Source organism: Mustelus asterias, chromosome 17 (genome assembly GCF_964213995.1).
Source record: "Mustelus asterias chromosome 17, sMusAst1.hap1.1, whole genome shotgun sequence".
Lineage (NCBI taxonomy): Eukaryota > Metazoa > Chordata > Chondrichthyes > Carcharhiniformes > Triakidae > Mustelus > Mustelus asterias.
The window spans coordinates 16,390,598-16,534,776 of NC_135817.1; the positions used below are offsets into that span (position 1 = coordinate 16,390,598).

Below are 144,179 nucleotides of genomic sequence, written 5' to 3' on the forward strand. Positions count from 1 at the left end.
GAGGTCCCCCTTCGGTTGCAATAAGTCTGATCGACTTTCATCGGTATCACCAACTACAATGCATTAATTGTATTAATTCTGTTTTTGTCCTCCACACTCTCAATCTTCAACCAATCTGTAAAAGCATCCCCAGGTTTCTGCACCCTTTTGTTGATTTTGGCCCTTTTCAGAATCTTAATGCTCCTCAGGTTTAAATAGTCATCAAAGGATTTTGCGACTTAAATTTATCAGAGGTCTCACTGATGCCCTGTCTTGCAATATCATCAGCTACTATTCTCATGGAGAAAATCAACATGTTGACCAGTTCAGCTTGAAACTTGCTGTCTATTCCTGAAGCAATTCGGAACCTCAAGATTCATTTTCTCCAAAGTGTCCAGTTTTGAGTTTGATTTGATCCTTCCTTGTGTCTAATGCTCCCAGGTTGCATAAATTTAGATCCATAGCTTTTAGGTGATTCATCCAAAGTTATTTGCTATTGTTAGGAAAGAGAGATAGTTTTTAGTAACTTATATTTGTGGGTATTAGAAATGGGATATAGCTTTAAATAAGCTTCATGCGTTTCTATATGTGAGTGCTAAGAAAGGGTTAAAATTTCAGTTTCACTTTTTAAGTTGCCTGTAAGTCTGTCGGTTGGGTTAGATGCCTCCATTGTAATGAGGGTGTCATGATATTGAAACAAATTGTGCTTAAAAAGACTATGCTGTTGCTTAGCAACTAGGTGTCATGCAGAAAAGCAGCAGCAGTTAGTTCAGTTCAAAGAAGGTAACCCAAAGGTCGGTGACACCTTAATACAGCCTGTGAAGCAGTGGTGTTCTGTTGGTGCGGCTCGGTATCTGAGACATTATGTAGAAGCTTGAATGCACATGGAGATCCAAGGGAAGAATACTGAAAGGAGGTTGAAACCCTGTAGATGGATTCCTGCTGAAGCCATCCAAGAGGAAGTGTTGTTTCATAGACGATTCCAAGGCATGGTCTTCAAGAGCGGAGATAGAAAATTCTTGTGTGGAAGACAGAGGGCAGAATTTTCCCATCCCGCCCACCACATGAATCGTAGCAGGCAGGACAGGACCACGCAAAGGTCCATTGACTTAGGGTGAGCATGGTCGGAAAATCCCGCCCAGAGTTTCAGAGAGACCAGTTGGCTCACGATGGGACAAGCATTTGGAGGGACTTCATGAGAAAGCCACAGAAGTTGTATTGGGTGGTATCTGCCACTTGATTTCAGGGTGTGTGCGTGTCTCTGATCACATTTCACCTAATGGGTTACATGGATTATGTGCTTACTGAGAACATTAGAGCATAAGAGAAATTTTACAACCTGTATTATCCTTATAAATCTGTATATATCTGTAAAGTACCCTGCTGGGGTGAAGGAGTAGTGTATTATAATTGATCTTTTTTGTTTAATAAATGTTTTATTCTTCTGTTCCAAGTTCATCAACAGCCCCATGACTGTTCATCCTCTTAAGTAAAAAATACAAGTTGGGATCTATCAAACCAGGTTCTATGCTTGGAACTGACCTGTCCAGTAGTAACAAAAGCTGCGTCATAACACGATTAGTTTATTTCAGTAATCTCTTCACTTCCTTCCCCTGGATCATCAGGTATTCATGATGTGAGAATTCCCACTCACCTGAAGAAGGGGCTTAGAGCTTCGAAAGCTTGTGTGGCTTTTGCTACCAAATAAACCTGTTGGACTTTAAACTGGTGTTGTTAAACTTCTTACTGTCATCATGTATTTGCAGCTACAGAGCAGGGCAATGGGATTAATTATGAACTCAGTACAGGACAACTGAGGGCGAGTGGTGCATTGGGATGTTTTCAATTTACACATAACTATGGGAAGAGAGTGAAAAGTGGCATTATTTAAGGCCTGATATAAAGGTAAAGGATTACATTTGGATTGATACAATATCATGAGCAGAGAGCAGGGCATGTAAATTGAGTTTGTGTCTTTATATGCTCTGTTTGTGAACAGAATTTCCACTCACCTGAAGAAGGGGCTTAGAGCTCTGAAAGCTTGTGTGGCTTTTACTACCAAATAAACCTGTTGGACTTTAACCTGTTGTTGTTAAACTTCTTATTCGGGATTGATACAGGGCTATGGAGGAGAGACTGAGGTAGTGGAATTAGTTTGGGACTGATATAGGGCTATGGAGACTGTGGAAGTGGTATTCATTTGGGATTGATACAGGGTTATGGGGACAGAGTAAGGCAGTGGGATTAGTTTGAGATTCATACAGGACCATGGGGACAGAGTGGGGCAGTGGGAGTAATTTGGGATTGATACAAGGCTATGGGAAGAGACCGGGGCAGAGAAATTAATTTTGGGATTGATAGAGGACTATGGGAGGGAACAGAGCAGCGGGAATATTTTTTGATTGATAAAGGGCTATGGAGAGTGGGCAGTGGGATTGATACAGGGCTTATGGGGTGAGAGGGGGCAGTGAGAATATTTTTTGATTGATGCAGGGTACATGTCCATTTTGCCTGTGCTCATGATTCCCCCTGCCTTGTGTAAATATTATTTTTCAAAAATATATCCAATTCCCTTAGAGGAAGATTTGAAAATAACCTCAAACACACTTTCAGATCATAACTCGTGTAAAATTAGAAAAGGCTTCCTGGAAAACCCAAACTATGTTCAATAAAAGAAGGCAAAACGTTTGTGTCACTCATTTGTTGGTCAGAACTTAGTACAAAATCTAAAATTCAAGATCAAAATGTTCCCAGAGAATGTTTCAAATCTATTTAATGCAGACATGATATCATTACAAAACAGAGGGTCATTTATTTTACAAACACCAGTAATGTGGACAAGACAAATACTAAACCGTATTGCAAACATGATATTCCTCCATAGATCCAACCAATGCACCTTTACGACATTGGGTTAATACTGTACTGGCAGTGATGTGCCAGTACTTTCACTTGCCTATGCTGGTAAAAAAGTTGAATAATCCCTCCCTCATGTGTGAGGGCATCTAATAATTTATTGCAGGAAGACCAGAAGACACCTTACCTGGCCAGCCAGATGCAATGCAGCTGAATGATAGCAGTGCAACAGATTCACTCATATTCTTCAGGAAGGTAAGTGGACACCTTTACCTGGTCTGGCCCACAAGTGGTCAAGTCTTAATTCACTCAGCTGCCAAGCAGCTTGGGATGGCCAGTAAATGTTACGTTGTCAGCATCACCCATGCACTGAACAATGAAAAATACATAAAACTGTCAAGTCAGGTCGAGTTCCAGCTGTTATCACAAGACTCATCACAAGTGCTCTCACTCATACAGGAACAATACTTTAGAAATTGTAAACACCGAGCCAAGGATACGTAAATGCAGAACCACACAACACCGAAAACACAGCAGTAGCATTTGCAAAGACAACAGACTGGTTATGAACCAGGTCTCAACTCGAAACAAAGACAAGCAAACATTTGAGGGTTGGAAGAATGGCATGGGGAGGGAAGTGACTCAACATAAAAGTGGAAATTTGTTCAAAGAACATGATACCATCTGAATAAGCAAGGAATTGTTTAAAAAAATCAGTGAGGCTGATGGGAAAACATCAAAAGAACTAAAGCACGCAGAAGAGGGTGAAAAGGCAAGAAAATTATCAAACTGTAAGTTGTGTTTATTTGTGCTGCAACATTAGAGGGAGCACTTCCTACACACACACAGATGGAGTGTCAGTGTCTGTTCAGTGAAGCGCTGTTCAAGGAAGAAAATAAGGAACAGAGACCATGTGAGAGAGCACAGAGACCTAGCCAAGCGAGACGGGTGAGAGGCTAGTGCGAGAGGAGCATCCAGCCCCCTGTCCCACAATGACAAGCTATAACATTTTTCACCATGAAAGGATGTAGGCTGGGCCATTCCATTTTCCCAATTCTCATGGAAAATAGCTATTCAGTCAAGACTTGGAAATATGTAAAAAATAATCTCTTCCCACATAATAAAATAATTGACTTATTTATGTAACCTGGATAAATACTTTAACTCGTAATTCTATCTGTGAATTGAACTTGGACATTTAAAGATAGCTGGAAAAACAAGGAAATCATAGAATCATAGAAACCCTACAGTACAGAAAGAGGCCATTTGGCCCATCGAGTCTGCACCGACCACAATCCCACCCAGGCCCTACCCCCATATCCCTACAGATTTACCCATTAATCCCTCTAACCTACGCATCTCAGGACACTAAGGGCAATTTTGTTTTAAGCATGGCCAATCAACCTAACCCGCACATCTTTGGACTGTGGGAGGAAACCGGAGCACCCAGAGGAAACCCACGCAGACACGAGGAGAATGTGCAAACTCCACACAGACAGTGACCCAAGCCGGGAATCGAACCCAGGTCCCTGGAGCTGTGAAGCAGCAGTGCTAACCACCGTGCTACCGTGAACGCCTCAGCATCGACTTCAAAGGCCCCCTCCCCTCATCTGATCGCAACATATACTTCCTCAGTGTCATTGACGAGTACTCACGTTTCCCCTTTGCAATTCCCTGCCCAGATAGTTACTTTCTCATGCCTACATAATTTAAGTTGATATACAGTTTTGTATGATTCATACAATTCCTACCACAGTTGAACCCGATAAAAGCTCAATGTGAATATGAAATCTTGCAGAATATCTTTCTTTATTGTGATCTTTTGGATTCAGTTGTGCTGTGTTTGCCTGTAATACTTTAAAAGTGCTGAATCTCACAGTGAAATCACTTGCCAGAAAACCAGGACTAGATTGTGCAAAGACTCTAAATTCATGACATGACATTCAGCAATAATGCGCCGAGGAGATGTGAAATGTATAGAACCCCCTCAGGCTGTGAGATTCACACTGAATGTACACAGTGAATAGCAAGCACATGTTTCACAAATGTATGGAACAACCTTGGATTGCAATCTGATCAATGTAGAAAACACGCACATTGTAATCAGCCCCCTCCCCCCACACACTGTAATCAGCCCCTCTCCCCCTTCCCCCCACACACTGTAATCAGCCCCTCTCCCCCTTCCCCCCACACACTGTAATCAGCCCCCTCCCCCCACACACTGTAATCAGCCCCTCTCCCCCTTCCCCACACACACTGTAATCAGCCCCTCTCCCCCTTCCCCCCACACACTGTAATCAGCCCCCTCCCCCCACACACTGTAATCAGCCCCTCTCCCCCTTCCCCACACACACTGTAATCAGCCCCTCTCCCCCTTCCCCCCACACACTGTAATCAGCCCCCTCCCCCCACACACTGTAATCAGCCCCTCTCCCCCTTCCCCACACACACTGTAATCAGCCCCTCTCCCCCTTCCCCACACACACTGTAATCAGCCCCTCTCCCCCTTCCCCACACACACTGTAATCAGACTCTCTCCCCCCCCCCGCCACCCCCTCCCCCCACACTGTAATCAGCCTCTCCCCCCGCCACCCCCTCCCCCCACACTGTAATCAGACTCTCTCCCCCCGCCACCCCTTCCCCCCACACTGTAATCAGACTCTCTCCCCCCGCCACCCCCTCCCCCCACACTGTAATCAGACTCTTTCCCCCTGCCACCCCCTCCCCCCACAATGTAATCAGACTCTCTCCCCCCCCGCCACCCCCTCCCCCCACACTGTAATCAGACTCTCTCCCCCCGCCACCCCCTCCCCCCACACTGTAATCAGACTCTCTCCCCCCGCCACCCCCTCCCCCCACACTGTAATCAGACACTCTCCCTGCTTCCACACACATTGTAACCAGATGTTAAATTGGTTGCTCTCAGCATTGATGCCACTTTTTCCATGAACTGTTTTGGTGTGAGGTTATAAAACAGCATGGCCAGAGTCAGCATGGATTTATGAAAGGGAAATCATGCTTGACAAATCAACAGGAATTCTTCAAGGATGTAACTAGTGGAGTTGATGAGGAAGAGCCAGTGGATGGGGCGGCACAGTGGTTAGCACTGCTGCCTCACAGCACCAGGAACTCGGGTTTGATTCCCGGCTTGGGTCACTGTCTGTGCAGAGTCTGCATGTTCTCCCCGTGTCTGCGTGGGTTTCCTCCGAGTGCTCCTGTTTCCTCCCACAGTCGTGCTGGTTAGGTTCACTGGCCACGCTAAGTTGCCCCTTAGTGTCAGGGGAATTAGGAGGTTAAATACATAGGGTTATGGGGATTGGGCCTGGGTGGGATTGTTGTCGGTGCAGACTCAAAGGGCCGAATGGCCTCCTTCTGTACTGTACGGATTCTATGTGGTTTCGACAAAATCCCACATAAGAGATTGTGTAAAATTTGAAAAAACCATGCTTAATTTGGCAACGGGCAGCAGAACTACATTTCAAACCTCTCTCACTTTAACAAAGCCAGGTTCTGACACTGACCTGTGTGCGTGTGCAGGCAACGTTCTCCCTAAGTGCCACAATAAAAACAAACGCAGCCTTAACAAGGTGCACTCATGCTTTGGCTCTGACAACTCCATGCCAGCCTGCTCAAGCATTCCTGAAGCCTTGGCACCAGGAGTTAGAGCAAACTGTAAAAGCTGGTAATGAAAAGAATCTCTTGGCACAGGACTGAAATAGAATAAAACAATAGGGTCACCAACCATGAAAATAGATCAACATTCAGACAAACACAGCCATGCCTAGCCACTGGCCATCTCCAGGTCACAGGAAGGGAACTTGTACACCACATGCAGGCTGTATTGGAGCACTTCTGCCAGTAAAAATTCTAATCAAAATTCAGTCACACCCAGACTTTCAACACGCAGTATTCGGTTTACACTATGTCAGGATTGTCTCTCTATTTAAGAAAGATTTAATTTTGCTTCATTTTATTATAATTATTCAAGGGTCCAATGATTCCTCTGAGGGGATAATCTGTCAGGCGACGTGTGCAGTATCAGAAATGCATCTCACAAAATGTGTGGAATAAATGGATACTTGCTATTGGCGAGTGTGATACATCGGCCATCAGGTGTCACTTCTATTTCCAGTCTCAAGCAGCACATTAAAATAGTCTCGAGATAGGCTCAAACTGTGTTCAACAGCTTGGGAATTCATTCACAATGCTCAGCGCACTCAAACAGAAAATCCTGATGACTGTAGTAAATACAAGCCAATTAGAAAGATACAGCAGGGCTGATAGCATACGTGGAGACAAGAGTGATTAATATTTCTTGAGTTTTTAATCCTTTACACATCTATGAACACACTCCAAACCGCAACCCATCTCCTCACAGATGCCACTTCGCACGCTGTATGGTATTTCTAGAATTTTGCTGCCGCTTTCTTATTGCCTGTTGCTTTTGATTTCAATTTTGAAGCACAGTGATTTCAGATCCATGTGTACATTTGGTAAGCCGATATCCAGTGGAGACTGCTTGAATCAGAGATGGATTCAGAATGACCCATTTTTCTGTTGTATTTGTTGGAGGGCTTGATATTCACTCACATTCCATAGGGGACTTCACTAGGAGGTTCCAAATAAAATTAGCAGTCTGAAAAGGGAGTGGAAGGGGTAAACTCAAGTTCCATTGCTGTTCGGAATTAAACGTCACAACATAAAAACCCACGACACAGCGCAACAGCTATACAGCAGGTTTCCCAATTGTATGCTCCCAATAAGGAGCACCATCTGGAGGAATAGGCAGTGCAAAACCTTATCGGCACAGCCCATGGAATTCTGTTTAAATCTTGGACTGGGCTCGACACATGCACTCAGCTCAGGGGGTGCCAAGAACACACAGATGGAAGATACCCCTCACCCAGTCTGAGCTAGTCCAGCAAAGGCTGAAAGTGCTACCTTGTGGTTACCATCCAAAGCCCCAGAACCACATTAGATGCGAGGAGAGCACTGCCAAAGAGCAAGATAAAAAAACCAATGAGTTCTCGGTTCTGCTTTTCAACAATGAGGGAACTTAGTGTCGCTTCCAAAAAGGAACTCAGCATCCACTGTCCATCCAGGGCAAAGCAGGGCACAGCATTAATGACAGCTAGGGCTCCAGAGAGAGAAAGCAAGTATCTGTTACAGTACAATCAAGGAAATCAATCATTACTGAACTCTTCTTCATTTTCACATCTGACCAAAGAGACATTTTTATTCATACATTCTCAGAATATTGGTGTCACTGGCAAGGTTTCCTTCCTTTAGTAGTGAGCCAGTTGGAGTTTTATAATAAAGCAATAGCTTCCTGGTGACTTTTACAGCAACGAGTCCTTCCAACTGAGTTCAATTTTTAAATGGACACGGCGAGGGTTCAGCTCATGCTGTGTGGATTATTCATTAAACCTCTGGACTACTGGTTCAGTAATATAACCAATTAAAAGGGCAGCACGGTGGCAGAGTGGTTAGTACTACTGCCTGACCACTGCCTCACAGCGCCAGGGACCAGAGTTCAATTCTGGCCTCTGTCTGTGTGGAGTTTGCACATTCTCCCCGTGTCTGTGTGGTTTTCTTCCAGTTGCTCCGGTTTCCTCCCACAGTCCAAAGATGAGCATGTTAGGTTTATTGGCCACGATAAATTGTCACTTAGTGTCAGGGGGATTAGCAGGGTAAATACATGGGGTTGTGGGGATAGGGTCTGGGAGGAATTGTTGTTGGTGCAGGCTCGAGGGGCCAAATGGCTTGTTCTGCACTATGATTCTAAAACATATTCCTCATTGTCCGAACTGCCAGCTGAATGCAGAATCTAACCTAGTTTCAATTGTTACCTTAACTTTTAAAAGAGTTTTAAAAGAAGACAACCTAAAACTAGTCAACGATGAAGTAGTGCACCCCCAAATGATCAGCGCCCCATTTCAAAGCAGAAATTGCGGGATTTCACCCCACTTGTTAAATGGCAATGAGTCAGTAAGAACAAGAGGAAAGAGACAGCAGCACAACAAGGAGAGAAAGGTTGACCAGAGCTGGAGCTCAGCACAGAGGTGCAGTTGACTTGAAGTTAGTTTAATTTCCAAGCCTTTTAAGTGCAGCAGACTGCGCCAAACCATATTAAAAACAGAAAATGCCGGAAATACTCAGCAGATCTGGCAGCATCTGCAGAGAAAAAAACAGGGCTAATGAATCAAGCTGATTATGACTCTTCTTCAGAACTGGAGGAGGATAGAAATGTAATGGGCTTTATGCTGTTGAAAAGGGGAAGATGGAGGAAGGCCAAACGGGAAGATCTGGGATAGGGTAGAGGGCAGGAGAGATCAAACACCTTGGGTCATGCTTGCGAACAGATTAGAGATGTTCCACAGCAAAGTGTTCACACTCCGGTAGAGGCGGCTGAAGGACTTCACTGGTGCATTCTGGGAGAAGTTGGCCAAGCAACATCGACTAAGTGGGAAGCAAAGATCAAGTGTCAAGGAGTGGTAAGCCCAAAACACTAAATTAGTGTTTCCCTCCCTCCTCTAAACAAAATAAAAGACCACTGAGAAGGTAAAAGTGAAGGTAAGGGTTTTATAAATGTTCTTAAATAATTTAATTGGTGCTAGAAATGTCGGTCAGGGGGGTTAAGTGCTGCACTTGTGAGATGTGGGAGATCTGTGACATTTCCAGCGTCTCGGACGACTACATCTGCAGAAAGTGCATCCAATTGCAGCTCTTTACAGACCGCATGGATAGGCTGGAGCAGCAGTTGGATGCACTTAGGAGCATGAAGGTGGCGTCATAGATAGGAGCTTTAAAGACATGGTCACACCCAAGGCGCAGACAGATAGATGGGTGACCGTTAGAAGGGACGGGGGCGGGGGGGAAGATGGTCGATCAGGGGATAACAGCAGCAGCAGCCAGGGTAGTGGCACCATGGCTAGCTCTGTTGTTAAGCAATGAGGGACAAAGAGCACTACAGCAATAGTTATAGGGGGCTCTGTAGTTAGGGGTGCAGATAGGCGCTTCTGGATGTGAAAGAGACTCCAGGATGGTATGTTGATTCCCTAGTGCCAAGGTCCAGGATGTCTCTGAATGGGCAGAAAGCATTCTGAAGGGAGAGGGTGAATAGCCAGTGGCTGTTGGTACTAACGACATAGGTAGGAAGAGTGATGAGGTCCTGCAGCAGCAGTTTAGGGAGTTAGGTAGAAAATTAAAAAGCAAGACCTCGGGCGGCACGGTAGCACAGTGGTTAGCACTGCTGCTTCACAGCTCCAGGGACCTGGGTTCGATTCCCGGCTTGGGTCACTATCTGTGTGGAGTTTGCACATTCTCCTTGTGTCTGCGTGGGTTTCCTCCGGGTGCTCCGGTTTCCTCCCACAGTCCAAAGATGTGCAGGTTAGGTTGATTGGCCATGCTAAAATTGTCCCTTAGTGCCCTGAGATGCGTAGGTTAGAGGGATTAGCAGGTAAATATGTAGGGATATGGGAGTAGGGCCTGGGTGGGATTGTGGTCAGTGCAGACTCGATGGGCCAAATGGCCTCTCTCTGCACTGTAGGGTTTCTATGATTCTAGGGTTGTAATCTCAGGATTACTCCCTGTGCCACATGTCAGTGAGGCTAGGAATAGGCAGATAGTGCAGCTCAACATGTGGCTAAACAGCTGGTGTAGGAGGGAGGGTTTCAGATATCTAGACCATTGGGGTCTCTTCCAGGGCAGGTGGGACCTGTACAAGGAGGGTTGCATCTAAACTGGAAGGGCATAAATATTCTGGCCGGGAGGTTTGCAAGTGTCACAGGGAAGGATTTAAACTAGTTTGGCAGGGGGATGGGAACCAAAGCAAAGGTGAATTAACTGAAGAGGAACCAGAGTGTAGGGCCAGTAAGAGTCAGAGAAAGAGCAGGCAGGGTGTGGTTGCTAATCAAAGAGGGTCTTGTGAAGTGCATTTGTTTCAATGCGAGAAGTGTAACAGGTAAGGCAGATGAACTTAGAGTTTGGATTAGTACTTGGAACTATGATGTTGTTGCTATTACAGAGACTTGGTTAAGGGAAGGACAGGATTGACAGCTTAACATTCCAGGATACAAATGTTTTTGGCAGGATGGAGGGGGATGTAAAAAGGGGTGGAGAAGTTGCACTACTGGTCAAGGAGACTATCACAGCTGTACTGCGGGAGGACACCTTGAAGAGCTCATACAGCGAGGCAATATGGGTAGGACTCAGGAATAGGAAGGGTGTAGTCACAATGTTGGGGGTTTACTATAGGCTGCCCAACAGCCAGCGGGAGATAGAGAAACAGATATGTAGACAGATTTTGGCAAGGTGTAAAAGTAGAAAGGGTCGAGAGCTTCAAGTTTTTAGGTATCTAGATCACCAACAACCTGTCTTGGTCCCCCCATGCTGACACTATAGTTAAGCCCACCAATGCCTCTACTTCCTCAGAAGACTAAGGAAATTTGGCATTTCAGCTACGACTCTCACCAACTTTTACAGATGCACCATAGAAAGCATTCTTTCTGGTTGCATCACAGCTTGGTATGGCTCCTGCTCTGCCCAAGACCGCAAGAAACGACAAAAGGTCATGAATGTAGCCCAACCCATCACACAAACCAACCTCCCATCCACTGACTCTGTCTACACTTCCCGCTGCCTCAGCAAAGCAGCCAGCTAATTGAGGACCCCACGCACCTTGGACATTCTCTCTTTCACCTTCTTCCGTCGGGAAAAAGATACAGAAGTCTGAGGTCACCTACCAACCGACTCAAGAACAGCTTCTTCCTTGCTGCCATCAGACTTTTGAATGGACCTACCTTGCATTAAGTTGATCTTTCTTTACACCCGAACTATGACTGTCACACTACATTCTGCATTCTCTCGTTCCCTTCTTGATGAATGGCATGCTGTCTGTATAGCACGCAAGAAATAATACTTTTCATTGTATGCTAATAAATCAAATCAAAGTAACAGGATTGTTATAGTGGGAGATTTTAACTCCCCTATGTTGACTGGGACTCACTTAATGCTAGGGACGTGGATGGGGCAGAGTTTGTAAGGAGCTTCCAGGAGGGCTTCTTGAAACAGTATGTAGATAGTCCAACTTGGGAAGGGGGCCATACTGGACCTGGTATTGGGGAATGAGCCCGGCCAGGTGGTTGACATTTCAGTAGGGGAGCAGTTCGGGAACAGTGACCACAATTCAGTAAGATTTAAGGTACTGATGGATGAAGATAAGTGTAGTCCTCAAGTTAAGGGCTAAATTGGGGGCGGGGGGGGGGAGGCTAAATTACAAAAATATTAGGCAGGAACTGACGAATGTAGATTGGAGGAAGATGTTTGAGGGCAAATCAACATCTGGCATGTGGGAGGCTTTCAAGTGTAAGTTGTAGGGATTCAGGACCGGCACATTCCTGTAAGGATGAAGGATAAGTATGGCAAGTTTTGGGAACCTTGGATAACGAGAGATATTGTGAGCCTAGTCAAAGAGAAAAAGGAAGCATTTGTCAAGGTTAGATACATAGATACATAGAACAGTACAGCACAGAACAGGCCCTTCGGCCCACGATGTTGTGCCGAGCTTTATCTGAAACCAAGATCAAGCTATCCCACTCCCTATCATCCTGGTGTGCTCCATGTGCCTATCCAATAACCGCTTAAATGTTTCTAAAGTGTCTGACTCCACTATCACTGCAGGCAGTCCATTCCACACCCCAACCACTCTCTGCGTAAAGAACCTACCTCTGATATCCGTCCTGTATCTCCCACCACGAACCCTATAGTTATGCCCCCTTGTAATAGCTCCATCCACCCGAGGAAATAGTCTTTGAACGTTCACTCTATCTATCCCCTTCATCATTTTATACACCTCTATTAAGTCTCCCCTCAGCCTCCTCCGCTCCAGAGAGAACAGCCCTAGCTCCCTCAACCTTTCCTCATATGACCTACCCTCCAAACCAGGCAGCATCCTGGTAAATCTCCTCTGCACTCCTTCCAGCGCTTCCACATCCTTCCTATAGTGAGGTGACCAGAACTGCACACAATATTCCAAATGTGGTCTCACCAAGGTCCTGTACAGTTGCAGCATAACCCCACGGCTCTTAAACTCCAACCCCCTGTTAATAAAAGCTAACACACTATAGGCCTTCTTCACAGCTCTATCCACTTGAGTGGCAACCTTTAGAGATCTGTGGATATGGACCCCAAGAGGAGGCTGAGAACACACGAAGCAAGTGTGGAATACAAGGAAAGTAGGAAGAAACTTAAGCAAGGAATAGGAGGATTAAAAAGGGGTCACGAAAAGTCATTAGCCAACAGGATTAAAGAAAATCCCAAGGCTTTTTATACATATATAAAGAGCAAGAGGGTAGCCAGGGAGAGGGTTGGCCCACTCAAAGACAAGGGAGGAAATCTATGTGTGGAGCCAGAGGAAATGGGCGAGGTATTAAATGAGTACTTTGCGTCAGTATTCATCAAAGAGAAGGACTTGGTGAATGATGAGTCTGAGAAAGGGTGTGTAGATAGTTTGAGTCATGTTGAGATCAAAAAGGAGGTATTGGGGTTCTTGAGAAACATTAAGGTAGACAAGTCCCCAAGGCCTGATGGGATATACCCCAGAATACTGAGAGAGGCAAGGGAGGAAATTGCTGGGGCCTCGAGAGAAATCTTTGTATCCTCACTGGCTACAGGGGAGGTTCCAGAGGATTGGAGAATAGCCAATCTTGTTCCTTTGTTTAAGAAGGGTAGCAAGAATAATCCAAGAAATTACTGGCCGGTGAGCCTTACATCAGTGGTAAGGAGATTATTGGAGAGGATTGTTCGAGACAGGATTTACTCCCACTTGGAAATAAGTGGACGTATTAGAGAGAGGCAACATGGTTTTGTGAAGGGTAGGTCGTGTCTCACTAACTTGATTGCGTTTTTCGAGGAAGTGACGAAGATGATTGATGGGGGTAGGGTAGTGGACATTGTCTACATGGACTTCAGTAAGGCCTTTGACAAGGTCCCTCATGGCAGATTGGTGCAGAAGGTGAAGTCACATGGAATCAGAAATGAGCTGGAAAGGTGGATACAGAACTGGCTCGGTCATAGAAAACAGAGGTTAGCAGTGGAAGGTGCATTTCTGAATGGAGGGCTGTGACAAGTGGCGCTCCTCAGGGATCAGTGCTGGGACCTTTGCTGTTTATAATATATATGGAGGAAAATGTAACTGGTTTGATTACTAAGTTTGCAGACGATATAAAGGTTGGTGGATTTGCGGATAGCAATGAGGACCATCAGAGGATACAGCAGGATATAAATTGGTTGGAAACTTGGGTGGAGAGATGGCAGGTGGAGTTTAATCTGGATAAATATGAGGTAATGCATTTTGGAAGGTCTAATACAGATAGGAAATATACAGTAAATGGCAGAACCCTTAAGAGTATTGATAGGCAAAGGGATCTGGGTGTACAGGTACGCAGGTCACTGAAAGTTGCAACACAGGTGGCGAAGGTAGTCAAGAAGGCACACAGTCTGCTGGCCTTCATCGGCCGGGGCACTGAGTTTAAAAATTGGCAAGTCATGTTGCAGCTTTATAGAACCTTTGTTAGGCTGCACTTGGAATATAGTGTGGCAACCAGAATTGAACACTATCAGAAGGATGTGAAGGCTTTGGTGAGGGTACAGAAAAGATTTACCAGTATGTTGCCTGGTATGGAGGGCATTAGCTATGGAGGAGAGGTTGGAGAAACTTGGTTTGTTCTCACTGGAATGATGGAGGTTTTGGGGCGACCTGATAGATTATGAGGGGGATGGACAGAGTGGATAGTCAGAAGCTTTTTCCCAGGGTGAAAGAGTCCATTACTAGGGCGCATAAGTTTAAGGTGCAAGGTTTAAAGGAGATGTCTGAGGCAAGTTTTTTTTTATACAGAGGGTGGTGGGTGCCTGGAACACGCTGCCAGGGGAGGTAGTGGAAGCAGATATGATAGAGACTTTTAAGAGGCATCTTGACAAATGCATGAATACGATGGGAATAAGAACATAAGAACCTAGGAGCAGGAGTAGGCCATCTGGCCCCTCAAGCCTGCTCCGCCATTCAATAAGATCATGGCTGATCTTTTTGTGGACTCAGCTCCACTTACCCGCCCGCTCACCATAATCCTTAGTTCCTTTACAGTTCAAATATTTATCTATCCGTGCCTTAAAAACATTCAATGAGGTAGCCTCAACTGCTTCACTGGGTAGGGAATTCCACAGATTCACAACCCTTTGTGCGAAGAAGTTCCTCCTCAACTCAGTCCCAAATCTGCTTCCCCTTATTTTGAGGCTATGCCCTCTCGTTCTAGTTTCACCCGCCAGTGGAAACAACTTCCCTTCTTCCATTTTATCTATTCCCTTCATAATCTTTTATGTTTCTATAAGATTTCCCCTCATCCTTCTGAATTCCAATGAGTATAGCCCCAGTCTACTCAGTCTCTCCTCATAAGCCAACCCTCTCGACTCCGGAATCGACCTAGTGAATCTTCTCTGCACCCCCTCCAGTGCCAGTATATCCTTTCTCAAGTAAGGAGAATGGAGGGATATGGTCCACAGAAGTTTTTGTTCAGTCGGGCAGCATGGTCAGTACAGGCTTGGAGGTTCAAAAGGCCTGTTCCTGTGCTGTAATTATCTTTGTAACCTATGTTTGGTCTCCCAGTGAAGAGGAGACCACACTTTGAGCAGCGAATACTAAATTGAAAGAAGAACAAGCAAAGCATTGATTTAGCTGGGTTTGGAGCCTTGGACTGTGAGAAAAGAGGTCAAAGAGCAGGTGCTACATGGGAAGGTGCTGTGGGAAGGGGATGAGGTGTTTGGGGGGTTGATTGGACTGGAGTGTCGTGGAGCCTTTGGAATGCTGACGTCAAAGTTGATGACGTTTTCCGGTTCTGGGCAAGATCAGGAAATGACACCAAAAGCCAGCGATGTTCCAGAAAAGGAGTTGCATTTCAAGGTGCACATGACTCAAAACGTTAATTCTGTTTCTCTCCACAGATGCTGCCAGACCTTTTGAATTTTTCCAGTGCAGTCTTTGTTTCAGATTTCCAGCATCCGCAGTGTTTTGCTCACAGGAGGAGCAGAAGAAAAAGAGACTCGGATAAAAGGTGACCATCTCCTAGGCAGGCAAGGAGTGTTTGGGGGGGATACTGAAGCTGTCAGATTGTATAGTGCCCTGTATAATGATGACATAGACAGAGACACTAATCTTGGAGGGAGCTAACATGGAAGGACACCAACAACGGAACAAGTACTGTACTCACAGCAAGGGGCAATAGAGCAGGAGTGGCATGGGGGAGGTGGGAATTTGACACATTAAGGCAGGAACAGGGCCAAATCTTACTGGTATGGGGTGGGGGGGGGGCACAGAATTGAAGCAAAGAAGGGATAAAGCAGTTTACAATAGCACAGAGCGTAAATCCCAGAAGATTTCAACAGGCTAGGTGAAAGATTAGTTTGCACTTGTTGGTGTATCAATAAACAAAGCGACACAGACTGAGGACAGTCACTGGGATTATGAAGCAGGGGACCAGAAGAAATGTTATCACATCAAGGATTATTCAAAGATGAAATAATCTTTGAATAAGCACATGAAAAGGAAGATTATAAAAGTGGAGACAGTGACATAGTGGTATTGTCACTGGACTAGTAACCAAGAGACCTAGAGTAATGCTCTGGAGACCCAGGCTCAAATCCCACTGTGACAGATGGTGAAATTTGAATTCAATAAAAATCTGGAATTAAAATAGTAATAAGTCTTAAACGTTCCCAGTGTGTCCGCCTCCACCACCCTGCCTGGCAGCGCATTCCAGGCCCCCACCACCCTCTGTGTAAAATATGTCCGTCTGATATCTGTGTTAAACCTCCCCCCCTTCACCTTGAACCTATGACCCCTCGTGAACATCACCACCGACCTGGGGAAAAGCTTCCCACCGTTCACCCTATCTATGCCTTTCATAATTTTATACACCTCTATTAAGTCTCCCCTCATCCTCCGTCTTTCCAGGGAGAACAACCCCAGTTTACCCAATCTCTCCTCATAACTAAGCCCCTCCATATCAGGTAACATCCTGGTAAACCTCCTCTGTACTCTCTCCAAAGCCTCCACGTCCTTCTGGTAGTGTGGCGACCAGAACTGGACGCAGTATTCCAAATGCGGCTGAACCAACGTTCTATACATCTGCAACATCAGACCCCAACTTTTATACTCTATGCCCCGTCCTATAAAGGCAAGCATGCCATAAGCCTTCTTCACCACCTTCTCCACCTGTGACGTCACCTTCAAGGATCTGTGGACTTGCACACCCAGGTCCCTCTGCGTATCTACACCCTTTATGGTTCTGCCATTTATTGTATAGCTCCTCCCTACATTATTTCTACCAAAATGCATCACTTCGCATTTATCAGGATTGAACTCCATCTGCCATTTCTTTGCCCAAATTTCCAGCCTATCTATATCCTTCTGTAGCTTCTGACAATGCTCCTCACTATCTGCAAGTCCTGCCAATTTTGTGTCGTCCGCAAACTTACTGATCACCCCAGTTACACCTTCTTCCAGATCATTTATATAAATCACAAACAGCAGAGGTCCCAATACAGAGCCCTGCGGAACACCACTAGTCACAGGCCTCCAGCTGGAAAAAGACCCTTCCACTACCACCCTCTGTCTTCTGTGACCAAGCCAGTTCTCCACCCATCTAGCCACCTCCCCCTTTATCCCATGAGATCCAACCTTTTTCACCAGCCTACCATGAGGGACTTTGTCAAACGCTTTACTAAAGTTCATATAGACGACATCCACGGCCCTTCCCTCGTCATCCATTCTAGTCACTTCTTCAAAAAACTCCACCAGGTTAGTGAGGCATGACCTCCCTCTCACAAAACCATGCTGACTATCGTTAATGAGTTTATTCCTTTCTAAATGCGCATACATCCTATCTCTTAGAATCTTCTCCAACAACTTCCCCACCACGGACGTCAAGCTCACCGGCCTATAATTACCCGGGTTATCCTTCCTACCCTTCTTAAATAACGGGACCACATTAGCTATCCTCCAATCCTCTGGGACCTCACCTGCGTCCAGTGACGAGACAAAGATTTGCGTCAGAGGCCCAGCGATTTCATCTCTCGTCTCCCTGAGCAGCCTTGGGAAGATTCCATCAGGCCCTGGGGATTTGTCAGTCTTTAAATTCTCTAACAAACCTAACACTTCCTCCTTTGTAATGGAGATTTTCTCCAACGGTTCAACACTCCCCTCCGAGACACTCCCAGTCAACACATCCCTCTCCTTTGTGAATACCGACGCAAAGTATTCATTTAGGATCTCCCCTACTTCTTTGGGCTCCAAGCATAATTCCCCACTTTTGTCCCTGAGAGGTCCGATTTTTTCCCTGACAACCCTTTTGTTCCTAACGTATGAATAAAATGCCTTGGGATTCTCCTTAATCCTGTCTGCCAAGAACATTTCGTGACCCCTTTTTGCTCTTCTAATTCCCCGTTTGAGTTCTTTCCTACTTTCTTTGTACTCCTCCAGAGCTCCCTCCGTTTTTAGCTGCCTGGACCTACCATACGCCTCTCTTTTCTTTTTGACCAGTCCCTCAATTTCCCTGGTTATCCACGGTTCTCGAATCCTACCCTTCCTATCCTTCTTTTTAACAGGCACATGCCTGTCCTGTAGCCCTAACAACTGTTCCTTAAAAGACTCCACATGCCAGATGTGGATTTACCCTCAAACAGCCTCTCCCAATCAAGAGCTGCCAATTTCTGCCTAATCCCACTAAAGTTAGCCTTCCCCCAATCCAACACCTTACCCTTGGGACACCACTCATCCTTTTCCATCACTATCCTAAAGCTAACAGAATTGTGGTCACTATTAATGATGACCAGAATGTCGTAAAATCCCACCCGGTTCACTAACGTCCTTTAGGGAAAGAAATCTGTCATCCTTACCTGGCCTGATACATTACAGTAGCCTGGGAATATCAAGGGCACGAGTGAAGGGATGAGTCAACTGAACGGGTGAAGGAGGAGCTGGTCAAAGCTCCATCTCTGGTCAGATTCAAATTAACCTTTCTCACGCAGATGCAACTTATTCTGTGCACTTCAGACACATTTCCATCCATCTACCACTGGCAGCTCTGGGCTGCTTTGAATAAGAAAAGGATACTTGCAAAAAGTTTCAATCACCACAGGAATGTCCAGATGTAGGAATCCGAATCGTGGTATGTAGTTGGTGAGGCTCACTGTGAACAAAAAGACGCATCATCATCTCAGCAAGTGTTCGAATCCAGGGAAGAATGATACTGGGGGAATCTTCACTCAATCTTACATTTATTTACAGAATGAAACATTACAAACATACTCCTCCTAACATGACCCTCCCACAATTTCAAGAAGCGTCTCTTCAACTGTGCTCAGGTAAAACGCCAATCAATTCCCTCCACATGCATATAATTAAACGCAATTAACAGGAAGCATATCAAGTACAAGAAATGAGCCTATTAATCTGTCAGGCTCCTTGTACAATTCCCGTGAGGCCCAAAGATGTGCACGTTAGGTGGGTTAGCCATGGTAAATGCAAAGTGTGAAGGCTCGAGTTGGATGTTCTTTTGGAGAGTCAGTGCCAGCCTTGATGGGTCGAATGGCCTCCTCCTGCACGTATTGATTCTACGAAGCTTCTATGGAGTGCCAGTCTAACACTGGGCCCCAGACTCTGCCCATGGAAGATATAAATGGTGTGAAATTGTCTGCCGCTGAAACCATGATGGATTTGATCAATGGCTGGTCTGGTTGGTTTTAAATATAATCACAACAATAAGAACAAAGAAAATTACAGCACAGGAACGGGCCATTCGGTCCTCCAAGCCTGCACCGACCATGCTGTCTGACTTAACTAAAACCCCCTATCCTTCCAAGGACCATATCCCTCTATTCCCATCCCATTCATGGATTTGTCAAGATGCCTCTTAAAAGTCACTACCGTATTCGCTTCCACTACCTCCCCGGCAACAAGTTCCAGGCACCCACAACTCTGTAAAAAATCTGCGTAAAACTCCGAAAGCTAATGGCATTTGCTACCAAATAAACCTGTTGGACTTTAACCTGGTGTTGGTAAAACTCTTACTGTAAAAAATCTGCCTCGTACATCTCCTTTAAACCTTGCTCCTCGCACCTTAAACCTGTGCCCCCTAGTAATTGACTCTTCCACTTGGGAGAAAGCTTCTGACTATCCACTCTGTCCATGCCTCTCATAATCTTATAGACTTCGATCAGGTCACCCCTCAACCTCCATCGTTCCAGTGAGAACAAACCAAGTTTCTCCAACCTCTCCTCGTAGCTAATGCCTTCCATACCAGGCAACATCCTGGTAAATCTTTTCTGTGCCCTCTCCAAAGCCTCCACATCCTTCTGGTAGTGTGGTGACCAGAATTGAACACTATATTCCAAGTGCAGCCTAACTAAAGTTCGATAAAGCTGCAACATGACTTGCCAATTTTTAAACTCAATGCCCCGGCCGATCAAGGCAAGCATGCCATATGCCTTCTTGACCTGTGTACCTGTATACCCAGATCCCTTTGCCTATCAATACTCCTAAGGGTTCTGCCATTTACTGCCTATTTCCTATCTGTATTACACCTTCCAAAATGCATTACCTCACATTTGTCCAGATTAAACTCCATCTGCCATCTCTCCACCCAAGTCTCCAACTGATCTATATCCTGCTGTATCCTCTGATGGTCCTCATTGCTATCTGCAAATCCACCAACCTTTGTGTCATCCGCCAACTTACTAATCAAACCAGTTACGTTTTCCTCCAAATCATTTATATATATTACAAACAGCAAAGGTCCCAGCACTGATCCCTGAGGAACGCCACTTGTCACAGCTCTCCATTCAGAAACACACCCTTCCACTGCTACCCTCTGTCTTCTTTAACCGAGCCAGTTTTGTATCCACCTTGCCAGCTCACCTCTGATCCCATTGGTGACTTCACCTTCTGCACCAGTCTGCACCAAGGCCTTACTGAAGTCTATGTAGACAACATCCACTGCCCTACCCTTATCAATCATCTTCGTCACTTCCTCGAAAAACTCGATCAAGTTTGTGAGACACGACCTTCCCTCTCACAAATACGTCCACTTATTTCCAAGTGGGAATAAATCCTGTCTCGAAGAATCCTCTCCAATAATTTCCCTACCACTGATGTAAGGCTCACCAGCCTGTAATTACCTGGATTATTCTTGCTACCCTTCTTAAACAAAGGAGCAACATTGGCTATTCTCCAATCCTTTGGGACCTCCCCTGTAGCAAGTGAGGATACAAAGATTTCTCTCAAGGCCCCAGCAATTTCCTCCCTTGCCTCTCAGTATTCTGGGTTATATCCCATCAGGCCCTGGGGACCTGTTTACCTTAATGTTTCTCAAGAACCCCAATACCTCCTCCTTTTTGATCTCAACATGACAAACTATCTACACATCCTTTCCCAGACTCATCATCCACCACGTCCTTCTCTTTAGTGAACACTGATGTAAACATCATCCACCACGTCCTTCTCTTTAGTGAACACTGGGGCGGCACGGTAGCACAGTGGTTAGCACTGCTGCTTCACAGCTCCAGGGTCCCGGGTTCGATTCCCGGCTCGGGTCGCTGTCTGTGTGGAGTTTGCACATTCTCCTCGTGTCTGCGTGGGTTTCCTCCGGGTGCTCCGGTTTCCTCCCACAGTCCAAAGATGTGCGGGTTAGGTTGATTGGCCAGGTTAAAAAAAAAAAATTGCCCCTTAGAGTCCTGAGATGCGTAGGTTAGAGGGATTAGCAGGTAAATATGTGGGGGTACGGCCTGGGTGGGATTGTGGTCGGTGCAGACTCGATGGGCCGAATGGCCTCCTTCTGCACTGTAGGGTTTCTATGATTTCTATGATTCTAAAGTACTCATTTAATACCTCACCCATTTCCTCTGGTTTCACGCATAGATTCCCTCCCTTGTCCTTGAGTGGGCCAACCCTCTTGCTCTTTATATATGTATAAAAAACCTTGGGATTTTCCTTAATCCTTCTGGCCAAAGAGTGGACATTATAGTTATTCACCAGCAAATCTTTTCCAACAGCACAACATTTAAAACTTTCAGCATTGAAATAACTGTCATAAAGTGCTTCACAACAACCCCAAAGGAGGAGGCATTTGAGGAGGTGACCTATAGCTCAGTGAAAGACGGGCATTGAAAGGAGAGTGTTAATTGGAGGAGAGGGAGGTGGAGAGAGACTCTGGGAGTTAAAGACTCAGCCACTGATAACAAGATGAAGGGAGCGGGCAATGCACAAGAGGCCAGAGTCATTGCTGAACTGAGAATGCATGGGCGGGGAATAGTTCACAGGTCTCAGGGAATTTTGAAGAGAGGAGTGCAGCCACAAAGATGTTTAAACACGAGAGGAACTTATAAACTTTAATGTTTTGGGAACAGAAGCCAACATAAGCTAGAGAGGATGGGGTGACAGGGAAGCTGGGCAGGTTACAAGAAGCAGAGCAATGGAAAGGTTGGAGTTTCTGGACAGACGGGAACAGGAAGTTGGTCAATGGTGGCAGTATAATCGAGGTTTGGGGGTGTTGGGAGGGTGTTGGTTACAGATCACTATGTCTTAAAGAATTCTCTGTGGTTTTCTGCAGCTTAACTAAGTCTGTACTGACCATTAGAACTATTTACACATAGTAAAGGGTATGAGCTGGGAGCTACCTCCATGTTTAGGTCGATACATATCTCTGCTCAACACCACACTGACCCCGGGTCTGGGTCACATGCCATCTTACATCACTGTGTGGGCGGTACTGACCTCCATTCCACATTAACCCTGTTTGTACCATACCTTTACTCTACAAGGACAAAATGGTAAATGAGGTTTTTTAAAAACGGCAGATGGGCTATGGGAGGGAGACATGTTAGGGAAATGGAAGTTTCTGAAGGGGAGATGTTAGTCTCTGAGACTCAGCAGCACACGTGGGTTTGAACAGCTTTCAGAGTCTACTTTAACCCAAGACAGTGGCCAGGAACGGGTTAGAAACAAGAGAAGACTCTGTGGCAGGGAGTGGTGGCTTTAACCTACCCAATATCTATCGGTGGGGTAGGGAAGAGTTTAGCTTTCGCAAGGTTGGAAGCAGATTGAAGTGGAAGTGAAGGATGAGCTGAGGAAGACAGTAGAGTCAGTAGAGACAGTAGCATGGGTTTCCTCCAGGTGCTCCGGTTTCCTCCCACAGTCCAAAGATGTGCGGGTTAGGTTGATTGGCCGTGCTAAAAATTGCCCTTAGTGTCCTGAGATGCGTAGGTTGGAGGGATTAGTGGGTAGATATGGGGGTAGGGCCTGGGTGGGATTGTGGTCGGTGCAGACTTGATGGGCCGAATGGCCTCTTTCTGTACTGTATGATTTCTAGAGCCAAAACAGAGTGCGTTTGATGCTAGTCTTCTCCTCTCTACTGATGAGCATCTTATTGGTGAATGACACAATATTAATGGCCTGAGTTAGAAGAAAATCCAAAAGTAAAGCAGGAAAATTTAATTGAACATCTCTCGAGTTGGGGATCAAAGGTGCACATCTTTACATCATGGCTTAATATCCCACTGGTGGACTAGAGCAGAATTCCCAAGTTAGGATTTTGAAACTTTTTCCTCCACATCACTGGTCAAGATGTGATGGTGATGTTGGACTGAGGTGGGCACAATAAGAAGTCCCACAACACCAGGTTAAAGTCCAACAGGTTTATTTGAAATCCACCTGTTGTAAGACTTATCACTAATCAAGATAGTTGCCAACATGTAAGTGGGCCCCAGGCTCCACCAACACTGCTTGCAGAGGGCACTGAGATGCGGGAATGGTGAGGCACAGACATCTTCTCCACTGCCCTCCCACCCCCAGCCAACATCTCCCTAAATCTGCAGAACCATTCATGGGTCATTCAAGAGAAAACCAATGGCTTGAATTGCTCCCAACAGTCAGTCAAAACACCATCCAAAGGACTTGGGGCCACAGCTGTTCTCTTTATATATTAACGATCTAGATGACGGGACTGGGGGCATTCTGGCCAAGTTTGCCGATGATACAAAGATAGGTGGAGGGGCAGGTAGTATTGAGGAGGTGGGGAGGCTGCAGAAAGATTTAGACAGTTTAGGAGAGTGGTCCAAGAAGTGGCTGATGAAATTCAACGTGGGCAAGTGCGAGGTCTTGCACTTTGGAAAAAAGAATAGAGGCATGGACTATTTTCTAAACGGTGACAAAATTCATAATGCTAAAGTGCAAAGGGACTTGGGAGTCCTAGTCCAGGATTCTCTAAAGGTAAACTTGCAGGTTGAGTCCGTAATTAAGAAAGCAAATGTAATGTTGTCATTTATCTCAAGAGGCTTGGAATACAAAAGCAGGGATGTACTTCTGAGGCTTTATAAAGCACTGGTTAGGCCCCATTTGGAGTACTGTGAGCAATTTTGGGCCCCACACCTCAGGAAGGACATACTGGCACTGGAGCGGGCCCAGCGGAGATTCACACGGATGATCCCAGGAATGGTAGGCCTGACATACGATGAACGTCTGAGGATCGTGGGATTATATTCATTGGAGTTTAGGAGGTTGAGGGGAGATCTAATAGAAACTTACAAGATAATGAACGGCTTAGATAGGATGGACGTAGGGAAGTTGTTTCCATTAGCAGGGGAGACTAGGACGCGGGGGCACAGCCTTAGAATAAAAGGGAGTCACTTTAGAACAGAGATGAGGAGAAATTTCTTCAGCCAGAGAGTGGTAGGTCTGTGGAATTCATTGCCACAGAGGGCTGTGGAGGCCGAGACGTTGAGCGTCTTCAAGACAGAAATTGATAAATTCTTGATTTCTCGAGGAATTAAGGGCTATGGGGAGAGAGCGGGTAAATGGAGTTGAAATCAACCATGATTGAATGGTGGAGTGGACTCGATGGGCTGAATGGCCTTACTTCCGCTCCTATGTCTTATGGTCTTATGGGATGGGCCCCAATGGGTGGCACACTTGTTGCTGGTTCAGAAGTTCGTGAGGTCAAGTTCCACTTCAGAGATTTGAGATGATAATCCAGGTTAACACTCCAGTGCAGTACCGAAACAGTGTGGCATTTGAAGCATTCAGCTGAGGCTCACCTGCTCTCTGAGATTAACGATCTCACAATATTCTGGCCTATACCTGTGCTGCAAAAATTTTAGATTTCATTTTGTCATATTTTAATTCTGTTTATCCCAGAAAATGTCCTATTACTTACATCCCAACATGATGCCAGTGGTTAGCACTGTTGCCACACAGTGCCAGGGACCCGGGTTTGATTCCCGGGTTGGGTCACTGTGTGTGAAGTTTGCACATTCTCCCCATCTGCTGGGTTTCCTCCAGGTGTTCTGGTTTCCTTCCACAGTCCAAAAGATGTGCTGGAGGTGCATTGACCATGCTAAATTCTCCCTCAGTGTACCCGAACAGACGTCGGAGTGTGACGACTAAGGGATTTTCACAGTAACTTCATTGCAGTGTTAATGTAAGCCTACCTGTGACACGAATAAATAATCTTAAAACATAAACTTCCTTATGTTGAACTGCATTAGCTACATCCACCCTTTTGAGAAGCCTTTTGGCACTGACTTACACTGTTCCTCACTCTGCTAATTCCTGGTTTGGTGCAGCTATTAATGTTAACGTTATTCCCTCCTTGTTGACATTAAGCAACAGAGGAAGCTATCTAGTTCACTGTGTGCCTTCTCTTTGAAAGCACTGTGCAATTAGTCAACTTGTAAATTTCTTCTCCTAATAATGCATCCAATTTATTTTTCAGTTACTATTGAGTTTGCTCTCACCACTCCTACAGGCAATGCACGACATGAAAAGTATCTGGTCATTGTCACGTTATTGTTTGTGGGAGTTTGGTGGGCACAAATTTGCAGCTGAGTCGCCTATATTACAATAGCGACTATATTTGCAAAATACTTCATTTAGCCAGAAAGTACTTCTGAAGGTCGCGAGGCCATGAAAGGAACAATATAAATGCAGGTCCTTTCAATATAGCTCTACCTTTATGAAGACACACATTGAGTGACAATGAGAAAAATGAGAGACTTGGCTCCATTTCCAGGGTTTAAATTGTTGCTCTGTTATCTCAGTGTGCCATATCACTACAATCGTACCATATTCAAGAGTTCCATATTCCACTCAGCTTTGCCCATTCTTGATGCAGAAATTGATGTATACAGAACTGTATTGAATGTTACAGACCTGCATATTGAAGATGCACAGGGTGTCCCAGAAATAACATATCCATGGGAGACGAGTGCTTGACTCTGATCAGCCTGGTTTGGTTTTCGAGAGAGGGTTTCACACACAAGCTGGCCACCAGCTCCTTCTGACAGTCTGCATTCCTCTGGCATACCTGGCTGGATTCAATGGCTTTTCTGGCAGCGAGACATACGTACTACAAACACAAACAAACATACGAAGGAGAGTGAGGCACAGCATGGAATTCCTACAGTGCAGAAAGAGGCCAATAGGTCCATTAAATCTGCCCTGGTTCTTCAAAAGAGCCTCCCATCTAGGCCCTCCCCTCCACCCCATAACCCCACATATTTACCATGGCCCATCCACCAAACCTACATATCCCCGGATATTGAGAGACAATTTAGCATAGCCAATCCACCTAGGCTGCACATCCCTCGACACTAAAGGACTAAAATACTTCATTTAGCCAGAAAGTACTTCTGAAGGTCGCGAGGCCATGAAAGGAACAATATAAATGCAGGTCCTTTCAATATAGCTCTACCTTTATGAAGACACACATTGAGTGACAATGAGAAAAATGAGAGACTGCACGGCCAATCCATCTAACATGTACATCTTTGGACTGTGGGAGGAAATCCACGCAGACACGGGTAGAACGTGCAGATCATACACAGCAAGGGGAATCATTTCCTTTTGAATCAATTAACCTCATTCCTGGAACAAGGGGCTTATCTTGTGGAGAAAGTTTGGACAGGTTGGGTCCATTGGACTTTAAAAGAATGAGGGGTGATCTTATTGAAACATATATGATCCCAAGAGGATTTGGTAGGGTAGAAAGTGGCAGGATGTTACATTTGTGGGGGGGACTCGAGCCAAGGGACATAGGTTAAAAATAAGAGGTCTACATTTTAAGACTCCATACCCCTTGACACCTTTAGAGTCTCGAAACCTATTTCCTTCTGAAATATCTTCAGTGACTTCATCACAGCTTCTGTGGTAGAGGTTTACCACCCTGAGTGACGAAATTTCTCCTCATCTCAGTCCTAAATGGCTTATCTGGTGTGACCTCTTGTTCTAAACACCGCCCCCCACCACCCCCCCCCCCTCCCAGCCGGAAGAAATATAATCCTGCATCCAATCTGTCCAGCCCTGTCAGAATTTTACACGTTTCTATTAGATCTACTCTCATTCTTCTAAACCCCAATGAATAAAGGCCCAGTCGACCCCATCTCTCTTCATACGATAATTGTGCCACCCCAGGAATCAGTTTGGTGAACCTTCGCTACATGCCCTCTATGACAAGTATATCCGTTCTTAGATAAGGAGGCCAAAACTGCACACAATACTCCAGGTGTGGTCTCACCAAGGCCCTGTACAGTAAGACACGCTTGCTCCTGTACTCAAATCCTCTTGCAATTGAAGGCCAACATACCATTTGCCTTACTAACTGCTTGCAGTACTGCATGCTTACCTTTAATGACTGGTGTAAGAGGGCACCCAGATCTCATTACACATTCCCCTCTCATAATTTATAGCCATTCACCAGTCACTGAAAGCAAGCAGCAGGGGTAAAGAAGGAAAATGGTAAATTGGCCTTCATTGTGAATGAATTGGAGTACAGGAACAGGGATGTCTTGCTGCAATTATCCAGGACTGCACCTGGAATATTGTGTGCAGTTTTAGTCTCCTTATCTGAGGAAGGATGTTCTTGTTGTAGAGGGAGTGCAGAGAAGGTTTATCAGACTGAATACTGGAATGGCAGGACTGAGGAGAGATTGAGTCGGTTAGGATTACATTCGCTGGAATTTAGAAGAATGAGGGAGGAATCTCATAGAAACCTGTAAAATTCTAACAGGATTAGACAGGGTAGATGCAGGAAGGATGTTCCTTATGGTGGGTTGTGTCTAGAACCAGGGGTCACACTCTGAGGATACGGGGTAGACCATTTAGGACAGAGATGAGGAGAAATTTCTTCACCCAAACAGTGCTCAGCCTATGGAATTCGTTACCACAGAAAGTAGCCGAGGCCAAAGCATTGTATGCTTTCAAGAAGTAGTTAGATATAGCTCTTGGGGCAAAGGGGATCAAAGGTTATTGGGGGGAGAGGGGGGGGGATGATGGAGGGGAGGCGGGATCAGACATGATCATAATGAATGGCAGAGCAGGCCCGAAGTGCCAAATGGCCTCCTCCTGCTCCTATTTCCTATGTTGCTATGGTGCACGAGGACACCCACGCTCCTTCATATGTCAGGAGATGGAAGGAGAGCACCTCGTCCAGAAGGACAGAGAACCAGATAATGAGAAAGCGCAAGAGAGAGCGCACAAGAGGGAGAGATCCTCATTGAGAAAGAGACCTTCAGTAAGATAGGGACCCATGTTGCAATATATAGCATATTCTACCCACTTTAAGAATTGCACCTGGTACTGTTTTATACCTTGTGTTTAAACTGCACCTAACACAACAAACACATTGCACAAAGTATATCTGATACTGGATTATACAGTGTATAGCTCATATAAATTATAAAATTAAAAGCTCAGGTCCTGCACTGTTAGTTCATGTCATGACGTGGAGAAGCCGGCATTGGACTGGGGTAAACACAGTAAGAAGTCTCACAACACCAGGTTAAAGTCCAACAGGTTTATTTGGTAGCACAAGCCACTAGCTTTCAGAGTGCTGCTCCTTCGTCAGGTAAGTGGGAGTTCTGTTCACAAACAGGGCATATAAAGACACAAACTCAATTTACAAAATAATGGTTGGAATCCGAGTCTTTACAGGTAATCAAGTCTTAAAGGTACAGACAGACAATGTGAGTGGAGAGAGGGCCAAGCACAAGTTAAAGAGGTGTGTATTGTCTCCAGCCAGGACAGTTAGTGAGATTTTGCAAACCCAGGCAAGTCGTGGGGGTTACAGATAGTGTGAGATGAACCCAAGATCCCAGTTGGGGCCATCCTCATGTGTATGGAACTTGGCTATCAGTCTCTGCTCAGCGACTCTGCGTGAAGGCCTCCTTGGAGAACGCTTACCCGAAAGGGAGTAGAGATAGCCCTGGAAATTATAGACCAGTGAGTCTAACCTCAGTGGTTGGCAAGGTGATGGAGAAGATCCTGAGAGGCAGGATTTATGAACATTTGGAGAGGTATAATATGATTAAAAATAGTCAGCATGGCTTTGTCAAAGGCAGATCATGCCTTACGAGCCTGATTGAATTTTTTGAGGATGTGACTAAACACATTGATGAAGGAAGAGCAGTAGATGTAGTATATATGGACTTAAGCAAGGCATTTGATAAGGTGCCCCATGCAAGGCTTATTGAGAAAGTGAGGGGGCATGGGATCCAAGGGGACATTGCTTTGTGGATCCAGAACTGGCTTGCCCACAGAAGGCAAAGAGTGGTTATAGATGGGTCATATTCTGCATGGAGGTCAGTCACCAGTGGAGTGCCCCAGGGATCTGTCTGGGACCCTTACTCTGTGATTTTTATAAATGACCTGAATGAAGAAGTGGAGGGATGGGTTGGTAAGTTTGCCGATGACACAAAGGTTGGAGGTGTTGTGGATAGTGTGGAGGGATGTCAGAAGTTGCAGCAAGACATTGGTAGGATGCAAGATTGGGCGGAGAAGTGGCAGATGGAGTTCAACCCAGATAAGTGTGAGGTGGTTCATTCTGGCAGGTCAAATAGGATGGCAGAATCTAATATTAATGGTAGGACTCTTGGTAGTGTGGAAGATCAGAAGGATCTTGGGGTCCGAGTTCATAGGATGCTCAAAGCAGCTGTGCAGGTTGAGGCTGTGGTTAAGAAGGCGTATGGTGTACTGGCCTTCATCAATCGAGGAATTGAGTTTAGGAGTTGTGAGATAATGCTGCAGCTATACAAGACCCTGGTCAGACCACAATTGGAGTACTGTGCTCAGTTCTGGTCGCTTCATTACAGGAAGGATGTGGAAGCCATAGAAAGGGTGCAGAGGAGATTTACAAAGATGTTGCCTGGGTTGGGGGGCATGCCTTATGAGGATAGGTTGAGTGAGCTCGGCCTTTTCTCCTTGGAGAGACGAATGATGAGGGGTGACCTGATAGAGGTGTATAAGACGTTGAGAGGTATTGATCGAGTGGATAGTCAGAGGCTTTTTCCCAGGGCTGAAATGGTTGCCACAAGAGGACACAGGTTTAAGGTGCTGGGGAGTAGGTACAGAGGAGATGTCAGAGGTAAGATCTTCACTCAGAGGGTGGTGGGTGCGTGGAATGGGCTGCCAGCAACGGTGGTGGAGGCAGGATCAATAGGGTGTTTTAAGAGACTTTTAGATAAGTACCTGGAACTTAGTAAGATAGAGGGTTATAGTAAGCCTAGTAATCGCTAAGGTTCGGCATGTTCGGCACAACTTTATGGGCTGAAGGGCCTGAACTGTGCTGTAGTTTTTCTATGTTTCTATAAGATCAGAGGCCGAATGCCCGTGACCGGTGAAGTGTTCCCCAACAGGAAGAGAACACTCTTGCTTGGTGATTGTCGAGCGGTTTTCATTCATCCGTTGTTGTAGCGTCTGCATGGTCTCCCTAATGTACCATGCCTTGGGACATCCTTTCCTGCAGCGTATCAGGTAGACAATGTTGGCCAAGTTGCAAGAGTATGTACCGTGTACCTGGTGGATGGTGTTCTCACGTGAGATGATGGCATCCGTGTCGATGATCCGGCACGTCTTGCAGAGATTGCTGTGGCAGGGTTGTGTGGTGTCGTGGTCACTGTTCTCCTGAAGGCTGGATAGTTTGTTGCAGACAATGGTCTGTTTGAGGTTGTGTGGTTGTAAGAAAGCAAGAAGTGGGGGTGTGGGGATGGCCTTGGCAAGGTGTTCGTCTTCATCAATGACATGTTGAAGGCTCCGGAGATGATGTCGTAGCTTCTTCGCTCCGGGGAAGTAATGGATGACGAAGGGTACTTTGTTTGCCGTGTCCCGTGTTTGTCTTCTGAGGTCGTCGGTGCGGTTTTTTGCTGTGGCGCGTTGGAACTGTCGATCGATGAGTCGAGCGCCATATCCTGTTCTTATGAGGGCATCTTTCAGCGTCTGGTGGTGTCTGTTGTGATCCTCCTCATCTGAGCAGATCCTGTGTATACGGAGGGCTTGTCCGTAGAGGATGGCTTCTTTAACCTGTTTAGGGTGGAAGCTGGAGAAGTGGAGCATCGTGAGGTTATCCGTGGGCTTGCGTTGCAGTGAAGTGCTGAGGTGACCGTCCTTGATGGAGTTGCGTGTGTCCAAGAATGCAACCGATTCTGGAGAGTAGTCCACGGTGAGTCTGATGGTGGGATGGAACTTGATGTCATCATATAGTTGTTTAAGTGATTGTTCACCGTGAGTCCAAAGGAAGAAAATGTCATCGATGTATCTAGTGTATAGCATCGGTTGAAGGTCCTGTGCGGTGAAGAAGTCTTGTTCGAACCTGTGCATGAAGATGTTGGCATATTGAGGTGCGAATTTGGTCCCCATGGCTGTTCCGTGTGTCTGGATGAAGAACTGGTTGTTGAAGGTGAAGACATTGTGGTCCAGGATGACACGGATGAGTTGTAAAATTGCATCTGGAGACTGGCAGTTGTCGGTATTGAGTACTGAGGCAGTTGCAGCAATGCCATCGTCGTGGGGGATGCTGGTGTAGAGTGCCGAGACATCCGTTTGTGACTAGGAGTGCTCCTGGTTCAACTGCTCCGTGTGCCGAGTTTCTGTAGGAAGACCGCAGTGTTGCGACAAAAGCTGGGGGTTCTTTGTACAATGGGTTTCAGGACGCCCTCGACATAGCCGGAGAGGTTCTCGCACAGGGTTCCATTGCCCGGTACGATGGGACGGCTGGGTGTGTTTGCCTTGTGTATCTTCGGGAGGCAGTAGAGATCTCCAACGCGGGGAGTACGTGGGATGAGAGCACGGAGGGTGCTCTGAAGGTCCGGATCAAAGGTCTTGATCAGTCTGTTGAGTTGACGGGTGTGTTCTTTGGTCGGATCTGCGGGTAACTGTCTGTGTTCCCCTTGTTCAGTTGTTGGTACACTTCTTTGCAGTAATCCGTTCTGTTCAGTATGACGATGGCCCCTCCTTTGTCTGCTGGTTTGATGACAATGTTGCGGTTGGTCTGGAGAGCGCGGATGGCGTTGCGTTGTGCTTGGGTGATGTTCGGGGCTGTCTTGTGAGTCTGGCTGATGAATCTGGTGTTGACGCACCTCCTGACGGCTTGGGCATACATGTCAAGTCGAGGGCAGCGGCCTTCCGGAGGAGTCCAATTCGACTCTTTCCTCTTCGGTTTCTGCACTGCGGATCTCTCTGTCGGCTGTTCCGGTTCATTGGCTGTCTCACTGTGTTCGCTGTTGGCGTCTTGGGGTTTGTGGAAGAACTCCCGCAGCCTCATTCGCCTGATGAATTCCTCTGTGTCTGGTGTGAGACTGATGGGATCTATTTTGGTGGTGGGGCAGAAATTGAGCCCTCGGCTGAGAACTTGGATTTCATCTGGTTGAAGTGTGTAGTCCGACAAGTTGACAATGGACTTCCCTGCAGTGGTACTGTTTCCTACTGTGGTATCGGGGGAGGCTTGGTTGCTGCTGGTGGTGATGCCGAGTTTCTCAAGTTTCCTGTTCTTGGTGTGCATGTAGATGGCATAGTTCCTTTGTCTCGTCTGCCATCAAGGACGGTCACCTCAGCACCTCACTGTACCGCAAGCCCACGGATAACCTCACAATGCCCCACTTCTCCAGCTTCCACTCTAAACACGTTAAAGAAGCCATCCCCTACGGACAAGCCCTCCGTATACACAGGATCTGCTCAGATGAGAATCGCAACAGACACCTCCAGATGCTGAAAGATGCCCTCATAAGAACAGGATGTGGCGCTCGACTCATTTTCGCCACAGCGAAAAACCACACCGACCTCCTCAGAAGACAAACACAGGACACGGTGGACAGAGTACCCTTCATTGTCCAGTACTTCCCCAGAGCGGAGAAGGTACGACATCTTCTCCAGAGCCTTCAACATGTCATTGATGAAGACGAACATCTCGCCAAGGCCATCCCCACACCCCCACATCTTGCCTTCAAACAACCGCACAACCTCAAACAGACCATTGTCCACAGTAAACTACCCAGCCTTCAGGAGAACAGTGACCATGACACCACACAACCCTGCCACAGCAAACTCTGCAGGATGTGCTGGATCATCGACATGGATGCCATCATCTCACGTGAGAACACCATCCACCAGGTACACGGTACATACTCTTGCAACTCGGCCAACGTTGTCTACCTGATATGCTGCAGGAAAGGATGTCCCGCGGCATGGTACATTGGGGAGACCATGCAGACTCTACAACAACGGATGAATGAACACCGCTCGACAATCACCAAGGAAGAGTGTTTTCTACCTGTTGGGGAACACGTCAGCGGTCACGGGCATTCGGCCTCTGATCTTTGGGTAAGCATTCTCCAATTCTCCAAGGTGGCCTTCAAAGAACAATACAGCACAGGAACAGGCCCTTCGGCCCTCCAAGCCCGCGCCGCTCCCTGGTCCAAACTAGACCATTCTTTTGTATCCCTCCATTCCCACTCCGTTCATATGGCTGTCTAGATAAGTCTTAAACGTTCCCAGTGTGTCCGCCTCCACCACCTTGCCTGGCAGCGCATTCCAGGCCCCCACCATCCTCTGTGTTAAATATGTCCGTCTGATATCTGTGTTAAACCTCCCCCCCTTCACCTTGAACCTATGACCCCTCGTGAACGTCACCACCGACCTGGGGAAAAGCTTCCCACCGTTCACCCTATCTATGCCTTTCATAATTTTATACACCTCTATTAAGTCTCCCCTCATCCTCCGTCTTTCCAGGGAGAACAACCCCAGTTTACCCAATCTCTCCTCATAACTAAGCCCCTCCATACCAGGTAACATCCTGGTAAACCTCCTCTGTACTCTCTCCAAAGCCTCCAAGTCCTTCTGGTAGTGTGGCGACCAGAACTGGACGCAGTATTCCAGATGCGGCTGAACCAACGTTCTATACATCTGCAACATCAGACCCCAACGTTTATACTCTATGCCCCGTCCTATAAAGGCAAGCATGCCATAAGCCTTCTTCACCACCTTCTCCACCTGTGACGTCACTTTCAAGGATCTGTGGACTTGCACACCCAGGTCCCTCTGCGTATCTACACCCTTTATGGTTCTGCCATTTATCATATAGCTCCTCCCTACATTATTTCTACCAAAATGCATCACTTCGCATTTATCAGGATTGAACTCCATCTGCCATTTCTTTGCCCAAATTTCCAGCCTATCTATATCCTTCTGTAGCTTCTGACAATGCTCCTCACTATCTGCAAGTCCTGCCAATTTTGTGTCGTCCGCAAACTTACTGATCACCCCAGTTACACCTTCTTCCAGATCATTTATATAAATCACAAACAACAGAGGTCCCAATACAGAGCCCTGCGGAACACCACTAGTCACAGGCCTCCAGCCGGAAAAAGACCCTTCCACTACCACCCTCTGTCTTCTGTGACCAAGCCAGTTCTCCACCCATCTAACCACCTCCCCCTTTATCCCATGAGATCCATCCTTTTTCACCAGCCTACCATGAGGGACTTTGTCAAACGCTTTACTAAAGTCCATATAGATGACATCCACGGCCCTTCCCTCGTCAACCATTCTGGTCACTTCTTCAAAAAACTCCACCAGGTTAGTGAGGCATGACCTCCCTCTCACAAAACCATGCTGACTATCGTTAATGAGTTTATTCCTTTCTAAATGCGCATACATCCTATCTCTAAGAATCTTCTCCAACAACTTCCCCACCACGGACGTCAAGCTCACCGGCCTATAATTACCCGGGTTATCCTTCCTACCCTTCTTAAATAACGGGACCACATTAGCTATCCTCCAATTCTCTGGGACCTCACCTGTGTCCAGTGACGAGACAAAGATTTGCGTCAGAGGCCCAGCGATTTCATCTCTCGTCTCCCTGAGCAGCCTTGGATAGATTCCATCAGGCCCTGGGGATTTGTCAGTCTTTAAATTCTCTAACAAACCTAACACTTCCTCCTTTGTAATGGAGATTTTCTCCAACGGTTCAACACTCCCCTCCGAGACACTCCCAGTCAACACATCCCTCTCCTTTGTGAATACCGACGCAAAGTATTCATTTAGGATCTCCCCTACTTCTTTGGGCTCCAAGCATAATTCCCCACTTTTGTCCCTGAGAGGTCCGATTTTTTCCCTGACAACCCTTTTGTTCCTAACGTATGAATAAAATGCCTTGGGATTCTCCTTAATCCTGTCTGCCAAGAACATTTCGTGACCCCTTTTTGCTCTTCTAATTCCCCGTTTGAGTTCTTTCCTACTTTCTTTGTACTCCTCCAGAGCTCCCTCCGTTTTTAGCTGCCTGGACCTACCATACGCCTCTCTTTTCTTTTTGACCAGTCCCTCAATTTCCCTGGTTATCCACGGTTCTCGAATCCTACCCTTCCTATCCTTCTTTTTAACAGGCACATGCCTGTCCTGCAGCCCTAACAACTGTTCCTTAAAAGACTCCCACATGCCAGATGTGGATTTACCCTCAAACAGCCTCTCCCAATCAAGAGCTGCCAATTTCTGCCTAATCCCACTAAAGTTAGCCTTCCCCCAATCCAACACCTTACCCATGGGACACCACTCATCCTTTTCCATCACTATCCTAAAGCTAACAGAATTGTGGTCACTATTTGCCACATGTTCCCCTACCGAAACTTTGAAGACCTGACCGGGCTCATTCCCCAGTACGAGGTCCAGTATAGCCCCCTCTCTAGTCGGGCTATCTACATATTGTTCCATAGAACCCTCCAATACGCATTTTACAAATTCCTCCCCATTCAGAGTCCCTGCGCTCAGCGATTTCCAGTCTATACCAGGGAACCTTCACGACACACGACAACGCAGAGTCGCTGAGCAGAGACTGATAGCCAAGTTCCGCACACACGAGGACGGCCTCAACCGGGATCTTGGGTTCATGTCACACTATCTGTAACCGCCACGACTTGCCTGGACTTGCAAAATCTCACTAACTGTCCTGGCTGGAGACAATACACATCTCTTTAGCCTGTGCTTAACCTTCTTTCCACTCATATTGTCTGTACCTTTAAGACTTGATTACCTGTAAAGACTCGGATTCCAACCATTATTTTGTAAATTGAGTTTGTGTCTTCATATGCCCTGTTTGTGAACAGAACTCCCACTTACCTGACGAAGGAGCAGTGCTCTGAAAGCTAGTGACTTTTGCTACCAAATAAACCTGTTGGACTTTAACCTGGTGTTGTGAGACTTCTTACTCTATTTCATGTCTTGCCAGACCCATCACAGCCAGGATCTAACAAATTCAGAAACACACTGCACAGGTTTTGAAAAATCTATTCTCAAAACAGCATGATCCTCTTCAAATCCTTCCCTCCAATTGTCACAGTTCACAATAATGCCCGTGTAAAAATTCAGTTTTGTACAAAGACAGCTGGATGTGGATATCTGTGGCAATGAACACACAATAAACAACTGCTCCATGCAGTGAGGATGGAGTTTGAAGAGACTCACCTGGGAGATTTGCAGCTTTCCACGGTAAGAGAAGCAAATATCCACCAGGCTGTTGTTGCTACAACATTCTGTGCTTCCATCGAGTCTCCTGTACACTGCACAAAAGAACAGGGTATTTCACTGGATCAAGTCAGCACTTTGAGCGAGCTCTTTAGGCTTTATAATCTACTTTCTTAAATATTTTGAAGGCCGTCATTAACAGATGTGAGAAGAGGCCAGTGTTAAAAAGTTATTTATGAGGGAGTAACAGAGCTGATCAGGACACAGCGCACAGAACAACGGCAACAACTTGTAGAGCTGCAGCTGGAACATTCAAAACATCCCAAGGTGCCTCACAGAAGTGTTCTAAAAAGTAAGCCTGGCACTAAGCTACATCAGGAGAAATTAGGATGTCACCAAAAGCTTCATCCCTGTAACCTTGCACATTTACCACAACTAATCCACCCAACCTATACATCTTTGGACTGTGGGAGGAAACCCATGCAGACACGGGGAGAACGTGCAAACTCCACACAGGTAGTCACCCGAGGCCGGAATTGAACCCATGTCTCTGGCGCTGTGAGGCACGGTGATATATTAACCGCTATACCACCGTGCCATCCCATAGAGGTGTTGGGAGAAAATTCCAGGGTTTAGGTCATAGGCAAATTGAAGGCAAGGCCAGCAATGGTGGAGTGATGAAAATCAAAGATACTCAAAGGAACCACACAGGCCAAGAGAAACAGGATTGGGAGAGGTCACGTGGTCCGTGTTTGTCCATTCTGACAACATTATATATGTAAACACATACCACAAAATTCTGTGGATTGGATGTAGTAGAGCAGGGTGGCAGGTCAATAAGTGCTGGCCAGCCAGTGACAACCATGCCCCATGAATGAATTAAAACAAAATCAGCACCAGGGACCCAGGTTCGATTCTGGACTTGGGTTTGTGTGGAGGTTGCATGATGGGGCCAGAGATATAGAAATCAGAGTGGGAAAAGGAGGGGGAGGGCCATGTTGAAAGCTGCAGTGATCTCAGGGTCACAAGTACAAACAGCAGTGAGGTGACCAGCTAACCACGATGCCAATGTAGAGACCTCATTCAGTGAGATCAGCAAATGTAGAGGAATTGATAATTCACTCCACTGGATGAAGTGTCCAATTGCAGCATTTTTACACAAAGATGGGGCACATGGAAATTTTCTAGCTGGAACCAATAGGGCAGGAAAAGACATTCAGTCTAACCAATCAACACCAGCGTGGTCTCCTTTTATTCCTTCCCCTCCATTATGCACTTCCTGGTGTCTGAACCTAGCTTTCCTTTACAACACATCCCCTAATCGCTAATCACAATCTTTACAGTGCAGAAAACAGCCATTCAGCCCATCAAGTCTCACATCACTTCTACCCTTTTTGCTAATTATTTTTAATCTGTACCCTATTGTTCTTGATGTTCTGTTGAGAAGGAACAGTTTCTCACTATTTACCTTGTCTATACCTCTCAGGATGTTGAATAACTCTCTCAAGTCACCTCTCAGCCTTCTTTTCTCCAAGGAAAACAGTCCCAACCTCCAATCTATCCTCATGGCTACCATTCTTTATCCCTGGAATCTTTCTTGTGAATCTCCTCTGTGCTCTCTCCAATACCTTCACAAAATTCCTCAAGTATGGCGCACAGAACTGGACAGTCTCCAGATGAAGACTAACGAGTGTCTTATACAAGTTCAACATAACCTCTCTACTTTTGTATTCAATGTCCCTATTCATAAAACCTGGGGCACCATGTGCTATATAAACTGTTCTCTCAACACCTTGCCAACATCAGTGACTTATGTACAGATTACCCATGTCCCTTTAGTCTTATACCTCTTTTAGAGTTTCTACTTTGATTTTATATTTTATACCTCTCCATATTTTTCCTTCAAAATGTATCACTTCTCTGCATTGAACGATTGTCTGCCCAATCCACAACATTGTCCATTTGAAGTTGAAGACTAACCCCATCACAGTTAATAATGTTTTCAATGTTCAAATCATCTGCAAATTCTGAAATCATTGACACAACGTGAGAAAATCCAGCAGCCTATCTATACAAGCCAGATCCCTATGATTTCTATGATAGATGGCCAGATAATCTATTTTGGTGATGTTGGTTCAGGGATAAATGTTGGTCAGGACACCAGGAAGAATTCCCCAGCTCTTTTCTCAATTAGGGCCATGAGATCTTTAACATTCCTCCGTGAGGAGGAATTGAATAGAATACCAAGAGGGTGGAGGAAGACCTGGACAATCTGACCAAACAGAGGGAGTTGCTGCGGATCAGGAAAGTGGAGGAAAGAAGGCAGGGGTGTGTGACCTCAAAGACACCAGCCTACGCTCCCCCCCCACGCCGCACCCCACCAACTCCCATTGGCTTCAGTGCAGCCACTGACCATTTTCAGCAACGATTCTGAGAGAAAATGGAAGATTTGAAGGTGCAAAACGTTCAATGTTAATGGCCGCATCCCTGAGGTCCAGTTGTCTTTCTTGATCCACACTCTCATCTCAGAGTCTTCCCTTGGTGAAATTTTCCATTCTTCCCTCCTCTAGACCCATCTTCTTTCCCACTTGGCCTATTATTACCTCCTTTAACCATGCACCCTCGTGTGTTGTCATTTAATCTCTCCTGCTTTCTACCCCACCACAGATCTTCTCTGTTCTTCTTTCAGTTGCTTCCACACCTGCTGAATGCTTGCAGCATTTTCTTTTCTTTGTATCTCTAGCCTTTACTCTTAAGGGGGCAATTTTACCAGCTCATCCCACCGGTCGATCGGCGTAGCGAGCCAGTAAGATCGGGCGAGAGGCGAAAGATTAGGATCGCACTCAGTTTTTCACCTCTTGCGATCTTGCTGGCAAAATTGACTTTGCACTGAGAAAGGGCAAAGTCAATTTCAATATTCATGACATGATTACCATGTTCTTAGTGAGTCCCAGACGCTATCACCTGAGCTCACTTGACCGTACCTGCTCACCAGTCGAGGTCCTCGTAGGCGAGGATCACATATGGTCTCCACAAATGGAGACCAGACACTGGTGAGAACAGTGGCCATTGATGGTTCCCAGGTGGTCCTGGGCAGGGCTGGCAGTGCCCCTTGGGGGGGGGGGGGGGGGGGCTGATCAGCCTGGGTGGCGATCAGGGTGGGGGGGGGGGTGGTGTGATTGGGGCACCTGTGCAATGGCGAATCGAGAGCTCAGCAGCCGGCTTCACGGGCGAGATCAGGCTCCACACCACCCCCTACTGGTGAGAATCACATCCTGGCACTTTGATGAAGTAAGAAGTTTCACAACACCAGGTTTATTTGGTAGCAAAAGCCACAAGCTTTCGGAGCCTTAAGCACCTTCTTCAGGTGAATGGGAATTCTGTTCACAAACAGGGCATATAAAGACACAAACTCAATTTACAGAATAATGGTTGGAATGCAAATACTTACAGCTAATCAAGTCTTAAAGGTACAAACAATGTGAGTGGAGAGAGCATTAAGACAGGTTAAAGAGATGTGCATTGTCTCCAGACAGGACAGCCAGTGAGACTCTGCAAGTCCCGCAAGCTGTGGGGATTACAGATAGTGTGACATGAACCCAATATCCTGGTTGAGGCCGTCCTCATGTGTGCGGAACTTGGCCATCAGTTTCTGCTCAGCGACGTCATGTGTCGTGAAGGCCGCCTTGGAGAACGCTTACCCGAATATCAGAGGCCGAATGCCCGTGACCGCTGAAGTGCTCCCCAACAGGAAGAGAACAGTCTTGCCTGGTGATTGTCGAGCGGTGTTCATTCATCCGTTGTCGTAGCGTCTGCATGGTTTCCCCAATGTACCATGCCTCGGGACATCCTTTCCTGCAGCGTATCAGGTAGACAACGTTGGCCAAGTTGCAAGAGTATGTACCATGTACCTGGTGGATGGTGTTCTCACGTGAGATGTTGGCATCTGTGTCGATGATCCGGCACGTCTTGCAAAGGTTGCTGTGGCAGGGTTGTGTGGTGTCGTGGTCACTGTTCTCCTGAAGGCTGGGTGGTTTGCTGCGGACAATGATCTGTTTGAGGTTGTGCGGTAGGGATGGCCTTGGCGAGATGTTTGTCTTCATCAATGACATGTTGAAGGCTCCGGAGGAGATGCCGTAGCTTCTCTGCTTCGGGGAAGTACTGGACGACGAAGGGTACTCTGTCCACCGTGTCCCGTGTTTGTCTTCTGAGGAGGTCGGTGCGGTTTTTCACAGTGGCGCGTCGGAACTGTCAATCGATGAGTCGAGCGCCATATCCTGTTCTTATGAGGGCATCTTTCAGCGTCTGGAGGTGTCTGTTGCGATCCTCCTCATCCGAGCAGATCTTGTGTATACGGATAGCTTCTTTAATTCGGGTAAGTGTTCTCCAAGGCGGTCTTCACGACACATGACGTCGCTGAGCAGAAACTGATAGCCAAGTTCTACACACATGAGGACGGCCTCAACCGGGATATTGGGTTCATGTCACACTATCTGTAATCCCCACAGCTTGCGTGGACTTTAGGGTGGAAGCTGGAGAAGTGGAGCATCGTGAGGTATCCGTGGGCTTGCGGTACAGTGAGGTGCTGAGGTGACCGTCCTTAATGGAGATGCGTGTGTCCAAGAATGCAACCGATTCCGGAGAGTAGTCCATGGTGAGTCTGATGGTGCGATGGAACTTGTTGATGTCATCATATAGTTGTTTCAGTGATTGCTCACCATGACTCCAAAGGAAGAAAATATCATCGATGTATCTAGTGTATAGCATCGGTTGAAGGTCCTGTGCGGTGAAGAGGTCTTGTTCGAACCTGTGCATGAAGATGTTGGCATATTGAGGTGCGAATTTGGTCCCCATGGCTGTTCCGTGTGTCTGGATGAAGAACTGGTTGTTGAAGGTGGAGACATTGTGGTCCAGGATGAAGCGGATGAGTTGTAAAATTGCATCTGGAAACTGGCAGTTGTCGGCGCTGAGCACTGAGGCCGTTGCAGCAATGCCTTCACCGCACAGGACCTTCAACCGATGCTATACACTAGATACATCGATGACATTTTCTGCCGTTGGATTCACGGTGAGCAATCACTGAAACAACTATATGATGAGATCAACAAGTTCCATCCCACCTTCAGACTCACCATGGACTACTCTCCGGAATCGGTTGCATTCTTGGACACACGCATCTCCATTAAGGGCGGTCACCTCAGCACTTCATTGTACCGCAAGCCCACGGATAACCTCACGATGCTCCACTTCTCCAGCTTCCATCCTAAACACGTTAAAGACGACATTCCCTACGGACAAGCCCTCCGTATACACAGGATCTGCTCGGATGAGGAGGATCGCAACAGACACCTCCAGACGCTGAAAGATGCCCTCATAAGAACAGGATATGGCACTCGACTCATCGATCGACAGTTCCGATGCGCCACAGCGAAAAACCGCACCAACCTCCTCAGAAGACAAACACGGGACACGGTGGACAGACTGCCCTTCGTCGTCCAGTACTACCCCGGAGCGGAGAAGCTACGGCATCTCCTCTGGAGCCTTCAACATGTCACTGATGAAGACGAACATCTCGCCAAGGCCATCCCCACACCCCCACTTCTTGCCTTCATACAACCACACAACCTCAAACAGACCATTGTCTGCAGCAAACTACCCAGCCTTCAGGAGAACAGTGACCACGACACCACACAACCCTGCCACAGCAACCTCTGCAAGACATGCCGGATCATCGACACAGATGCCATCATCTCACATGAGAACACCATCCACCAGGTACAAGGTACATACTCTTGCAACTCGGCCAAAGTTGTCTACCTGATACGCTGCAGGAAAGGATGTCCCGAGGCATGGTACATTGGGGAAACTATGCAGACGCTACGACAACGGATGAATGAACACCGCTCGACAATCACCAGGCAAGACTGTTCTCTTCCCGTTGGGGAGTACTTCAGCGGTCACGGGCATTCGGCCTCTGATATTCGGGTAAGCGTTCTCCAAGGCTGCCTTCACGACACACGACGGCGCAGAGTCGCTGAGCAGAAACTGATAGCCAAGTTCCGCACACATGAGGACGGCCTCAACCGGGATATTGGGTTCATGTCACACTATCTGTAATCCCCACAGCCTGCCTGGACCTACAGAGTCCCACTGGCTGTCCTGTCTGGAGACAATACACATCTCTTTAACCTGTCTTAATGCTCTCTCCACTCACATTGTTTGTACCTTTAAGACTTGATTAGCTGTAAGTATTTGCATTCCAACCATTATTCTGTAAATTGAGTTTGTGTCTTTATATGCTCTGTTTGTGAACAGAATTCCCACTCACCTGAAGAAGGAGCTTAAGGCTCCGAAAGCTTGTGGCTTCTGCTACCAAATAAATCTGTTGGACTTTAACCTGGTGTTGTTAAACTTCTTACTGAGTTTACCCCAGTCCAACGCTGGCATCTCCACATCATGACTTTGATGAAATGCCATACAATTGCTTTTTTCAAACTCAACCATGAAACAAATCTGAAACTTTGCCGTTTTCTCACTCATTCAGCACTTTAAATATTTTTGGTAAGATTGCCCACTAAATATTGCAGTACCTCGATCCACAGAGTTCAGGTGTTGCAGGTTTGCCTCTTTGACACAGTATCCAGTCTGTGGTTTCACAGAGATCTCTTCAATGCACTTGTGCCAATCCTCCACACTGTAAACTGAACAATTTTCCACATATTTCACAAGGTCACCCATGGACAGTCCTCTTGGTCCACTGGCTGGGGAATTCTGAGAAACAGAAGATGTATGTGATTAAATATACCAACAATTTGTCCTAAACGTTCTCATCTGGAGTAGCACATTCTGTTCTGCACACAAACTTAGGAACGGTTCCATAGACTAGGCTAGGTATGGTGGTACAGTGGGGGTGGCACTTAGGGGATGGGCCTGGGTAAGATGCTCTGTAAGAAGTCTCACAACACCAGGTTAAACCTGTCAGAGAGTTTGTGCAGACTTGATGGGCCAAATGGCCTCCTTTTGTACTGAAGGGATTCTATTCTATGGTCCTTGAATATAGAAGATTAAGCAGTGATCTAATTAAGATTAGATGAATGAAGAGTTTAATAAAGTAGATAGAGAGAAGCTATTTTTTCTGGTGAACAGTGTGATGATACTGTGCTATTGATATATTTTATGTTTACGGGCACTGTTTTAAGATTCAGTTTTTTCTAGAGAGTCAGTATTTCTGAAGGAATGCAGCAGATGCTGGAAAGCAGGATAAATCCTCATTTTAACCCTGTAGTATTTAATTAGAATGAAGCTAATTTTGTTTATAACTACAGAAGACCCCTGGGGTTTTTTTTTGATTAAAGTAATGAAAGGTGAGTTAGGTATAGGATCATAGTCATGTGATAGTAGAAGTGGGAGGAGCTAGGTTTGTAGCAGAAAACAAGAGTTTTTTTCTGTGTTTAGTTGCTGGAGAGGGTGGTTTAAAGAAATAAACCTACAAACTGCTATCTCTCTCTTTGAAAAGTCTCTCTGGAACCTTCGCGGTTCCTATTACCACAATTTAAAACAAGTATGCCTGAGTTTGTTAACTGTATTTAAAGTGGAGTTTAAGTTTATGGGGAGCCTGTTGCTTACTTGTAACTGAAATAGTGATGTTAGAAATTAAGAGTTGTTTCTTTTTATATTTAAAGATCGTTCAACGGTTAAGAGTTAAACTGCTTCATTTTGTTAAGAGTTATACTTAAACTGTATTATGAATAAAGCTTGTTTTGATAAAAAGATCCCTAATTTGTCAGTGGAATTACTCCTGGGGCAAAACATCCTTTCCTCATATTTATGCCAAAATAGATCAATTGTTGGGATCTAGTCTGGCCTCATAATTTACCTTGATGTTCGGGTCCAGCATCCTAACACAGAGTCCAGAGCAAAGGGGAACAATCTTAAAATGAGAATTAGGTTATTCAAGGGTGACACCAGAAGCATAAACGCTTGTGGAAATCTGGAGGTCGTCTCCAAAAGGGTGTTGAGGCTCAAGGTCATAAGGACAAAAGAAAGGAGTTGTAGGAGCAGGCCCATCAACATTGTTCCATCATTCGACAAGATCATGGCAGAACATTTACATCAATTCCACTTCATTGACCAATCCCTCAGTCTCCAAGAATCTCCTGATCTCAAGTCTTGAATGGCTGTGGGTCATACCACAAGAGGAAGCACTTCCTACACATGCTCAGTTGCAGTCTCAGTGGCAGAGAGCCGGTTGGCAGCCTTGAAACAAAAAGGTTGGCTTCACACAAACTAACAATAAAGTTCAAATTATTCATTTTTAAGTCTCTGTAGTCCTTAATCAATTGCAAGTTATTTCATCTAGCCCACCTTTCATTTAGTAACTGTAAAAAAATGCTTCTGATGATTCAATTAATGAAAATATCTAATCAGGATACTTCAGTAAAGGAGATTCTCAGCTTCTAATGTGGAGGAGATCTGATTGTAATATTTAGGTTGAGAACAATTTTTTGATTTAGAAAAAAATCAATAAAAAATATTTTGACTAAAATGTTTTCGAAAAAGTTTATTACCCAATGTAGGATTTGAAACATTGATTTAAGAATCCCATTGCAGACCAACTGAGCTACACGGGCTGTGTAGAAACTCCCGCTAAAAGTCTTACCACAATGGATATAGCCTAAGGAAGGCTTTGACCTCTACTTCAATGTCGATTGAAGTCAACCAGCTGTGATCAAATTGAATGATGCAAAAGGCTTGAGGGGCTGAATGCCTCCTCCTGTTGTTGAAAGACATGATTTCAAGGCTTTTATTTTTTGAGGCAGAACCCAACTGGAATTGAAATGGAAACTGCTGCTAACTGAAAGGGAAACTGAAGCTGAAGTAGAAATGGAAATTTTGGTTCCCGGAGAAACTGACACTGGTCGAAACCAGATAAAAACACAGAGCCATTCAAACTCAGACCCCAGTGCTGCAGGACAGACAACAGAGACTGATCCAGGAACTGGGAACAGGAACAACACAGTTGCTTCAAATGTTTCTGTTACTTGAAGAAAACATTGGCAGATTTATACCATGAAGAGCGTCATGGGCTAAGCTGACGTATGCCTTTTGCTGAAGACAGTGCCCATGGAACTCAGGCTGGTTGGGCGATGATGTTGGCTGGAATCAGACTAAATCCTTGAAGAAAAAGAGTTGGAATTTCACCAGAGAAAATTCTGAGCTACAAAGGACTTTGTAACTATAATTAGTGTTTTGGATGCTAAGTGATCTGCCCAGCAAATCATTGAGGTCTATCTTTGTTTTATCTGCTATTTAACATGTAACTTATAGTTCTATCCATCATTATTTACCTGTTAATTCATGTTTAATGCATGTTGATTTTGGTTTGATTGTTAAAATAAAAGTAATAAAAAGTGAAATCTGGTCCATTGATCTTCTCGTTGGGACCATCAGTAAGTTTGGTGCTTTTGGATTGCTTTTCTCCACGGGACTCATAACACAGTAAACTGAACAGTTTTCCAGTCACTCAAGGCTGGAATCAAACCTGGGTCCCTGGCACTGTGGAACAGCAGTGCTAACCACTGCGCCGCCGTGCTGCCCCAATCTTAGTAACGGCCACTGAATGCACTGAACAAGACTGAGGGAGGATAATTAAATTGAAGATGCCTGTAATTTTCAGAAAAATTCATTCACTAGTGGAGTTAAAGAGATAGTGAAATCTGATAAAGAACAAACTTGAATTTATATAGCACCTTTCACTTCCTCAATGTATCCCCAAAACTCATTAATTTTGAAGTGTTGACTGATGCTTGTCTGGAAGCAGAGCAGTGGCAGTAACTAATGCAGTCAAGGTTCAAACAGTCAAGGTAAGTAACCAATGGAGACAGCATGGAGGTCTGTAAGAATACATATAGATTGACAATTCACGTCTCAAAAATTGCTGGGGCTTTACAAATGTCAGGGCAAAATATTGTGTGGAAAATGGAGACAGTCAGGATAGATTCAGTATTCTGCAGTATTACTGAACTGACTTCCTGGGATTTGAGGGAACCTGGTGGAAGTCTATGAAGAAGTTGTAGTCATTGCATTGAGACAGCTGAAACTACTTCACTTCTCTAATGCTTTCTAATTAACATCAATTTGATTCAGGGACAACAAAGGAAGAGGCGGCTGAGGGACTTCACTGGTACATTCTGGGAGAAGTCGGCCCGGCAACATCTACTTAAACTGGTTCAATATAGGAAAAAAGTCACACTCCACCCTGACTTGGAAATACATTGCGTTCCTTCACTGTCACTGGGTGTACCCACACCTCATGGACTGCAGTGGTTCAAGAAGGCAGTTCACCACCACCATCCAAGGTCAATTAGGGATTGGGCAATAAATGCTGACCTAGCCAGCAATGCCCACATCCCATGAAAGAATAAACAAATTGTCATAAGGAAACAAAAAATCCTCTTACTAACAAATGGAACAATAGATTTGTCCATGGCTTTGCGGAGAGGTTGTCATTAGCAAATCCTTAAAGGTTGCACTGTCCCGTAATACACTCCCTCAACACTCCTTCCTCTGGATCAGAAGGTTATGGGTACAAGCCTCACTCCACAAGCTTGAACATATAATCTATGCTGACAGTCCAGTGCAGTACTGAGGGAATGTTACACTATCGGAGGTAAGAGAGAGTGTTCCACTGTCAGAGATGCTGCCCCTCAGATGAGACAAGAAACCAAGTCCTGAAAGGCCTCCACATAAATGTAAATTGTTTGTTTCTACCTTGCATATAGATCAATCTTAAAGCCCATGAATAAAAGGGAAGCAAGCTTTAAACAGATACCATACAAGTTTTATTACTTCTTGGAGGCATTTAAGAGAAAATGGGATTTTCAAAGAGATACTTAATAATAGTTTGGAGAGTAGTGATCTCACTACACTGCAGACCAAGACGTGACTGAAACTCCTACCAGTTTTGTTCAGATAATGAATGAATTACCTCAGTGACTTCAGTGACCAGTGCCCCAATTCCTGTGTAGTAGAGAGGAAACAGGAAGATTGGCAATGAGTACAGGGCCAGCAAAGCCATCAATGCCAGAATGAAGTTGTGCCACACACCTGTCAAAATAGAAAAAAAAACAACCTTCTTTACACTTGAAGCTGAAGATAATGAAGTCGGCCTTGAACAGAACTGAATTCATCCCGAGAGAGAGGTGAGATTTACCTGCACAAAATACTCGGAGTTGTTGGATTGGGGATATCAACTGCAAATGGTTTGTGTACAGGTCAACAAAGGCTCCAGGGTAGATGATGAAAATAAACACTCCAAAGCCATTAAATCGCACTTGCTCCCTGCACAGCAAAGGGGGGTGTGGGGGAGGAGAGAAAGTACTATTAAAATTCAACAGCAGAATAATTCTCAAAAGACCGTAAGAGGAACAGAATTAGGCCATTTGGCCCCTTGAACCTGCTCTGCCATTCAATATCATAGAAAGAAATCATAGAAACCCTACAGTGCAGAAGGAGGCCATTCGGCCCATCGAGTCTGCACCGACCACAATCCCACCCAGGCCCTACCCCCGCATATTTACCCACTAATCCCTCTAACCTACGCATCCCAGGACACTAAGGGGCAATTTTTAACCTGGCCAATCAACCTAACCCGCACATCTTTGGACTGTGGGAGGAAACCGGAGCACCCGGAGGAAACCCACGCAGACACGAGGAGAATGTGCAAACTCCACACAGACAGTGACCCGAGCCAGGAATCGAACCCGGGACCCTGGAGCTGTGAAGCAGCAGTGCTAACCACTGTGCTACCATGCCGCCCTAGGGCGCTCATGCCGCTCAGGGCTGATCCAACATTCCCTCACATCCACTTTCCTGCCCTTTCCCCTAACCTTTGATTCCCTTACTGAGCAAAAATCTATCTCAGCCTTAAATATACACAAGGACACAGCTCTCTGTGGCAATGAGTTTCAAAAACTTTCAACCCTCTGAGAAGGAATTCTTCCTCATCTCAGTCTTAAATTGGTGCCCCTTTATTCTGAGACTATGTCCTCTGGTCCGAAACTCTCCCATGAGATTGTCTCAGCATTTATCCTGTCAAGCCCCTTAATAATCCTAGTTTTCGATGAGACCACCTCTCATTCTTCTAAATTCCAATGAGTAGAATCCCAACCCGTTTAACCTTTCCTCCTAAGACATTTCACCATATCAGAGATCATCCTAATGAACCTTCTCTGAACTGCCTCCAATAAAATAATCTTTCCTTAAATATGGGGACCAAAACTGTTCATGGTACTCCAGATATGGTCTCACCGGTACCTTGTATTGGTGCAGCAAGACTTACTTACCGTTATACGCCAACCCCTTTGAAAGAAGGATCAACATTCCATTCGCTTTCCTGACTCCCTGCTGTACCTACGTTCTAGCTTTCTGTGTTTTCTGCGCAAGTACTCCCTAGCCTCTTGGTGTTGCAACTTTCTGCAGTTTTACTCCATGTAATACTCTGGGGTGGAACTCTCTGGCCATTCATGACAACGGGATTTGCTGGTCCTGCTGCAGTGAACGGAGATTTGGCTAAGCACCCAATTCTCCGATCTTGCTTGCAATGGCGACGAAGCGTGAACAGCTGGAAAATTCCAGCCATGTTCCTTTGTTCTCCCTTTCAAAATGAACAACTCCATTTGGCAACTTTTTGCCCACCTACTTCATGCTCACATGTTGACATTCCTAAGCCAAGCACGTTGTGCCCTCCAATCTGTACAGGATTCCAGTAAAGGCTAACAAATGGCTCGCAGCATGTAATAACTAAATGCCCATGAGCTACAGAGATGGAAGGCAGGGGTGGGGAGGCGGAGGGGGTGTGCTGTCTTGTGATCATTGGCTAGAACTATTTGAACAAGCAATTGACTTAAGGCAAACCAGCCCCGAGGAATGAAATATATCACTGGACACTCGGAGGCAGAGGGCAGTCCTGGTCAGGCAGCCACCTCCTTCAGATGGATGAAGACCAAGGGAAGGTGGAGGAGGGCCGGGGGAAGGTGGAGGGAGTACAGGCTAAGAGTTTCCTAACACACTGGCCAAACAGCAATCATAGAAACCCTACAGTACAGAAAGAGGCCATTCGGCCCATCGAGTCTACACCGACCACAATCCCATCCAGGCCCTACCCCCATATCCCTACATATTTTACCCACTAATCCCTCTAATCTACGCATCCCAGGACACTAAGGGGCAATTTTAGCATGGCCAATCAACCTAACCCACACATCTTTGGACTGTGGGAGGAAACCAGAGCACCCGGCGGAAACCCACGCAGACACGAGGAGAATGTGCAAACTCCACTCAGACAGTGACCCAAGCCAGGAATCGAACCCAAGTCCCTGGAGCTGTGAAGCAGCAGGGCTAACCACTGTGCTACCGTGCCGCCCAAATGCCGCAGATTGCTGTTGCTACAAACTACAGAGATCAACATACATTTGGTGCCATCCATCCACTCATCCTCCAGGATCAGTAAACCTCCCACTGCTGTCACGAGTCGCAGCCTTCCCTATTATTTTGTTAATACCTAAACCACTGCTTCTTAATAAACTACCTGAAAATCACTTCAGTTCTTCCCTGCCCATTTTGGGCAACCCTTGCCTCCGAGAGCTTAAAACTTATATCTATAGGTGATGCTGTGAAATGGCCCCTATCGTTATTTGATGTAACCTAATGCAACAGATAAATTTAAAGTAAAAATAAGCATTTCACCAACAATAACAAGTGTTTTTATCATAATAAAATGTTCTAAGGCACTTCACAGGCGCATTATTAACCAAAATTAAACATCCAGTTCCAGTTCAGTGAATGCAGACATGATCGGGAAAGTGACTTGGTGTGAGTACGGAACAGGCAGCAGAGCTTCAGGTGACTGCATGTTTAGAGAGGGTAGAACGTTAGAAACCAGCAAGGGGTGTGTCGGAACGGTCAGATCGAGCAGTAACAAGGCAGGAGTGAGAGTCTCAGTAACAGATGAGCTCAGCCAGGGCCCAAGTATAGTGATGTACGGGAGATGGAAACAGGCGGATGTGTCCTCGGAAGCTCACCTTTTGTCAAACCCTTATAACGTATAATCACAGAACAGTTCTTAAAAAAACACTGCATGCTTTTTACATTATATTTTCCTTCCTATCTGCAGTTTTGAAGATTAGTTTATACATGTTCTTTACTTGTGGTTTTAATGCCTGTTTTCCTGTTTGAGTTGACTCAATGATCTATCTTAGCTTCCTGCTCACACCTCTAGATATGCTTCCTGAAATCTAATACAAGTTTTATTGTAATTTGAGAATTTATCTGCAGACCCTCGATTATTCCCAAACTAGGAATAATTAGGCAGAGGGTAGGGCGCTGACTAAGGGGAGTGAGGTGCCTCCAACAGGATGCACAGACAGGAGGCACGACCCTGGCCCCAAACCAGCTTTACTGGATGGCCTGGACACTTGGTGTAAGCCTCCCTTGCCATGGGAAAAGTCCCTGTGACAATGGGATGAGACCCTTAAGTGGCTATTAGTTAAACAGTTAAAGGCCTCAACTAGTGCACAGGCAAGCCGCACACCTCCCCTACCTTGGGTAAAGTACCCCCCAGGTAAGCAAGCAACAGGCATGTAAAATTCAGCCCAATATTCCAGCAAAAAATAGTTGTTTGGCAGTACAGAATTTGAGTATTGCTGAAATAAGACATTTTGTCAACATTTTTCATCCTGCATGCATCTGGACCATTGTAAGATTACCAATGTCAGGGGAAACAACACATTTATACTGTATGAGAAGACAGTGCTAATTGGTTGGCAAGTGCACTCTGAATGCAGCAGTTGATGGTGACTGACAGTTAACTGTCAACCATTGTTTGAAATGTAAACTAGGCATCTTGACCCTGATTGATCAAGGCATTGCCCTGAGAACAGTGAATGACTGTCACTTATTTTGTTCAGCTGAAACAGGCAATGTGTGTACGTGTTCTTTTTGTCTGTAAAAACAGGGCCCTCTGTATTAATATTGGTAGCTTCCAGTACACACACGAGCCCAACTGACACTCTTACAATTGGTTGTCAGCATAAGTAACTGAGGATTATTTAGCAAATGTTTTCCAAAAAAGTGGCCATTCCATCTCAATGACTTTGGCAAGGGTAGGGTATCTCAAAAATGTGAGCAACAGATGAAGCTAGCTGTTTCACGCTGTAACACAAGTGATATTTACCACTAACAGGGTGCTGTCATCAAGCCAGAAAGTTCTACCTATCACACAAATGAGCAATGCGGTATAACTGTCAGTGTGATGCTAGGTACGTCCCCAAGACTGGTGCATCATATCAAACAGCAGGTCCCTTCCACTGTTCACAATGGGAAAGGTACAGATCATACGCAACCGGCCTGTCCTTGCAAAACTCAAAACACGGTGTCCAACATGAGAGACGATACATGTGTCTACTGGAAGCTACATATATTAATACACAGGGCCCTACTCTTTGCGGACAGAAATAATATGGACACTCATTGTGCCTGTTGCAGCTCTGCAGAATAAGTGACAGCCATTTGCTGCGTCATTCCTCAGGACAATGCCTTGATCAATCAGGTTTAAGCTGCCTGGTTTAAATTTCAAATGATGCTTGGCAGTTAACTGCCAGTCACCAACAACTGATGCATTCTGCATGGCATCGACTTTACCAGAGTACACTTGCCAACCCATTGGTAGTCTCTTCCCATACAATACAAATTATTGTTTCCCCCTTATATTGGCATTCTTGTGAAGTGTCCTGATGAGTGCAAGATGTAAAGCCTGTCTCTTTTTGCAAGATGCATGTCTCTTTTTTCCTGCAATTTAAAAAAAAATCATTCATGGGATGTGGGCGTCACTGGCTGGACCAGCACATATCGCCCATCATTGAGAACATTTAAGAGACAACCACACTACAATATTCCAGCAATATCAATTGTATCAACACCAGCTCCTGTCCGTGGTACTGCCACCTTCAGTCTGAGTGGAAGGGATATATATGTGGAGAATGAAAGGAGATGAATAGAAAGAATGAGAGTTCTGTCGCAAAATTTAAATGTTAATGGGGAAATCCTAGAATCAGTGACTTGTGTTAAAAATCGGAGCTTTTTTCCAAAACCGGAAGTAGGCCCAGGAGAAGCCTGGGAAGATTTTTGGAGGGTTTAAAAAGGGCTTAATTTGGAGGTTTCAGCCTCATTGTTCCACAGGAGCAGGCTGAGGGTAAGAGAGTTTGTTTCTGCATTTTATTTATTTATTTTTCAGTGAATTTTGTGTTAAAACCCGGAGGTTTTTTCCAAAACCGGAAGTAGGCCCAGGAGAAGCCTAGGAAGGTTTTTTGGAGGGTTTAAAAGCAGGCCGCACTTTTGAGCGGAGTGAGCAGGGAGCAGGGTGCGAGCTGTAAGGGTTTTGGCTCACAGGGCTTCGGCGGAGGCGAGGAAGCTGGTTTGTTTTTCTTCTGTTCCCCCCCGCCTTTTTCTTTGATCTTCCAAAAACTAAAAAGGAAATGGCAGGTATGAGTGGGAGGCCAGTATACTGATTCGGTGTGAGATGTGAGAGCTCCTGGAGGCGACTTGCCTCCCGGAAGTCCATATCTGTGCCAGATGCGTGGAACTGCAACTCCTGAAGGACCGTGTAAGGGAGCTGGAGCTGAGGCTCGATGACCTCAGTTTAGTTAGGGAACATGAGAGATTAATAGATAGAAGTTATAGTCAGGTAGTGACACCAGGGTCTTGGAAGGAAGACACGTGGGTCACAGTTAGGAGGAGCATTAGTCAGAAGGGTGATGTGCCAGAAAGTACCCCAGTGGCAGTCTCCCATAAAAGAAAGGGATGGGCAACAGTTGGGATAAGGGAAGGGAGTGAGCAGTCTGTGGAGGGATCCCCTGTGGTTGTCTCCCTCCAAAGTAGGTATATTGTTTTGGATTATGTGGAGGGGGATGACCCTCCAGGGGTAAGCCACGAGGACCAGATCGCCTGCACGGAGACAGGCTCAGGGGCCCGGAAGGGAAAGAAGGGGTTTAGGAGAGCGATAGTGGTGGGGGACGCAATGGTTAGAGGCACGGATAGGCGGTTCTGTGGGAGCGAATGAAAATCCAGGATGGTAGTCTGCCTCCCTGGTGCCGGGGATGTCTCCGAGAGGGTAGGAAGCATATTAAAAAAGGAAGGTAGTCAAACGGACGTAATTATACACATTGGTGAAAATGATGTAGGTAGGAAGAGCAGGGGGGTCATACGAGAGAAATTCAGGGAGATGGGTGCTAGGCTAAAAAGTAAGGCCTTCAGGGTAGCAATCTCTGGACTGCTCCCGGTGTCTAGTGCAAGTGAGGCTAGGAACAGGGAGATTCTACAGTTGAACGCATGGCTAAAGGACTGGTGCAAGAGGAGAGTTTTAAATTCATAGATAACTGGGAAGTCTTCAAGTCAGGATGGCAACTGTACAGAAAGGATGGGTTACACCTTAACTGGAAGGGAGCAAATATCCTGGCTGGGAGTTTTGCTAGAGTGTTTTGGCAGGATTTAAACTAGTGTGGCAGGGGGTGGGGAACAAAACAGTAGGTCAGTAAGTACTGAGGCTGGGGTTGAGCTGGGGGCCAGGGCAAGGCTAGCTAAGAAGAGGAGCACTCTGGAGGAGGATGACCTGAATGGGCCTGGAGGTCTGGAGTGCATCTGCTTCAATGCGAGGAGCGTAACGGGTAAGACAGACGAACCTAGGGTCTTAATGCTTACGTGGAATTTGGATGTGGTTGCGGTGACGGAGACTTGGTTAAAAGGAGGACAGGACTGGCAGCTGAATATTTGGGGGTATAAGTGTTTTAGGCGAGACAGAGGAGGGGCTAAAAAAGGTGGGGGAGTAGCGATATTAGTTAAGGAGCATATTACCGCGGTGCAGAGGGTAGACAACTTAGAGGGGTCTTGTACTGAGTCACTGTGGGTGGAACTCAGAAACAGGAAGGGTGCAGTCACTATGCTGGGGGTGTACTACAGACCACCCAACAGCCCACGGGAAGTGGAAGAAAGGCTATGTCAGGAGATTCTGGATAGGTGCAGAAAAAATAGGGTTGTTGTAGTGGGGGACTTTAATTTCCCTGGTATAGACTGGAAAGTGCTTAGAGCTGGGGTTCCGGACGGGGAGGAATTTGTAAAATGCGTACTGGAAGGTTCTTTGGAACAGTATGTAGATAGCCCGACTAGAGAGGGGGCTATACTGGACCTAGTTCTGGGAAATGAGCCCGGTCAGGTCGCCAAAGTTTCGGTAGGGGGAACATGTGGCAAATAGTGACCACAACTGTGTTAACTTTAGGATAGTAATGGACAAGGATGAGTGCTGTCCTACGGGCAGGGTGCTAAATTGGGGGAAGGCTAACTATAGCCGGATTAGGCAGGAATTGGTGGACGTTGATTGGAAGAGGATGTTCGAGGGTAGGTCCGAGTCTGGCATGTGGGAGTCTTTTAAGGAACAATTGAAAAGGCTGCAGGATAGGCATGTGCCTGTAAAAAGGAAAGATAGGAAAGGTAGGATTCGAGAGCCGTGGATAACCAGGGAAATTGAGGATCTGATTAAAATGAAAAGGGAGGCGTACGTTAAGTCCAGGCAACTGAAAACAGATGCAGCTCTGGAGGAATAGAGAGAGAGTAGGAAAGAACTCAAACGGGGAGTTAGAAGGGCAAAAAGAGGTCACGAGATGTTCTTGGCAGGCAGGATTAAGGAGAATCCTAAGGCATTCTATTCATACGTGAGGAACAAAAGAGTTGTCAGGGAAAAAGTTGGACCTCTCAGGGACAAAGATGGGGAATTATGCTCAGAACCCAAGGGAATAGGGGAGATCCTAAATGAATACTTTGCATCGGTATTCACGAAGGAGAGGGACGTGTTAACCGGGAGTGTCTCGGAGGGAGGTGTTGACCTGTTAGAGAAAATCTCCATCACAAGGGAGGAAGTGTTAGGTTTTTTAGGAAACATTAAAACTGACAAAGCCCCAGGGCCTGATGGCATCTATCCTCGACTGCTCAGGGAGACAAGAGATGAAATTGCTGGGCCTCTGACAGAAATCTTTGTCGCTTCTTTGGACACAGGTGAGGTCCCTGAGGATTGGAGGATAGCGAATGTGGTCCTGTTGTTCAAGAAGGGTAGCAGGCATAACCCAGGAAATTATAGGCCGGTGAGCTTGACGTCCGTGGCAGGGAAGTTATTGGAGAGAATTCTTAGAGACAGGATGTATGTGCATTTAGAACGGAACAATCTCATTAGCGACAGACAGCATGGTTTTGTAAGAGGGAGGTCGTGCCTTACAAATTTGGTGGAGTTTTTTGAGGAAGTGACAAAAACGGTTGATGAAGGAAGGGCCGTGGATGTCGTCTATATGGATTTCAGTAAGGCATTTGACAAAGTCCCACATGGCAGGTTGGTTAAGAAGGTTAAGGCTCATGGTATACAAGGAGAAGTGGCTAGATGGGTGGAGAACTGGCTTGGCCATAGGAGACAGAGGGTAGTGGTCGAAGGGTCTTTTTCCGGCTGGAGGTCTGTGACCAGTGGTGTTCCGCAGGGCTCTGTACTGGGACCTCTGCTATTTGTGATATATATATGGAATTTAATCCGGATAAATGTGAAGTGATGCATTTTGGAAGAAATAATGTAGGGAGGAGTTATACAATAAATGGCAGAGCCATCAGGAGTATAGAAACACAGAGGGACCTAGGTGTGCAAGTCCACAAATCCTTGAAGGTGGCAACACAGGTGGAGAAGGTGGTGAAGAAGGCATATGGTATGCTTGCCTTTATAGGACGGGGTATAGAGTATAAAAGCTGGAGTCTGATGATGCAGCCGTATAGAACGCTGGTTAGGCCACATTTGGAGTACTGCATCCAGTTCTGGTCGCCGCACTACCAGAAGGGCGTACGTGGAGGCGTTAGAGAGAGTGCAGAGAAAGCTTACCAGGATGTTGCCTGGTATGGAGGGTCGTAGCTATGAGGAGAGATTGGGTAAACTGGGGTTGTTCTCCATGGAAAGACGGAGAATGAGGGGAGATCTAATAGAGGTGTACAAGATTATGAAGGGGATAGATAGGGGTGAACGGTGGGAAGCTTTTTCCCAAATCAGATGTGACAATCACGAGGGGTCACGGGCTCAAGGTGAGAGGGGCGAAGTATAACTCAGATATTAGAGGGATGTTTTTTACACAGAGGGTGGTGGGGGCCTGGAATGCGCTGCCAAGTAGGGTGGTGGAGGCAGACATGCTGACATAATTTAAGACTTACCCGGATAGTCAGTCACATGAGCAGCCTGGGAATGGAGGGATACAAACGAATGGTCTCGTTGGACCAAGGAGCGGCACAGGCTTGGAGGGCCGAAGGGCCTGTTTCCTGTGCTGCACTGTTCTTTGTTCTTAACAACCTCATTCTGACATGGCGGCACTGCACTTCAAAGAGCTCCTGCCAAGCCTTTGATTCATCTCTGGCTCAAAAAGGAGTGCGTTGAAATCAGCAGTAGACACTCCTTCCAAGTAGAGACCAGCTCCCAATTCCGGTTTCAAAACTTGCGAGATGCTGATGTCTGGTGGGTGCAAGTGCCATCTCTCCCACCCCATGCCTGGATCCTGGGAGCCCAGAAAGCCATTCCCAAGTAGAGGACTAACTATCCTAGTGGCTGAAATAAAGATTATCACATCCACGGAAGGAGCTTTCATGTCACATCATCGCCTATGAGATTGTTAATCAGCCTGCAAATTCTTCCATTACTTCATAGCGTTCTCTGGAGTAAGAGAGCAAAAAACACAAAAACCAAACAACCTCTGAAGTTCAGAGTGGAACGGAACAAGCCACTTCACACAACTCTATCTTAACAGAAAGAATGGGCATGAACAGAATAATGACTGTACCTGACAGCAGCCACCCCATGGCCTATTTCATGGATGACACCACTGATCAGAATCGCAGAGAAGAAATATACCATCTGACTGATTGGCAGGTTCACACCAGGCACCTGTTAATGTTAACAGGAGTAATAGTTATTGCCACAATTAACATCACATTCCCTATTCCGAGGCTTTGGACACAATTAACTAGCTGCACTGGTACCAGGAATTGCGTGCAAGTTAAGGAGACTGAATACAGGGAGTAATTAGAGATTTCACATGAAGCCCATGAAGTGACGGCTACACGATGGGCAGATTATTGTAACCTTAAATAAAGCAAATGCTCCAGGCAATGGAAGTCGAAAATGATTGTGTGGCTTAAGTGCCCGTCACCCCCAATATTAAATGTGAGCAGCTTTGTCACAAAGATTTTCTTTGTTCTTTAGGATGAGAATAGAGGGATATGGTCCCCGGAAGGGTAGGGAGCTTTAGTTCAGTCAGGCAGCATGGTCGGTGCAGGCTTGGAGGGCCGAAGGGCCTGTTCCTGTGCTGTAATTTTCTTTGTTCTTTCTTTTATTCTTTATTTATTCTTTGAGTCCCTACCTTCCAATGGCTCTCTTAGTCAAACCGCCAAGAAACCTTCACCCTGCCCAGCTCTGAACTCACTTCTTTCCTGAGTCCTGCCACCCTTCCTGCCCTCTCTGCATGAGACCCACCTCCTGTTCCTTTGACTCTATTCCTATTATACCACCACCAAACATCCCCTCCCGGTCGTCATATTAACAGATATTAGAAACTGTTCTTTCTCTGAGTCTTTCCTTTAAATCCGCCGTCATCACCTCCTCCTCAAGAAAACAACTTTTGTCCCCACAAACATTGCAAACTACCATCCCATCTCCAACCTCCCTTTCAGTTACAAAGTCCTTGAACATCTCATCACTTCCTAAATTCCATCTTTCCCGGAACTCCGTGTTTAAACAACCTTCCCCATCCCCCACGTCAATCAGGTTTTCTGCCATGGCCCTAACTCTTAAAATTACAAGTGATATCCTGTGGATGACCGTGACAAAGGGAAATTTTCCCTCCCCGTCCTTCAAGCTGTCTACAGCTTTTCACACGGTTTGACCACACCATCCTCCTCCAACATCCTCTCCACCATCGTCCAGCTGGGTGGGACTGCTCTCACCTGCTTCCACTCTTATCTATCTAATCATAGCGAATCATAGATAGAACATAGAACATAGAACAGTACAGCACAGAACAGGCCCTTCGGCCCACGATGTTGTGCCGAGCTTTATCTGAAACCAAGATCAAGCTATCCCACTCCCTATCATCCTGGTGTGCTCCATGTGCCTATCCAATAACCGCTTAAATGTTCCTAAAGGGGCGGCACGGTAGCACAGTGGTTAGCACTGCTGCTTCACAGCTCCAGGGTCCCGGGTTCGATTCCTGGCTTGGGTCACTGTGTGTGGAGATTGCACATTCTCCTCGTGTCTGCGTGGGTTTCCACCGGGTGCTCCGGTTTCCTCCCACAGTCCAAAGATGTGCGGGTTAGGTTGATTGGCCAGGTTAAAAATTGCCCCTTAGAGTCCTGGGATGTGTAGGTTAGAGGGATTAGCGGGTAAATATGTGGGGGTGGGATTGTGGTCGGTGCAGACTCGATGGGCCGAATGGCCTCCTTCTGCACTGTAGGGTTTCTATGATGATAAAGTGTTTGACTCCACTATCACTGCAGGCAGTCCATTCCACACCCCAACCACTCTCTGCGTAAAGAACCTACCTCTGATATCATCGTGGGCCGAAGGGCCTGTTCTGTGCTGTACTGTTCTAAGATATCCTTCCTATATCTCCTACCACGAACCCTATAGTTATGCCCCCTTGTAATAGCTCCATCCACCCGATGAAATAGTCTTTGAACGTTCACTCTATCTATCCCCTTCATCATTTTATAAACCTCTATTAAGTCTCCCCTCAGCCTCCTCCGCTCCAGAGAGAACAGCCCTAGCTCCCTCAACCTTTCCTCATAAGACCTACCCTCCAAACCAGGCAGCATCCTGGTAAATCTCCTCTGCACTCCTTCCAGCGCTTCCACATCCTTCTTATAGTGAGATGACCAGAACTGCACACAATATTCCAAACGTGGTCTCACCAATGTCCTGTACAGTTGCAGCATAACCCCACGGCTCTTAAACTCCAACCCCCCTTTTAATAAAAGCAAATAAAAGATAATCATAGAGAATCTCTTCCTGTTCCCGCCCCGTTCCCTGTGGAATATCAGAGGTATCGATCCTTCACCCGCTCCTATTCCACATCTACATGCTGCCCCTGGGGTGACATCCCGTGAAGGTACAGGTTAGTTTTCACTGACGACCCCCTGCTCCATCTCTCTTCACTCCTGCACTGCTGTTACATTATCAACTGCTTCTCCAATCCATATCCAGTACGGGATGAGCAGACATTTCCTCAAGTCAAATATTGGGAAGATTGAAGCCATTGTTTTCAGTCCTCACTCCAAACTCCATTCCCATGTTACTCATTCCACCTGTTACCATGGTAACAGTCTGACATTAAACTGGTCTGTGTGTAACCTTGAATTGATATTTGACCCCGAGATTAATTTCCAATCTCGTATTCGCACCATCACTAGGGGCATCGATTTCCATCTCTAACTGTGCTGGACTTTTTCTCAGCTCATCTGCTGCTGGAAACCTCCGATCAAATATTAGGAAAGCTGAATCTGTTGTTTTTAGTCCGTACTACATTATCCTTCTCGTAATTCACAATACTTCCAAGCTTTGTGTCATCTCCAAGTCTAAGTCATTAATATGCAATCTGGAAATGTAGGGATCCTGATAGCAACTTTAGAGAACAGCACTGTAAAACTTTCAGTGAGAAGCTATTCACCACTACATGGGGTGGCATGGTGCCACAGTGGTTAGCACTGCTACCTCACAGTTCAATTCTGACCTTGGGTCACTGTCAATGTGGAGTTTGCACGTTCTCCCCATATCTGCATGGGTTTCCTCCAGGTGCTCTGGTTTCCTCCCACGGCTTGTAATCCCAAGATGTGCAGGTTAGGTGGACTGGCCATGCCAAATTGCCCCTTAGTGTTAAGGGGATTAAGAACAAAGAAAATTACAGCACAAGAATTGGCCCTTCGGCCCTCCAAGCCGCGTAAATACATGGGTTTATGGGGATAGGGCCTGGGTGGGATTGTTGTCGGTGCAGGTTCAATGGGCCGAATGGCCTCCTTCTGCACTGTAGGGATTCTATGATTCTACTCTCTGTATCCAGTCGCTCAGCCAATTTTACATTCATGTTGCTGCTTCTATTCTATGAAATTGCTAACAAGTATGTTATGCAGCATTTTATCAGATCCTCTTTGAAAGGGTGACATGGTGGCACAGTGGTTAGCACTGCTGCCTCACGGCGCCAGGGACCCGGGTTCAATTCTGGCCTTGGGTGACTGTGTGGAGTTTGTACGTTCTCCACGCCTCTGCGTGGGTTTCCTCTGGCTGTTCCGGTTTCCACCCGCAGTCCAATGACGTGCAGATTAGGTGCATTGGCCATGCTAAATTGTCCCTTAGTGTCTAAAGATGGGCAGGTTAGGTGGATTAGCCATGGTAAATGTGTGGGGCTACAGGGATAGTGTGGGGGAAAAGGCCTGGGTAAGATACTCTATCAGAGAGTCGGTGCAGATTTCATGGGCCGAGTGGCCTCTTCGGAACTGTACGTATTCTACGATTCTAAAATAACTTCTCAGAGGCCAATGTCCCTTCACAGGTTCCCTTTATTTACAAACTCAGCTCCACTCCGAGTGCGCTTTGGTGCAAAGTCAGAATGCAGAGTGCCAGTAGACCTGATACAGGTGAGGCTCCTTGATTGGGCAGGCAATAATGACCTCAATCAGAGAACTCTTTTGGTGTGCAACCAAATAAACAAAATCAAATTAACTTAGGGGACCTCAATCAGGGAGCTCATACTCCAAGAGCCCAACCTCATGGGTCTCATTTAAGTCATTGCAGATTCTAAATCCCTCTCTTGTCTCATCAAAAAAAATTAAGGTTAGTTACACATGATTTGTCCTCAATAAATCTCTGATGGTTTTTCTTAATTAACTCACATGTGTCCATGTGACTATTAATCTTGTTCCGAATATTTGTTTCCAAAAAGTTGCTCACCACTGAGGTTGGCTAATTGGCTTGTAATTGCTGGCTTTATCCTTGCACCTTTTTTTTAAGCTTCCATTTTTCCACTTCTCCATTCCCGCTCCTCGTCTCCCCCCCCCACCCCGACTTCGTTATTCTCATTTATGTTCTTTGTCCTATTACAGCTCCCCCCCCCGCCCACCCCTCCTTTCTGATTTTCTTTGCTCTTAGCCCTGAAAAAGGGTCATCCAGACCTGAAACGTTCGCTCTCTTCTCACTCCACAGACAGACCTGCTGGGATTTTCTACCATTTTTTGTTTTGGTTTCAGATTCCAGCATCTGCAGTATTTTACTTTTATGTCAGGCTGTTGTCTGTGAAACAGCTCTCCCAATTTTGGCACAAGCTCCCATATGTTAGTAAGGAGGACTCGGCAGGGTCGACTGGGCTGGTTTTGCCGTTGTTGTTTCCAGTGCCCAGGTCGATGCCGGATGGTCTGTCCAGTTTCATTCCTTTTTGTTCCATTTGTGTAGAGGTTGAATACAATTCCAAAGATGTGCGGGTTAGGTTGCTTGGCCATGTTAAATTGCCCCCTAGTGTCAGGGGGATTAATGGGGTAAATACGTGGGGTTTCGGGGTAGAGCCTGGGTGGGATTGTTGTCGGTGCAGGCTCGATGGCCGAATGGTCTCCTCCTGCACTGTAGGGATTCTATGAACTGAGTGGCTTGCATGGCCATTTCAGAGGGCGTTAAAGAGTCACCAACATGCATGTGGATCTGCAGTCACATGTAGGCCAGACCGGTTAAAGACAGCAAATTTCCTTCCCTAAGTTTTTAATTCCTCCATCTGCCATGAAGGGATTTGAACCCAGGTTTCCAGAGAAGTACCCTGGGTCACTGCATGCCTAGTCAAATGACAATACCACTGTGCCACGACCCCAAATTATGACACTGCCTCCTCAAACTCCACCCATACACACCTGAAGAGAAAATGTTAACAGAGTTATGGGGAAAGGACAGGGAGTGCGACTATATTGCTCTGGCAGGGATCTGGCATCTACACAATGACCTCCTTCTACCATTCTATCATATCAGACACCATGTATTATTCTGCTGCTGAGGTACAACTCTGTCCTCCGGCACAAAATCTATATTTTCTAACCTCATCAATCCTTATCTTCTCATCTGAAATCTGTACCCTCTCATTATCCAGTGCAAACAAACCACCACTATTGGCCCTATCAAAACCCTTTTACAGTCTGCAGATTTCAAAACTCCAATGGGAAAAGCTCCAACTTCTCAAGTCTGTTTCCTTCTGGGTTAAGGCCACTTACCACAACTTGGAGGATGCGTTCATTCTCAGGTGTAGGGCCCTCTGCTGTCATCAGGGCCAACGTCTGCGAGAATGTTTTGGCCAAGAGCATCATTGAAACAAACATAGAGACGATGCCAAAGGCCATTCCCAGACTGAACCTGCAAAGTCAATTTGTGATCCAATTACTTCACTCACAACATGCTGAGGATCATTAGATAAAGAAAAAACTTGCATTTATATGGCACCTTTCACACCTTCAGGACATGCAAAAGTGCTTTACAGCTGATTAAACTTTTTTAAAAATATAGTCAATGATATAATGTACAAAGAAGAAAATTACAGCACAGGAACAGGCCCTTCGGCCCTCCAAGCCTGCACCGAACATGCTGCCCGACTTAACTAAAACCCCCTACCCTTCTGGGGACTATATCCCTCTATTCCCATCCTATTCATGTACTTGTCAAGACATTCCTTAAAAGTCACTACAGTATTCGCTCCCACTACCTTCCCCGGCAACGAGTTCCTGGCACCCACTACTCTGTATAAAAAAATCTGCCTCATACATCTACTTTAAACCTTGCCCCTTGCACCTTAAACCTATGCCCCCTAGTAATTGACTCTTCCACCCTGGGAAAAAGCTTCAGGCGATCCACTCTGTCCATGCCTCTCAATCTTGTAAACTTCTATCAGGTCTCCCCTCAACCTCTGTCGTTCCAGTGAGAACAAACCAAGTTTCTCGAACCTCTCCTCATAGCTAATGCCCTCCATACCAGGCAACATCCTGGTAAATCTTTTCTGTACACTCTCCAAAGCCTCCATATCCTTCTGGTAGTGTGGCAACCAGAATTGAACATTATATTCCAAGTGCGGCCTCACTAAGGTTCGATAAAGCGCCAACATGACTTGCCAATTATTAAACTCAATACCCCGGCCGATGAAGGCAAGCATGGTGTATGCCTTCTTGACTACCTTCTCCACCTGTATTGCCACTTTCAGTGACCTGTGTACCTGCACACCCAGATCCCTCTGCCTATCAGTACTCTTAGGGGTTCTGCCATTTACTGTATATTCCCTATCTGTATTAGACCTTCCAAAATGCATTACCTCACATTTGTCCGGATTAAACTGCATCTGCCATCTCTCTGCCCAAATCTCCAACTGATCTATATCCTGCTGTATCCTCTGATGGTCCTCATCACTATCTGCAAGTCCACCAACCTTTGTGGCGTCCGCAAACTTACTAATCAATCCAGTTACATTTCCCTCCAAATCATTTATATATATTACAAACAGCAAAGGTCCCAGCACTGATCCCTGAGGAACACCACTTGTCACAGCCCTCCATTCAGAAATGCACCCTTGCACTAGGAAACTTTGCAACCAATTTGCAGACTGCAAACCCCCATAAACAGCAGGGAGATAAATGAGCAGATTGTCCAAAGTGGGCTGATCGAGAAATATTGGGAGACTCCTCTGCTCTTCAAGTAGGAGCAGGAGTAGGCCATTCAGCCCCTTGAGCCTGCTCTGCCATTCAATACAATCATGACTGATCTCATCTCGGCCTCAATTACACCTTCCTGCCCTTTCCACATAACCCTTCATCCATTATTAATTAGAAACCTAATTATCTCCTCATTTGTTTAGTGCTCCGCCATCCACTACACTCTGGGATAGAGAATTCCACAGATTCATGACCCTTTGAGTGGAGTAATTCCTCCTCATTTCCGTTTTAAATCTGCCACCCCTTAGCCTAAAACAATGACCTCTCATTCTAGAATGTCCAACAAGGGGAAACATTCAGTCTACATCTACCCTGTCTTTAGCATCTTATATACCTCAATTAGATCTCCTCTCATTCTTCTACACTGTCGTGAGTATAGGCCTAATCTGCTCAATGATAAGGCAAAGGAGAATCCAAAGAGCTTTTGCAAATACATAAAGGGCAAAAGAGTAACAAGGGAGACAGTAGGGTCTCTTAAGGATCAACAAGGTCATGTGAGTGTGTGTGGATCCATAAGAGATGGGCGAGATCCTAAATAAATATTTCTCATCAGTATTTACTATTGAAAAAAGCATGGATGTTAGGGAACTTGAGGAAATAAATAGTGATGTCTTGAGAAATGTACATATTACAGAGAAGGTGGTGCTGGAAGTCTTAAAACGCATCAACAATGAAGTGTATCCCAGGACATTGTGGGAGGCTAGGGAGGAAATTGCGGATCCCCTCGCCGAGATATTTGAACCATCGATAGTCACAGGTGAGATGCCTAAAGATTGGAGAGTGGCAAATGTTGTGCCCTTACTTAAAAAGGGCTGCATGGAAAGGCCTGGGAACTACACGCCAGTGAGCCTCACATCTGTGGTGGATAAGTTGTTGGAAGGTGTTTTGAGACACAGGATCTACAGGCATTTAGAGATGCGAGGACTGATTAGGGACAGTCAGCATGGCTTTGAGTGGAAAATCATGTCTCACAAATTTGATTGAGTTTTGTGAAGGGGTAACCAAGGTGGTAGATGAGGGCAGTGCAGTTGATGTTGTCTACATGGACTTTAGCAAGGCCTTTGGTAGGTTGTTGCACAAGGTTAAATCTCACGGGATCCAGGGTGAGGTATCTAAATGGATACAAAATTGGCTTCTTGACAGAGTGTGGAGATGCCGGTGTTGGACTGGGGTAAACACAGTAAGAAGTTTAACAACACCACGTTAAAGTCCAACAGGTTTATTTGACAGAGGCCAGAGGGTGGTTGTAGAGGGCGTTTTTCAAACTGGAGGCCTGTGACCAACGGTGTGCCCCAGGGATCAGTGCTGGGTCCATTGTTATTCGTCATTTATATTAATGATTTGGATGTAAATACAGGAGGCATGGTTAGTAAGTTTGCAGATGACATCAAGATTCGTGGCATAGTGGACAGTGAAGAAAGTTATCTCCGATTGCAACGGGATCTTGATCAATTGGGCCAGTGGGCTGACGAATGGCAAATGGAGTTTAATTTAGACAAATGCAAGGTGATGCATTTTGGTAGATTGAACCAGGGCAGGACTTACTCAGTTAATGGTAGAGCATTGGGGAAAGTTACAGAACAAAGAGATCTAGGGGTACATGTTCATAGTTCCTTGAAAGTGGAGTCACAGGTGGACAGAGTGGTGAAGGCGGCATTCGGCATGCTTGGTTTCATCGGTCAGAACATTGAATACAGGAATTGGGACGTCTTGTTGAAATTGTACAAGACATTGGTAAAGCCACACTTGGAATACTGTGTGCAGTTCTGGTCACCCGATTATAGAAAGGATATTATTAAACTAGAAAGAGTGCAGAAAAGATTTACTAGGATGCTACCGGAACTTGATGGTTTGAGTTATAAGGAGAGGCTGGATAGACTGGGACTTCTTTCCCTGGAGCGTAGGAGGCTGAGGGGTGATCTTATAGAGGTCTATAAGATAATGAGGGGCATAGATCAGCTCGATAGTCAATATATTTTCCCAAAGCTGGGGGAGACTAAAACGAGAGGGCATAGAACCATAGAAACCCTACAGTGCAGAAGGAGGCCATTCGGCCCATCGAGTCTGCACCGACCACAATCCCAACCAGGCCCTACCCCCATACCCCTACACATTTACTCGCTAATCCCTCTAACCTACACATCAAGACACGAAGGGACAATTTTAGCATGGCCAATCAACCTAACCTGCACATCTTTGGGCTGTGGGAGGAAACCAGAGCACCCGGAGGAAACCCACGCAGACACGAGGAGAATGTGCAAACTCCACACAGACAGTGACCCAAGCCGGGAATCGAACCCAGGTGCCTGGAACTGTGAAGCAGCAGTGCTAACCACTGTGCTACCATGCCGCCCAATAGGTTTAAGGGGAGAGATACAGTGTTTAAGGGGAGTACTACCGAGAGATACCGTGTTTTAAGGGGAGTGCTACCATGCCGTCCATAGGTTTAAGGGGAGAGATACAAAAGTGTCCAGAGGGGCAATTGTTTCACACAGAGGGTGGTGAGTGCCTGGAACAAGCTGCCAGGGATAGTAGTAGAGGCGGGTACAATTTTGTCTTTTAAAAAGCATTTAAATAGTTACATGGATAAGATGGGTATAGAGGGATATGGGCCAAATGCGGACAATTGGGATTTGCTTAGGGGTTTAAAAAAAAGGGCAGCATGGACAAGTTGGGCCGAAGGGCCTGTTTCCATGCTGTAAACCTCTATGGCTCTAATCTCTTTTCATAAGACAAGTCCTTCATCCCTGGAATAATCTAATGAACCTACTCAAAACCGCCTCTACAAACTGCCTCTGAGCCTGCCGATTATGCTTTTCTTTTTCTCATTCCGTTTCAAATTTTGGGGCGGCATGGTGGCACAGTGGTTAGCACGGCGGCACAGTGGTTAGCATGGCAGCACAGTGGTTAGCACGGCTGCCTCACAGTGCCAGGGACCCAGGCTCAATTCCCAGCTTGGGTCACTGTTTGTGCAGAGTTTGCAAGTTCCCCATGTGTCTGAGTGGGTTTCCTCTGGGTGCTCCGGTTTCCTCTGAAAGGCATGCTGGTTAGGTGCATTGACCATGCTCAATGCTCCCTCAGTGTGCCCGAACAGGCAGAGTGTGGTGCCTGTTCAGGCACATAGTAACTTCATTGCAGTGTTAATGTAAGCCTACTTGTGAAACTAATAAATAAACTTAAATAACTTAATGCATTTATATCCTTCCTCAAGTAGGCCATCTGCCTGAAAGTGAAGATTAGTTCATTTGTCGAGCATCATATATTTCTAAACAGTAATATAGGTCGATCAAGGAATTGGCTGTACGTTTATCAGCAGAAGCTCCATCTGCCATTGTTCTAGCTAGTCCAAATCCCTCTGCAAGCTTTGAAAACCTTCCTCACTGTCCACTACACCTCCAATCTTTGTATCATCAGCAAATTTGCTGATCCAATTTACCACATTATCATCCAGATCATTGATATAGATGACAAACAACAATGGACCCAGCACTGATCCCTGTGGCACACCACTAGTCACAGGCCTCCACTCAGAGAAGCAATCCTCCACTACCACTCTCTGGCTTCTTCCATTGATGTGGAGATGCCGGCGTTGGACTGGGGTAAGCACAGTAAGAAGTCTCACAACACCAGGTTAAAGTCCAACAGGTTTATTTGGTAGCAAATACCATAAGCTTTCGGAGCACAGCTCCTTCGTCAGATGGGGTGGATATCTGTTCTCAAACAGTGCAAACAGACACAGAAATCAAATTACAGAATACTGATTAGAATGCAAATCTCTACAGCCAGCCAGATCTTAAATGTACAGACAATGTGGGTGGAGGGAGCATTCAACACAGGTTAAAGAGATGTGTATTGTCTCCACTCAGAACAGCTAGTGGAATTCTGCAAGTCCAGGAGGCAAGCTGTGGGGGTTACTGATAATGTGACATAAATCCAACATCCCGGTTTAGGCTGTCCTCATGTGTGCGGAACTTGGCTATCAATTTCTGCTGAGACACCAAGACCTTGCCTCAAGACACCAAGGTTCCTTAGAACATGGAACATAGAAAAGCTACAGGACAAACGGGCCCTTCAGCCCACAAGTTGCGCCAAACATGTCCCTACCTACTAGGCTTACCTATAACCCATAACCTATAACTGTGAGCAGAAACTGATAGCCAAGTTCCGCACACATGAGGACGGCCTAAACCGGGATGTTGGATTTATGTCACATTATCAGTAACCCCCACAGCTTGCCTCCTTGTATCCCATGCCCCTTCACTTTCTCAACGAGCCTTGCTTGGGGCACCTTATCAAATGCCTTGCTGAAATCCATAGAAACTATTCTTATTCACTTTGCCTTTAATCCTGACAGAAACATACAACCTCTGCACTCTCAAAATTTCTCCTTTGAAGGCCTCCCACTTACCAATCACATCCTTGCCAGAGAACAGCCTGTCCCAATCCACGCTTTTTAGATCCTTTCTCATTTCTTTCAAATTTGGCCTTTTTCCAGTTTAGAACCTCAACCCGAGGACCAAAACTATCTTTATCAATGATCAAGTAGAAATTAATGGCGTTATGATCACTGGGACCAAAGTGTTCCCCTACACACACTTCCGTCACTTGTCCTAACTTGTTTCCTAATAGGAGATCTAATATTGCATCCTCTCTAGTTGGTACCTCTATATATTGATTTAGAAAATTTTCCTGAACACATTTTACAAACTCTAACCCGTCTGGACCTTTAACAGTATGCCAGTCCCAATCTATATGTGGAAAATTAAAATCCCCTACTATCACAACTTTATGTTTCTTGCAGTTGTCTGCTATCTCTCTGCAGATTTGCTCCTCCAATTCTCGCTGACTATTGGGTGGTCTATAATACACCCCCATTAATGTGGTCATACCTTTCCTGTTTCTCAGCTCCACCCATATGGCCTCGGTAGACAAGCCCTCTAATCTGTCCTGCCTGAGCACTGCTGTAACATTTTCCCTGACTAGCAATGCCAACCCCCCACCCTTCATCCCTCTGCCTCTATCACGTCTGAAACATCGGAACCCTGGAACATTGAGCTGCCAGTCCTGCCCCTCCTGTAGCCAAGTTTCACTAATGGCTATAATGTCATAATTCCATGTGTCATCCAGCTCGTCTGCCTTCCCCACAATACTCCTGGCATTGAAATAGACACACCTCAGAAGATTACCACCACACACAATCACAATTATTACCACACACACACAATCAACATTTGTGATTTTGCACGAACTACTAACATCATTTATTTTCACCCCCACTCCACTATCTGCTCTGGCACTCTGGTTCCCATCCCCCTGCAAATCTAGTTTAAACCCTCCCCAATAACACTCGCAAACCTCCCTGCAAGTATATTGGTCCCCTTGTAGTTCAGGTGTAACCCGTCTCTCTTGTACAGGTCCCACCTGCCCCAGAAGAGGTCCCAATGATCTAGAAATCTGAAACCCTGCCCCCTACACCAGTTCCTCAGCCAAGTGTTCATCCGCCCGAGCATCCTACTCTTACCCTCACTGGCACGTGGCACAGGTAGCAATCCTGAGATTACTACCCTCGGGGTCCTGCTTTTTAACTTCCTACCAAGCTCTCTATACTCACTCTTCAGGACCTCCTCACTCTTCCTTCCTACGTCATTGGTAGCGATGTGTACCATGACATCTGGCTGATCACCCTCCCACTTCAGAATGCTGTGCACGCGATCAGAGACATCCCTGACCCTGGCACCCGGGAGGAAACAAACCATCTGGGAGTCTCTGTCACGACCACAGAACCTCCTGTCCGTACCTCTGACTATCGAGTCCCCTATCACTACCGCTCTCTTTTTCCACCCTCCCTTCTGTGCTGCAGAACCAGACTCCGTGCCAGAGATCCGGCTGCCGCAGCTTGCCCCAGGTAAAGCATCCCCCACAACAGTATCCAAATCGGTATACCTGTTGTGGAGGGGAATGGCCACAGGGGAACCCTGCTCTGCCTGCCCTTTCCCTCACTTGACGGTAACCCAATTACCTGTGCTCTGTGCCTTCGGTGTAACTGCCTCCCTGAAGCTACTATCTATAAACTCCTCATTCTCCCGAATGATCCGGAGATCATCCAGCTCCTGCTCCAGTTCCCTAACACGGTTTGTTAGGAGCTGCAGCTGGATGCACCTCCTGCAGGTGTCGTTGTCAGGGACACCGGAGGTCTCCCTGACTTCCCACATCCTGCAAGAGAAGCATTCCAACATCCTGCCTGGCATTCTTTCTACTCTGAAGAAACAAAAACAACTTACCGGAACCTACCCTCGCCTCTGCCTGTTCACGCTGAAGCCTGTTTGAGCCAAAGCCGTCCCACTCTGCTCCCTCTCACAACGCTGCCCGCTGGATAGAGTGGCCTGCTTTTTAAACCTTACGCGCGCTACTGGCTGACGTCAGGCGCCCGCGCAGTCTCGTGTTCCACTCGCTGCCTCCCCTGCTCCGACTCAAAAAATTCACTGGGGCCTACTTCCGGTTTTACACTCCCGGCTGCCTTAGAGAAAAAAAACTCCAAAAAAAAGAGTAAGTTAAAAATACCTCTTACCTACTAGCTCTCCTCACTTGAACCACCACTCTAGCTGCTCCTCTGGAACAAATCATATCGAAGCCCACAAGGCATACAGTGCAGAACCAGCTCATTCATCCCTGCTGCTCCACACTAAGGTTTCTGCTCTAAAGAAGCCTCCTCCTATCCTTCGTTGAACCCGTTCAACTTATCCTTCTATTTCTTATCCAGCTTCCCCTTAATCTATTCCATTCACCTTAACTACTCTCGTGGTGGTGTGATCCACATTATAACTCTTCTCAGGGATAGTTATACAAAGAGCAAAGAAAAGTACAGCACAGGAACAGGCCCTTCGGCCCTCCAAGCCTGCGTCGATCATGATGCCCTAACTAAACTCCCGCTCTTACTCGGTCCATATCCCTTTATTTCCTCCCTATTCATATACCCATACAGATGCCTCTTAAATGTTGCTAATGTGCCTGCTTCCACCGCATCCTCTGGCAGCGTAATCATAAATACCAGCGCGATCGTAAGTATCAGGTCATTCCTCGACCTTGCAGCGGAAAAGAGCCCTGGCCTCCATCAACTTTCAAATCTGCTTCTCTCAATACAGATATCAGCTCTGCAAATCATTTTTGCACCCTCTCCATAAGACCACCAGAACTGTTCATATGCTCCAATTATGATCTAACCAGGATTCTTCAGCTGCAGCAGTAATTGTAATTGATGCCCTTGTCACATCCCAGCTGACTATTCAAATGCTCACTTGGCCCATCACCTTCCATTACCTGTGCCTGTATCCCATCTCACAATGTCTCTCGATAGTTAGATTGAGCAGAAACAGCACTTCAGGCTGACACATCGAACCTCAATAAGTGGTCGTCTTAATGATGAACTGATTCTGGATGCAATCCAGTCTAAGCCATTAATTGTGAGAGGTGGATTTAAACCAAACTTGCCAGATGTACAGTAACTGAGGCCTCCATCGTCCCAGCTTCATGAAGAGTCGATTGAAGAAGGTTGTCTGCCACCGTGCGTGGAAGGGGGCAATGCTGATCCCACAGTTTGCCAGCCATTCCTCGTAGCGAACCTTGTGACTGGGAGATGACTGTACAATCACAGGAAGACTGGGATAAATGTCATTCCAAACAAACCCATCCAGAAAAGCTTCAAATAACTCCCTTTGTCACTCAAATAGAGCAAGGGAGTTGGGGTCAGGGAACAGGTTCTTGGGGATGGGGTCAGGAGGATTGAGGGGGTCACTGGGTCGGGGCTGGGGGGGGAGGGGGGGAGAGGTCAGGTCAGGTCAGGGTAAATGGTAGGACTCTGAAGAGTGCAGTTGAACAGAGGGATCTGGGAATACAGGTACAGAATTCCCTAAAAGTGACGTCACAGGTGGATAGGGTCGTAAAGAGTGCCTTTGGTACATTGGCCTTTATAAATCGGAGTATCGAGTATAAAAGTTGGAGTGTTATGGTAAGGTTATATAACAGTAAGAAGTCTCACAACACCAGGTTAAAGTCCAACAGGTTTATTTGGTAGCAAATACCATAAGCTTTCGGAGCAGAGCTCCTTCGTCAGATGGAGTGGATATCTGTTCTCAAACAGGGCACAGACACAGAAATCAAATTACAGAATACTGATTAGAATGCAAATCTCTACAGCCAGCCAGGTCTCAAATGTACAGACAATGTGGGTGGGTGGGTGGGTGGATGCTCCCTCCACCCACATTGTCTGTACATTTAAGACCTGGCTGGCTGTAGAGATTTGCATTCTAATCAGTATTCTGTAATTTGATTTCTGTGTCTGTGCCCTGTTTGAGAACAGATATCCACTCCATCTGACGAAGGAGCTCTGCTCCGAAAGCTTATGGTATTTGCTACCAAATAAACCTGTTGGACTTTAACCTGGTGTTGTGAGACTTCTTACTGTGCTTACCCCAGTCCAACGCCAGCATCTCCACATCAAGGTTATATAAGGCATTGGTGAGGCCGAATTTGGAGTATTGTGTACAGTTTTGGTCATCTAGTTACAGGAAGGATGTAAATAAGATTGAAAGAGTGCAGAGAAGGTTCACAAGGATGTTGCCGGGACTTGAGAAGCTGAGTTACAGAGAGATTGAATAGGTTGGGACTTTATTCCCTGGAGCGTAGAAGATTGAGGGGAGATTTGATAGAGGTGTATAAGATTTTGATGGGTATAGATAGAGTGAATGCAAGCAGGCTTTTTCCGCTGAGGCTAGGGGAGAAAAAAACCAGAGGGCATGAGTTAAGGGTGAAAGGAGAAAAGTTTAAAGGGAATATTAGGGGGGGTTCTTCACGCAGAGAGTGGTGGGAGTGTGGAATGAGCTGCCGGATAAAGTGCTAAATGCTAAAAGTCACTTTTAACATTTAAGAAAAACTTGGACGGGTTCATGGATGAGAGGGGTGTGGAGGGATATGGTCCAAGTGCAGGTCAGTGGGACTAGACAAAAAATGGTTCCGTACAGACAAGAAGGGCCAAAAGGCCTGTTTCTGAGCTGTAATTTTCTATGGTTCTATCCAAGGGGGTTAGGGGTCAGGTGGGAAGAGGTAAAGAGGGCCAGCAGTCGGGATGGATAAGGGTCAGGGTACGGGAGACAGGGGTCATGGGTGGGGGTGGGGTATGGGGGGGTGGTGGTGGTCGAGTGGGGTTATGGGGGGGGGGTCGAGTGGGGGTATGGGGGGGGTCGAGTGGGGGTATGGGGGGGGGTCGAGTGGGGGTATGGGGGGGATCGAGCGGGGGTATGGGGGGGGGGGTCGAGTGGGGGTATGGGGGGGGTCGGGTGGGGGTATGGGGGGGGGGTCGAGTGGGGGTATGGGGGGGGGGTCGAGTGGGGGTATGGGGGGGGGTCGAGTGGGGGTATGGGGGGGGGTCGAGTGGGGGTATGGGGGGGGGTCGGGTGGGGGTATGGGGGAGGTGGTTGGGTGGGGAGGTGGTTGGGTGGGGGGCTGGGGTCGAGGTGGGATGGGACCCCGCGCTTTCTCTCTCTCTCTCTCTATCCACATCACTCTATCTCTCTGCTCCTCCCTCTGTCCCCACCTTTAAGAGCGAGTCTCCCAGGGAAAGCGCGCACCAAATCCCCACCGGAAACAACAGCACCGAAAGAGGAACCATCTTGCCGGAAAAAACGTTGCCGGAAGCGACTGCCGCGTGACAGGAAACACGTCACAGTGACTGAATGTCCCGGCTGTTCTCATTTGTGATGATAGTTTGTGTATTAAAGGCACCTTCGCCTTTTGCCTCAGATCGAGTCCGGGAGGGAGTGTTAATACCTCGTCTCGACAGTTCAGATCGTGTCGTTTTGCTGTCCTGTCCGTGGTTACACTCAGGCTTAATTTGAAGCAATTTTTTTTAAAGCGGCATCTCGGCCTTTTGGCTAAGATGCAAATGAGACCCAAGCCTCAGAGGCGGTGCAATGCGTGCTCCAATCAGCTTGGATCATGTAGATCAGGCCCAGGACAGGAAGCAGCCAGCTTGTCTTGTCAACTTGGATCTGGAATGTCTCACTTGTTGAGACTTTGAATTGGACTTTGATTGGATTGGATATAAACAAAAAAAATGCCTCATCTCGACAGCTTGGATCTTGTTTGATCAAGCCCAAGATGGGATGTCTATCGTTGTCTTGTCAGCTTGGATCTGGTTTGTCCTTCATGTGGGAACTCTGATTGGACTTTATTTTTTATTCCAAATCAAAAAGCCAATTAAAGTACCATGAAAACGTTACATGTCCTCTGACAATCAGGATACTGTCTGGTCTAGGTCCACAGTTTTTGTTGTGGTGCATGCAGTACTCCAGAGCTTTGGTCTAACCAATGTCTTACAGTTCCAGCAAAATCTCCAAGCTTTTAAATCTCGGCTCAGAAAGGCAGCTATCTGCTTTGCATTCTCAATCACCTGATCTCTGTGCTGCTCCCTTCAGGGATCTGTGGGTATGCACTCTCAACTATGTCGCTGCCTCTGCCCTTCATTATCTTCCCATTTATTGTATATTTCCCTTGATTTATTTAGCTTTCCCCCTTCTGTGGATTGAACTCTGCAACTGTTCTACCCACCAGATCAGTTCTTTGACATCTTCCTGCAGTCAACAGCTTTCTGCTTCATTTCGAACTGCATAGCCAACTTTCGTTTCATCTGAGATCATGCACCAGACTTTCAAGTCCAAATCACTGATATAAACCAGAAAAAGGGAGCTAGTGCTGTCACTTCCAATCATAATCGACCATTACTTTTTGCTTCAAATACAGAAAATGCTGGAAAATCTCAGTAGGTCTGACAGCATCTGTGGAGAGATATTCGGGCCAATGTTTTGAGTCGAGATGACCTTTCGTCAGAGCAAAGCAGCTCAAGCTATTTATACTATTGGGGGAGGGGGGGGAAGTCGTAATTCATACAATCCCTACAGTGCAGGAGGCCATTCAGCCCATTGAGTCTGCACTGACAATAGTCCCACCCACACCCTATCCTGTAACCCCACGTATTTTCCCTGCTAATGCCCCTGACACTAAGGCAATTTTGATGTGGAGATGCTGGCGTTGGACTGGGATAAACACAGTAAGAAGTCTCACAACACCAGGTTAAAGTCCAACAGGTTTATTTGGTAGCAAAAGCCACTAGCTTTCGGAGCGCTCGCTGCTCCTTCATCAGGAGAGTGGGAGTTCTGTTCACAAACGGGGCATATAAAGACAAAAACTCAATTTACAAAATAATGGTTGGAATGCAAGTCTTTACAGGTAATCAGGTCTCAAAGGTACAGACAATGTGAGTGGAGAGAGCGTTAAGCACAGGTTAAAGAACAAAGAAAATACAGCACAGGAACAGGCCCTTCGGCCCTCCAAGCCCGCGCCGCTCCCTGGTCCAAACTAGACCATTCTTTTGTATCCCTCCATTCCCACTCCGTTCATGTGGCTGTCTAGATAAGTCTTAAACGTTCCCAGTGTGTCCGCCTCCACCACCTTGCCCGGCAGCGCATTCCAGGCCCCCACCACCCTCTGTGTAAAATACGTCCTTCTGATATCAGAGTTAAACCTCCTCCTCCCCCCCCCCCCCCCCCTGCTCACCTTGAACCTATGACCCCTCGTGAACGTCACCACCGACCTGGGAAAAAGCTTCCCAGCGTTCACCCTATCTATGCCTTTCATAATTTCACACACCTCTATTAGGTCACCCCTCACCATCCGTCTTTCCAGTGAGAACAACCCCAATTTTCCCAATCTCTCCTCATAACTAAGCCCCTCCATACCAGGCAACATCCTGGTAAACGTCCTCTGCACTCTCTCTAAAGCCTCCACGTCCTTCTGGTAGTGTGGCGACCAGAACTGGATGCAGTATTCCAAATGCGGCCGAACCAACGTTCTATACAACTGCAACATCAGACCCCAACTTTTATACTCTATGTCCCGTCTTATAAAGGCAAGCATGCCATATGCCTTATTCACTACCTTCTCCATCTGTGACGTCACCTTCAAGGATCTGTGGACTTGCACACCCAGGTCCCTCTGCGTATCTACACCCTTTATGGTTCTGCCATTTATCGTATAGCTCCCCCCTACGTTAGTTCTACCAAAATGCATCACTTCGCATTTATCTGAATTGAACTCCATCTGCCATTTCTTTGCCCAAATTTCCAGCCTATCTATATCCTTCTGTAGCCTCTGACAATGTTCCTCCCTATCTGCAAGTCCAGCCATTTTCGTGTTGTCTGCAAACTTAGTGATCACCCCAGTTACACCTTCTTCCAGATCGTTTATATAAATCATAAACAGCAGAGGTCCCAATACAGAGCCCTGCGGAACACCACTAGTCACAGGCGTCACTAGACACTCTGCACTGTGTGTCGTGAAGGCCGCCTTGGAGAACGCTTACCCGAAGATCAGAGGCCGAATGCCTGTGACCGCTGAAGTGTTTGGGGAACACTTCAGCGGTCACGGGCATTCGGCCTCTGATCTTCAGGTAAGTGTTCTCCAAGGCGGCCTTCACACAGAGTCGCTGAGCAGAGACTGATAGCCAAGTTCCATACACATGAGGACGGCCTCAACCGGGATCTTGGGTTCATGTTACACTATCTGTAACCCCCATGACTTGCCTGGGCTTGCAAAATCTCACTAACTATCCTGTTTGGAGACAATACACATCTCTTTAACCTGTGCTTAACGCTCTCTCCATTCACATTGTCTGTACCTTTGAGACTTGATTACCTGTAAAGACTTGCATTCCAAGCATTATTTTGTAAATTGAGTTTGTGTCTTTATATGCCCTGTTTGTGAACAGAACTCCCACTCACCTGACGAAGGAGCAGTGCGCGCTCCGAAAGCCAGTGGCTTTTGCTACCAAATAAACCTGTTGGACTTTAACCTGGTGTTGTGAGACTTCTTACTAAGGCAATTTGGCATAGGCAATCCACCTAATTGGACAAAGGAAATGTAAATGATGATGAAAGCAGCTGAGAAAGGTGCTAAAAGTGTCCATTAAGTGATCAGAATGTGTGACTGGCAGAGGTACAGATTGTAAAGGGGTGGCAAGATGGAGAGTAAAAATGGAGAAGTGCAAAAATGGAAGAAAGAAGGAACGGTGATAAAAATGGATAAATGAGATGAAAGGGAGAAATAAAATAAATGGAAATGGGGTGGAGGGGAGAGTCATGTTCTTAAATTGAAATTTCGCTTCTTCCTTTGAGCCAATTTTTGATCTAACTTGTCACTGTCTTGGATCCCACATGATTTTACTTTTATGAGCAATCTGCCATGGAGGACCTTGATCAGAAGCTTTGCTAAAATTCATGTCGATAACACCAAATGCATCAAACTTTTTTGTTAACTCCCAAAGAATTCGATCAACTTACTCAGACATTATCTTAAATCTGTGCTGACTGTCCTTGATTAATCCATGTTTTTCTAATGATTTATCCCGCCCCAGAATTATATTCCCAGTAATTGGCCTGAGGTTAGGCTGCCTGCTTTAACTTATTACTCTCAATCCCTTTTTAAACAACAGTACAATGTTAGCTGTGTTCCGGCACCACATGCGTGGCCAGTGTGTTTTTGAGAGAGAACGGAGCTGAAGGAGGCTATTCAGCCCTTTGAGGCTGCTCTGTGGCAGGTCTTGTAGCTCAACTCCATCCTCCTGCATTACGACTTGTTTAAAGACATATGGGGAAAGAGACTCCTCAGGATTGGTACAGAGGGATTCAGTATTGAACCCAGTGTTGATAGTTTGTTAATTACATTGTCCAGATACACAGGTAAAGGGCATTGTTTAATGAAGTACTTTGCACATAAATGAACAGATGTTGCCCCTTTGAGGAGTTGTCACAGCCAATTTGGTTTATTTTGGTTAATTGTGGTTTAAAAGAGTATAAATAGAGGATAAAAGCAAATTACTGTGGATGCTGGAATCTGAAACCAAAGGAGAGGGTGCTGGAGAATCTCGGCGGGTCTGGCGGCATCTGTGGGGAGAGAGGGGAGCTGATGTTTTGAGTCCAGATGACCCTTTCTCAAAGCTAAAGGCATAGAAAGTGGGAGATATTTAGAGGCATACGGAAATCCTGTCGGAGAGAAGAGCAGTACTTCTTAAGGGTAGGCATTCCTGGAAGAGAAGTGGCAGTGAGTTAAACAATTGATAGAAGAAAATAAATGCGGATGCTGGAAAAGAGAAAATGCTGGAAACTCTCAGCAGGTATGGCAGCATCTGTAAGGAGAGAAAGAGCTTTGAGTTTTGACAGGGGGATCGTCTAGACTTGGAGCATCAGCTCTTTTCTCTCCTTGCGGATGCTACCGGACCTGCTGGGATTTTCCAGCATTTTCTCTATAGAGGATGCCCCGATAAAAGGCTGTCAATTTGTTTGCTCAAGATTATAAACGGGACAGCTGGGACACTGGATATGTGGAGAACTGTGAGAGTGAACAGTAAACTCTCTGAAGAAAAGCTCAATGTCTTGGATTTGACTTCACTAACTGGCCTGGATTCCATTAACCCTCAGAGCTAAAGACAGGACTTCCTCAGTACCACACTAAAGTGTGAGCCTGTACATTGAAGTTTCTGGTGTGGGATTTGAACCCACAAACTGACTGCGAGTTATGGCTATTCCATGGGTACCAGAAAAGATTTGAACAGAAAGAATAGAAAAGATGTTGGGAAATGGGATCCGAGTGCCATGCAGCAGCATTTGAAAAGCTGCCATGATTCGCCGACTGGCCTCCTGTGTGGTTCTAAATGCAATGAACAAAAACAACCTCAACTTTTCAGTGAAATACTTCGTTCTTTATTGGATCACATTCAATATACACAGACATTTCTCGTTTGTGAGAGGGTTTTAAAACTATCTCCACAAATAACAATAATCAATTCTCTGATAACTCATCATAAATATGATCTGATTCACAAAGTTGTGATGATTCAAATTCATTTTGTTCCACAAGGGAAATACAGCTTCGGTCACCGGTTCTATTTCTGGAGATCAATCATTCCGTCTCTCAACCTGCCAGAAAACAATCGCTTCAGTAAATACACTTTGTGAGGAGAAGCCTGAAGTTATTCTGTTGGTGAGATGCCTGGGCGAGAAAGGTTGGGTGGATTTCCCAGCTCATATATCATTATTTTTCTCATCTTTACAAGATGATCAGAAGATTAGATAGGGTGGATAGTGAGAACCTTTTTCCTCGGATGGTGATGGCTAGCACAAGGGGACATAGCTTTAAATTGAAGGGTGATAGATATAGGACAGATTTTAGAGGTAGGTTCTTTACTCAGAGAGTAGTAAGGGTGTGGAATGCCCTGCCTGCAACAGTAGTGGACTCGTCAACATTAAGGGCATTTAAAGGGTCATTGGATAAACATATGGATGATATTGGAATAGTGTAGGTTAGATGGGCTTTAGATTGGTTTCACAGGTCGGCGCAACATTGAGGGCCGAAGGGCCTGGACTGCGCTGTAATGTTCTATGTTCTATCTCCTTTGGTGCTGGCGAGGCACAGTGCACTCATTGTCGATGGGTTGAACACCCCTATGCCAACCCAATTTCCTTGTGGGTGTGTGTAGAACTACAGGTCATCAATATAAGGTAGTCACTTATAAACCCAGTAAGGAATTTAGGAGAAATCTTACACAGAGTGTGAGAATGTGGAACTCACTGCCACATTGAGTGGCTGAGGTGACTTAGCATTTAAGGGGAAGCTAGGTAACAATGAGGGAAAATAAAGGATATCTTTGATGCGATTAGAAGGAAGCAAAGTGGGAGGAGTTTCATGTAGAGCACAAACACCAGCAATGAGGCCGAATGGCCAGTTGCTGCATTGTAAGATTGATGTGCTATGCGAGTGAAATTGTTTGTAATTCTCCCTGAAGGCTAAATACACATATTGTAGTTGATTTGCAGGAAGAGCTGGAGAACCACATTTGGGATTGTGGAAAAACAGCTATTTACTCTGAAATGGTTTTGCCTCACGGGTTCTGAATTTCTGAGAGTTCAGTCCACCTCGGGCACTGAGGCAAAACTGAGCAGTGAGCTCAGGATGCCATGAACTGAGCTCAGCCCGGGGGGTAGAGGGGAGCAGAGTGTACGGCAAGGAATCAGTCCATGGTTCCTGCTTTCAAGTGCTGCAAAGTGTGTGTAGGTAAGCTTCGGATTTGAGCATCACTAGCAAATACTACATTTAATGTGTATTCCCATTTATTCTCAGAAAGCATTGCTGGGTCGCTTTCTTGAACCTCTGGGTGGTTCTACAATGGAATGGCTTCAGAGGCTATGAGACAGCAGTGCTAACCACTGTGCCTCCATGCCACTAGGTCTAAGTAAGGAGAGCAGGTTCCCTTCTCTAACATGAACCAGTTGGATATGTTCCACAATCTGACAACTCTTATGGTCACTCTTACTGATGGCAGCTCTCAATTTACAGGTTTCTTTTAAACGGAATTCACATTTCCAAACCGCCATAGTGTGACTTAAACACAAATTTGATTATTGATCTTGGCCCTTGGAGAATTAGTCCAGTTAGAAAAAAACCCACGATGCTATTGCAGTGTTAGGAACAGGGTGGGGCTGAGCTGGGGTACCCTCAATGCTCACTGACACATGAAACATGATGATGATTGACTGGTGCCCAGCAACAGCCTGCTATAAATGGCAATGGTGTTTTCATGTCTACAGATGCCAGGCCTGTCACCAACATAAAGTGGTGATGTGGAGATGCCGGCGTTTAGCCTGTCTTGATGCTCTCTCCACTCACATTGTTTGTATCTTAAAGACTTGATTAGCTGTAAGTATTCGCATTCCAGCCATTATCCATGTAAATTGAGTCTGTGTCTTTATATGCCCTGTTTGTGAACAGAATTCCCACTCACCTGAAGAAGCGGCTTAAGGCTCTGAAAGCTTGTGCAGCTTTTGCTACCAAATAAACCTGTTGGACTTTAACCTGGTGTTGTTAAACTTCTTACCAACATAAAGCCCATGGTTTCTTTTCTTCAAAGAACAAAGAACAGTACAGCACAGGAAACAGGCCCTTCGGCCCTCCAAGCCTGTGCCGCTCCTTGGTCCAACTAGACCAATCGTTTGTATCCCTCCATTCCCAGGCTGCTCATGTGACTATCCAGGTAAGTCTTAAACGATGTCAGCGTGTCAGCCTCCATCACCCTACTTGGCAGCGCATTCCAGGCCCCCACCACTCTCTGTGTGAAAAACATCCCTCTAATATCTGAGTTATCCTTCGCCCCTCTCACCTTGAGCCCGTGACCCCTCATGATTGTCACTTCTGATCTGGGGAAAAGCTTCCCACCGTTCACCCTATCCCCTTCATAATCTTGTACACCTCTATTAGATCTCCCCTCATTCTCCGTCTTTCCAGGGAGAACAACCCCAGTTTAACCAATCTCTCCTCATAGCTAAGACCCTCCATACCAGGCAACATCCTGGTAAACCTTCTCTGCACTCTCTCTTAACGCCGCCACGTCCTTCTGGTAGTGCGGCGTCCAAAACTGGACGCAGTACTCCAAATGTAGCCTAACCAGCATTCTATACAGCTGCATCATCAGACTCCAGCTTTTATACTCTATACCCCATCCTTTCAAGGCAAGCATACCATATGCCTTCTTCACCACCTTCTCCACCTGTGTTGCCACCCTTCAAGGATTTGTGGACTTGCACACCTCTGTGTTTCTATACTCTTGATGGCTCTGCCATTTATTGTATAACTCCTCCCTACATTATTTCTTCCAAAATGCATCACTTCGCATTTATCCAGATTAAATTCCATCTGCCACCTCTCCGCCCAATTTTCCAGCCTATCTATATCCTGCTGTATTGCCCAACAATGCTCATCGCTATCTGCAAGTCCAGCCATCTTCGTGTCATCCGCAAACTTGCTGATAACACCAGTTACACCTTCTTCCAAATCATTTATATATATCACAAATAGCAGAGGTCCCAGTACAGAGCCCTGCGGAACACCACTGGTCACAGACCTCCAGCCGGAAAAAGACCCTTCGACCGCTACCCTCTGTCTCCTATGGCCAAGCCAGTTCTCCACCCATCTAGCCACTTCTCCTTGTATCCCATGAGCCTTAACCTTCTTAACCAACCTGTCATGTGGGACTTTGTCAAATGCCTTACTGAAATCCATATAGACGACATCCACGGCCCTTCCTTCGTCAACCGCTTTTGTCACTTCCTCAAAAAACTCCACCAAATTTGTAAGGCACGACCTCCCTCTTACAAAACCAGGCTGTCTGTCACTAATGAGATTGTTCCATTCTAAATGCACATACATCCTGTCTCTAAGAATTCTCTCCAACAACTTCCCTACCACGGATGTCAAGCTCACCGGCCTATAATTTCCCGGGTTATGCCTGCTACCCTTCTTAAACAACGGGACCACATTCGCAATCCTTCAATCCTCAGGGACCTCACCTGTGTCCAAAGAAGCGACAAAGATTTCTGTCAGAGGCCCAGCAATTTCATCTCTCGTCTCCCTGAGCAATCTAGGATAGATGCCATCAGGCCCTGGGGCTTTGTCAGTTTTAATGTTCCCTAAAAAACCTAACACTTCCTCCCTTGTAATGGAGATTTTCTCTAACGGGTCAACACCTCCCTCCGAGACACTCCCGGTTAACACGTCCCTCTCCTTCGTGAATACCGATGCAAAGTATTCATTTAGGATCTCCCCTATTCAATATAAAATATGCTGGGAAAGAGTGAGGGAAATGTAAACAACTTGTACCGAGGAATAAGAACACTTTATTGCCCTCATTCAGATTTCCACAATCAATAATGATGCCGTTAGTTTGCAAATACACTTCTGTCTGAACCAAACAAGAATGCGACTGTACAAATAGAAAAGGAGAATGGCAAGTCAATGAATACATACCGGCAGAGATTAAGAGGAAGTGCTCGGAACTGACTGTTGGACATCTTCAGCCTTTAAAATGCATAAGAGTTAAGATTATTTTTCCAACAAAAAAAAGCTTAAAGGTTAGGATGCTTAATCTTCATCATTCAACAACACTGAATCTGAATTTCTAAGTGATGTTTTTTTTGTCCATACAGGTTCTTGAATCAGGTTATTCGAGTTACAGAGTTCATACTCAGCATGTCGTGCAGAGGCAGTGTCACAAATCCTTCATAATGGGACAATCTATTTGAACATGCTGCATAAACCCTTCATAAGGCAACAACTTGTTTCACAGGAGCAGAGTGCCATTTATATTTGATCTATCTACACAGGGTTACAGTGCCAAAACAGGAATGTGAACAGTTTTTCTTCTGACACAATTCTCTGGCTGTCAGTGGAGCGGCAGCAGAAATGAGGCATGGCGGGCTGCAGGAAGTAGGTCAGAGAAAGGAGGGAGTGTCCTGTGGTCAAAGGACATATTCTCAGCCTGTGGTCAACTCTGGGAGCTGGCAGGTGGACAGCAAGTCTGGAGGTGGGGAAAGAAAGTACACCACAGTGGGAGGAGCAGACAGAGTGAAACTGGGTATTGGCTCCATTTTGGGATAGTATAGTCAAATGGACCTGCGGCAAATGTAACAAGAGCAAGGGGTAACACGGGACCTATGGATCTCGAAGCTCTCCACTGCTGGGATTTTTCTCACCTCATGTCTGGGTCTATTCTGCATTGAGAGCAATTCATTGCTATGATTAGTCAACAACTCCCCGATTGATATTGTCCAAGGAGGACAGAAGCACCTAATAACTTGTTTCCCTCCAAGCCACTCACCATCCTGACTTGGAAATATATTACTGTCCTTTCACTGTTGCTGACCCTCATAAAGCACTGTGGGTGTACCTGTACCTCAGGGAATGAAGCGGTTCAAGAAGGAAGCTCACCACTACCTTCTCAAGGGCTATTAGGGATGGGCAATGGTCTCCCCAGCGACACCCACATCCCAAGACGGTAACAGGTAATTTAATGGATCTCAGTCTTCGTTCATCTTGCAATTCTAACATCCTATTGGCACAGAGGGAAAGAAATACACACAGAGAACCAGTAAAACGCTTCAGGCATTGGTTGCGTCAGATGATGGTTTGGCCCGGCTCCGCCCAGAGCCAGGGTCATCTCCGCCCAGAGTCAGGGACTAGCCTTGACAATCCTGACTGTTTTTAAAGGTGAGCACAGTTATAAAACAGACAGCTAGAATACCTGATTGTCACTGAGTGTCGGCATAGGTTGTTCACTTTTTGTGTTTTTCCTCCACAGAGATTCAACAGTCAAATATCCTTGCAGCGATAGTTCATAAAATGATGCGCTGGCTACCTAAGACAAATGACAATCAATAATCACAGACTTTTTCCTCATAATGAAAATGGTCATCCCAACATGTATTACCTGTGGAGCTCATCAGTTAGACATTCTTTTGCTGAAATATTCCCTCCCCTCTGAGTACTCGCCAGGCTGGGGAAGTTTGGCACTTTGTACTCACAGTTGAACGAGCCGTGAGAAGACACTAAAAACCAGCAGCAACTCATTGAAAATGTCAAACAGGAATCACAGTCTGTTACAGAAGAGGCAGGCCAATCAACTCATCAATGGTTCGCTAGTGGGGCTTCCCGAACTGTGGTCTGGGGGCAGTTAAGACAATGTTTTGGGCTCACTCGGCCATGTAGCACCAATGGAGTGTTAACAATTTCCAGGCCCTGATAAATCCTCCCATTGTTTTCAATGGTGGCCACAGCCAAACTGACATGATTCCTCTTTCCAAAAAGGCCAGTGAAAGGGAACTCCTTTTTATTTAAAAACTCTGCAGCTTGAACAGCTCCTTCCTGCTTTCACAGCTCACCACCTTCGCCTTGCGCTCTTCAACGTCTATCTCAACATGGCTCACTCTCTGGGGTCATAGTGAAAAACTTTGGACAGCACTGCACTGCTGTCTTTCTCTCTCGACCACCGAGGTTGGAATTCTCCCCACTCCTGCCCGTGGCTGAGATTCTCCGGTCCCAGTGCAGTGAATGGAGTTTTGGCTGAGTGCCAAATTCTCCGTTCTCACTGGCAGTGGTGACAGGGTGTACAAGATCGGAGAATTCCGGCCTCACTCTAATCCCAATCTTCCCCTCACTCCCGATACTTTTTAACATGCTACTCTCTCCCTCGTTCTCCACAGCCTTTAATATCCCATCCAGTCTAATCCCACTCTCACTCACTCCCTGCACCTTTTAATATCCCACCCAGTCTAATCCCACTCTCACTCACTCCCTGCACCTTTTAATATCCCACCCAGTCTAATCCCACTCTCACTCACTCCCTGCACCTTTTAATATCCCATCCAGTCTAATCCCACTTTCTCCACATCCTTTAATATTCCACCCAGTCTAATCTCAAACTCCCCCTCACTCCCCGCAGCCTTTAATATCCCATCCAGTCTAATCCCAACTCCCATTCACTCCCCACATCCTTTAATATCCCATCCAGTCTAATCCCACTCTCACTCACTCCCTGCACCTTTTAATATCCCACCCAGTCTAATCCCACTTTCTCCACATCCTTTAATATTCCACCCAGTCTAATCTCAAACTCCCCCTCACTCCCCGCAGCCTTTAATATCCCACCAGTCTAATCCCAACTCCCATTCACTCCCCACATCCTTAAATATCCCACCCAGTCTAATCCCACCCAGTCTAATCCCACTCTCCCCCTCACTCCCCGCACCCTTTAATATCCCACCCAGTCTAAAACCACTCTCCCCACACCCTTTAATATCCCACCCAGTCTAATCCCACTCTCCCCTCACCCTTTAATATCCCACCTAGTCTAATCCCAAATTCCCACTCACTCCGCACACCCTTAAATATCCCACCCAGTCTAATCCCACTCTCCCCCTCACTCCCCGCACCCATTAATATCCCAACCAGTCCAATGCCACTCTCCCCCTCACTCCCCACACCCTTTAATATCCCACCCAGTCTAATCCCACTCACTCCCCACGCCCTTTAATATCCCAGAGTCTAATCCTACTCTTCCTCTCACTCCCCACACCCATTGATATCCCGCCCAGTCTAATCCCACTTTAAGAGTGTCCTGGCTAATATTTCTTCCTGAACAAAGATAACTAAAAGAGATTAGTTGGTGGTATGCTGCCAGCCATGGCTCACTGCATTGCTCTCTCACCAGTGAAGATTTTGCAGGTTCAAGTCATAATTCAAGGATTTGAGTATAAAATTGAAGCTGACATTTGAATGTAGTATTCAGGAGGCTGCAAGTAGACATTAACCTGACAGCCTGCCTGCCTCGCACAGCTGGAAGACTGCAATGCGCAGGGCGGGCATGTTCTGCCCCAAGTTCTGGCCAATATTTACCTCTCAATCAACACCTAAAAACATAATTCAATCAGTAAACATTGTTATTTGTGGGAGCATGCTGTGCACAAATTGGCAACCCTTATGTTAGAAGGTGAGTGCACTGGTAAAGTAGACCATTGGTTGGAAAGTGTTTTGGAATGTTCTGAAATTGTGAAAGGCAGGATATAAATCCAAGTTTTGAGTAACAATAACTTTTAAGAAAAACCCCAGGAGTTCAAGCAGATATAAAACCCATTTCAATCATTTTCAACACTAACAAGATAAAGAAATAAAAGTTTCTGATATTTTACTGAACTGTCACTATTTGAAACAACTGGGTTTAGAATTTTACTGTTAATTACCTTTGCGGCTTCAATTGTTTCTTGAGGATAATATAAAGATGCACAGGCAGCAACAAATCCACACGAATAAATCACTTTCCTTACTCGGGATCCTACAGACAAAAGATTAAAAGAATTGAAACTAAGTAAATAACAGCAAGCATGGAGATAAAAATCACCCTCTGGAAACCACCTCCTCATCCAGGAAGACTCTTGAAATCAGCAAGCTGTCAATTCCACTGACACGCAGTATCTGGTTGGGTGAGTAGGGTGGACTGCTAAGGGGAAGCAGTCACAGCAACAGAGGACAAGGGTCCTTGAGCCTAAATACTCACCCCATTTCAGCCAATCTCAAACCAGTGCCATCACCTTAAGCAGTTTGGCTAAATTCACGTTAATGGTGGTGTGATCAAAACACTTTTGATCGGAGATCAATAATCAGGATTGACACACGCAGTGCAGCATTGTCAGAGCTGCCATTCTTGTGGATGATAGTACACTGAGGCCACATCTGGACTTGGAAAAGTTTGGTCCAAATATACCCTTGACAGGAGACAGTGAAAGGGAATTTTATGCAGATGGAAGGGGTTTCAAAACGTAAAAGTTTTTCCCTCTGCCACAGTACCAAAATGACTCTTGTCAAAGTCACAATAATATCCTATGTGACTTCCTCCTGGTCCTTCTCGAGCTGTCTGCAGCCTTTCACACGGTTTGACCACATCATTCTCCTTCAACACCCTCTCCACCATCATCCAGCTGGGTGGGACTGCTCTCACCTGCTTCCACTCTTGTCTATCTAATCGTCGCCGAAGAATCTCTTCCTATTCCTGCCCTGTTACCTCTGGTATTCCCCAGGGATCTATCCTTCACCCGCTCCTATTCCACATCGACATGCTGCCCCTGGGTGAAATCACCTGAAGGTACAGTGTTAGTTTTCACTGACGACCCCCAGTTCCACCTCACCACCACCTCTCTTCACTCCTGCACTGCTGTTCCATTATCAACTGCTTCCCCAACCCATATCCAGTACGGGATGAGCAGATACTTCCTCAAATCAAATATTGGGAAAATTGAAGCCATTGTTTTCAGTCTTCACTCCAAACTCCATTCCCTAGTTACCCACTCCGCCTGTCACCATGGTCTGACATTAAACCGGTCTGTGTGTAACGTTGAAGTGATATTTGACCCTGAGATGAATTTCCAATCTTGTTATCGCACGATCACTAGGACCACCCATTTCCATCTCTGTAACTGTGCTGGACTTTTTCTCAGCTCATCTGCTGTTGGAAACTTCATCCATGCCTTCATGATTCTCGACTCAGCTAGTCTAACATACTCCTGGCTGTTCTCCCACATTCTAAGCCTGAGATCATCCAAAACTCCGTCTTAAATCACACCAAGTCCTGTTCCCCTCTCACCCCTGTGCTCTCTGATTTATATCATCAAGTAACATCTTGATTTTAAAATTCTCATCCTCGTTTTCAAATCCCTCCACACCCTCACCCCCTCCCTATCTCTGGAATCTCCTCCAACCCCACAACCTTCTGAGATATTTGCGCTCCTCTAATTCTAGCCTCCTGAGCATCGCAATCTTAATCACTTCACAATTGGTAGCCGTACCTTCAGCTGTCGAGGCTCCAAGTTGTGGAATTCCCTCTCTACACCCCACACTTCCCCCTTGTAAAACCTACCTAAAATGCTCCCATGAGGCACGTTGGGACATTTCATCATGTTAAAGGCCCTAAATAAATTTAGGCTATTGTTATAAATCCAGAGCAATACTTATAAGGTGTGTCACATTATAAGATTGTCCAATAGTATTTCCGACTGACCCTGAACAAGGCTACCATGACCTAACCCCAGCCTCACCTCAATCCAGAGCCCACCTCGCGTATCCCCACCTCACCTCCCGCCTTGCCTCACCCCCGAGCCCACTTTACCATGACCGTGCCTCACCCCCAACCCACCTCACCATGACCCCATCTCACCTTGACCCCGCCTGACCGTGACCCCATCTCACCGTCACCGTTTCAACTCCATGTTTGAATTTTAGTGAAACGCCCATCACACAATGCTGATGAATCCATTTCAAATTTATCCGATGTGTTCACTGAACTAACAGCTGCTGCCATTCAATGACTGAGGAAGTAAAGCAGTCAAAACAATCAAATGACACCGACACTCTTCCTTTTCTTCCTCTCAACTTTTAAATCAACAAATGCACACAGAGATTAAAGTTCACACTGATTTGAGTGTTGAAATCACAGGTCTGATGAGGGTATCTATTATTCATTGTTCATTAACTTTACAGAAATTAATTAGCTACAACTAGATTTCCATTTGGCCAGATGTTGCTGGTGGCTAAGCAATTGGACAAAATATCAGCGAGTTAATCTGAGGAAATTCGCCTCTTTGCAATAATCCCTGGGCTGGATTAGAGTGGGCTTTTGGATTAGTTTTGATTGCCTAAGGGGTTGGATTAGACTAAATTCTATTTTTGTTAATGAGTGGGAATTGGGGTTTTTAGCTGGGTCTTCAGCTCTCCAGTTACATGATTCTGATGGTGTGGACAGATCATTATTGTGATATATAAGGAATGGCAACAATGTCAGACAGACAGCATGAGACCATAGGATCTTGTCCTCTCCATCATTACTCACATGTTCACATTGTGACTTCAGACTCATTCAGGAGTCAGTGAGCAAGGGGTAGTATTGGTGTTTACTGTTCGAGCCAGGATGTGCTGTAAGGCTTCTCTCGCCGCCTTTAATCCTCAAGATCCTCTGTGACAACGTCACAACTGTGAGTGAAAACCGTGGCTTCCCCATTGGCTGAGCAACGTATAACACCACAATCTGAACTAAGCTCCTACCCCTTCCAGCAAGGAAAAGACCAGCCACTCCAGCCAGGGCAATGATTCCAGCACGTGGGAAAAATCCACTCGGTGGGTTTTTCAGGAAAGTATATCCATCTACCAAAGACAAAGCAAAACATCAGCAAATCAGGCAATCAGCATCTCAACATTCTCAGTTACCCCTCCATTGACTGTATAGTACAGTATGGTGCATATAACAGTTTACTCAGCACTCCCACATTCCCAGTTGCAAGTTTAATTTAACTGGATGTGGAAAACATAAATCTGAGCCAGGTAACTGAAAACTTACCAGCGTACCACTAATACATGCTCACGACTGAACCTGGCATTGAAGGGAGACTGAGCCCGGCACCGAGGGGAGACTGAGCCCGGCACCGAGGGGAGACGGAGCCCGGCACCGAGGGGAGACGGAGCCCGGCACCGAGGGGAGACGGAGCCCGGCACCGAGGGGAGACGGAGCCCGGCACCGAGGGGAGACGGAGCCCGGCACCGAGGGGAGACGGAGCCCGGCACCGAGGGGAGACGGAGCCCGGCACCGAGGGGAGACGGAGCCCGGCACCGAGGGGAGACGGAGCCCGGCACCGAGGGGAGACGGAGCCCGGCACCGAGGGGAGACGGAGCCCGGCACCGAGGGGAGACGGAGCCCGGCACCGAGGGGAGACGGAGCCCGGCACCGAGGGGAGACGGAGCCCGGCACCGAGGGGAGACGGAGCCCGGCACCGAGGGGAGACGGAGCCCGGCACCGAGGGGAGACGGAGCCCGGCACCGAGGGGAGACGGAGCCCGGCACCGAGGGGAGACGGAGCCCGGCACCGAGGGGAGACGGAGCCCGGCACCGAGGGGAGACGGAGCCCGGCACCGAGGGGAGACGGAGCCCGGCACCGAGGGGAGACGGAGCCCGGCACCGAGGGGAGACGGAGCCCGGCACCGAGGGGAGACGGAGCCCGGCACCGAGGGGAGACGGAGCCCGGCACCGAGGGGAGACGGAGCCCGGCACCGAGGGGAGACGGAGCCCGGCACCGAGGGGAGACGGAGCCCGGCACCGAGGGGAGACGGAGCCCGGCACCGAGGGGAGACGGAGCCCGGCACCGAGGGGAGACGGAGCCCGGCACCGAGGGGAGACGGAGCCCGGCACCGAGGGGAGACGGAGCCCGGCACCGAGGGGAGACGGAGCCCGGCACCGAGGGGAGACGGAGCCCGGCACCGAGGGGAGACGGAGCCCGGCACCGAGGGGAGACGGAGCCCGGCACCGAGGGGAGACGGAGCCCGGCACCGAGGGGAGACGGAGCCCGGCACCGAGGGGAGACGGAGCCCGGCACCGAGGGGAGACGGAGCCCGGCACCGAGGGGAGACGGAGCCCGGCACCGAGGGGAGACGGAGCCCGGCACCGAGGGGAGACGGAGCCCGGCACCGAGGGGAGACGGAGCCCGGCACCGAGGGGAGACGGAGCACGGCGCCGAGGGGACACTGAGCCCGGCGCCGAGGGGACACTGAGCCCGGCGCCGAGGGGACACTGAGCCCGGCGCCGAGGGGACACTGAGCCCGGCGCCGAGGGGAGACTGAGCACGGCGCCGAGGGGAGACTGAGCCCGGCGCCGAGGGGAGACTGAGCACGGCGCCGAGGGGAGACTGAGCACGGCGCCGAGGGGAGACTGAGCACGGCGCCGAGGGGAGACTGAGCACGGCGCCGAGGGGAGACTGAGCCCGGCGCCGAGGGGAGACTGAGCACGGCGCCGAGGGGACACTGAGCCCGGCGCCGAGGGGACACTGAGCCCGGCGCCGAGGGGACACTGAGCCCGGCACCGAGGGGACACTGAGCCCGGCACCGAGGGGACACTGAGCCCGGCACCGAGGGGACACTGAGCCCGGCACCGGGGGGAAGACTGAGGCTGGCACCGAGGGGACACTGAGCCCGGCAACGAGGGGAGACGGAGGCTGGCACTGAGGGGAGACTGAGCCTGGCACCGAGGGGAGACTGAGCCCGGCAACGAGGGGAGACGGAGGCTGGTACTGAGCGTAGATTGAGCCTGGCACTGAGGGGAGACTGAGCCCGGCACCTGGCGGGGGGGGGGGGGGGGGGGGGGGGGGACTGAGCCTGGCACTGAGGGGAGACTGAGCCTGGCACTGAGGGTTGGCTGAGCCTGGTAGATTGATGATCAGAGCAATCTGGTTTGTGATTGGTATTCAGCATGGACACGGGTACATCTTGAGGTTGTGTTACAAGCGGGCATGGAGAACCTGTATGATTGCACAATGCACAGGGAGAGCCCACGAGATGACCAGTTGAGATACTTTACAACAGACACCTTCTCAGCCTGAGGACAGTGCAGATTTCTGGTTCTGCCAATAACAAAGCACATGTTTACATCTGTTTCCATAGCTAGTTTTCCGTGGAATAGGTCGCTAGGCTGTTTCCAGAGGCAATAGCTTGAGAGGCACCACTGCACATCAAGGATGGCTGACCCGGAAGGAGACTCTCCCACTTGACCGCACATCCACTGGCATATCAGAAAGAGTTACAGGTTCGGCTACGTTATGAACATATCTTCCATGACCATCAAGTCCTCGAATGGGACTTAAACCCAGAGCTTCGAGCTCAGAGGCAGGAAACATGAGACATCCTCTACAAATAAGAACGCCACCAAAATTGTAATCTAAGTATGGAGCAAGCGAGAAGGGGAAGTGAAGAGAATTACTTTAAAAGAAAAGGGTTAATATTGGACACACGATCACAACAAGGGTTGTCATCAACAAAAAGAAAGACAATGTTAAGAATGCAGGTCCCTTTATCAGTACACCAGCTCTCTCTTCAGAGTGAATTGAGAGCCAGTGATGCTCAATCCTCTATTTAGGAACTGGGTTTTTCCTCAGTGGGAGAGGCTGTTAGACAGGGAGAGGATCCGGAAATGAAGAGTGGAAACTAGTATTTGTACTGAACGAAAGTATCACAGTAAACAGTTGTGAATCATCAGGATATCTTCTGCTGCCTCATTCAGTAAATGGATATTCACCTGCTTAACATCACAGACCGCCAAAGGACTCTTACCTTTTCCAATCTGAACTGTCTTTCCTATTTTAGGCTTCACTGTTGCATAAGCATCCTAGGAGAAAAAAAAAATCAATAAGGGAAGAATCTGCTGAAGGGGAATTCAAAGACCTGAATGAGGATTTTCAACCTCGCCTTCACCCTGCACCTAGATATAAAAGTCACACTGTGAGGATTGTTCTCCAGTAGGTTTTATTGTCAAAGGGTAATATCCCTGTTACAGATTAGGATCTGCGACATCTATCTTCTTCAATTCAGTGGTATACGTCTTGTTGAATTATACAAGACATTGGTAATGCGACACTTGGAATACTGTACAGTTCTAGTCACCCTATTATAGAAAGGATATTATTAAACTAGAAAGAGTGCAGAAGAGATTTACTAGGATGCTACCAGGACTTGATGGTTTGAGTTATAAGGAGAGGCTGGATAGACTGGGACTTTTTTCTCTGGAACGTAGGAGGCTGAGGGGTGATCTTATAGAGGTCTATAAAATAATGAGGGGCATAGATCACTAGACAGTCAATATCTTTTCCCAAAGGTAAGGAGTCTAAAACTAGAGGGCATAGGTTTAAGGTGAGAGGGGAGAGATACAAAAGGGTCCGGAGGGGCAATTTTTTCACACAGAGGGTGGTGAGCTGCCAGAGGTAGTAGTAGAGGCAGGTACAATTTTATCTGTTAAAAAGTTTTAGACAGTTACATGGGTAAGATGGGTATCGAAAGGTATGGGCCAAATGCAGGCAATTGGGACTAGATTAGGGGTTTTAAAAAAAAGGGTGGCATGGACAAGTTGGACCGAAGGGCCTGTTTCCATGCTGTAAACCTCTATGACTCAATCTATGAGTTGCAGCTGTAAGTGGATCATGGTCCCTTATGTTCTGGTGTTGATCCAAGATCATAGAATCATAAAATCCTACAGTGCAGGAGGCCATTTGGCCCTTCAAGTCTGCACTGACCACAATCCCACCCAGGCCCTATCCCCCCGTGGCATTTACCCTAGCTAGTTCCCCCTGACAGCTGGCAATTTATCATGGTCAATCTACCTAACGCATACATCTTTGGATTGTGGGAGGAAACCAGAGCTCCCGGAGGAAACCCACGCAGACACATGGAGAATGTGCAAACTCCGCACAGACATTGACCCAAGCCGGGAATCGAACCCGGGTCCCTGGCGCTGTGAGGCAGCAGTGCTAACCACTGCACCACCATGCCGCCCCATTCAATATGTATTTGTATACTGTGTAACTCAAGGGTGTAACAATTCACCCCTAGCTTCATCCACAGAGACAGTTTTATGAACTCAAAGGAGCCATTAACATGTTTTTAAAATCTTAAAACACATCAACAAGCAAATACTCGTTAAGACGAGGTCAGGTTTAGCTTGTTAAGTTGTTTAATTTAGTCGGGATTGAACACTTTTTAAAATCATTTGCAGGATGTTACTGACCAGGCCCAGCATTTATTACCCATCCCTCGTTGCCCTTGAGAAGGTGGTGGTGAGCTGCAGTCAATGTGATGTAGGTACACCCACAGTGCTGTTAGGGAGGAATGTCCAGGATTTTGATCCAGCGACAATGGAAGGTGATATATTTCCAAGTCAGGATGGTGAGTGACTTGGAGGGAAATGTCCAGATGGTGGTGTTCCCATGTATCTGTTGCCCTTGTTCTTCTAGGTGGTAAAGGCCATGGGATTGGAAGCTGTTGTCGAAGGAGCCTTGCCACAACAACAACTACAGTTAGACTCACTTGATTTAATCAGTGCAATTTATCCATGTAAATGAAATTCTGCTGATGGAGCTAAATAAAGAAGGCTATGAAACATAAACACCAATATGGATCAGTTGTGTTAAATGGCTGGGGTTTGTGCTTTAAAATCTATGTAACACAACAAAGTTCCACCATTCGTAGGGTTACATTCTTGCAAAAGCTTGCAAACAGTGAAATCATGAATGATAAATGCACTTCCCAATGGAAGCCAATCAGATCAGTTTCAGCATCTGTGCTCAGTTCTGGTCGCATCATTACAGGAAGGATGTGGAAAAGATTGAAAGGGTGCAGAGGAGATTTACAAGGATGTTGCCTGGATTGAGTGGCATGCCTTATGAGGATAGGCTGAGGGAGCTCTGTCTTTTCTCCTTGGAGAGACGAAGGATGAGAGGAGACCTAATAGAGGTGTATCAGATGTTGAGAGGCATAGATTGGGTAGACTCTCAGAGGCTTTTTCCCAGGGTGGAAATGGCTGCTACGAGAGGACACAGGTTTAAGGTGCTGGGGGGTAGGTATAGGGGAAATGTTAGGGGGAAGTTTTTCACACAGAGGGTGGTGGGCGAGTGGAATCGGCTGCCGTCAGTGGTGGTGGAGGCAAACTCAATAGGGTCTTTTAAGAGACTCCTGGATGAGTAAATGGGACTTAATAGGATGGAGGGTTATAGGTAGGCCTAAAAGGTAGGGATATGTTCGGCACAACTTGTGGGGCCAAAGGGCCTGTTTTGTGCTGTAGTTTTTCTATGTTTCTATCTGAAAATGTGACATGCAAAATGAATCAAAGGCAATAAACACTGTTTTCAATACAGTTAAAGAGAAATTTACTGGAGAAATTGTTTAATAAATTAAGAACATTATAACATGTGTCACACTTACAGGACTTGAGACCAGAGGTGGTGATGAGGATTTACATCACCTTAACAAGGAAAACCCTCATGTAAATGACAGCAGATAATGTAGACGTAGGAAGTACGTCATGTGCACCATTTTTTTAAAAACTTCATTTCAGTGGTTTTTCTTTCTTTAGGCATTTTCTAAAGTTGGCTTCTATTTTCTTATTTTTCAAGCCGCAGATTAGCAAACCTTTGGGCTGGAGATGGGTGATCTGGTATACACAGACTAGCGCAGATATGCAAATTGCAAGACATTACTATAATACAAAAAAAATGAACGGGCTACATTTCCCCACATCAGTGAGTCACCTTGCTTAACTTCTGCAAAGAATACTTCACCTTTGTTGGAACTAACTGAACAAAGCCAAATTTCAAAACTTCTATTTTTGAGAAAGGTGACCTTCAGTTTGATGGGTTTTCTTTCTGGAATCATAAAATAGAATCATAGAATCCCTACAGTGCAGAAGGAGGCCATTTGGCCCATTGAGCCCGCACCAACAACAATCTCACCCAGGCCCTCTCCCCGTAACCCCACGTAATTACCCCGCTAATCCCCCTAACATTAAAGGGCAATTTAGCATGGCCAATCAACCTAAACTGCACATCTTTTTACTGTGGGAGGAAACCGGAGCACCCGGAAAAAACCCATGCACACACAGGGAGAACGTGCAAACCCCACAGAGACAGTCACCCGAGGCTAGAATTGAACCCAGGTCCCTGGTGCTGGGAGGCAGCAGTGCTAACCACTGTGCTTCTCACCTTTTTGTTGATTCTAATTGCAAGAAGCGAATCTCAGTAGACCTGAGATTTCAGTAGATTCCCTTGCAACCAACCCTTCTGAGCGCAAAGGTAACGAGTCAATTAACTGAAGGAATAGACAATCACTGAAATATCCAAATTAACCTTAATTTTCCTGAAATATGCTGATTGAACTACTCTGTCTCACTGTCAATCTGAAATAAATATTAAAATGCTGGAAATACTGAGCCAATATCTTGAAGAAGTTCTGCTCGTCTCTCTGAATGGATTTCAGATCATTGCTTTGTTTCCCTCTTCTCATGTTCAATCAGGGTTCAATCCAAAACCCAATTTCACATCCCCTTTCCTCAGTAACTATCTCTAACTTTAACGTATTCCCTGTGGATTTCAGAGATTCTACCTTTCATGTTTCACATCCACCTATAATTACAGATATTTCCGAAACATTCAACCCTCCTCCGTTCTCACTGTATCCTAAGGCCCACCTCTAATTTCAACAGCACTGACCAAAGAATCTCTCGAGTGCAGAAGAAGGCCATTCAGCCCATTAGGTCTGCACCGGCTCTCTGAAAAAGCAATCCACCCAGGCCCTCCCCTCTGCCCTGTCACACCCCCCCTCATCCTGCATTTCACCATGGCCAATCCACCTAACCTACATATCTTTGGACTGTGGGAGGAAACCAAAGCACACAGAGGAAACACACGCAGACACAGGGAGAACATGCAAACTCCACACATTTGCATGAAAGAATAAAGGTCACGGAGGGATTTAAATATGAAGGTGAGAATTCTAATCTGAAGGTATTAAAGCAGTAGGGGCAAAGGTTGAGCAACTGGCCCAGGGGTGAATGGGGTTTGGTACGAGTTGAGAAACAGGTAGCAGAGCTCTAGTTTCTGGAAGATCAGCCAGGAGTGCGTCGAAACAGTCAAGTTTAGAGGTAATGACAGAGTGAATGAGGCTTTCAGCAACAGCAGATGAGATGAGACAGGGCAATGTCGGGTGAGGTTATAGAGGTGGAAATAGGTGGTCTTAGTGGTGGCATATGTGATCAAATATGACAACTGAGGTTCTGAACTTTCTGATTTGGCCCGATGCAGAGGGAGGGACGGAGTGGGTTGCAAGTGAATGGAGCTTGGAGCAGGGACCAAAACAGTAGTTTCACTCTCCCCAGTGTTTAATCAGAGGAGATTTCTGCAGACGCCGGCAGAATCTAGAGAGTGGAGGAGCTGAGAGAGATGGTGATGAGGGAGAGCTGGGTTGTCAGTGTACATGTGAAAGCTAATACAGTGCTTTTGGATGGTGTCCCTAAAGGGGAGTGCTTTGATGTGAAATAGGAGGGGTCAAGGATAGCTCCTTGGAAGACGCCAGAGATAACAGTACAGGAACAGGAAGAGAAACTGTTACCAGTGATTCTCTGGCTACGATTAGATAGATTAGATTAGACCTACCCAGTTGGAGGACAGTGGAGTGGTGTTGGAGGAGGATGATGTGTCTGTCAACGTATCAGCAATTGCATCCTTTGGCAATTACATTGTTAAGCCAATTATATTATTAAAGACAAATCATGATCATTGGCTCAACTACAACAGCACAGCGGGAACAGTTGGCTGTGGGGCTGGAGCTGTTCTGAGAATAAACTTGCTCAAGGTAAAAGACAAGTTTTGGACATTTTCTTTCAGCATTTTGCATTGCTGGAATTAACATGGTCACCGTGTCATAGGCTGCAGATAGGACCAGGAGGAAACGTTTCCCTTATCAGTCAGGATGTAATTTGTGGTGTTAATAAGTGCTGTTTCAGTACTGAGACTGAAGTAAACCTGATCGGAAGATTCAAACATGGAATTCTGGAAAAAAGGGGCACAGATTGGAAGCCAACGACATGATCAAGGAGTTTGGAGAGGGAAGTGATGTGGGATGATAGTTTGAGGAGAGAAGTGATTAGTGTGAAAATATATTCATGGTGCTTCAGTGTTCTAAAACACAGAATGGCGGTGAGACACATTAGGAGATATCAGGCTTGATTAGCAAAAGCCAAGTCAGGGGTAGATTTTAATCAGTGAGGTAGAGGGAGAATTCTGGACCTTGGGGTCAAGGCACAGCCAGTAGTGGAGGAGCAATTAAAATTGGCAATACTCAGGAGGCCAGAATGAGGGGATGCAGATACCATAGAGAGTATCTGGAAGGAGATTCCATAGATCAGGAGGGGTGAGGCTATGAGATTGGAAAACTAGGATGAGAATTTTGAAAATCAGCAGAGAGCACAGGGGTGATTGGGAAATGGAGCTTGGTCATAGTAAGATCACAGTCAGCAGAGTTTTGGATGACCTCAAGTTTATAGAGTGTACAATGCGGGAGAACAGCCAGGTGTGTGTTAGAACAGTCAGGTCTGAACACAATAAAAGGCATGAAATGAGGTTTGCAGCAGCAGACGATGCTGACAGATTTGAAGGAGACCGCACCTAAAGAATCATTAACAATATTGCCGAAGATGGAAAGCAGGAAGGGAGATTGGTTGGGCAGCAGTTTAATGGGAACAGAATTGAGAAAGCAGGAGGGTGGAAGCTAACCCTTTGAACCACAGAATCTCTACAGAGCAAAAGGAGGCCAATCGGCCCATCAAGTCTGCAACAACTCTTCGAACGAGCATTTTACCCAGGCCTTCCACCCATTCCTGTAACCCTGCTCATTTACTCCACCGAGGGTGACAGCTATTTGAGAAAGAGGTGGGGGCAGTGCTCGAGAAGGGAGAAGCATTTCAGTTGTTGTGTGCAGTGGTGGGGAAGGTCACCAGGAGAAGTTGAATAATCAGTGAAGTGGAATTGAGCAAATGGAACATTAGTCTTGTGGGAGAGTTGAGTTACAAAGGGATTGGGATTTAGATTCAGGGCCATGGGGAAAGGTGCAGTTTGGCTTTGTAAGCAGGAAGAAGGAATTCAAACAGCGGCTAAATGGTTGGTCTCAATCTTGGAGAGAGGGGATTTGCCAGCTCTTCATGGCAGAAACTTAAAGAATGGATTACTGATACAGAACATAACAGTGATTGTATTTAGCAGAACAAGGAACAAAGAACAATACATCACAGGAACAGGCCCTTCGGTCCACCAAGCCTGCACTGATCATGTTGTCCTATCTAGACCAACCACCTGTATCTCTCTATACCCCGCCTGTTCATGTGCCTATCCAGGTAAGTCTTAAATGTCCCTAATGTGCATTCCAGGCCACCACACACAGTGTAAAAAACTTCCCCCCCACATCCCTACTGAACTTTTCCCCCCCTTACCTTGAACTTGTGCCCCCTTGTGATTCTCATTTCTTCCAATTGTTCACCTTATCTATGCCCCTCATAATTTTATAAACCTCTATCAGGTCACCCCTCAGTCCCTGTCTTTCCAGGGAGAACAATCCCAGTTTATTCAATCTCTCCTCATAGCTAATACCCTCCATACCAGGCAACATCCTGGTAAACCTTTTCTGTACTCCCTCCAAAGCCACCACGTCCTTCTGGTAGTGTGGCGACCAGAATTGTACACAGTATTCCAAATGTGGCCTAACCAACGTTTTATATAACTGTAACATAATTTGCCAACTTTTATACTCAATGCCCTGTCTGATGAAGGCAGCATGCCATATGCTTTTTTCACAACCTTTTCCACCTGTGCTGCCACTTTTAAGGATCTGTGGCCCTGTAATCCCAGATCTCTGTGTGTGTGTCTATGCTCCTGATTGTTCTGCCATTTATTGTATAGTTCCCACCTGAATTAGATTTACCAAAATGCACCACCTCGCATTTATCTGGATTAAATTCCATCTGCCATTTCTCCGCTCAATTTTCCAGCCTATCTGTATCCTGCTGTATTCTCTGACAACCTTCATCACTATCCGCAACTCCAGAAATCTTCGTATCATCCGCAAACTTGCTGATTAGACCACTTACATTTTCTTCCAAGTCATTTATATATATTACAAACAATAGAGGTCCCAGCACTGATTCCTGCGGAACACCACTAGTTACAGACTTCCATTCAGTAAAGCACCCTTCCACCACTAAGCTCTCTCTTCTATGGCCAACACAATAAGAAGTCTCACAACACCAGGTTAAAGGCCAACAGGTTTATTTGGTAGCAAAAGCCACGAGCTTTCAGTGGCGTTTGCTACCAAATAAACCTATTGAACTTTAACCTGGTGTTGTGAGACTTCTTACTGTGTTTACCCCAGTCCAACGCCGGCATCTCCACATCATGACTTCTATGGCCAAGCCAGTTCTGAATCCATCTAGCTAGTTCACCCTTGATCCCGTGTGATTTAACTTTTTGTACCAACCTACCATGAGGCACTTTGTCAAAAGTTTTACTGAAGTCCATGTAGACAATATCCACGGCCCTTCCCTCATCAATCATTTCTGTCACTTCCTCAAAAAACTCAATCAAATTAGTGAGACGTGACCCCCCTCATACAAAACCATGCTGTCTGTCACTAATAGGACAATTCAGTTCCAAATGTGTATAGATCCTATCCCTAAAATCTTCTCCAACTATCACTGACATCAAGCTCACTAGCCTATAATTACCCAGCTTACCCTTCTTAAATATGGGACAATATTGGCTATCCTCCAATCCTCTGGGACCTCACCTGTGGCCAACAAGGAAACAAAGATTTTTGCTAGAGGTCCAGCAATTTCATCTTTTGTCTCCCTCAGTAACCTGGGATAGATGCCATCTGGCCCTGGGGATTTGTCTACCTTAATACTTTTTAATACACCTAACACTTCCTCCCTCATAATGGTGACTTGCTGTTGAGGGTTTACTTACCCGTCCGAGACACCATCAATCAACGTGTCCCTCTCAACATGGACCATGTAAAATCGCCAGCTCCAACCCATCCCTCGCTGATGAGCTCAATGCATTCTACACCCATTTTGAGCAAGAGGTCAGCGAGAGCATGCCCTCCACCCTGGAAGCCCTGGATGAATCTGTATCTGGGGTCACCATTGCAGATGTCAGAGCAGCTTTCTTGAAGGTCAACCCATGGAAAGCGACTGGCCCGGATGGGGTACCCGGACTTGCACTCAGATCCTGTGTGGATCAGCTGGCGGGGGTATTCACGGACATCTGCAACCTCTCTTTACAACAATCCAAGGTCCCTATCTGTTTCAAGAAGATGACCATCACCCCGGTACCCAAGAAAAACCAAGCAGCGTGCCTTAATGACTATCGGCTGGTGGCTCTGACATCCATCATTATGAAGTGCTTCGAAAGGCTAGTCATGGCACGAATCAATCCAGCCTCCCGGACTACCTGGATTCACTACAATTTGCCTACTGCTGCAACAGGTCCACAGCAGACGCCATTTCCCTGGCCCTGTACTCAACCCTGGAACACCCAGATAACAAGGACACCTATGTCAGACTCCTAATTATTGACTACAGCTCAGCCTTCAACACCATTATTCCCACAAAACTCATCTCCAAACTCCACGGCCGAGGCCTCGGCTCCTCCCTCTGCAACTGGATCCTGAACTTCCTAATCCATAGACCACAATCAGTAAGGATAGGCAACAACAGCTCCTCCACGATCATCCTCAACACCAGTGCCCCACAAGACTGTGTTCTCAGCCCCCTTCTATACTCCTTATACACCTATGACTGTGTGGCCAAATTCCCCTCCAATTTGATTTTCAAGTCTGCTGACGACACCACCGTAGTGGGTCGGATCTCAAACAATGACAAGACAGAGTACAGGAATGCGAGAGAGAATCCGGTGAACTGGTGCAGCAACAATAATCTCTCCCTCAATGTCAACAAAACGAAGGAGATTGTCATCGACTTCAGGAAGCGTAAAGGAGAACATGCCCCTGTCTACATCAACGGGGACAAAGTAGAAAGGGTCGAGAGCTTCAGGTTTTTAGGTGTCCAGATCACCAACAACCTGGCCTGGTCCCCCCATGCTGACACTATAGTTAAGAAAGCCCACCAATGCTTCGACTTTCTCAGAAGACTAAGGAAATTTGGAATGTCAGCTACGACTCTAACCAACTTTTACAGATGCACCATAGAAAGCATTCTTTTGGTTGTATCACAGCTTGGTATGGCTCCTGCTCTGCCCAAGACCGCAAGGAACTACAAACGGTCGTGAATGTAGCCCAATCCATCATGCAAACCAGCCTTCCATCCATTGACTCTGTCTACACTTCCCACTGCCTCGGCAAAACAGCCAGCATAATTAAGGATCCCACGCACCCTGGACATTCTCTCTTCGGCCTTCTTCCTTCGGAAAAAAAAAAAATTGTCTGAGTTCACGTACCAACCAACTCAAGAACAGCTTCTTCCCTGCTGCCGTCAGACTTCTGAATGGACTTACCTTGCATTAAGTTGATCTTTCTCTACACCCAATGACTGTAATACTACATTCTGCACTCTCTCGTTTCCTTCTCTATGAACGGTATGTTTTGTCTGTATAACATCGAGGGCCGAAGGGCCTGTACTGTGCTGTAGTGTTCTATGTTCTATAACGTGCAAGAAACAATACTTTTCACTGTATGTTAATACATGTGGCAATAATAAATCAAATCAAAATCTCCTTTGTGAATACTGATGCAAAGTACTCATTAAGGATCTCACCCACTTCCTTTGGTTCTATGCATAATTTCCCTCCTTTGTCTTTGAATGGGCCAACTCTTTCTCCAGCTACCCTCTTGTTCCTAATATATGTATAAAATGCCTTGGGATTCTCCTTAATCTTGCCTGCCAAGGACATTTTGTGACCCCTCTTTGCCCTCCTAACTCCCCGTTTGAGATTTTTTTCTACTTTCCCTGTATTCATCAAGTGCTTCATCTGTTTTTAGTTGCCTAAATCTTATGTATGCATCCTTCTTCTTTTTGACTAGACTGACAATTTCCATGGTCATCCACGGTTCCCGAATCCTGCCTTTTCTGTCCTTCCTTTTCATAGGCACATGCCTAACCTGCACTCTGATCAACTGCTCCTTAAAAGACATCCACATGCCAGATGTGGATTTATCCTCAAACAACCTCTCCCAAACATCAGCCTCCAAATCCTGCCTAATCCGGCTCTAGTTAGCTTTTCCCAGGTTTAGCACCCTAACCCTTGGACAACACTTGTCCTTTTCCATGAGTATCCGAACACCAAAGAGAAAAGGCCATTTTATCACACAGTGAGGTCGTTATTAGAAAGTCTATTTTGTGTGTTTGGCCAATGGCAAACCAATGGAAACAAAACAAGATTTCTAAAAGCTGACATCTGTTGATAACCCCATGGTTTAAAAAATTTTTTTAATGGGATGTGGGCGTCGCTGGCAAGGCCAGAATTTGTTACCCATCATTGAATAAGAAACATCTAATTTCCCCAGGTGATCTTGAGACGAGAGCTTTCTTTTCCAAATAAAACTGCAATTGTCATTCCCATCAATAGAGAAACCAACCAAAGTGCAATGCTGAGAGATGGATAATGGCTTGATAGAATACTCTCAGGAGATACAGTGTGAGAAATTGCAGTACCTGGAGACCAGTGGTATATGGTCTAACTAATGTTCGGAGCCCAGAGATTTTCTCTTCCAGCAGGCTTGGCTTTGCCTCCACAAATCGATAATTTTTAGCTGGAGTTGTATAAAGTGACAACTGCAAACCAAGGATGGAGAGATTATTATTAATTGTATCAGTTGAGGTTATGTATATACAGCTGGAAGGCATTGACTAGATGGTTACTTGAGCACAGGTAAAGGGAAATTAATGACACAGGGTGCAAGACATGCTGGGAGACATAAGCCTGCAATAATTCATGCTGTAAATACCAGCTGAGGATGGATGTGACCAGGAGCTGCTATGCCATGAGAGAGAGAAGGAAAGGGTGAGGCTCAAATACGTATGTGTACTCAATATAGGACATAAAAGGGAAGAAGGAGTTCACAGTACGAGGGAAAGGACCTGGCTCTAATAGGGTCCCAGCATCAGAGGAGGATCACCAATTTGGGAATGGCCCATTCGTGGCTTCCCAAATGAGGTCTTCTTGAGAATTCCACTCTTGTATTCTATCTTTTGGCAGGATACTCTTTGAACAGATGTTATTCAGATTGATTTAACACACAGCAACAACTTACAGCTATATAGGACTGTGAATGCAGCAATATGTCCCAAGTGTTAATAGAATCCAAACTGTTTTGGTGAAGCCGAAACCAATACAGAGAGCTTTCAATTATTGAGAGAGTTTAACCAGTTCAGTCTAACTCAACCCAGTATCCCAGCTATCCCCTATTTATTTGTGCTCAAAGACAATTAATAGTCATTTCTCTTAACAATATAATTGACATTAACAAATCAGAATAATGTAATAAACAAGATGTGGGTTAATTATAAAAGGAGAGAGAGGTGGCAAAGTGGAGAGTTTGAGTCAGTTTAGGACCTATGCATGGCTGCCAATGGAGGAGTGAGGAAAATAAGGGGAGTTCAACTGAAACCAAGATAACTAAAGAATCAGACATTAATGCAAGCTCTAGTTTTATGACATTCTGAGGATTGACAGGATTGATTATCCTGATAGTAAAAAGTGCTTTGGGATGTTTGAGGGAGATGGTGAGGTGATATTCAAACTTGAAACTTGCTCCTAGAATGCGTTCATCAACAAAAACTAAATATCCATTTTCCTGACAAAGTTGGATGGGGAGAGAATGCACATGACTACAAAACAAGCACATTTACCTGGTCAACCTTGAGAAGGCCTTTCTCTGGTTTGTCACTCTGTGCAAAGACTGGCACAGGAAGCAATGCCAGGCTTGCCTGTGATGCCACCAGTCCAACAACCTGAAAGAAAAAGCACAGGGTTAATGTTCTGATTCAACTAAATATTGTGCCGGGGGTGAGCTCCTGACACGGCTATCTCTTAAATAATCACCCTGATCTTTTCCAACGCAATAGATGTAACAAAATAACAGAAATTCTCCAGAGTCCGAAAGGAAACACTGCGCTCTCTCCGATATTTCCATTCACTAGGCTTTCTATTTCAATCACAGAAACCCAGTCTACTCTGACACCCCTTCAAGAAACTGCCAAGTTAAAAACCTTGATATCATCGTTATATAACAATGGGAACATGCTGAGGACCAGCTGACCAATAGTCATTGTAACCAATGGCAAACTGGTGTGGTCTGTTAAAAAAAAAGCAGATGGGGATTGTGGGGAGCATTTGTGGCCCATGGTTTGGCTCAAACGGTGGTGGAATGAATGATTTACTTTGTGAAGTTAGTTCTCTCATTGCTTGCTACTGGAGTATCCTTACTTCCAGTGAACGCTGATAGCAGAGGAGAGCCCATCATAGCTTGGTGTTTGTTTTGTGAGGCTTGAAGTGGTGCTACAGACTCAGGACAAGGCTATGGCAGAAGGTAAAAGCAAACTTACATCGGTTGATTGTCCCCCTGTCTTTTTGGATGCCGAACCATGCCAGCAATGAAAGGCAGAAGTGGAAATGTGGACCTTTGTTACTGCAATACCGAGGAAAAAGCAAGGTATGGCCTTAGCTTTATCACTTCCGGCTAGAAGTAAGATAAGGAGCCAAGTGTTTTCTGACTGGACTGCAAATGTCCTGAATAAAGTAGAAGGATTATCAGCTCCTGTAGCAATATCTAGATAAGTTTTATCAAAAAGGTGAGATTTTGGAGAATTGAAAAGTAGGTGATTTTTGACAAGATTAGAAAACAAGAAAGCCAATCCATGGAGGAACATATCATGGAATTCGATAAGGCCTGTAACAGGCTAATGAAATTTAATTTGGAGATTCCAGATGCAATACTGGCCTTCAAATTGTTGGATTGTGCATGTCCGTCTCAGATGGATAGTCTGTCAATGAATGGAGTACAAATTAAAGAAACAGAGCCTCTCTTTGATCAAATGGTAACATCATTAATAAAGTATTTTTGGGAAACAATAGTTCCCTGCCACTGTTTTCAATTCACCCAGAGTCAAGGATTCAATGGTAACTAAGCTGCATATTTGACGAAATAGTACACAAAGGCCCCTAAACAGAGAAAGTTACACTAATAACACCTGATGTTGAAACTGGCCATAATCGATTTGATAATGGAGATAGCACATTGGAGGGTGATAAAAGACATTTAAACCAAATAAATGGTAAAGGGATGGTGAATCACTGTTTTTAATGCTATTTCCCCATTTCATTTACACAGTGAATTCTCCAAAAAGAAGAAACCATGTCTTTGATGCCACACATGAAACAGGATATATCGAAACTTTACAGAAAGGTACTCCCCTTTAGAATTGCAGGAATCAGCTTACTCATAAGTACGGGTGTTGCTTCAACTGACATACCTTTGTTATTAAGGAGAACTGCCATGAAAAAAGTCGAGATGACGATAGATTTGAAGCATGACAAAGCTGTGGTATTTGGAAGATGTGTAGATCTATATTTTACAAGGTCAGGCCATTATTGCCTTCCCTTAAGTGAACCGAAAATGTCTAACCAGAGGATTCATGATGCATTAGAGTCAATTACCGACAACAGCTTAATAGACAAAAAGATGATTATTTTGAAACTTCATAAACAGTTTGTTCATCCAGTACCAGAGACTGAAAGCACTGCTTCAGGATGCAGGTGTGTTGGACAAAAGCTGTAATGATCTCGTAGAGTAAATATCAGCCCAATGTGAGATTTGCACAAAATATAGAAGGATGTCTCCGTGTCCAGTCGTGAGTCTGCCATTAGCTTGGGATTTCAACAATTTAGTGGTGATGGATTTGGGATAAAGAGAAAGGCACAGTGGTTAGCACTGCTGCCTCACAGCACCAGGGACCCAGATTTGATTCTCGGCTTCGGTCACCGTCTGTGCGGAGTCTACACGTTCTCCCCGTGTCGGCATGGGATTCCTCCAGGTGCTCTGGTTTCCTCCCATAGTCCGAAAGACGTGCTAGTTAGGTGCATTGGCATTGGCTAAATTCTCCCTCAGTGTACCTGAACAGGCGCCAGAGTAGGGGATTTTCACAATAACATCTTGGTGGGGAGATTTGCTAGAGCCACTCGGGAGGGTTTAAACTAGTTTGGCAGGGGGGTGGGATCCAAAGCAGTAGGGAGACAGAAGAGAAGTTTGAGGACAGCACGGAAGTTAAAGAGAGCACATTAATTAGTAAAGGCAGTGTCAGTAATCCTAGTACCAGAGAGATCAGACAGAAGCAAGACAGAGAGCAAGGGAAGTCCAGATTAAACTGCATTTATTTCAATGCAAGAGGCCTGACGGGCAAGGCAGGTGAACTCAGGGCATTGATGGGTACGTGGGACTGGGATATTATAGCAATTACTGAAACATGGCTAAGGGAGGGACAGGACTGGCAGCTTAATATTCCAGGGTACAGATGCTATAGGAAAGATAGAACAGGAGGCAAGAGAGGAGGGGTAGTTGCACTTTTGATTAGGGAAAGCATCACAGCTGTACTGAGAGGGGATATATCCGAGGGTTTGGCCACTGAGTCTATATGGGTAGAACTGAGAAATAAGAAGGGGGAAATCACTTTGATAGGGTTGTACTATAGGCCCCCAAATAGCGGGAAATTGAGGAGCAAATATGTAAGGAGATTACAGATAGCTCCAAGAAAAATAGGGTGGTAATAATCGGAGATTTTAATTTTCCCAACATTGACTGGGACAGCCAATTAGAGGGTTGGATGGAGAGAAATTTGTTGAGTGTATTCAGGAGGAATTTCTCATTCAGTATGTGGATGGCCCGACTAGAGAGGGGGCAAAACTTGACCTCCTCTTGGGAAATAAGGAAGGGCAGGTGACAGAAGTGTTAGTGAGGGATCACTTTGGGACCAGTGACCATAATTCTATTAGTTTTAAGATAGCTATGGAGAAGGATAGGTGTGTCCCAAAAGTTAATATTCTAAATTGGGGCAAGGCCAATTTTGATGGTATCAGGCAGGAACTTTCAAAAGTTAATTGGGGGAGTCTGTGGGAAGGAAAAGGGATGTCTGGTAAGTGGCACGCTTTCAAAAGTGTGTTAACCAGGGTTCAGGGTAAACACATTCCTCTGAGAGTGAAGGGCAAGGCTGGCAAAAGTCGGGAACCCTGGATGACTCGGGATATTGAGGCCCTGGTCAAGAAGAAGAAAGAGGCACATGACGTGCATAGGCAGCTGGGATCAAGTGACTCTCTTGAAGAGTATAGGGGGTGTAGGAGTAGAGTTAAGAGAGAAATCAGGAGGGCAAAAAGGGGACATGAGATTGTTTTGGCAGATAAGGCAAAGGAGAATCCAAAGAGCTTCTACAAATACATAAAGGGCAAAAGAGTAACAAGGGGGAAGAGTAGGGCCTCTTAAGGATCAACAAGGTCATCTATGTGCGGATCCACAAGAGATGGGTGAGATCTTAAATGAATATTTCTCATCAGTATTTACTGTTGAGAAAAGCATGGATGTTAGGGAACTTGGGGAATTAAATATTGATGTCTTGAGGAGTGTACATATTACAGAGAAGGAGGTGCTGGAAGTCTTAAAGCGCATCAAGGTAGATAAATCTACGGGACCTGAAGAAGTGTATCCCAGGACGTTGTGGGAGGCTATGGAGGAAATTGCGGGTCCCCTAGCCGAGATATTTGAATCATCAATAGTCACGGGTGAGGTGCCTGAAGATTGGAGAGTGGAAAATGTGGTGCCTTTATTTAAAAAGGGCTGCAGGGAAAAGCCTGGGAACTACAGGCCAGTTAGCCTCACATCTGTGGTGGGTAATAAATTGTTGGAAGGTATTTTGAGAGACAGGATCTACAGGCATTTAGAGATGCAAGTACTGATTAGGGACAGTCAGCATGGCTTTGTGAGTGGAAAATCATGTCTCACAAATTTGATTGAGTTTTTTGAAGGGGTAACCAAGAAGGTAGATGAGGGCAGTACAGTTGATGTTGTCTACATGGACTTTAGCAAGGCCTTTGACAAGGTACCGCATGGTAGGTAGAGGGTGGTTGTAGAGAGTTGTTATTCAAACTGGAGGCCTGTGACCAGCGGTGTGCCTCAGGGATCAGTGCTGGGCCCACTGTTATTTGTCATTTATATTCATGATTTGGATGAGAATATAGGGGGCATGGTTAGTAAGTTTGCAGATGACACCAAGATTGGTGGCATGGTGGACAGTGAGGAAGGTTATCTCCAATTGCAGCAGGATCTTGATCAATTGGGCCAGTGGGCTGACGAATAGCAGGTGGAGTTTAATTTAGACAAATGCGAGGTAATGCATTTTGGTAGATTGAACCAGGACAGGACTTACTCAGTTAATGGTAGGGCGTTAGGGAGAGTTACAAAACAAAGAGATCTAGGGGTACATGTTCATAGCTCCTTGAAAGTGGAGTCACAGGTGGACAGAGTGGTGAAGGCGGCATTCGGCATGCTTGGTTCATCGGTCAGAACATTGAATACAGGAGTTGGGACGTCTTGTTGAAGTTGTACAAGACATTGGTACGGCCACACTTGGAATACTGTGTGCAATTCTGGTCACCCTATTATAGAAAGGATATTATTAAACTAGAAAGAATGCAGAAAAGATTTACTAGGATGCTACCGGGACTTGATGGATTGATTTATAAGGAGAGGCTGAATAGACTGGGACTTTTTTCTCTGGAGCGTAGGAGGCTGAGGGGTGACCTTATAGAGGTATATAAAATAATGAGGGGTATAGACAAGTTAGATAGTCAATATCTTTTCCCAAAGGTAGGGGAGTCTAAAACTAGAGGGCATAGGTTTAAGGTGAGAGGGGAGAGATACAAAAGTGTCCAGAGGGGCAATTTTTTCACACAGAGGCTGGTGAGTGTCTGGAACAAGCCGCCAGAGGTAGGAGTAGAGGCGGGTACAATTTTATCTTTTAATAAGCATTTTGATAGTTACATGGGTACAATGGGTATAGAGGGATATGGGCCAAATGGAGGCAATTGGGATTAGTTTAAGGGTTTTTTAAAAAAAGGGCGGCATGGACAAGTTGGGCCGAAGGGCCTGTTTCCATGCTGTAAACCTCTATGACTCTATAACTTCATTGTAGTGTTAATGTAAGCCTACTTGTGACACTCATAAATAAACTTAAGGCATCTATTTACTACACTTCGTAGACATGGCTACCCGGTTCAGCATATCTACGGTGATTTATAGCCAAGACAAAAAAGACTACTGTCGACAAAATTGACTTATTGGATTGGAACAGGGTTGGGGGTAGCGTCTAAATTCTTGACAGACAATGGGAGTGAATTTGTGAATGATGAGTTCCAAGATATGTATGAAAATTTAAATACTGTGGTGATGCACACTGCAGCAGAAAGCCCATTCTGCAATGGTCCATTTGAACAGAATCTTGTAGTCATAGATGATATCCTGCATAAAGTTTTGGACAATCAACCAGGCTGTAAATTGAAGATTGTATTAGCGTGGGTGGTGTATGCGAAATATTCATTACAAATGGTGGGGGGTGCTATAGTCCGTACCAATTGGTATATGGGAGGAACCCAAAGTTACCATCAGTATTGACGGACACTCCTCCAGCATTAGAAAGGACAAGCATTAGCTCCATTTTTTTCACACATCTGAATGCCATGCATTCAGAGAAAGGTTTTCATTAAGGGCAAGGTTTCAGAGTGGATACAACAAGCCCTAAGGCTTCGCATAAGACCGTTGGAGGTACATTTCAAAAATGGTGATATGGCCTACCATAAAATAGAGGGCCTAAGTAATGTGATAGGGACAGATGGCAAGGTAGTTATATTACAACACAGGAACCAGACAGTGCAAGAATAGTGAGAATCAAGTATGAATTTGGAGGATCTGAACAAGATGTAGAAATACAGGAAGCATCTTGTCCTTCACAAACACATGCTTTGAGCAACTAAATGATCAAACAGCTATAGACCAGAGGGAATTTGATGACCTGCTAAGTAACAGTGAGGCAGGAGATAAAGTCGTTCCTTCAAAGATTCAGTTACCCAAAGGGGGCACAGTGGTATCGTATATACCTGAAGGGTCAAGTGAGTGGAGGGATGTCACTATAATCGGAAGAACAGGAAAAGCCTCAGGAAAATATAAACACTAGCTCAACTTCAGAGAGTAAGGGCAAAAAGCAAAATCTCTAGATTGGGAAAATGGGGTGGAAAGATAGAAGCCTAGAAGTGGAAAGATAAAAGAGTGAGATTTAAGTTCTGACGATGGGTTGTTTTTCAAACTGGAGGCCTGTGACCAAGTGGTGTGCCTCAGTGGTGTGCTGGGTCCACTGTTATTTGTCATTTATATTAATGATTTGGATGAGAATATAGGAGGCATGTTTGCAGATGACACCAAGATTGGTGGCGTAGTGGACAGTGAAGAAAGTTATCTCCAATTGCAACGGGAGCTTGATCAATTGGGCCAGTGGGCTGACGAATGGCAGATGGAGTTTAATTTAGATAAATGCGAGGTAAAGCATTTTGGTAGATTGAACCAGGGCAGGACTTACTCAGTTAATGGTAGGGTGTTGGGGAGAGTTACAGAACAAAGAGATCTAGGGGTACATGTTCAAAGCTCCTTGAAAGTGGAGTCACAGGTGGACAGAGTGGTGAAGAAGCCATTCAGCATGCTTGGTTTCATCGGTCAGAACATTGAATACAGGAGTTGGGACGTCTTGTTGAAGTTGTACAGGACATTGGTAAGGCCACACTTGAGTACTGTGCACAGTTCTGGTCACCCTATTATAGAAAGGATATTATTAAACTAAAAAGTGTGCAGAAAAGATTTACTAGAATGCTGCTGGAACTTGATGGTTTGAGTTATAAGGAGAAGCTGGATAGACTGGGTCTTTTTTCCCTGGAGCGTAGAAGGCTGAGGGGTGACCTTATAGAGGTCTATAAAATAATGAGGGGCACAGATCAGCTAGATAGTCAATATCTTTTCCCAAAGGTAGGGGAGTCTAAAACTAGAGGGCATAGGTTTAAGGTGAGGGGGAGAGATACAACAGTGTCCAGAGGGGCAATTTTTTCACAGAGGATGGTGAGTGTCTGGAACAAGCTGCCAGAGGTAGCAGTAGAGGCTGGTACAATTTTGTCTTTTGGAAAGCATTTAGACAGTTACATAGGTAAGATGAGTAGAACATAGAACATTACAGCGCAGTACAGGCCCTTTGGCCCTCGATGCTGCGCCGACCAGCGGAACCAATCTAAAGCCCCTCTCATCTACACTATTCCAATATCATCCATATGTTTATCCAATAACCATTTGAATGCTCTTAATGTTGACGAGTCCACTACTGCCGCAGGCAGGGCATTCCACGCCCTTACTACTCTCTGAGTAAAGAATCTACCTCTAACATCTGTCCTATATCTATCACCCCTCAATTTAAGGCTGTGTCCCCTCGTGTTAGCCATCACCATCCGAGGAAAAAGGCTCTCACTATCCACCCTATCTAATCCTCTGATCAACTTGTATGCCTCTATTAAGTCACCTCTAAACCTTCTTCTCTCTAACAAAAACAACCTCAAGCCCCTCAGCCTTTCCTCATACGATTTTCCACCATACCAGGCAACATCCTGGGAAATCTCCTCTGCACCCTTTCCAACACTTCCACATCTTTCCTATAATACGGCGACCAGAACTGTACGCAATACTCCAAATGCGGCCGCACCAGAGTTTTGTACAGTTGCAGCATGACCTCCTGGCTCCGAAACTCAATCCCTCTACCAATAAAAGCTAACACACCGTACGCCTTCTTAACAACCCTATCAACCTGGGTTCCAACTTTCAGGGATCTATGCACATGGACACCGAGATCTCTCTGCTCATCCACACTACCAAGTATAGAGGGATATGGGCCAAATGCGGGCAATTGGGATTAGCTTAGGGGTTTAACAAAAAAGGCGGCATGCTGTAAACCTCTATGACTTAGTGAGCACTCATGGACCCAGGAAAAGGTCACAAATTTGTGACTGAAGTTATGTTAATAGAGAACAGAGGTCTGGGAGTAGCAACCCTGAAAGGGACAGACACGGCAGTAGAGGCTAGAGTTTAACAAGGAAGGCTAGGAATCAAACCAGTGACAGGAGAATAGAAGGCTCCATGATAGGGAAGTTCTGGTGGATGCTAATAAAATGGAGATTATGGAAATAAGAGAGGCCAAACAAGAGAATTGGACAATTGGATAGAGTATGGAGTGTACACTGAGGTGCTATACAAAGGGCAGCCTGCTCTGTCCCTTTAGTGGGTTGGGGCACAGAAGATTTTGCAAGATGGCACTTATAAAGCAAAGACCAGTTTAATATGGTATGAGAAACACTTGGAGGGGTGAGATATTAGAGTTAATTCACCACAGCGGGGAAAGTGGCACTAAATTTTATTTTCGCTGTCCCAGGCTTGAATAATTGGGAATGTAAGTCAATAGATATCAAAGCAGCATTTCTGCAGGGCGATGCATTTCAAAGAAAAGTTTTTTAGAAGTCACCCAAAGAGGTAGGTAATACACAGGAACAGCCGTGGAAGCTGAACAAATGAATATACAGGTTGCGAGACACATCGAAAGTTTGGCATTTTTCTGTACAATTCATATTGCTGAAAACTGGCTGTGACCAGTTAAAAACAGATCCTGCAATGTTCTATTGGAAGTCTGAAGGAAATTTGGCTGGAATTTTCGTGATGCACATTGATGATGTCCCATGGGGTGGCACAGAATTTGAAAAGAGAGTAAAGGTTAATATCTTAAAGATGGAATTTAAAGTAGGGAGTCAAGCAATCAGTACTTATTGATATCTCAGTTTTGATATACGGCAAAGCAAATCCAGAATAACAATGAATCAACAGGAATATGTAAACAGCACTGATCCCATTCCCATAACGAGAGAGAGAGAGGTCGATTGAAAAAAAAAGGAACCAAACAGTTAAATTGGCTATGCACGCAGACAAGACTGGATGGGAGTTATAATGTCTTAGAGCTAAATAATATGTTGAGATGTGCTTCAGTCTGAGAGATCTTGCAGGCAAATAAAACTTTTTAAAAGTTGAAACGAGAGGAATGTGTAATTAAATTCCGAGCACTGGAGAACCGGAAAACATGAGGTTAGTTGTTTCACATGCTTCACATGCCAATCTCCCAGATGGACATTCGAATGGTGCTGGATTCATAATATTCCTGGTAGGTAAGGAAGGAAAATGTTACCCTTTGGGCTGGGAAGCAAAGAAAATAAAAAGGATAGTCAAAAGTACATTGGTGGTTGAAGGCCTAACACTAGTGGAGGCAATAGATATGGGGATATATCTGTCTGACACATTAACAGATTTATTTTCCCAGGCAACGTCGGGAAAGTAGGTACAATCGGTCTTTATGGGACAATATTCACTCTACAAAAAGTGTAACAGGAAAGCGATTGCGAATTGGCCAGCATGAAATAAATGTTGGAAAACAAGGAGGTTTCAAAGCTAAATTGGAATAGTGCAAATCTACAATTATCCGACTGTTTTACTAAAAGGGGTACAGGTGCTGGAAAATTGTTGAGAATACTGGAGGATAGTGATCTAGAATTCATTTGAAAAAAAAGGGGAATCTGTTACAATGGCCATGCTGTGGAGATGCCGGCATTGGACTGGGGGTGGGCACAGTAAGAAGTCTCACAACATCTCACAACAGAGTTGAGAGAGAAATCAGGGGGGCAAAAAGGGGACATGAGATTGTTTTGGCAGATAAGGCAGAGGAGAATCCAAAGAGCTTCTACAAATACATAAAGGGCAAAAGAGGAACTGGGGAGAGAGTAGGACCTCTTAAGGATCAACAAGGTCATCTATGTGCGGATCCACAAGAGATCCTAAGTGAATATTTCTCATCAGTATTTACTGTTGAGAAACGCATGGATGTCAGGGGACTTGGAGAAATAAATAGTGATGTCTTGATGAGTGTACATATAACAGAGAAGGAGGAGCTGGAAGTCTTAAAGCGCATCAAGGTAGATAAATCCCCGGGACCTGATGAAGTGTATCTCAGGACATTGTGGGAGGCTAGGGAGGAAATTGTGGGTCCCCTAGCAGAGGTAATTAAATCATCGGGAGTCACAGGTGAGGTGCCTGAAGATTGGAAGATGGCAAATGTTATGCCTTTGTTGAAGAAGAGCTGCAGGGAAAAGCCTGGGAACCATAGGCCAGTGAACCTCACATCTGTAGTGGATAAGTTGTTAGAAGGTATTTTGAGAGACAGGATCTACAGGCATTTAGAGACGCAAGGACTGATTAGAACATAGAACATTACAGCGCAGAACAGGCCCTTCGGCCCACGATGTTGCACCGACCAGTTAAAAAAAAACTGTGACCCTCCAACCTAAACCAATTTCTTTTCGTCCATGAACCTATCTACGGATCTCTTAAACGCCCCCAAACTAGGCGCATTTACTACTGATGCTGGCAGGGCATTCCAATCCCTCACCACCCTCTGGGTAAAGAACCTACCCCTGACATCGGTTCTATAACTACCCCCCCTCAATTTAAAGCCATGCCCCCTCGTGCTGGATTTCTCCATCAGAGGAAAAAGGCTATCACTATATTAGTCATGCATGGAGTCACAGAGGTTTACAGCATGGAAACAGGCCCCTCGGCACAACTTGTCCATGTCGCCCTTTTTTTAAAAAAAAAACTCCAAGCTAGTCCCAATCGCCCGCATTTGGCCCATATCTCTCTATACCCATCTTACCCATGTAATTGTCTAAATGCTTCTTAAAAGACAAAATTGTACCCGCCTCTACTACTACCTCTGGCAGCTTGTTCCACTCACCACCCTGTGTGTGAAAAAAATTGCCCCTCTGCTCACTTTTGTATCTCTCCCCTCTCATCTTAGACCTTTGCCCTCTAGTTTTAGACTCCCCTACCTTTGAGAAAAGATATTGACTATCTAACTGATCTATGCCCCTCATTATTTTACAGACTTCCACAAGATCACCTCTCTGCCTCCTACGCTCCAGAGAAAAATGTCCCAGTCTATCCAGCCTCTCCTTCTAACTCAAACTATCAAGTCCCGGTAGCATCCTAGTAAATCTTTTCTGCATGGTATGGAGGGGAGATCCTATGAGGAGAGGCTGAGGGATTTGGGATTGTTTTCGCTGGAAAGGCGGCGGCTAAGAGGGGATCTTATTGAAACATATAAGATGATTAGAGGTTTAGATAGGGTGGATAGTGATAGCCTTTTTCCTCTGATGGAGAAATCCAGCACGAGGGGGCATGGCTTTAAATTGAGGGGGGGTAGTTATAGAACCGATGTCAGGGGTAGGTTCTTTACCCAGAGGGTGGTGAGGGATTGGAATGCCCTGCCAGCATCAGTAGTAAATGCGCCTAGTTTGGGGGCGTTTAAGAGATCCGTAGATAGGTTCATGGACGAAAAGAAATTGGTTTAGGTTGGAGGGTCACAGTTTTTTTTTTAACTGGTCGGTGCAACATCGTGGGCCGAAGGGCCTGTTCTGCGCTGTAATGTTCTATGTTCTATGTTCTTTCTAGATTAATAATAAAGAACAAGAACAAAGAACAATACAGCACAGGAACAGGCCCTTCAGCCCTCCAAGCCCGCGCCGCCCCCTGGTCCAAACTAGACCATTCTTTTGTATCCCTCCATTCCCACTCCATTCATGTAGCTATCTAGATAAGTCTTAAACGTTCCCAGTGTGTCCGCCTCCACCACGTTGCCCGGCAGTGCATTCCAGGCCCCCACCACCCTCTGTGTAAAATATGTCCTTCTGATATCTGTGTTAAACCTCCCCCCCCCTTCACCTTGAACCTATGACCCCTCGTGAACCTCACCACCGACCTGGGGAAAAACTTCCCACCGTTCACCTTATCTATGCCTTTCATAATTTTATACACCTTTCTATAATAGGGTGACCAGAACTGTACACAGTATTCCAAGTGTGGCCTTACCAATGTCTTGTACAACTTCAACAAGACATCCCAACTCCTGTATTCAATGTTCCAACCAATGAAACCAAGCATGCCGAATGCCTTCTTCACCATTCTGTCCACCTGTGACTCCACTTTCAAGGAGCTATGAACCTGTATCTCTTTGTTCTGTAACTCTCCCCAACGCCCTACCATTAACTGAGTAAGTCCTGCCCTGGTTCGATCTACCAAAATGCATCACTTACATTTATCTAAGTTAAACTCCATCTGCCATTCGTCAGCCCACTGGCCCAATTGATCAAGATCCCGTTGCAATCCTAGATAACCTTCTTTCCTGTCCACTATGCCACCAATCTTGGTGTCATCTGCAAACTTACTAACCATGCCTCCTAAATTCTCATCCAAATCATTAATATGAATGACAAATAACAGTGGACCCAGCACCGATCCCTGAGGCACACCGCTTCATGTGGTATCTTGAAAAAGGCCTTGCTAAAGTCCATGTAGACAACATCAACTGCAATGCCCTCATCTTACCTTCTTGGTTACCCCTTGAAAAAACTCAAATTTATGAGACATGATTTTCCACTCACAAAGCCATGCCGACTGTCCCTAATCAGTCCTTGCGTCTCTAAATGCCTGTAGATCCTGTCTCTCAAATACCTTCCAACAACTTACCTACCACAGATGAGGCTCACCAGCCTGTAGTTCCCAGGCTGTTCCCTGCAGCCCTTTTTAAACAAAAGGCACAACATTTGCCACCCTCCAATCTTCAGGCACCTCAGCTGTGACTATCGATGATACAAATATTTGTGCTAGGGGACCCGCAATTTCCTCCCTAGCTTACCACAATGTCCTGGGATACACTTCATCAAGTCCTGGGGATTTATCTACCTTGATGCGCTTTAAGGACAGTCAGCGTGGCTTTGAGAGTGGAAAATCATGTCTTACAAATTTGATTGAGTTTTTTGAAGTGGTAACCAAGAAGGTAGATGAGGGCAGTGCAGTTGATGTTGTCTACATGGACTTTAGCAAGGCCTTTGACAAGGTACCGCATGGTAGGTTGTTGCATAAGTTGTTAAATCTCATCGGATCCAGGATGAGGTAGCCAAATAGATACAAAATTGGCTTGATGACAGAAGGTGGATGCAGAGGGTTGTTTTTCAAACGGGAGGCCTGTGATCAGCGGTGTGCCTCAGGGAATCGGCGTTATTTGTCATTTATATTCATGATTTGAATGAGAATTTAGAAGGCATGTTAGTACATTTGCGCATGACACCAAGATTGGTGGCATAGTGGACAGTGAAGAAGGTTATCTAGGATTGCAATGGGATCTTGATCAATTGCGCCAGTGGGCTGGCGAATGGCAGATGGAGTTTAATTTAGATAAATGCAAAGTGATGCATTTTGGTAGATCGAACCAGGGCAGGACTTACTCAGTTAATGGTAGGGCATTGGGGAGAGTTGTAGAACGACGAGATCTAGGGGTACATGTTCATAGCTTCTTGAAAGTGGGGTCACAAGTGGACCGAGTGGTGAAGAAGGCATTCAGCATGCTTAGTTTAATTGGTCAGAACATTGAATACAGGAGTTGGGACATCTTGAAGTTGTAGAAGACATTATTAAGGCCACGCTTGGAATACTGTGTACGGTTCTGGTCACCCTATTATAGAAAGGATATTATTAAACTAGAAAGGGTGTAGAAAAGATTTACTAGGATGCTACCGGGACTTGGTGGTTTGACTTATAAGGAGAGGCTGGATAGACTGGGACTTTTTTCTCTGGAGCGTAGAAGGCTGAGGGGTGATCTTGTAGAGGTCTATAAAATAATGAGGGGCACAGATCAGCTTGATAGTCAATATCTTTTCCCAAAGGTAGGGGAGTCTAAAACTAGAGGACATAGGTTCAAGGTGAGAGGGGAGAGATACTAAAGTGTCCAGACGGGCAATTCTTTCACACAGAGGGTGGTGAGTGTCTGGAACAAGCTGCCCGAGGTAGTAGAATTTTAGGTATAATTTTGTCTTTTAAAAAGCATTTAGACAGTTAGATGGGTAAGATGGGTATCGAGGGATATGGGCCCAACGCAGGCAATTGGGACTAGCTTATGAGTTAAAAAATGAGGCGGCATGGACAAGTTGGGCTGAAGGGCCTGTTTTCATGCTGTAATTGTCTATGACTCCTCTATCAGGTTAAGTCCAATGGGTTTATTTGGAATCATGAGCTTTCGGAGTGCTGCTCCTTCCTCAGGTGAGTGGAGAGTTGGGTTCGCAAACATGGCATTTATAGACAGCGACGCAATTGCAAGATAATGGTTGGAATGCCAGTCTTTACTGGTAATCAAGTCTTTACAGGTACAGACAATGCGAGTGGAGAGAGGGACAATCGCAGGTTAAAGAGTGAGAATTGTCTCAAGCCAGGACAGTAAGTAGGATTTTGCAAGCCCAGGCCAAAAGGGTTACATGTAGTGTGACATGAACCCAAGATCCCGGTTGAGGCCATCCTCATATGTGCGGAACTTGGTTATCAGTTTCTGCTTGGCAATTCTGCATTGTTGTGTGTCTTGAAGACCACCTTCGAGAACACTTACCCAAAGATCGGAGGCTGAATACCCTTGACTGCTGAAGTGTTCCCCAACAGGAAAGAAACACTCCTGCCTGTGATTGTCGCGTGGTGTCCATTCATCCGTTGTCGTAGCGTCTGCATGGTCTCACCAATGTACCATGTCTCGGGACATCCTTTCCTGCAGCGTATGAGGTAGACAACATTGGCCAAGTGTGATGGTGGTATCCGTGTCGATGATCCGGCACGTCTTGCAGAGGTTGCTGTGGCAGGGTTGTGTGGTGTCGTGGTCATTGTTCTCCTGAAGGCTGGGTAGATTGCTGCGTACAATGGTCTGTTTGAGGTTGCACGGTTGTTTGAAGGCAAGTAGTGGGGGTGTGGGGATGGCCTTGGTGAGATGCTCGTCTTCATCAATGACATGTTGAAGGCTCCGAAGAGGACATCGTAGTTTCTCCACTCCAGGGAAGTACTGGACGACAAAGGGTAATCTGTCGGTTGTGTCCCGTGTTGTCTTCTGAGGAGGTCGGTGTGGTTTCTCGCTGTGGCGCGTCGGAACTGTCCATCGATGAGTTGAGTGCCATATCACGTTCTTACAAAGGCGTCTTTCAACGTCTGTAGGTGTCTGTTGCTTTCCTTCTCATCTGAGTAGATCCTGTGTATACGGGGGGCTTCTTTAAGGGTGAAAGCTGGTGAAGTGGAGCATCGTGAGGTTATCCATGGGCTTGTGGTACAGTGAAGTGCTGAGGTGACCGTCCTTGATGGAGATGTATGTATCCAAGAATGCAACTGATTCTGGGGAGTAGTCCATGGTGTGTCTAATGATGGGATGGAATTTGTTGATATCATCATGTAGTTGTTTCAGTGATTCTTCGCCGTGAGTCCAAAGGAAGAAAATGTCATCAATGTATCTAGTGTATAGCATCAGACCTTCAATAAAAGAACTATCTTCACAAAATAAAGGTTTATTAAAGAAACTTCATTACATGACCATTTGGGCCAATGCTCACTCCAATCCCCATCTGCTTTCTATTCATACCAGGTCAGCTGACCACCACACCACATTGCCATTGGCTACATTGTCTACCGGGTCAGCTGACCCTCACAGCATGTAACAGTAAGAACACCAGGTTCAAGTCCAACAGGTTTATTTGGAATCACAAGCTTTCAGAGCGCTGCTCCTTCCTTCCCTTCTACTTGCCTTCAAACAACCGCGCAACCTCAAACAGACCATTGTTCGCAGCAAACTACCCAGCCTTCAGAAGAATAGCGACAAGGACACAACACAACCCTGCCACGGCAACCTCTGCAAGACATGCCGGCTCATCGACATGGATACCACCATCACACGTGAGAACACCACCCACCCGCCAGGTACATTGGTAACTCGGCCAATGGTGTCTACCTCATACGCTGCAGGAAAGAATGGCCCGAGGCGTGGTACATCAGCAAGACCATGCAGATGCTATGACAATGGATGAATGGACACCATGCGACAATCACCAGGCAGGATTGTTCCCTTCCTGTTGGGGAACACTTCAGCGGTCAAGGGCATTCAGCCTCCGATCTTCACGTAAGCGTTCTCCATGGCGGCCTTCAAGACACACAACGCAGAATCGCCGAACAGAAACTGATGGCCAAATTCCACATGCATGAGGACAGCCTCAACCGGGATCTTGGGTTTATGTCACACTATGTGTAACCCCCACCATTTGGGCTGGGCTTGCAAAATCCTACTAACTCTCCTGGTATGAGACAATTCACACCTCTTTAACCTGTGATTATCCCTCTCTCCTCACATTGTCTGTACCTGTAAAGACTTGATTATCTGTAGAGACTCACATTCTAACCATTATATGTGATTCACATGTCGGTTATCACGCTGAATTTTACAATGCCTATAATCCACACCCACCACACTATATATTGATGTCGCTCTCTCTCTGTGCTGATTTGATTTATTGTCACGTATTAACAGACAGTGAAAAGTATTGTTTCTTGCACGCTATACAGACAAAACATACCATTCATAAAGAAAGAAATGAGAGAGTGCAGAATGTAGTGTTACAGTCGTAGCTAGGGTGTGGAAAAAGATCAACTTAATGCAAGGTAGGTCCATTCAAAAGTCTGACAGCAGCAGGGAAGAAGCTGTTCTTGAGTCGGTTGGTACATGACCTCAGACTTTTGTATCTTTTTCCCGACGGAAGAAGGTAGAAGAGAGAATGTCTGGGGTGCGTGGGGTCCTTAATTATGCTGGCTGCTTTGTCAAGGCAGCAGGAAGTGTAGATAGAATCAATGGATGGGAGGCTGGTTTGCATGATGGATTGGGCAGAGCAGGAGCCATACCAAGCTGTGATACAACCAGAAAGAATGCTTTCTATGGTGCATTTGTAAAAGTTGGTGAGAGTCGTAGCTGACATGCCAAATTTCCAAAGTCTTCTGAGAAAGTAGAGGCATTGGTGGGCTTTCTTAACTGTAGCGTTGGCATGGGGGGACCAGGACAGGTTGTTGGTGATCTGGACACCTAAAAACTTGAAGCTCTCGACCCTTTCTACTTCGTCCCTGTTGACTGTATCTATATATTGTTGTCTCTCAATTTATCAGAGCAAGAAGCTACACACATCACAAAGACAATTCATGCAGAAGGGGGAACATTATTGAGGAGGGCAAAGAAAAAGTGACACACCAAGCAATATGGGTTGGTACACAGTGAACACGTTAAAATTAATGCACTGGGATGATTAGTTAGACTATTAACCTTTCATTTCATTGGAGAATTTCTCTTAATTTGGCCTAATGGCTAAAATTATTATGACACTTTAGTAGAATGATTGTAATGACATCACCCTCCTTCAAAAAAACACCATTCAGAACACATTGTTAAGAAAATAACTAAGGCTTCTGAGGTAAGGAACGGAGAGTCAATTGTTTATTTCTGAAACCGCCATTAAGGGTAACGTTTCTAGTTTTGCTCCATGTCATATCACTTTCTTAGGGAAAGAAGGTATGCCACAAAACACACTCCTATTACTAATTGAGTAACTTCCTTCCTGTACCTTAACATCAAGTTCAGGTACACGGCAGTATGTCTTGATAATAAGGAACTGTGTCAGCAAAGAATCAACCTTCTTACTGAGTTGGAAGTGATATATCGATAGGTCTCAACGGTGGAATTTTGTTTATCCTGTTATGGTTGTGATACAGGAAATTCTTAGGAGCCCTTTAGCCGTTGCAAAGTATTGACCAAAATTACTCCGGTAAAATACAAGGTGGTCCAGTGCAATTATAACATTAGATGCATTTAAAGCAATGCAGTTTTCTTGTAAACAGGATTTTTTTAAAATGAAAGTTCACATACAAGTGCTTAGAGAAAAATCACTTCAGTAGAAGGGTGGCACAGTGGTTAGCACTTGTGCCACACAGTGTCAGGAACCCGGCATTCAATTCTGGCCTTGGGTGACTGTGTGGAGTTTGCACATTCTCCCCAGAAAAGAAGGTAAATTGTAAAGAAGATAAACTCACATGGGATATGGGGTAATTTGTTAAAGTGAATTCAAAATTGGCTCAGTTGTAGGAGACAGAGGGTGACAGCAGAAGGCTGCTTTCGTGACGAGAAGCCAGGAGCGCACCACAGGGATCTGTGTTGGGCCCCCTGTTATTTGTCATTCATATAAACAACATTGATGACTATGTGGGGGGTAGGATTACTAAGTTTGTGGATGACACAAAGATTGGACGGGTGGTTAACAGTGAGGCAGAGCGTCTTGGGCTACAAGAAGATATAGACGGAATGGTCAAATGGACAGATAAGTGTCAGATGGAATTTAACCCTGAAACGTGTAAGGTGATACACTTTGGAAGGAGTAATTTGAAAAGAAAATACTCAATGAATGGTAGCAAGTTCTGTAGAACAAAGGGACCTTGGCGTGTTTGTCCACAGATCTCTGAAGGCGGAAGGGCATGTTAGTAGGGTGGTAAAAAAGACATATGGGACACTTGCCTTCATCAACCAAGACATAGATAACAAAAGCAGGGAAGTCAGGTTGGAGTTGTATGAACTTTCATGAGGCCATAGCTGCAGTAGAACATAGAACATAGAAAAAATACAGCACAAACAGGCACTTCAGCCCACAAGTTGCGCCGGTCATGTCCCTACCTACCGAGACTTATATATAGGCTTACCTATAACCCTCAATCCTATTAAGTTCCATGTACTCATCCAGAAGTCTCTTAAACGACCCGATCGAGTTTGCCTCCACCACCACTGACGGCAGCCGATTCCACTCACCCACCACCCTCTGAGTGAAAAACTTACCCCTGACATCTCCTCTGTACCTACTCCCCAGCACCTTAAACCTGTGTCCTCTCGTAGCAGCCATTTCAGCCCTGGGAAAAAGCCTCCGAGAATCCACCCGATCTATACCTCTCAACATCTTTACACCTCTATCAGGTCACCTCTCACCCTTCGTCTCTCCAAGGAGAAAAGACCGAGCTCCCTCAACCTATCCTCATAAGGCATGCCAACCAATCCAGGCAACATCCTTGTAAGTCTTCTCTGCACCCTTTCAATCATTTCCACATCCCTCCTGTAATGAGGCGACCAGAACTGAGCACAGTACTCCAAGTGGGGTCTGACGAGGGTCTTATAAAGTTGCATCATTATCTCCCGACTCCTAAACTCAATCCCTCGATTGATAAAGGCCAGCACACCATACGCCTTCTTAACCACTTCCTCTACCTGCAAGGCCAATTTAAGAGTCCTATAGACCCGGACACCAAGGTCCTTCTGATCCTATACACTGCTAAGAGTCTTACCCTTGAAATTATACCCCTTCATCCCATTTGACCTGCCAAAATGGACCACTACACATTTATTCGGGTTGAAGTCCATCTGCCACTTCTCCGCCCAGTCTTGCATCCTATCTATGTCACGCTGCAACTTCTGACATCCCTCCAACCAATCCACAACACCACCAACATTCGTGTCGTCGGCAAACTTACCAACCCATCCCTCCACTTCCTCATCCAGGTCATTTATAAAAATGACAAACAGCAAGGGTCCCAGAACAGATCCCTGGGGCACTCCACTGGTGACCGACCTCCATTCAGAAAAAGACCCATCTACAACCACTCTCTGCCTTCTGCAGGCAAACCAGTTCTGGATCCACAAGGCAACAGCCCCTTGGATCCCATGCCCTCTCACCTTCTCGAGAAGTCTTGCATGGGGGACCTTATTGAACGCCTTGCTGAAGTCCATGTAAACCACATCTACCGCTTTTCCTTCGTCAACGTGTTTAGTCACATTTTCAAAGAACTCCACCAGGCTCGTAAGGCACGATTTGCCTTTGACAAAGCCGTGCTGACTACGTTTGAGCATACTAAACTTCTCTAAATGTTCATAAATCCTGTCCCTCAGGATCTTCTCCATCAACTTACCAACCACTGAGGTTAGACTCACCGGTCGGTAATTTCCTGGGCTATCCCTATTCCCTTTCTTGAATATAGGAACCACATCCGCAATCCTCCAATCCTCTCCCGTCTCCATCGACGACGCAAAGATCATCACCACATCACTCTGCAATCTCTTCCCTTGCCTCCCACAGTAACCTGGGGTACATCCCATCCGGTCCCGGTGACTTATCTATCTTGATGCTATTCAAAATATCCAACACATCCTCTTTCTTAATGTCCACATACTCAATCTTTTCAGTCCACCTCAATCCTGTAGTACAACCACCCAGGTCTTTTTCCACCGCGAATACCGAGGTAAAATATTCATTAAGCACCTCTGCTATTTCTTCCGGTTCTGTACAAACTTTCTCACCTTCACATTTTATAGGTCCTGTTCCTTCACACCTCATCCTTTTACTCTTCACATATTTATAGAATGCCTTAGGGTTCTCCTTAATCTACCTGCCAAGGCCTTCTCGTGACCTTGTCTCGTGACAAGGGTAAGGTGTTGGATTGGGGGAAGGCTAACTTTAGTGGGATTGGGCAGAAATTGGCAGCTGTTGATTGGGAGGGGCTGTTTGAGGGTAAATCCACATCTGGCATGTGGGAGTCTTTTAAGGAACAGTTGTTAGGGCTGCAGGATAGGCACGTGCCTGTAAAAAAGGATAGGAAGGGTAGGATTCGAGAACCATGGATAACCAGGGAAATTGAGGGATTGGTCAAAAAGAAAAGAGAGGCGTACGTTAGATTCAGGCAGCTAAAAACGGAGGGAGCTCTGAAGAATACAAAGAAAGTAGGAAAGAACTCAAACGAGGAATTAGAAGGGCAAAAAGGGGTCACGAAATGTCCTTGGCAGACAGGATTAAGGAGAATCCCAGGGCATTTTATTCATACGTTAGGAACAAAAGGGTTGTCAGGGAAAAAATCGGACCTCTCAGGGACAAAAGTGGGGAATTATGCTTAGAGCCCAAAGAAGTAGGGGAGATCCTAAATGAATACTTTGCGTCGATATTCACAAAGGAGAGGGATGTGTTGACTGGGAGTGTCTCGGAGGGGAGTGTTGACCCATTAGCGAAAATCTCCATTACAAGGGAGGAAGTGTTAGGTTTTTTAGGGAATATAAAGACTGACAAATCCCCAGGGCCTGATGGAATCTATCCAAGGCTGCTCAGGGAGGCGAGAGATGAAATCGCTGGGCCTCTGACGCAAATCTTTGTCTCGTCACTGGACACAGGTGAGGTCCCAGAGGATTGGAGGATAGCAAATGTGGTTCCGTTATTTAAGAAGGGTAGGAGGGATAACCCGGGAAATTATAGGCCGGTGAGCTTGACGTCCGTGGTAGGGAAGTTGTTGGAGAGGATACTTAAGAGATAGGATGTATGCGCATTTAGAAAGGAATAAACTCATGAACGATAGTCAGCATGGTTTTGTAAGAGGGAGGTCATGCCTCACTAACCTGGTGGAGTTTTTTGAAGAAGTGACTAGAATGGTTGACGAGGGAAGGGAAGTGGATGTCGTCTATATGGACTTTAGTAAAGCGTTTGACAAAGTCCCTCATGGTAGGTTAGTGCAAAAGGTTGGATCTCATGGGATAAAGAGGGAGGTGGCTAGATGGGTGGAGAACTGGCTTGGTCACAGAAAACAGAGGGTTGTAGTGGAAGGGTCTTTTTCCGGCTGGAGGCCTGTGACTAGTGGTGTTCCGCAGGGCTCTGTATTGGGACCTCTGCTGTTTGTGATTTATATAAACGATCTGGAAGAAGGTGTAACTGGGGTGATCAGTAAGTTTGCGGACGACACGAAAATGGCTGGACTTGCATATTGTGAGGAACATTGTCAGAGGCTACAGAAGGATATAGATAGGCTGGAAATTTGGGCAAAGGAATGGCAGATGGAGTTCAATCCAGATAAAAGCGAAGTGATGCATTTTGGTAGAACTAACGTAGGGGGGAGCTATATGATAAATGGCAGAACCATAAAGGGTGTAGATATGCAGAGGGACCTGGGTGTGCAAGTCCACAGATCCTTGAAGGTGACTGCACAGGTGGAGAAGGTAGTGAATAAGGCATATGGCATGCTTGCTTTTATAGGACGGGGCATAGAGTATAAAAGTTGAGGTCTGATGTTGCAGTTGTATAGAACGTTGGTTCGGCCGCATTTGGAATACTGCGCCCAGTTCTGGTCGCCACACTACCAGAAGGACGTGGAGGCTTTAGAGAGAGTGCAGAGGAGGTTTACCAGGATGTTGCCTGGTATGGAGGGGCTTAGTTATGAGGAGAGATTGGGTAAACTGGGGTTGTTCTCACTGGAAAAACGGAGGATGAGGGGTGACCTAATAGAGGTGTATAAAATTATGAAAGGCATAGATAGGGTGAACGGTGGGAAGCTTTTTCCCAGGTCGGTGGTGACGTTCACGAGGGGTCATAGGTTCAAGGTAAGGGGGGGTAACACGGATATCAGAAGGACGTATTTTACACAGAGGGTGGCGGGGGCCTGGAATGCGCTGCCGGGCAAGGTGGTGGAGGCAGACACACTGGGAACGTTTAAGACTTATCTAGATAGCCACATGAATGGAGTGGGAATGGAGGGATACAAAAGAATGGTCTAGTTTGGACCTGGGAGCGGCGCGGGCTTGGAGGGCCGAAGGGCCTGTTCCCGTGCTGTATTGTTCTTTGTCCCCTTCTGGCTCTCCTAATTTCTTTCTTAAGTCCCTTCCGTATACTCATCTAGATCCCTATCATCGCCTAACTCTCTGAACCTTTTGTACGCTTTCCTTTTCTTTCTCACTAGGTTCAGCGCAGCTTTTGTGCACCACGGTTCCCGTAACCTACCAAAACCTCCCTGTCTCATCGGAACGTTGTCATGCAGAACTCCAGACAAACATTCCTTGAAAATCTGCCACTTTACTTCAGTACTTTTCCTCGAGAATACCTCCTTCCAATTTACACCTCTAATCTCCTGCCTGATGGCTTCATATTTGCCCTTACTCCAGTTAAACACTTTCCTCGCTTGCCTGATCCTATCTCTTTCCAATGCTAGCATAAAGGAGATAGAGTTATGATCACTATCCCCAAGATGCTCCCCCACTGAGAGATCCGCCACCTGTCCAGGCTCATTAGCCAGTACCAGATCGAATACAGCCTCTCCTCTTGTAGGCTTATCCACATGCTGTGTCAGGAAACCCTCCTGAACACACCTAACAAACTCCTCCCCATCCAAACCCCTTACCCTAGGGATATTCCAATCGATGTTTGGGAAATTAAAGTCTCCCATCACAACAACCCTGTTATGACTACATCTCTCCAGGATCTGTTTCCCTATCTGCTCCTCAACATCCCTGTTACTATTGGGCGGCCTGTAGAAAACACCCAGCAAAGTTAACGACCCCTTCCCGCTCCGAACTTTCACCCACAGAGACTCGTAGACAAACCCTCCACGACCTCTGGCTCCTCTCCCTCCCACCTCAGGATATCTGGGATGCGATCAGAGACATCCCGGATCCTGGCACCAGGGAGGCAGACCACCATCCGAGACTCCCGTCTGCCTCCGCAAAAACACCTGTCCAACCCGCTTACAGTTGAGTCCCCGATTAATACTGCCTTCCTTCTCCTTTCCTGAGTACCATGTACAGTTCTGGTCACCACATTATCAGAAGGATATGATTGCACTGGAAGGGTGCAGAGGAGAGGTTGGATACGCTTGGGTTGTTTTTGTTGGAGAAGACCAAGGGGGCGACTTGATCCCAATGTACTAGATTATAAGAGACATGTACAGAGTGGATAGGGAACAGCCATTCCCTTTAGTTGAAGGGGACATAGATACAAGGTGAGGGGTGCAATGTTTATGGGGGCTGTGAGGAAAAACATTTTTACCCAGAGGATGCTGACTGTCTGGAACGTGCTGCCTGGAGGGTGGTAGAGGCGATTCCTCACATCCTTTAAAAAGTATCTGGATGAACACTTGGATCGTCATAACATTCAGAGCTATGGGCCAAGTGCTGGCAGATGTGTTCAGGTGTTTCTAATGTGTCGGTGCAGACTCAATCGGCCAAAGGGCCTTACTTGCGCTGTATGGTTCTATGATTCTCCCTGTGTCTGTGTGAGTTTCCTCCGGGTGCTCCAGTTTATCCCACTGTCCAAAGGTGCGTGGGTTAGGTTGATTGGCCATGTTAAATTGCTCCTTAAAGTCAAGGGGATTAGCAGGGGAATAAGTGGGGTCACAGGGATAAGGTCTGGGTGGGATTGTTGCCGGTGCAGGCTCGGTGGGCCAAATGGCCTCCTTCTGCACTGCAGGTATGCTGCTCTATAAAAATAGACATGAGGGGAGTTGCCTGAGTTGACAACTAACTGTCCACCAGCTAGAGTTTATTTGACATTCTCTGATATTGCCAATATGCAATCCCTTTATTTTCAAACATTGACTTCTGTATAAATGACCTGTCTGCATTGTCTCTGCAACTTTTCGAACACCACAACACTTAATTACATCGAGAATACTTAATTAAATGAACTAATCGGGCAGCCGAGAGAGCGAAAAAGCATCTTAAACAAATGCAGGTTTATTTCCCTGCTATCTGATTCAGTTCCACATGTTTCCAGTAAAAGTACAGCACGAAGGACATTATGTATTTTCTCACCATCTTTCTCCGCAGGCCCGGTCACCCTGGCGAGAATTCTGGGACTTTCTACTGGAGGCGAATCCGGACAAAATACACAGTAAAAGAGCGATTCAAAATACCCAGAAACAGAGAGAGAGAGATTCAAAATACCCAGAGACAGAGAGAGAGATTCAAAATACCCAGAGACAGAGAGAGAGATTCAAAATACCCAGAGACAGAGAGAGAGAGAGATTCAAAATACCCAGAGACAGAGAGAGAGATTAAAATACCCAGAGACAGAGAGAGAGATTAAAATACACAGAGATAGAGGGAGATTCAAAATACCCAGAGACAGAGAGAGAGATTAAAATACACAGTAAAAGAGCGATTCAAAATACCCAGAAACAGAGAGAGAGAGAGATTCAAAATACCCAGAGACAGAGTGAGGTTCAAAATAACCAGGGACAGAGTGAGGTTCAAAATACCCAGAGACAGAGTGAGGTTCAAAATACCCAGAGACAGAGAGAGGTTCAAAATACCCAGAAACAGAGAGAGATTCAAAATACCCAGAGACAGAGAGAGATTCAAAATAACCAGGGACAGAGAGAGAGATTAAAATACACAGAGATAGAGGGAGACTCAAAATACCCAGAGATAGGGAGAGATTCAAAATAAACGGAGACAGAGAGATTAAAATACCCAGAGACAGAGTGAGGTTCAAAATACCCAGAGACAGAGAGAGAGATTCAAAATACCCAGAGACAGAGAGAGATTCAAAATACCCAGAGACAGAGAGAGAGATTCAAAATACCCAGAGACAGAGAGAGAGATTCAAAATACCCAGAGACAGAGAGAGATTCAAAATACCCAGAGACAGAGAGAGATTCAAAATAAACGGAGACAGAGAGATTAAAATACCTAGAGACAGAGAGAGATTCAAAATACCCAGAGATAGAGAGATTCAAAATACCGATAGACAGAGAGAGAGATTCAAAATACCCAGAGACAGAGAGAGATTCAAAACACCCAGAGACAGAGAGATTCAAAATACCTAGAGACAGAGAGAGATTCAAAACACCCAGAGACAGAGAGATTCAAAATACCCAGAGACAGAGAGAGAGATTCAAAACACCCAGAGACAGAGAGATTCAAAATACCCAGAGATAGAGAGAGAGATTCAAAACACCCAGAGACAGAGAGATTCAAAATACCCAGAGATAGAGAGAGAGATTCAAAATACCCAGAGATAGAGAGAGAGATTCAAAACACCCAGAGACAGAGAGATTCAAAATACCCAGAGACAGAGAGAGAGATTCAAAATACCCAGAGACAGAGAGAGATTCAAAATACCCAGAGACAGAGAGAGAGATTCAAAATACCCAGAGACAGAGAGAGAGATTCAAAATACCCAGAGACAGAGAGAGATTCAAAATAAACGGAGACAGAGAGATTAAAATACCTAGAGACAGAGAGAGATTCAAAACACCCAGAGACAGAGAGATTCAAAATACCCAGAGACAGAGAGAGAGATTCAAAACACCCAGAGACAGAGATTCAAAATACCCAGAGATAGAGAGAGAGATTCAAAACACCCAGAGACAGAGAGATTCAAAATACCCAGAGATAGAGAGAGAGATTCAAAATACCCAGAGATAGAGAGAGAGATTCAAAACACCCAGAGACAGAGAGATTCAAAATACCCAGAGATAGAGAGAGAGATTCAAAACACCCAGAGACAGAGAGATTCAAAATACCCAGAGATAGAGAGAGAGATTCAAAATACCCAGAGACAGAGAGAGAGATTCAAAATACCCAGAGACAGAGAGAGATTCAAAATAAACGGAGACAGAGAGATTAAAATACCCAGAGACAGAGTGAGGTTCAAAATACCCAGAGACAGAGAGAGGTTCAAAATCCCAGAGACAGAGAGAGAGGCATTCAAAATACACAGAGACAGAGATTCAAAATACCCAGAGAGGGAGAGAGATTCAATCTACCCAGGGACAGCGAGAGATTCAAAATACCCAGAGACAGAGAGAGATTCCAAATACCCAAAGACAGAGAGAGAGGGATTAAAATACCCAGTGATAGAGGAAGAATCAAAATGCCCAGAGACAGAGAGATTCAAAATACCCAGGGACAGAGAGAGAGAGATTAAAATACCCAGAAATAGAGAGAGATTCAAAATACCCAGAGACAGAGAGAGAGGGAGAGATTCAAAATACCCAAAGACAGAGTGAGATTCAAAATACCAAGAGACAGAGAGAGATTCGTAATACCCAGAGACAGAGAGAGATTCAAAATACCCAGAGACAGAGAGAGATTCAAAATACCTAGAGACAGAGAGAGATTCAAAATACCCAGGGGCGGCACGATTGCACAGTGGTTAGCACTGCTGCTTCACAGCTCCAGGGTCTTGGGTTCGATTCCCGGCTTGGGTCACTGTCTGTGTGGAGTTTGCACATTCTCTTCGTGTCTGCGTGGGTTTCCTCCAGGTGCTCCGGTTCCCTCCCACAGTCCAAAGATGTGCGGGTTAGGTTGATTGGCCATGCTAAAATTGCCCCTTAGTGTCCTGGGATGCATAGATTAGAGGGATTAGCGGGTAAAATATGTGGGGTAGGGCCTGGGTGGAATTGTGGTCGGTGCAGACTCGATGGGCCGAATGGCCTCTTTCTGTACTGTAGGGTTTCTATGATTCTATGATACCCAGACATAGAGAGAGAGAGATTTAAATTACCCAGAGACAGAGAGAGAGATTAAAATATCCAGAGACACAGAGAGAGAGATTAAAATACCCAGAGATAGAGAGAGATTCAAAATGCCCAGAGACAGAGAGAGAGAGATTCAAAATACCCAGAGACATAGAGAGATTCAAAATACCCAGAGACAGAGAGAGAGATACAAAATACCCAGAGACAGAGAGAGATTCAAAATACCCAGAGACAGAGAGAGAGATACAAAATACCCAGAGACAGAGAGAGATTCAAAATACCCAGAGAGAGAGGGAGATTAAAATACCCAGAGACAGAGAGAGATTCAAAATACCCAGAGAGAGAGGGAGATTAAAATACCCAGAGACAGAGAGAGATTCAAAATACCCAGAGACAGAGAGAGATTCAAAATAAACGGAGACAGAGAGATTAAAATACCCAGAGACAGAGAGAGAGATTCAAAATTATCAGAGACAGAGAGAGGTTCAAAATACCCAGAGACACAGAGGGAGAGATTTAAAATAACCCGAGACAGAGAGAGGTTCAAAATACCCAGAGAGAGAGAGAGAGATTCAAAATACCTCGAGACAGAGAGATTAAAATACCTAGAGACAGAGTGAGGTTCAAAATACCCAGAGACAGAGAGAGAGATTCAAAATTATCAGAGACAGAGAGAGGTTCAAAATACCCAGAGACACAGAGGGAGAGATTTAAAATACCCCGAGACAGAGAGAGGTTCAAAATACCCAGAGAGAGAGAGAGATTCAAAATACCTCGAGACAGAGAGATTCAAAATACCTACAGACAGAGATATTGAAAATACCCAGAGACAGAGAGAGAGAGAGAGATTCAAAATACCCAGAGACAGAGAGAGAGAGAGATTCAAAATACCTCGAGACAGAGAGATTCAAAATACCCAGAGAGAGAGATTCAAAATTATCAGAGAGAGAGGTTCAAAATTCCCAGAGACAGAGAGAGAGAGAGATTCAAAATACCTCGAGACAGAGAGATTCAAAATACCCAGAGAGAGAGATTCAAAATTATCAGAGAGAGAGGTTCAAAATTCCCAGAGACAGAGAGAGAGATTAAAATACCTCGAGATAGAGAGAGATTCAAAATACCCAGAGACATGTGGTGAACCACTGTAATTGTCTGTTTATGTGATAGTTTATGTGATATGCCTGGACACGCCCCTGCTGCCTCAATCCGGGGCACCACCCTCCTCGGGGTATAAAGGTGGCTGCTCTCCGCCCCTTTTGCCTCAGTTCGGATTAGCTATCGGTTTGGGAGTGCTCCAGTTCTTTGTTAATAAAAGCCTGTTGTTTCGCAACATCTAGTCTTTGCGTGAATCAATGGTGCATCAATTTTATTAACAACATTTTGAGATGGAGCAACTCCTGAAACTTGACAAATTGGATTTGGATCCGCAGGCAGTTGGCGCCTCTAACTCTTTTGATCACTGGCTGCGCTGTTTTGAGACCTTCATCACCTCCTCCTCCGTCGTTGTAACCGACATCGACAAACTACACGTGCTCCACGCCCGCGTCAGCGCTCACGTCTTCGCGCTGATCCGAGACGCGGAAACTTACCAGGAGGCAATCGATCTCCTCAAGAGCCAGTACAAACGCGAGTCGAATGAGGTCTACGCCAGACATCTGCTGGCCACTCGCAGACAGCAGCCCGGGGAATCGACTGAGCAATTCCTGCGCGAACTGCGTGCACTCGGCAGAGCCTGCAGCTGCAAGGCCGTTTCAGCCGCCCAAAACGCCGACGACCTGATCAGAGATGCCTTTGTCGCGGGCATCAGGTTGACTTATATCCAGCAGCGTCTGAGGAAAACTATGGAGCTTGCCGGTTCGCTGGAGGTGGCTTTCCGGAACCTTGAGGCCTACACCCCCGACCACGAGGGCGCACCGTGGACACCGCGACCGCAGCCATCTCTGTACCTGGGAGGGCCGCAAACGTACGCCACGCCCCATCCCGACGCCGTACTGACCACTGCGACAGTCCCCGGAGGCCCGAGATGCTACTTCTGTGGCCTGGAGAACCACCCACGACGACGCTGCCGGCAAAAGATGCGATCTGCTCTGGCTGCGGTAAGAAGGGTCATTACCTGAAAGTTTGCAGGGCAAAATCGGCCCCCAGGCCCAGCAGCGCCACGTGCGATCCGCGGGAGGGACCGCCTTCGACACCATCGACCATGTACGATCCGCGGGTGCCGCCATCATGGACGCCATCAGCCACATGCGACCCACGGGAGCCGCCATCTTGGGCGACATCAGCCGAGTCACGGGGGCCGCCATTTTGGGAACCGTCCACCTCATCGCCTAATCCGACAGTGGCCTCGGTCGCGTTGGACCAGTCCAGGCCTCACCAGCTCACCTGGTCGACGATGGACATCAAGGTAAACGGCCACACTACTAACTGCTTATTTGACAGTGGGAGTACGGAGAGTTTCATCCACCCTAACACGGTGAGGTGCTACGCACTACCAGTACTGCCAATGCAGCAATCAATCTCGATGGCTTCAACGTCCCGGTCAGTGAATGTCATCGGGTACTGTGTAGCAACTCTGGCTGTACGGGGCACGGTGTACGAAAAGTGCAGGCTCCTCCTGCTGCCACAGCTCTGCGCTGCCGTACTACTGGGGCTAGATTTCATGTGTCACCTTGGGAGCGTCACCATGGTAGATAATGGGTCTTTCCCCCAATCTCCGTCCAAAATCCACAGCTATCAGACCAGCCACCGCGCACCACCTGTGGTCTCTCGACCCTCAAAGTCGCCCCTCCCTCGCTCTTTGAACACCTCACCCCCGACTGCAAGCCCATTGCCACCAAAAGCAGACGGTACAGCGCTGGAGATAGAGCGTTCATCAAGTCCGAGGTGCGACGCCTCCTGGGGGAGGGGATCATTGAGGCCAGTACCAGCCCCTGGAGAGCCCAAGTGGTGGTTGTCAAGACTGGGGAGAAACTTTGCATGGTCATTGACTACAGTCAGACCATCAACCGATACACGCAGCTGGACGCATATCCCCTTCCCCGCATCTCTGACATGGTCAATCAGATTGCAAAATATTGGGTGTTCTCCACCATTGATTTGAAGTCTGCATACCACCAGCTCCCTATCTGCCTGGAAGACCGCCAATATACTGCCTTCGAAGCAGATGGCTGTCTCTACCACTTCCTTCGGGTCCCCTTCGGCGTCACCAATGGGGTCTCGGTTTTCCAGCGTGAGATGGACCGAATGGTGCACCAGAACGGGTTGCTGGCCACCTTCCCGTACCTGGATAACATCACCATCTGTGGCCACGATCAGCAGGACTACGACGCCAACCTTCAAAAATTCCTCCACACTGCGGCACTCCGCAACCTGACCTACAATAAGGAGAAGTGCGTATTCCGCACGCGCCGCCTCGCCATCCTTGGTTGTGTTGTGGAGAACGGGGTCATCGGCCCCGACCCCGACCGCATGCGTCCCCTCCTGGAACTTCCCCTCCTGGAACTTCCCCTCCCCACCACCCTCAAAGCGCTGAGGAGATGCCTAGGCTTCTTCTCATACTACGCCCAGTGGGTCCCCAATTATGCGGACAAAGCCCGTCTGCTCATCAAATCCACATCTTTTCCCCTGGCGGCGGAGGCTCGGCTGGCCTTTGACTGCATCAAAGCGGATATCGCGAAGGCCACGATGCACGCCGTAGACGAATCCATCCCATTCCAGGTGGAGAGCGATGCGTCTGACTTTGCCCTAGCCGCCACCCTTAACCAGGCGGGCAGACCCATGGGCCTTCTTCTCGCGCACTCTCCAGGACCCTGAAATTCGACACTCTGTCGAAAAAGAGGCACAAGCCATTGTGGAGGCTGTGTGGCACTGGCACCACTACTTAGCTGGCAAATGGTTCACGCTGCTCACGTACCAACGGTCCGTCGCCTTTATGTTCAGTAACGCGCAGCGGGGAAAAATCAAGAACGATAAGATTTTGGGGTGGAGGATCGAGCTCTCCACCTACAATTATGACATTTTATACCGGCCTGGGAAGCTCAATGAGCCCCCAGACGCCCTGTCCTGGGGGACCTGTGCCAGCGCGAACCTAGACCAGTTACAGACTCTCCACGATGACCTCTGCCAACCGGGGGTTACCAGGTTCTTCCATTTCATCAAAGCCCGGAACCTGCCCTATTCCATTGAGGAAGTCAGGTCTGTAACCAGGCACTGCCAAGTCTGCGCAGGGTGCAAGCTGCACTTCTATCGGCCAGACAGAGCGCACCTCATCAAAGCCACCCGCCCTTTCAAACGCCTGAGCGTTGACTTCAAAGGTCCCCTCCCCTCCTCTGACCGCAACATATACTTCCTCAACATCATTGATGAGTATTCGCGGTTCCCCTTTGCTATTCCCTGCCCGGATATGACCTCGGCCACGGTCGTCAGGGCCCTGCACAGCCTCTTCACTCTGTTTGGTTTCCCCAGCTATATTCATAGCGACCGGGGTTCCACTTTATGAGTGATGAGCTGCGCCAGTACCTACTCTCCAAAGGCATAGCCTCGAGTAGGACCACCAGCTACAACCCCAGGGGGAATGGACAGGTGGAGAGGAAGAATGCGACAGTCTGGAAGGCCGTTTTATTAGCTCTCCGGTCTAAGGGTCTTCCAGTCTCCCGCTGGCAAGAGGTTCTCCCTGATGCGCTACACTCAATTAGGTCACTACTGTGCACGGCTACCAACGCCACCCCTCATGAACGAATTTTTTTTTTCCCCAGGACGTCCTCCTCGGGGACCTCACTACCATCGTGGCTGACGTCCCCAGGCCCTGTCCTGCTCCGGAAGCACGTGCGGACCCATCAATCGGATCCCCTGGTCGAAACGGTCCGGCTCCTCCACGCCAACCCCCAATATGCCCATGTGGTATATCACGACGGGCGGGAGGACACGGTCTCCAATCGCGATCTGGCCCCCGCAGGTACTACGTCCCATGGCCCCTCACCCCCAGCTCCCAACGTTGTCCATGATGCACCAGAGTCACAGCACGCTCATTTAGCCCCCGTCTACAGCACGCCTGAGCCCCAGGAGCAGCCTCCACACACCCGGCAGTCTGAAGGCGCTACGGATGGCTTCATTGGTTATGGACTGGCGTCTGACTCATCACCGCGGCCTCCTGAACCGGCACCACGGCCGACATTGCGACGGTCACAGCGGCAGATCAAGCCCCGAGAGACTGAACTTATAACTTGAATCAATAACTTGTGACTGTCGTTCCACCACCTCGCCCCCGCCGAACGTTTTTAAACAGCGGGTGTATGTGGTGAACCACTGTAGTTGTCTGTTTATGTGATAGTTATGTGATATGCCTGGACACGCCCCTGCTGCCTCAATCCGGGGCTCCGCCCTCCTCGGGGTATAAAGGTGGCTGCTCTCCGCCCCTTTTGCCTCAGTTCGGATTAGCTATCGGTTTGGGAGTGCTTCTGTTCTTTGTTAATAAAAGCCTGTTGTTTCGCAACATCTAGTCTTTGCGTAATCAATGGTGCATTAAATACCCAGAGACAGAGAGAGAGATAAAAATACCCAGAGATAGAGGGAGATTAAAATACCCAGAGACAGAGGTTCAAAATACCCAGAAATAGGGAGAGATTCAAAATACTCAGAGACACATAGAGAGATTAAAATATCCAGAAACAGAGAGAGATTCAAAATACCCAGAGACAGAGAGAGAATCAAAATTATCAGAGACAGAGAGAGGTTCAAAATACTCAGAGACAGAGAGAGAGATTCCAAATACCCAGAGACAGAGAGAGGTTCAAAATACTCAGAGACAGAGAGAGAGAGATTCCAAATACCCAGAGACAGAGAGAGGTTCAAAATACCCAGAGATAGAGAGAGAGAGATTCCAAATACCCAGAGACAGAGAAAGGTTCAAAATTATCAGAGACAGAGAGAGATTCAAAATACTCAGAGAGAGAGAGATTCCAAATACCCAGAGACAGAGAGAGGTTCAAAATACTCAGAGACAGAGAGAGAGAGATTCCAAATACCCAGAGACAGAGAGAGATTCAAAATACCCAGAGATAGAGAGTGATTCAAAATACCCAGAGACAGAGAGAGAGAGATTCAAAATACTCAGAGACAGAGAGAGACATTCAATACCCAGAGATCGAGAGAGATTAAAATACCCAGAGACAGAGAGAGGTTCAAAATTCCCAGAGACAGAGAGAGAGAGATTCAAAATACCCAGAGACAGAGAGAGATTATAATACCCAAACAGACAGAGAGGAAGATTCAAAATACACAAAGACAGAGAGATTCAAAATACCCAGAGTCAGAGAGAGTTTAAAATACCCAGAGACAGAGAGAGAGAGATTCAAAATACCCAGAGATAGAGAGAGAGAAATTCAAAATACCCGGAGACATAGAGAGAGATTCAAAATACCCAGAGACAGAGAGAGAGAAATTCAAAATACCCAGAGACATAGAGAGAGATTAAAATACCCAGAGATAGAGAGAGATTCAAAACACCCAGAGACAGAGAGAGAGAGATTCAAAATACTTAGAGATAGAGAAAGAGAGATTCAAAATAACCAGAGAGAGAGAGAGATTCAAAATACCCAGAGACAGAGAGATATTCAGAATAACTAGAGACAGAGAGAGAGAGATTCAAAATACCCAGAGACAGAGAGAGTGATTAAAATACCCAGAGACAGAGGTTCAAAATACCCAGAGACAGAGAGACACAAAATACCCAGAGACATAGAGAGATTCAAAATACCCAGAGAGAGAGAGATTAAAATACCATGATGCACCATTGATTCACGCAAAGACTAGATGTTGTGAAACAACAGGCTTTTATTAACAAGAACAGAAGCACTCCCAAACCGATAGCTAACCCGAACTGAGGCAAAAGGGGTGGAGAGCAGCCACCTTTATGCCCCGGATTGAGGCAGCAGGGGCGTGCCCAGGCATATCCCATATACAGACAGTATTACAGTGGTTCACCACATTCACCCCCTGTTTAAAAAAGAGTTCGGCGGGGGCGAGGTGGTGGAACGATAGTCACAATTTATTGATTCAAGTTACAAGTTCAGTCTCTCCGGGGGCTTGATCTGCCGCTGCGACCGCCGCAATGTCAGCCGTGGTGCCGGTTCAGGAGGCAGCGGTGATGGGTCAGACGCCAGTCCATAACCGGTGAAGCCGTCAGTAGCGCCTTCAGACTGCCGGGTGTGTGGAGGCTGCTCCTGGGGCTCAGGCGTGTCGTACACGGGGGCTAAATGAGCGTGCTGCGACTCTGGTGCATCATGGACGACCTTGGGAGCTGGGGGTGAGGGGCCGCATGGGCGCATTGGGGGTTGGCGTGGAGGAGCCGGACCGTTTCGACCAGGGGGTTCGACTTATGGGTCCGCACGTGCTTCTGGAGCAGGACAGGGCCTGGGGACGTCAGCCACGATGGTAGTGAGGTCCCCGAGCAGGACTTCCTGGGGAAAACAAACATTCGTTCATGGGGGGTGGCGTTGGTAGCCGTGCACAGTAGTGACCTAATTGAGTGTAGCGTATCAGGGTGGATCTCTTGCCAGCGGGAGACTGGAAGACCCTTAGACCGGAGAGCTAATAAAACGGCCTTCCAGACTGTCGCATTCTCCCTCTCCACCTGTCCGTTCCCCCTGGGGTTGTAGCTGGTGGTCCTACTCGAGGCTATGCCTTTGGAGAGTAGGTACTGGCGCAGCTCGTCACTCATAAAAGAGGAACCCCGGTCGCTATGAATATAGCTGGGGAAACCAAACAGGGTGAAGAGGCTGTGCAGGGCCCTGACGACCGTGGCCGAGGCCATATCCAGGGAGGGAATAGCAAAGGGGAACCGCGAATACTCATCAACGACGTTGAGGAAGTATATGTTGCGGTCTGAGGAGGGGAGGGGTCTTTGAAGTCAACGCTCAGGCATTCGAAAGGGCGGGTGGCTTTGATGAGGTGCGCTCTGTCTGGCCGATAGAAGTGCGGCTTGCACTCCGCGCAGACTTGGCAGTGCCTGGTTACAGACCTGACTTCCTCGATGGAATAGGGCAGGTTCCAGGCTTTGATGAAATGGAAGAACCTGGTAACCCCCGGTTGGCAGAGCTCATCGTGGAGGGTCTGTAACCGGTCTAGGTTCGCGCTGGCACAGGTCCCCCGGGACAGGGCGTCTGGGGGCTCATTGAGCTTCCCAGGCCGGTATAAAATGTCATAATTGTAGGTGGAGAGCTCGATCCTCCACCCCAAAATCTTATCGTTCTTGATTTTGCCCCGCTGCGCGTTACTGAACGTAAAGGCAATACTGAACATAAGGTTGGTCCGTGAGCAGGGTGAACTGTCTGCCAGCTAAGTAGTGGTGCCAGTGTCGCACAGCCTCCACAATGGCTTGTGCCTCCATTTCGACAGAAGAGTGTCAAATTTCAGGGCCCTGGAGAGTGCGCGAGAAGAAGGCCCATGGGTCTGCCCGCCTGGTTAAGAGTGGCGGCTAGGGAAAAATCAGATGCATCGCTCTCCACCTGGAATGGGGTGGATTCGTCTACAGCGTGCATCGTGGCCTTCGCAATATCCGCTTTGATGCGGTCAAAGGCCAGCCGGGCCTCCGCCACTAGGGGAAAAGATGTGGATTTGATGAGCGGACAGGCTTTGTCCGCATAATTGGGGACCCACGGGGCGTAGTATGTGAAGAAGCCTAGGCATCTCCTCAGCGCTTTGAGGGTGGTAGGGAGGGGAAGTTCCAGGAGGGGACGCATGCGGTTGGGGTCGGGGCCGATGACCCCGTTCTCCACAACACAACCAAGGATGGCGAGGCGGCGCGTGCGGAATACACACTTCTCCTTATTGTAGGTCAGGTTGCGGAGTGCCACAGTGTGGAGGAATTTTTGGAGGTTGGCGTCGTGGTCCTGCTGATCATGGCAGCAGATGGTGATGTTATCCAGGGACGGGAAGGTGGCCCGCAACCCGTTCTGGTCCACCATTCGGTCCATCTCACGCTGGAAAACCGAGACCCCGTTGGTGACGCCGAAGGGGACCCGAAGGAAGTGGTAGAGACGGCCATCCGCCTCGAAGGCAGTGTATTGGCGGTCTTCCGGGCGGATAGGGAGCTGGTGGTAGGCAGCCTTCAACTCAATGATGGAGAACACCCGATATTGCGCAATCTGATTGACCATGTCAGAGATGCGGGGAAGGGGATACCCATCCAGCTGCGTGTATCGGTTGATGGTCTGACTGTAGTCAATGATCATGCGAAGTTTCTCCCCAGTCTTGACAACCACCACTTGGGCCCTCCAGGGACTGGTACTGGCCTCAATGATCCCCTCCCCCAGGAGGCGTCGCACCTCGGACTTGATGAACGCTCTATCTCCAGTGCTGTACCATCTGCTTTTGGTGGCAATGGGCTTGCAGTCGGGGGTGATGTGCTCAAAGAGCGAGGGAGGGGCGACTTTGAGGGTCGAGAGACCACAGGTGGTGCGCGGTGGCTGGTCTGTTAGCTGTGGATTTTGGACGGAGATTGGGGGAAAAGGCCCATTATACACCATGGTGATGCTCCCAAGGTGACACATGAAATCTGGCCCCAGTAGTATGGCAGCGCAGAGCTGTGGCAGCACGAGGAGCCTGCACTTCTCGTACACCGTGCCCTGTACAGTCAGAGTTGCTACACAGTACCTGAGGACATTCACCAACCAGGACGTTGAAGCCATGAGATTGATTGCTGCATTGGCAGTACTGGCAGTGCGTAGCGACTCACCGTGTTAGGGTGGATGAAACTCTCTGTACTCCCACTGTCAAATAAGCAGTTAGTAGTGTGGCCGTTTACCTTGATGTCCATCATCGACCAGGCGAGCTGGTGAGGCCTGGACTGGTCCAACGCGACCAAGGCCACTGTCGGATTAGGCGATGCGGTGGACGGTTCCCAAAATGGCGGCCCCCGTGACTCGGCTGGCGTTACCCAAGATGGCGGCTCCCATGGGTCGCATGTGCCTGATGGTCTCCAAGATGGCGGCCTCCATGATGGCGTCCCTCCTGTGGATCGCACGAGGGACTGCTGGGCCTGGGGGCCAATTTTGCCCTGCAAAGTTTCAGGTAATGACCCTTCTTACTGCAGCCAGAGCAGATCGCGTCTTTCGCCGGGCAGCGTCGTCGTGGGTGCTTCTCCAGGCCGCAGAAGTAACACCTTGGGCCTCCGGGGACTGCCGCAGTGATCAGTTCGGCTTCGGGACGGGGCGTGGCGTAGGTTTGCGGCCCTCCCGGGTACAGAGATGGCTGCGGTTGCGGTGTCCACGGTGCGCTCTCGTGGTCGGGGGTGTAGGCCTCGAGTGTCCGGAACGCTACCTCCAGTGAGTCGGCAAGTTCCACAGTTTTCCTCAGGTCCAGCCCACCTTGTTCCAGCAGGCGCTGCCGGATATAGGTCGACCTGATGCCCGCGACAAAGGCATCTCTGATCAGGTCGTCGGCGTTTTGGGCGGCTGAAACGGCCTTGCAGTTGCAGGCTCTGCCGAGTGCACACAGTTCACGCAGGAATTGCTCAGTCGATTCCCCGGGCTGCTGTCTGCGAGTGGCCAGCAGGTGTCTGGCGTAGACCTCGTTCGGTTGCCGGTTGTATTGGCTCTTGAGGAGATCGAATGCCTCCTGGTAAGTTTCTGCGTCTCGAATCAGCACGAAGACGTGAGCGCTGACGCGGGCGTGGAGCACGTGTAGTTTGTCGATGTCGGTTACGACGACGACGGAGGAGGAGGCGATGAAGGTCTCAAAACAGCGCAGCCAGTGATCAAAAGGCCGACTGCCTGCGGATCCAAATCCAATTTGTCAAGTTTCAGGAGTTGCTCCATTTCAAAAATTTTGTTATTAAAATTGATGCACCATTGATTCACCAAGGACTAGATGTTACGAAACAACAGGCTTTTATTAACAAGAACAGAAGCACTCCCAAACCGATAGCTAATCCGAACTGAGGCAAAAGGGGCGGAGAGCAGCCACCTTTATATCCCGAGGAGGGCGGAGCCCCGGATTGAGGCAGCAGGGGCGTGTCCAGGCATATCCCATATACAGACAGTATTACAGTGGTTCACCACAACCCAGAGACAGGGGATCAAAATACCCAGAGACAGAGAGAGATTTAAAATACCCAGAGACAGAGAGAGAGAGAGATTCAAAATACCCAGCGACAGAGAGAGATTTAAAATACCCAGAGACAGAGAGAGATTTAAAATACCCAGAGACAGAGAGAGATTCAAAATTATCTGAGACAGAGAGAGGTTCAAAATACCCAGAGACAGAGAGAGAGAGATTCAAAATACCCAGCGACAGAGAGAGATTCAAAATACCCAGCGACAGAGAGAGATTCAAAATACCCAGCGACAGAGAGAGATTCAAAATACCCAGAGACAGAGAGAGAGATTAAAATACTCAGCGATAGAGAGAGATTCAAAATACCCAGAGACAGAGAGAGAGAGATTCAAAATACCCAGAGATAGAGAGAGGGATTCAAAATACACGGAGACAGAGAGATTCAAAATACCCAGAGA

General features: G+C 46.5%; 2 protein-coding genes across 2 annotated transcripts; both read right to left on the minus strand.

Moving 5' to 3' along the window:
- Positions 1-6,783: 6,783 nt before the first annotated feature.
- mbtps2 (membrane-bound transcription factor peptidase, site 2) lies at positions 6,784-74,194 on the minus strand. The gene is made up of 11 exons (XM_078232323.1): positions 74,091-74,194; positions 71,990-72,138; positions 63,020-63,158; positions 57,565-57,668; positions 47,874-48,001; positions 47,649-47,767; positions 43,252-43,432; positions 36,662-36,756; positions 26,090-26,285; positions 19,001-19,076; positions 6,784-7,995 (listed from the first exon to the last, which is right to left on the minus strand). Exons 1-11 carry the CDS (start codon positions 74,163-74,165, stop codon positions 7,773-7,775), a joined length of 1,485 nt encoding a protein of 494 aa, XP_078088449.1. The 5' UTR covers positions 74,166-74,194; the 3' UTR covers positions 6,784-7,772.
- A 5,091-nt stretch (positions 74,195-79,285) lies between these two features.
- Positions 79,286-130,095, minus strand: LOC144506346 (MICOS complex subunit MIC26-like). The gene is made up of 9 exons (XM_078232324.1): positions 129,998-130,095; positions 105,197-105,298; positions 104,000-104,119; positions 93,070-93,124; positions 90,023-90,121; positions 87,172-87,263; positions 84,678-84,791; positions 83,405-83,455; positions 79,286-79,524 (listed from the first exon to the last, which is right to left on the minus strand). Exons 1-8 carry the CDS (start codon positions 129,998-130,000, stop codon positions 83,414-83,416), a joined length of 627 nt encoding a protein of 208 aa, XP_078088450.1. The 5' UTR covers positions 130,001-130,095; the 3' UTR covers positions 79,286-79,524; positions 83,405-83,413.
- Positions 130,096-144,179: the final 14,084 nt, after the last annotated feature.

Bases quoted from the DNA above. Each gene is read 5' to 3' on its own strand.
- LOC144506346 (XM_078232324.1), bottom strand. The intron at 90,122-93,069 runs GTAAGAGTCCTT...TGTCTTTGGTAG, and splicing joins GACAGTTCAGATTGGAAAAG to ATGGATATACTTTCCTGAAA. The intron at 84,792-87,171 runs GTAATTAACAGT...CATTTGTCTTAG, and splicing joins AAACAATTGAAGCCGCAAAG to GTAGCCAGCGCATCATTTTA.
- mbtps2 (XM_078232323.1), bottom strand. From the start codon at position 74,165: ATGGTTCCTCTTTCGGTGCTGTTGTTTCCGGTGGGGATTTGGTGCGCG. The intron at 72,139-74,090 runs GTGGGGACAGAG...GTGATTGTACAG, and splicing joins TGGGAGACTCGCTCTTAAAG to TCATCTCCCAGTCACAAGGT. The intron at 47,768-47,873 runs GTAAATCTCACC...CTATTTTGACAG, and splicing joins ACTCCGAGTATTTTGTGCAG to GTGTGTGGCACAACTTCATT.